At 42.6% G+C, this 144,179-nt stretch overlaps 3 protein-coding genes across 3 annotated transcripts; 1 reads left to right on the forward strand and 2 right to left on the reverse strand.

Annotated features, from left to right (window-relative positions):
* Positions 1–8,772: 8,772 nt before the first annotated feature.
* On the reverse strand, positions 8,773–28,706 carry GUCA1C (guanylate cyclase activator 1C). The gene is made up of 4 exons (XM_056858177.1): positions 28,479–28,706; positions 14,868–15,017; positions 12,653–12,740; positions 8,773–8,921 (listed from the first exon to the last, which is right to left on the reverse strand). Exons 1-4 carry the CDS (start codon positions 28,668–28,670, stop codon positions 8,773–8,775), a joined length of 579 nt encoding a protein of 192 aa, XP_056714155.1. The 5' UTR covers positions 28,671–28,706.
* A 6,872-nt stretch (positions 28,707–35,578) lies between these two features.
* MORC1 (MORC family CW-type zinc finger 1) lies at positions 35,579–87,687 on the reverse strand. The gene is made up of 28 exons (XM_056858178.1): positions 87,617–87,687; positions 85,439–85,492; positions 84,496–84,530; positions 83,796–83,864; positions 79,247–79,334; positions 77,874–77,982; positions 75,344–75,503; positions 73,332–73,437; positions 72,423–72,548; positions 71,151–71,227; positions 70,316–70,389; positions 65,975–66,037; positions 65,681–65,685; positions 65,179–65,313; positions 63,322–63,476; positions 59,498–59,626; positions 57,565–57,643; positions 55,939–56,077; positions 53,717–53,782; positions 51,656–51,895; positions 50,272–50,367; positions 46,678–46,753; positions 44,977–45,070; positions 43,451–43,597; positions 42,815–42,905; positions 40,902–40,952; positions 39,755–39,937; positions 35,579–35,653 (listed from the first exon to the last, which is right to left on the reverse strand). Exons 1-28 carry the CDS (start codon positions 87,685–87,687, stop codon positions 35,579–35,581), a joined length of 2,793 nt encoding a protein of 930 aa, XP_056714156.1.
* Positions 87,688–94,029: 6,342 nt separating this feature from the next.
* Positions 94,030–101,199, forward strand: C12H3orf85 (chromosome 12 C3orf85 homolog). The gene is made up of 4 exons (XM_056858930.1): positions 94,030–94,086; positions 97,789–97,931; positions 98,572–98,657; positions 101,087–101,199. The coding sequence occupies exons 1-4, from the start codon at positions 94,038–94,040 to the stop codon at positions 101,163–101,165; spliced, it is 357 nt and encodes a 118-aa protein (XP_056714908.1). The 5' UTR covers positions 94,030–94,037; the 3' UTR covers positions 101,166–101,199.
* The last annotated feature ends 42,980 nt before the right edge of the window (positions 101,200–144,179 follow it).

Consider the following 144,179-nt stretch of genomic DNA (forward strand, 5'->3'; position numbering starts at 1 on the left):
TTTCCAGACCATACAGTTTGTGGGAGCAATTTTGGGTGCTCAACAGTCTAGAGCTTTCCTACCTTGTGAAAGAGGCATGGCTATCCATGCCATGGTAAGAGCATTCAGTAGGTCCCACTAGCAATTGGTGAAAGCCATTCAGAGGTTACTGGGCCTAATGGCCTCTACCACGGCTGTGGTAGTATTGGCTAGACTCCATATGCGGACATTACAAAATTGGTTTGTTAGACATGTCAATTTACTGACAGTTTCACAAAGTCTACACACTTCCATCCCTCGCCAAGTGGTACACTTTTTACATTGGTGATTAAAAGGCCAGAATATATATATGAAGATCTCCCCTTTGGTTGTTGGGCTCCTGAGGCCATGATAATTAATGATGCCTTCCTGATGGGCTGGGGGGCACACTGCCAAGGTTTCTCGATTCATGGTCTCTGGAGCCAAAATCACTCGCAGTTACATATTAATGTCTTAGAACTCCAAGCTGTGACATTTGTCCTTATCTCTTTTGCCGATATTCTTCAGGGGAAATGTGTGCTGGTACAGTTGGACAACACCAGCACAGTGTACTATTTAAACAGACAAGGGGGGACAGGCGCTCTCTCTCTCTTTGCAGAGAGGCCATGCAAGATTGGGGAGTAGCACTGAAAAATCAGATATTTTTCAAGGGCCATTCACAAAACATCACAGCAGACAGGCTAGGCAGGGTCTACAAAACCAACCATGAGTGGTCCATCCAAGACAAGTACTTGCAGGCAATTTCCCAAAAAGGGAGTTTCACAGATCGATTTATTAGCTACCAAGGAAAACAGGAAGACTGACCTGTTTTGTTCTTGTTCAGACAGCAACCCTTGGTCTCTTGGGGACGCGTTCCAAATACACTGGTCGGGGTCCTCTTCTATGCTTTCCCCTGAAGCGGGTCAGTGCCTTTCAGTTGACTATGCTATTAGAATGGACCCCTTCCTAAGAAGTGTTGTGTTATCTCATTCAGTTAGACACCTACTAAGCAGGACTCAATTTACTTATGCAAGTAAGTCTTTTTATTGAATACCTTCAATGTAATATATGTGTATATGCAAGTATTACAAAGACTTAAAAGTGTATACAAGAATACAAGCAAGTTCTATATACTATTTAGTTTTAAAATCCAGTACTTAAAATATAACAATTAAAGAAGTCTGATTTAGTTAAAATAATCTGATTCATACTGTTTAGAATAGCATATAATTAGTAGTTCATACATACCAAAGCCAATCTCTTCTGAAGCCCTCTCAGTCCGAAGACGTAGAGAGATCTAATTTTCTAGCCTTTCCCTGCTAGAAAATTAATACTGTATTTATACTGCCCAATATCAATTTCATCTCTTAGTTTATATTCCAAGCTGTATGCTACTTCAGCTGTATGTCTACTTCAGCTGAAATCTTCAGCTGATTTCTTCAGCTTACTACCTAGATATTCCCATATAAGGAGTTCCTCTTCCAGCAGGGCTATCTGCTGACTAAACAGTCAGTACAAGATTAAGCTATTCTAGCTAATTCATACATGTATAATATTTCATTTTACAAACATCTTCATATTCTAAGGAACGTGGTAAAAATGAATATATCTACTATTATTCTAACATATATAAACCTTAAAACAGCATTACATTTATATAACATCATTATGGAGTAGTCTTCTGCTGAACAGAGCAACCCACTTATTCAGAAGAAAACCATTTAGATCACACTAACTCAGAATTCACCAAAAGCTCACAGAGGAATGTTTACTTCAAAGTATTTCCTCTTATAACATATTTGGCACATTATCAAACAAATTCCAGCTGTATTAGCTTTTAGCTGTTCACGTCTAGCTTACTTCCGACTCACTTCACATTCAGCCCACTTCACAGTGTCAGCAGAAATGCTTTTGTGAAGGAAAATAACTCAGATCTGTTACTTAAATGGAATGGCATAGGAGACAAGTCCAGGCTTGTCCAGCTCAAAGGCTTTTATATGGCCTTTATGAAAACTCATGATTTTACATAGTATAATTCTGTCTATGCACAATACATACTAATACATGAGTTCAAATGTTCCATATGTTAAAGCCTGTAACACCCCCCATTTCCATTGTTGTCCAGGGTACTGGGGGAAATAATGACAGAATGCATGGAATGCATCCTGATAGCCCCTTTCTGGCCACGCCAGGTTTGGTTTGCGCACCCACTCAGATTGGCAGGCCCGCATTACATGATGCTGCCTCAGGAACCAGATCTACTGGTTTGGGACTGATTTCTGCACCAGAATGTGCAACGTCTTCATCTAACAGCATGGCACCTGGGTTGGCACAGCTGAACCTATCCCAGGAGGTTAGGGACATTCTGGTTCAAGCCAGAAGACCCTTGACTAGGTATTCCTATGACAGGAAGTGGAACTGTTTTGAACATTAGACGGCTGACAAGGGTGTCTCCTTCACATGCCCTATTCCTCTGGTATTGGAGTAATTGTTATCATTAGCACATAAGGGCCTTGCTTCTTCCTCTATAAAGGTCCACCTTGCTGCCATCTCATCATTTCATGACCCAGTTGAAGGTTCTTCCTTATTTACACATACTTTGTTGAAATGTTTCCCAAAGAGTTTAATAAATATTTTTCCACAATTACCTAAAATTGTGCCTCAGTGGTCTCTGTCCCTAGTTCTCTCACAGTTAACGGGCGCTTCCTTTGAGTCAATAGGAACCTGCCCACTAGCCAAATTATCTGCCGAGGTAGCATTTCTGGCCGCGGCCACTTCTACAAGAAGGGTCAGCGAGCTGGCGAGTAGACTCTTTAGACAGTAGACGAGCTGGCAGTAGACGCTTTAAGGGTAGACTCTCCCTTCTTGAAAGTTTTAATGAAATAATTGTTCTTCACCCTAGTTTGGACTTCCTCCCCAAGGTGGTCTCGAAATTCATTTAGCTCAGGAGATTGTTTTACCAGTGTTTTTTTCAAAACCCCACTACCAAAGCAGAGAAGACACTGCACACACTAGATGTCCGGAGAGCAATACTTTACTATGTAGACAGGACAAAAGTTTTCAGGATATATACGTCGCTTTTTGTTTGTTATGCAGGCCCCAAGAAGGTAGGGCCTTATCAGCACAGACAGTGTCTAGATGGGTTGTGTCAGCCATCAAATCTTGTTATAAAATGGTGGGCAAGGGCTGTCCGCTTGAAATAAAGACCCACTCTACAAGAGCACAGGGATCTTCAGCTGCGTTCCACAGGAGAGTGCTGCTGGGTGACATCTGCTACCTGGACCACTGAAGATATATTCGTGAAGCATTATGCCCTGGACCTGCAAGCAAGGAAAGATGCAGAGGTTAGAAAGGCGATTCTCCATTCTTTGTTCCAGTAAGAGCGTTACCCCACCACCTTGGTAAGCAGCTTACTAAAATCCCAAATGTGGGGCTGCACTGAAGATGAAAACAGTTGCACTTACATGTAACGGTTGTTCATCGAAGTCTTCTGTGCAGACACTCCTGCCCTGCCGTGAGCTCTTTTACTGTTCTAAGGGGTTGCCAGTACTTGGTTGAGTTTGCAGAGGCAATCGAACTAAGGGAGAGGGTGATTGTTTAGGCGGAAAACCGTCTTGCGCAGACTGAAGGGGAGGGAGCACCCCCTTCGTAGGTGTGGAAGCTGGAAAGTTCTGCTGGCGACAGGCCTGCATGCAGGCGCAATGTGTGTCTGCACAGAAGACCTCGATGAACAACAGTTACATGTAAGTGCAACTCTATTTTCTAGTTGCTTTTTAGCTACAACAAATGACCTACAAAAGTATCAAAATATAAAAATAAAAGGTCATACATTGACAGCCATTCTACAAAGGAAAATACAGTATGTACTGAGTAAAGGATCCTCTGGAAATATGGTTTCCCAACCTTATAATAAATGGTTCCCTATGCATATGGAAGCTCATGGATAAGGGTGATCTGGTAGACATACAGTAAACTTTTTTATCCAGCTCTTCCTGCAAAGTGCTCAGGGCAGTGCATTTTATTATCACTACAGCGCTGTGGTTAGGTTAGGCTTAAATGGGGTAATTGGCCCAAGGCCACCCAGTAAGCTCAATAGCAGGCTAAAGATTTGAACTTGGGTCCTCATAGATTAAAAACTGGTTAAACATCAAGAAGCAGAGGAGAAAATGGACAGTTATTGAAACAGGCAAAAAAGTATAATATAGATAATAAGTGCAAGGTAATGGACATTGGAGCAAAATATTACAATTTTAAATATATGCTGGTGGAGTCTGAACAGGCAATTACTGAGAGGGAGAGAGATCTTGGGGTTTTAGTGGACAGCTTGATTTAAAAAAATGCTGACTTAGCGTGCAGCAGTGGTGAATAGGGCAAACCCTATACTAGGGGTTATTAGAAAAGGAATTGAAAATAAACAGCCAATAAGCTTTTGTATAGCTCTGTAGTGAGGCCTCATTTGGAAAAAGTTACTTTAAAGCTGGGGAAAATATGGAAGAGGTCAACCAGGACGATTAAGGGGTTACAGCTCCTTTCCTTCGAGAAAGCCTGAAGAGTCTGCAGGCTCTTCAGTTTACTAACAGGAACGTAATGGAGGTTCATCAAGCTATGCATTAGGTGGATGGCCAAATTAACAGAATTCCTACATGGAAATGATATGGAAGAATTCAAAAAAACTTGGGCAAAGGCCATCACATATTGGGATAAACCGGCAAAAATGGATTTTACTATTTTAGTGATTTATAGAAACAAGTTTACTTACTTTTTTATTATTACTATTAACAATTTTCAAAACTGTTTAGACACTTCTGTGGAAGTCAGGTGATGGGTCACTTTTTAAGGTGGGTGGAGGGTCAAAAGGGTATTTTTGATTTATTGAATTTTATGACTGTATAATTATAATTGATACTCTTTTGTATTGTCTTTTTATTTTTTGTTATTACTGTATTTGTTTATTTTGTTTTATATTATAAAAATAAAAAAAATTACAATAAAAAAAAGTTGTGTAAGATGTTGCAATCATCCAGGAAGATGCTGATGGTCTTTTTAATAAACATGGAGTAACTAACTTTACGCAGGAGTAATGAAAGAAGGAACACAAGACCTATCAGAGTTGTTAGCAGTTCCTCTAGCTAGCTTATCTAAAGACATGAGTAAAACCTGGACTGGAGCTGCTCCAGATTCCCGAATCCAGGAACTAATGTAAAACATGAAACAGATTACTGAACATTAAACTCCTTTCCTTCCATGAACAAAATCGTACTTTACCTGCTTTGCTGTAATTACTGTCATCATATATTCTGTGGTTTAGAAACCAATATACTGCCTGTCCATAATGCTCACGTAATCTTTAAAATGTTGTAGGTGCTTTTTGTTTGTCCACAGTGAGTATCTTGAGGCCTCGAGAAATGTGGGTGGAATCAGCTGATGTGAGACATGGAGTAGTAACGTCTTGCTTGTTGTGCTCAGTTCTAGTAACTCCAAACCATTGTCCAGAGATAGCTGATGAGGTCCCCTCGGGATTTTGAAACCGGAAACATTTCAGGTGTCTATGTTGTCCTCGTTGGGCTGTGATCATGGTCCCTTGCATTTCTGTGACTGTATAGAGATGAGACATGTATGGCAGAGAAAGTTTGTCTCTTGGCTGTAAATTCCTCATTAAGACAGTCTCCAATTTTTATGACTGCCTGCACTTTTCTGCCTTCTTTTTCATTCTTGCTTTTGCTTGAATTTGGTCATTGTCAGCTGGTACTGTCAGCAGTGCTGGTACTTTGGTACACATTGGATGTCCAAATGGTGCCGCTGCAGGAGAAAGGCCCATGGTGCTTTGGGGAGAATTTGTATAGTTCTTGCTTGATGGTTCCTCCTTCAGCGTTCACAATTCTTAGTATTTTCCTTCGCGATCTCATGAACCTTTCCACTTCTCCATTGGCTTGAGACCAGTGAGGCGTTATTTTCCTATGATGGAACTCAAGATATTCAGCAAATGGTGCAAAAAAGTGGGCTGTTGAACGGTGGCCTATTGTGCCATCTCACCACCTGTGGTATGCCAAAAGTTGAAAATACCTTTTTTAGTTATGGTATGACAGCCAATGCTCGTGTAGTAATGACCAGTTCAACAACAAGCAAATATGAACTGTATATTGTAAATATGACACTGGGTATGTCCCCGTTTTATTAGTTGGCCATCTTTTTTCATATTGCTTGCTTTCAGTGCCTATTTTCGGAGGTGATTTTTTAAAAAGGCCATAAATATTTGAGTCAAGTGATGAGTGACTCGACTAGTACACTGTTTTATCTGAGTTTTGGAGAGAGGAAAAACGTACCCAAAGCTTTCCTCATCCATGTACAATTTCTTTATTTCTATGGATTAAACACGGCTATGCAACCTCGATTTAATTGCTTTGTGCCTCCTTCCTTTCTACAGTTAGTTTGTTCTTCAGTTGTAAAAATACTGAGACAGACTATGGTATATCAGTGTCCCCGTGCTGAAAAAGTGGAAATGTCTAGGTTTTAATTCATTATTATGTTGTGGTGAACAGATGTAAAAAATCTAAATGCCAAAGCTAGAATGTCAAGAGTGTTTCTAATGTCAAGCAGTACTTGTTACGTTCACTGGCTGTCTGCTGTATTGATCATAACTAGCACACTGGTAAAGTAATTGCAGGTGATGTGGCACATTCCATGTGCGAGCAGCCAGAGTTCAAATGAATCCGAAAGAGGGGAAAATCTCTCGGTTGTTAGTCTCTTGCGTTTCACTTGTCAGGTTCAATAGTTTATAAAAAAATGGAAAAATAGTTTGTACAAACTTATTTATCGTGCATCTGCTTGCAGCCGAGTTGTAGCACTTCTGAACAGGTGTTAGAAATGCTGCTTCAGATAAGGGTACAGAGGAACTGGCTATAAGGCCTGCCTTGCTGAAAATCAAAGTCAGACCACACTGGTTCCCTGTTACACTCTATTATTCACTGTTCAGGCAATGCATAAAAGAGCATTATAAAAATCACGCTGTTGTACTAAGTGTTTTATTCAGAGTGGCCACTGACCTTTAACCTATGTTTTTAAACCTTTTGCATAACTGTGTACTCAATAAAGCTCTTTTGCTATTCTCGGTTAATCCAAACCCAGAACCGCTCAGTTGCATTACCAGGGAAGAAACTGGGGCTGTGTTTCTACAGGGCGATCACCATCTCTTGTGCAAAAGCCTTGTGCAAAATATAATTTCTGTGGCTGTGGGGTGCTTAAGTGGAGGTGGCAGAGGTGGCCAAATTGGTAGACAGGTTGGAAGGGCCAGGGTATGCTGCTTGCCTGAAGTATGGAACGGGTGCTGTGTTGTGATTTCCAGGGGTGTATTTAACTCTGTGTTATGCGGTTTCCTTCCTTGCCAACAATTGCTACCTCCAACCTGCTTTTACCACTGCCAGGAGGAAAAAATTCCCCTAGCAGGGGTAATACAGTTTGGAATTGGTAACTAGGAATGAGTGAGTTTGTTTTTTTAACAGTTTGCACCCTGGTCTCCCCCTGGAAATCACTGTTGCTGCAATTTCTATTAAAAATAAAAGTCGGTTAACATTATTAGAATCCATTGTGTCATATCTAATTGCTAAACAGAGTTATACCCAGTCCTAACCAGAATTACACCCTTCTAAGGCCATTGACGTGAATGAATTTAAGAGCTAAAGCCTGTATAGGATTGCACTGTGACGTATTTAGCAGGCATTCTTTCAGTATGAGAATGTGGTTCATTGTCAAGGTAAATTCTCACCATGCTCAAATGTGTGCTTTAAGAATGCAGTGACTCGCAGATGTTTAAGCAGAAAAATGTAACCCGCCTTTTCCCATGCCTCTCAGATAGCAACATGGGATTCTGCTATCTAGATAAGCCCTTTTGAATGCTTGCTCTCTCCCATTCCACCATGATCAATGGATTAGTATTTGTTATTTTGATAATAAAAGTGCATTTATAGAATCTGCCGTGAGAGTCGGCTAGGTTTCTCTTGAATCACAGAAGCATTTTCCCATCAAAGTCATGGGATTTATCTCAGATTATTAAAGCCACTACTTTTAAACCTCCTCCAGAGTTTTAATTATGTTCCTCATGTAGTGTTAGTTATTTACATGTAAATATTCTTTTAAAAGGTTAATTAGTTTTTCAACTGTGTCATTAAATCTCACCCAGACCCAAAAACCTCTCCAAAGCAAAACAATTGAAATATTAAAACACTGCTATATTAACTTATTTAATAATACTGAAATGGTAAACAGCTTTTCCAAGTGGAGTTTTTTTTTTTTGAAGCCATAAGGATATTGAGGTGTTTTTTAAGTAATCTAATTGTATTTTAAGCATTGATTAGTGCAAATATTAAGTTAATGCAAAGTATGCATTGCCCTTGATTGATCTAGTTGGAAGCCAATCCTATTTATTGGTTTATCTCCGCTCTATAAATTGCAGATTAAATAGCCAGTACTTAAAGAAGTACAACAATTTAGTCAATTTTTGTTAGTGCTATGTATATAGAGTTCCCGCGCCCCCCCCCCCATTGCAAGTGTTGGTAGTGTTGTTTTTGCAGTACTAAATAGCTTTATTATGATGCACTTGGACAAAAATTTGTGGAATCCATATCCAGAGGTGGGAAAAATAGCAAAAGAGACTTGAAAGATGTCTGAAACGACATTTTATCTTTTGAGTCTTCTTATTTTTGAACAGTGGAGATGAAATGAAATTCTGTGTAGATATTTAATCGGGTCGCTGCAATGATTGTTCTTTGCAAGTTCCTTTTAAGGTTTAAAACTCTCAGGCTCTGTGTTGTTTTTCCCGCATTGTATAATTTTCAGTATACTGGAAAGGTCGAAGATCTTTGACATCATTGCGAAGAGATCCCTATCACTTTCCACTCCATTGACGAATTCTTCTAAAGAGAGTTCGCCTAAAATAAAGATGGGGAGGGTTAGGAATCAGTTCAATAATTAGACAAAATTGTCACCAAATATCATATATTTCACTCTTGGAAGTGGAAATAATGTAGTAAGTCAGAATAAGTCCCATAAGACATCTGGAGGATCTGAAAAATACCCACAGGTCTCAGCAAAAACACAACATGTGAGTATTTTTGTAATGATTACAGAACAAAATAAAACCATCTCGGACCAGAATACCAGAAGAGTTTCATGCCCTACCGCAAGTTACTTTTCTTGGTATTCTTTCTGTGTTCTGAGTCAGACCTCCCCAGGAACAGGGCTGGAGCACTTGCACGATATAATTACAACAGACTCCTGAATCCTAGTCCAGTGGTCGGCAAACTCAGTCAACAGAGCCAAATATCAACAGTACAACGATTGAGATTTCTTTTGAGAGCCAAATTTCTTAAACTTAAACGATATAGGTAGGTACATTGTTTATTAACTTAATAAACTTTAATTAAAGTTTTAAGTCTTAATTAAACTATAGGTACACTGAATAAAGCTTGATATCATACTTAATAATGATCTTATTTATTGATAAAAAATTAAATTGTAGGTAAGGTATCCATAAAATCATGAAAATGACTGACAAACACTTAATGTGAACAATGGCCTTGCATCTCCCCGACCCCCACTGACCTCTCGGCGGCCGCCCTGGCGCATCCCGGCCGCCTCGGCCTCCCGCGCTCGCCTCTCGGCCTCCTCCTCCTCGCTGCCGCTGCCTGGGCTCTTTCCTTCCTTCCCCCCCTGCCGGCCTGCCATCCGGCCGTCCGCCCCTCCTCAGCGCCTCGGCCTCCGAGGAGGAGGAGGAAGAAGAGGAGGAGGAAGGCGGAGGGGTGTCCTCCCCCCTCCCCTCTCGCTGGCGTTTTCCAGCAATGGAAGGGAAGAGCAGGCCACGAGGGTGACGCGTTGGAGCTTGCAGGTGAGGAAGGCAGGGGAAGGTGTGTGTGTGCTGGATCGGGGCCTCCCTCCTTCTCCCCGGTGCTCGGGCCAGCACGTTGCAAAGATCCGCCCCCCCCAGGTGTGGCGGTGGCTCTGGGCTGGCGGAAAGGTGGAGAACTTTTGCGGGACCTCTGCGTGCGCGCAGAGCCCAGCCGGGGCAGGGAAGGGATGCCAGGCTCTCCTCCGCTGCAATGTGCAGCCCCGATTTTCCGCCGAAGGAAGCCAGCCCCCCCCCCGTGCCCTCCGGGCCCGGGGAAGGTGGCTCCTCTCAGGTGGGTGGCCGCGATCCTGCACCCCAGAGCCGCACTCAAGGGGCCAAAGAGCCGCATGCGGCTCTCGAGCCGCAGTTTGCCTACCCCTGTCCTAGTCCATTCGCAGACCTGCTACCGGAGGAAATCAGAAAGGAGATCCTTACCCTTTTCCAAACCATTCCCCAGGGAACCCATTTAATTCAGGGAAGTCTCCACACCCACCTAGAACAGCTCCCTTTCTGATTCCCACATGGCTGAATGTGTTGGGACAGCATTATCTAAGATCACTCTCAGTTCCCATTTCAGATTGTTCCCTAGGTACACAGTTTAGCATTATGTGCAGTGAAAACTCAGATGCTTCCCAGATAGAATAAGATTCTGCTGAGGCAAGGGAAGCTGCCATTAAATGTTCTTCAGACACTAAGGAGGCTGAACAGTGCTTAAACATACATTCCCATGTCCATGTCTATCCTCCTCAGCTTTCTTTCCTCAATTTCTGGGATTTAAAGAAAGTTCCACTGTAATAGAGAAATTACAGAAATCTGAGTTCTATCCTATTCTAGTTTTTAGCCTTTGTAAGTTACAACACAATATTCCCCATCCAGTTAGTATTGGTTTGTTTCTCATCTCACCTTAGTATGCTTCAAAATTTTCTGTATTCATGCCCCCTTCCCATTAATTTTGAATCTAGGTATTGAAATTCTGTGAGGATGCCAGTATCTCCAATAGAGACTCTTCAATAGCCTTAAAATTACAATTCTCAGAATTCCTATGGGAAATCCATCATTTTAAGTTGATCCTACTGTAACACCTTTGTAAACATATTACATAGAAAGTAGTCCATTAATTTCAATATTTACTTCTATGCCAATATGACAGTGCAGTAAAGATGAACTTTACAGAGAGCTTTAAAGCATTCCAGGGATTTTCATTTTTCATGTGGTACTTTTCAGTTATCTTTTAGTCTGCAGCATGGGTTAATGATCTGACTTTTATTTTTTTAAAAGGTTATTGCCTTATTTTGATCATCTCTGGATACCAGACCATAGATGAACTCTTTTGGGAGGTGTGGAAGGGAAAGAATCACACATCTGACAGTTAACCAAAATTAGTTAAATATGGCTAACGTGTGGTTTACTTGGCAGTTCGAGCCAGTTACAAAGTGTCATCTGTTTAACAGAGCAACTTCCAAAGTGAGAATTCAGTGATGGTAATTGGTTTGTATGTATATGAAAGATTTGGCTATGGTGGAGCGATCATAGACTTAAAATAGATTAGGGTATAACAAAGGGCTGCAGATTTTCATATAGCCAGTTTGTATACGACACTCAGGAGTGCGTACAAATAGGGATTATTTATTTATTGAATTTATATCCAACTTTTCTTTCATCATGGAACTCAAGGCAGTTTACAGATTATTCCAAGGTGATCTCCAACCAATGCACTGGCCAAACCCAGGCCTGTTTAGTTTCAGCAAGGTATATGTGAGTGCAATCTAAGCAGAGTTATAACATCCTAACACCACTGACTTTGATGGATTTACATGAGTTGTGTGGTCTCTGATCACACTCTTGGACTCTGCATTTCTTTATTAAAAGAAGAGACGTAAAGGATCAAGGCTGTCGAGAAGCCACATTATCTAAAGTCTTCCCTGAGGTCCCTGGTGTGTAAAAGCCAGCTACAGTCACTCCATGGTGAGGAGAATGTGTTTTGCATATGCCCAGGGGCCTATTTGTTGCTAGCAAATCTAAGATTACATTATGCAAGCTGCCACTGAATACACTGAAAGTTGCTAGTTGAAGTCCCTGTTCTGCCAGACTAAGGCCAAACCAAGTGTATGAAGTGAAAAATTGCACACATGCAATGGGGGGCAGGTTTCATCAGTTCCACTGAACCTCCTGAAAGCTATTCTTGGTGATCCCCTATTTCATTTTGGAGGATGTTTTGGGCTGCCATTAGTGTGAGGGAAATCCACAAAAATAACCCCACTCCTTGTGCCTGAGGAAATCTATTGCAGGATCCAACCCATTTTGTTGCAATGTGCTTGTTCTCAGATGTAGGTTCTTGACCAACATTTCAATTACTTCCAATCTAATCAAAAGTTAGTTGAAGTAGCTGAGCAGGAAACTCTCACACTCTTCTTCGGCCTGAGAGCTGGAAGCTATTATGAATAACCTTTCAACTGTTGGGTGTAAAAAGACAACAACCCTGTCCAGTTCTATTAACTGCAAAATAGCTGGCATAGCCCCGTGAAACCCAATGGGGGAGTTTCACGGAGGAGGGGGGTTAAAGTAGGTGGTTTTTTTTCTTGTTTTTACAGCCTGGGAAGCCTCTCAGGAGGCAGTGCAGCTGTGCTGTTCCCAGCCATCGTCTATCTACCCCCCCAACTCAAGATAATGTCTTAAAGGAAGACTGTTCTACATTTATTGCTCCAGTTTATTTACACCCCCCTTTGTATTTTATTTCTAGAGGAAAAAAGTCCTTGAAGATCCATATAGTCTTACCATCATGGTTGGTGTCTATCTTGTCGAATACCATTTCTGTGAACGCTTCAGGAGTGGTTTCATTGTAGCCTGTGATAGCCTGAACAGCCTGAAGAAACAAATGTAGACATGTCAAAAACATCTTATAAATATAGGGACCTCCAGGGTAATCTAGCCCAACCCCTTGAACAATGCAGCTTGGCAAGATCATCCTGTATCTTGACTGATCCAAGTAATTTACAAAGATGTTGAACAACACAGGGACCAGAACAGATCCCTGAGGCACTCCACTTGTCACTCCTCTCCAAGAGGATGAGGAGCCATTAACAAGCACTCGTTGGGTGCAATTGTCAACCAGTTCCAAATCCACCTAACAGTAATAAGGTACAAACCACATTTAATCAACTTGTGTCCTGCCTGGCTGGTGTCAGGGTACAGCATCTCTCCGAGGTTTACGAGCCAAAGGAATGTCCGTAACGCAGAGTCAGGAGTCAAAAGGGAGCCAGAAAGATACACAGGAAGGTTTGCCGGTCCAAGGTCAGGTCACAGGAGATAAATCAGGTAGTATCAGCCAGTTCAACGCCTATTGAACGTGTTGCGTCCACGCCCACCAGCTCCCGTCTGGAGGCTTTATAGCTGGGGCGGGGCGGGCCTGCCGCCTCAAGAACAGTCCTGCAACTACTCATCACCGCTGTTGCTTTCCATCTGCAGCTGATCTTGAACAGCCAGGCGAGCACTCCGTCTTCGAGTCTGTAGTTCTGTTCTCAGTTGTTTTCTGCGGGCTTCCAAGGGTGCTGGTGACCCTGGGGGGCTGGGGGCTGGGCTACTGCCTCAGGGTCAGGAGGCGGAGGTGCCTCTGAGCTGATTGTCGGCTGCACCTCTGGGAGTGCCTGCACTTGGTCTCCTTGCTGGTTGTCTGTTGACAGCTGTGGTTGTGCTGTACTGGTTCCTTCCTCCTCTGAGGAGTTCTCACTGTCACTGAGCTCAGGCTGGGCCATGACAACTTGTCAACAAGAATATCATGTGGAACCTTATCAAAAGCCTTACTGCAATTAAGATAAACTGTCTACAGCAATCCCCTGATCCAGCAAGGTAGTAATTCTCTCAATAAAGGCGGTAAGGTTAGTCTGACATGATTTGTTCTTGAGGAACCCCCTCTGGCTCTTAGTAATCACAGCCATCTTTCTAAATGCTCAAGGATTGACTGTTTGATGATTTATTCTAACACTTTCCAGGTGTAGACGTCAAACTGACAGGTTGGTAGTTACCTGGTAGTTACTTTTTCCCCTTCTTGAAGATGGAGACAACATTTGCCTGCCTCCAACCTTCTGGAACCAACCTGTTCTCCAAGAATTGTCTATATTGTTCTCTATATTGTGAATGTATATGGTAACTGTTGTGCTACCCAATGTTTGAGCCATTAGGGGAAGAAATGTAGATACAATTTATAGTAAATCTCCAGTAATGACGATTAGAAATTAAATTATAAATTAAATCAATATAATAGATTTCTTATCACAAATAAGATTGTGTATAACTAAATCTTCCTAATGAAGTGAGTATCAGAATAACTTGACAGTCTTTTTCACCCAGTACAATCTTTTAATCTTGATCGGTGTGAATGTTTGACCAGAGGCCCTCTTCTATCATGCAGGAACAAACATTCAAGTAAATGTCAGTTTTACATTTGCATTGCAGCAGATGGAATGTAGACATTTGACACACAACCTATGTCTGAACTCTCTACATCAGTATATATAATTCTGAGCAATGGCTCCCAAGGATGGAGCAAAAAATTTGCACGATGGGACCATGTACACGGGGGGGGGGGGATTTGTCTGCACATCTAGGGGAGTCCCCTAGGTGTGCAGCAAAATCTCCTATTTTTGTTACTGTTTAAGAAGTTCTAATTCCTCCAAAATAGAGAATGACTGGGGAGGGAGAGGTGTGATAGTGACATGATTATGGGAGAAAGTGTCGACCAGCCTGGGGAGAAATAAAGGGGTAGGAGGAATGGAATGGGGGAGGGAAAGAAAGTGGAGGCTAGCATGCTCTTTCCCATCAAAGAATTCCAGGTCAAGGTGACAATAAGAAGCATCTATCTAGCTAGATCTTATGAAACTTCATAAGATATATATTGTTGAAATGGTCAGTAAATGAAAGCTGAAACATTGATGCATTTAAATAATTGATTTCCCCTTTCTGGCATGTGCAATGCTATATACAGTTTCCTTACCCTGAATATTTTTACAAGTTCTCTTTTTTCAATAGATCCATTTCCATCCGCATCATATAGCTTAAAATACCATTTCAATTTTTGGTCGATTTTCCCTCGAATAATGAGATTTATTCCGGCTATGAACTCCAAGAAGTCAATAAAGCCATCCTAAGGAAGATAGGGTAGAAACGTGTTTAACATACACCGTATTTGATTTATTCTGCCAATAAATAATACAAGTGGGGTCTCACACGGACTTGAAGAAGGCATCTCACGCCCTCCCACTATTTCATATTTCCCATCCCTGAAAGAACCCATAGCCTCTCCTTTTTCTTTTTTCTGTCTTTCCCATCTACCAGCCAACCTTTCTTTATCTGCCTCTGTCTTTAGCTTTCCCTCCTTCCTCCTCGTGGCAGCCATTCCACAGGAAAGGCATGGCCCAGTTGTTTGGTGCAAGTCACTAGGTTGGGCTGAATTTCATGGTGCTGGCCAGGCTGGAACCAGTTGCACTGTGGGGAAACTGTAAGGACTTGCAGGAGGCACCTCACTTTCCCCTGTATCCCCTTCCTCACATTCTTTCCTCTTTAGCTCCTCCTGGCAGCCCCCATTTCATCACTTTTTCCTGCTTCCTTCTTTCCCTCGCACCCACCCACCAACCTACCTTTTATCTGCCCATGCCAGCTATATTTATTACTGAACTGAAGCTGAATCCAGACAAGGCAGAGGTAATGCTGATTGGGAAGGCTGATATTCTAGAGGGACTGGATCCTCTTGTCCTAGATGGAGTGATGATGGCTTTTTCAGAGCATGTTAAGAGTTTGGGGGTGCTCATGGATCCTGCCTTGCTGTTTGAAATGAAAGTTGGCATGGTGGTCAGGAGTACCTTCTATCAGCTGCATCTGATTTGCCAACTCTGTTGTTATCTAAACTCAGCTGATCTGGCCATGCTGATCCATGCTTCTGTAACCAGCAGCATGCTCTATGTGGGGCTGCACTCAAAGACAACCTGGAAACTACAACTGGTTCAGAATGTGGCAGCCTGAATATTGTCATGGACTAGCTGCCAGGAACATATGTTGCCCATTTTGAAACAGCTACATCAAAATCTTAACCAGAATATGCCAAAAAATATGGAAAACAATGGCCCACAGACTGGAAACTCTCAATTTACACTCCAATTCTGAAAGAAAGGTAACATCAAAGACTGCAGCAACTATTGGATCATCACATTAATTTCTCACGAGAGTTAAGTGATGCTCAAAATCTTACGACAAAGACTGCTATCATATATGGAATGAGAAATGCCAGATGTTCAAGCCTGTGCAAAAATATACATGTATGAAACAACCTCAATAACACAGACTTAAATAGCAAATGATAACAGCTTTAAAAATTCATTTAAATTTATGAATTTATCTAAAAGACCAGCTGCCAAGCAGTAGGGATGCTAGGCTGCCTGGCATCCCTGAGAGGACTGGGGTGGTGGAGACAGGCGTGCCAGCATCACACCATAGATCATAGAATTTTTGGCAAATCCTAGAGCGTCACCCAAATGGCATGATGCCACTTCTGGTATTCACAAAATGGCATCATGTGCTAGTAGGTCAGTGGCATGCCCACCCCATTTCTCCCCACCAGCATTTGAGGTGTTGGCGGGGAATGCTGGAGATTGCTGAGAGGTCTCCTGCCATAATGGGAGGCCTTAATAAATTACTAAGCCCGTGCCAAAATACAGAGTGAATGAACAAAAAAATAGCACTGATAACTAAATGGAAGCTACACAAGCAATATATGTAACATGTACATGTGACATTAAATAAATGGTATCTCAAACCACAATTGTGTTGTGTACATTTTTATGAAAAAAACCAAAAATAGGGTACACCATGTATTTATATGCTCTTCAAGAACAGTAACTGACTTGTATATAAGGTTGCAACAGCTAATACGTAAGAGTGCATAAACTACACAAGCCAAAACATATCATCAAGTTTGGCAATACACAAACTGAAACTAGAATCAAATAGCAAAGTTCATAAACACGCAACTGGTAACCCGATGGGTTCTTTATGTCAGTTAAGTAATCCACGCTTGGAAGTTGAAGCGTGCAGCAGAAGTTGAAGCAAGTAACAAGATAACGAGAATGGGTTCCGGTAAAATCCCTTTTCACCAAGGTTTCTTTGGTCATAATCTTCAACCCAAGCCAAACCCGTAGGATTAGAAGTCCAGAGTCATATGCTGTCCATTACTGTCTGGTTGTTCTAGAAGTTTTACTCTTCTCCTAACGGGTAATTCAATTGCCCATCTTATGGTTAAACATTCTCTATCCTCAGATCCAGTTTCCTAACAGGAAGAAAGGTTGTCAACATTCCCATATAACTTCAACAGGGCCCATGATCGCTGACACTGATATTCACATTATATTCACACTTTTACACTGACGACAGTATCACAAAAGCAACCGCAGCATCACAGAAAAGAGGCTATTATCTTATTAAAAGCATTTAAAAAATTATTTAGTGTAGCAACATAATGTCTGCACAAGTTGTTTACGGTATTTAAAATATTTATCAGCCCACCTTCCATCTGGCACCAGGGGAATGTAAGGTGGCTTAATACTTATTAGGCGATTGCCAATTTAATGGAATACTTTATGCAAAAGACAGGCTGTTGCCCCTGTGGAGTTTATAATTCTAGTTGCTGAAAATAATGACACAGGGACCCTGTCAGAAAGACTAATGGCAACCCTAGAGATTCAGTAAAAAGGGGGAAATAGACGCAGAACTGGGGTGGGGGTGGGAAGAGTTTTATATCGCCTTTCCAATCATGTTGTCCAAGATGGTTGTTTTATTTACTTCATTTTTACCCTGACTTTCTCCCCAAGGGGACCCAAAGTCCTTTGAATTAACTTCAGTTGTCAACATTTCATGTAGACAAGACCTGTCGTTTTAGTTGCTGTAAAACTGAGGACCTAACTACAGAATACATGGTCCCTATCTAGGGTTGCCAACCTCCAGGAACTAGCTGGCGATCTTCTGCTATTACAACTGATCTCCAGCCAATAGAGATCAGGTCACCTGGAGAAAATAGCTGCTTTGGCAATTGGACTCTATGGCATTGAATTCCCTCCCCTCCCCAAATCCCACCCTCCTACCAGGCTCTGCCCTAAAATCCTCCCGCTGGTGGGAAATAGGGACCTTGCAACCCTATCCCTATCCCCCCCCCCATATCCACCATGTGTCCTGTCTACCAGAGGTTTACTAGGAATTTTGTGGCTGGAACTTAATTCCTAGGTGTATGGGTCCCCGGTTCACATCAGGATGGTGATACCTGAGAAAAAGGGATTTAGGTCTTCCAACTATGTCAGCCATTTTTTTCCTAGTCTGAAGTGGTCCTGGGGAGCTGCTATTTACCATATTGGGGAAACTGGTGCATACCCAGGGGCAAATAATGCAGCTTTTCTGGGTCGAAAAAACAGTGAAGGGAGGAGGCTTAAGTCTCCTTCCCCGCTCGTGCCATAGTCCTGATCTGAAGTGGGCCCCTACGTGCCTACAAATTAAGTTCTTGTGCATGCAATTCCCTGACGTGTCTGCTCAGCAGGATTCTGAGCAATGGGAAAGATTCATTACTACTACTCCTGAGTATTACAAAAAAGGAAAGATCCTCTCCCCAAGTTCTTCAGAGGACAAACATTTCTTCAATTAAAGCAAAAGTATTATGGGAACATGAATTGATTCAGCACCAGAGCTGCACTGTTGTAAATTTCCCCTGCTGAGTCCAAATTAATTTCATTACCTGCCCCGACTTTGTTACTTGTGAAGCTAAGCATGGGAAAAAAGAAGCCTCAAAAGTTTCTGGATGCCGTTTTTATTATTTTTGGCAAGTGATTTAAACAGGATTTCCTCCAGATTGCCTTTAAATAATTATGGCAAAGCACCGAAAGATAACTGAAAGAAGCAGGGGAAACAAAGCTACTAGAAGCGTCCTATCAATGTCGATTTATACAGCATCAAAAATCGCATTTACTGCATATTTCAGTTTCCTTTCCTTACAGTGATCTGACATTTTACCTTCTGATCCAGCGTTTCCCCCAAATCTATTAAACTTCAAAGCAAAAATTGCTCATGCATGGCAACTGTTAGAAGCAAACAGTGTCAGCTGTGAGCCAGGAAACCTCTGGGTCATATCTTAGTGCATGAACTCACTGGATGACCTCAGAAAAGCCCCTTTCCACTTAGTGTCAGCCCCCATCCTCACAATTATATTAAAAAAAACTGGCCTACCAGAAAGGGCTGTTGTAATGATTACTGAGACAAAATGTATGCAGAGCACTTTGAGCACAGATGAGAAGTGTTCTCTCAGCTGCTTTTCATCCTGATTTTTTTCTGGTATTGTTCTGAGTACAAATACATTCAGACATAATTTTCTCTGTGACCATGATGGCTTCCTGCATTTTTTTAATCCTTTGGAGCACACCTAATTTAGAGAGGAATCCTAGAACCCATATACGATACTTTGTTTGCTGGAGGAACAATGTGCACTGGGTCTCTATAACTGTGAGTGCCTTCTCACAGAGATGTATTTCCCTGCCTGTCCCTTCTCATAGCAGTTCCCCTGTGACCCCCAAAAGATAATGTTGTGACCAGGGCCATCTTGCGGATGAAATGGAACATGGTACTAAGGGCTGCAGCAAGGAAAAGCAAGCAAGTGAAATCACCACTCCTCCTTTCCACCTGTGGAAGACTGTCTCTGACCTCCCATTTTGGCAGAAGAGGTAGGAAACCATTTAATTCCCCTTCTTATTGCAGCCCCCTTCCCCACCATGGTGCATTTTGTCCAGGAATTTTTCTCAAACCTCAGAGTCTTATTTTGGGGTGCTGCACGAGAAGCTGCGAAAAATCACTTTGGTACATGTGGGCGCAGAGTGGTAAGCTGCAGTACTGCAGTCAAAAGCTCTGCTCACGACCTGAGTTCAATCCCCACGGAAGTCTGTTTCAGGTAGCCGGCTCAAGGTTGACTCAGCTTTCCATCCTTCCGAGGTCGGTAAAATGAGTACCCAGCTTGCTGGGGGTAAAGGGGAGATGACTGGGGAAGGCACTGGTAAACCACCCCGTAAACAAAGTCTGCCTAGGAAACGTCGGGATGTGACCTCACCTCATGGGTCAGGAATGACCTGGTGTTTGCACAGGGGACCTTTACCTTTACCTGTGGGCTGTAGGATTTGACCTTTGGCTTCCATTGTCTTGATATTTTGCACTGGATATAAACTAAGCTTATCCATAGCTCCCTGAATCATCACCTTAAGGCTCTTCCAAAAGCAGGTGACACTCCACTATGCCTGTTACATTTTTCCTCCCCTGCTCTCCTTTTATTAAGCGTCCTACTGCGAAACCTGAAAAGCTAGTTCACTATTTGATGGCATTCATTTGGTCCTAACAAAGGTATTATGCTACCATCTCTAGATAATCCTATAATCATATTCCCAAGTACAAAATGATTATTCCTTCGCAACTTTATCTCTTCTCCACTTCTTAATGGATGTCCTTTGTTCTGTTGCATTCTTTCAAAATTAAGCATTCAGTTCATTCCGTGTGCTTGTTCAATGCTTGAACATTCTTCCAACATTTCCTCCTCTCAAAATGTTCTTAATCTTCTCCTAACATCAGACACATGAATAAGCATAATTTTTACAATAGGCTAAAATGAAATCATTCATGTTAGTTACTAATCTCTTTTTGTATGATTTGTATGGCTCGTTTTTGTCACTTCTACGTATATTTTAATTTTACTTGTAACTGATCTACATTTCCAAATTGGAAGACAAAAACACACACAAAAAAAACGGATACTGATGGTTTTACAAGAACCTTTTCAAGATCTAGGAAAATAGTTGGGGAAAGGACATGATATCATAACAGTGCAGTCCTAAGCAGAGTTACACTTTAGTTGACTTAGAAGGGTGTAACTGTGCTTAGAAATATACTGTGCCAACATTATGGCTCTAAATCCTATTACTCTTTGTTCAGACTAAATTACACATTATATTGGAGATCCATGATTGGCTGTCCCGATGTTTCCTGTAACCAGGGCTGGTTCCAAGTTTTGGAGGGCCTGGGGCAGAGTGCCTTATCATAGAATCATAGAGTTGGAAGGGACCACCAGGGTCATCTAGTCCAACCCCCTGCACAATGCAGGAAACTCACAACTACCTCCCCCACACACCCCCAGTGCCCAGAAGATGGCCTTGTTCACTACCTTGTTCACTGCCATGCCCCCTGCTTGTGCCCCCCCATCTGGCCCACCTGCCCATATTGATTCTTTTCAGCTCACTCCCTTCAGCTCTTCCCATTGCCTGCATTCCCAGCATTGCACACACGCCCTTCTCCCATCAGCACTGGACAGCATGTGTGACACATGAGGTGGGAGCAGGTGGGCATTGGAAGTGCAGAGGGCAGCAGCAGTGAGCCCCACCAGAAGACCTGGGCCTACCTTTGCCAACCTCCAGGTTGATAGAGATCAGTCGATAGAGATCAGTCCCCCTGGAGAAAATGGATGCTTTGGCAATTGGACTCTATGGCATTGAAGTCTCTCCCCTCTCAAAACCCCGCCCTCCTTAGGCTCCACCCCAAAAACCTCCTGCCGGTGGCAAAGAGGGACCTGGCAACCCTACCCGGGCCCCAGCAACTGCCTTACCTGGGTGGGGGGGGTACGCTGACAGGCCCTACCTGTAACATGTACTATAGTATCTTCTTTCTTTTCTAACAGTTAATAGCAGCTACAGGATGATGGAATTCTGTTAGAGAAATGTCATGAGGGCTAGGGAGGGAAGGATTAATGCCTCCTTCCTCAGAGAGCCACTTTGGAGTAGTGGTTAAGAGCGGTGGACTCTAATCTGGTGAACCGGGTTGGTTTCCCCACTCCTCCACATTAAGCTAGCTGGGTAACCTTGGGCTAGTCACAATTCTCTCCCAGCCTTACCAACCTCACAAGGGGAGAGGAAGGGAAGGAGATTGATTCTCCTTAAAAAGGTAGAGAAAGTCAGTATATAAAAACCAACTTCTTCTTGGGCTAGTCACAGCTCTCAGCCCCACCTGCCTCACAGGGTGTCTGTTGTGGGGAGGGGAAGGGAAGATGATATGATTGTAAGCTGGTTTGATTCTCCCTTAAGTGGTAGAGAAAGTTGGCATATAAAAACAAATTCTTCTTTTTCTTCTTGTTATTTTGTCATGGTAAAGAAAAACATATCAGGAAATCCTGTCACAGCTTTCCCATGCAGGTCCACTCGGGAAGTCTTGGAAGCCTTTGCTGCTTCCAGCTTTTAAGCTTTTAAGGCCCTACCCATAAGAAGAAGTTGTTGTGAGGTAGGTGGGGCTGAGAGAGCTGTGACTAGCCCAAGGTCACCCAGCTGGCTTCATGAGTAGGAGTGGAGAAACCAACCTGGTTCACCAGATTAGCGTCCGTCACTCGTGAAGGAGTGGGGAATCAAACCCGGTTCTCCAGGTTCTCCAAACCACTGCTGTTAACCACTACACCACGCTGGTGTAACAACGGCACATGAAAACAAAGTCTGATTGGCCCTGCCCCCATTTAATGTGTTATTTGATCCTTATAGGATGAAGTATGTTTCTAAATTTACAGTTTCTTGTGTCATGAAACCAAGGCTGTACAACTGCCGTTACCATGATTCTTGAAATAAATTAATGATGGTGATCTTGACCTTTGCCTTGCTGCCGCCATCAGCTGCATAAGCATACAGAAGCCTGGAACTAGAAAGAAGAATTGGCTGAGACCTTTGATTTCACTCCCGGGAAGGCGCTGGCAAACCCCCCCCCCCCGTAAACAAAGTCTGCCGAGTAAACGTCGGGATGTGACGTCAACCCATGGGTCAGGAATGATTGGTCCTTGCACAGGGGACCTTTACCTTTACCTAGTCCAGTTAGAGATTATGCCAATAGCCGCTACCCCTCTCTGTTTAATTCTGCAGCCATGTGACTCCACCAATGCCCCTGCTTAGAACAAATAGGAAATCCTAGCTTCTAAAATCTAGGAAATAACCACTTATACTAATACAGTCCCATCAAAATGAATCGGAGTACGTGCGTCTTGTGTCAAGTGGTAACTGAAATGACCCCTTGGTTGCTTGAGTCTGTGGTTTCTTTGCTTACATATTTGATTTGGTGCTATCATTTTTCTTGCCATTTCTGTTCTGATTTTATTTCTGGAGACACATAATCAGGCTTTCTCCAACTCGTGACCAAACTAAAATATTGCTTCAAAATGGCATTGAAATGCCAGAGCATGTTGACAAGTGGATTTCCCCCATATTGAAGAAGCTGCAATGATGAACTACTCTTGAACTCTCCCAAATCATTATAAAAAAGGTGAGAGTATACCATGAGCTTGAATGCTATGCTTAATACAGGAGGGGTTTAGAGGCGCTGTGAGCACCTCTTAGAAGAAAAGAAAACTTACATCAGATAGGCATTTTTTCCATCGTTTCTAGACGCCTTCTATTTTAGACGATTCAGTAGCCAAAAATGGATGCTGACTCTACTATATATTTTAATTGTTTTTCAGCTCAGTGAATATCTGTATATGGTAGCAAAACTAAACTGCTATAATGGATTGCTGTAGTTCTTGAAATGATTCAGGTTCTAATTGTCTCTTACTAGTATTTGTTTAGTGCAGGGGTGGGGAACCTTTTTTCTGCCAAGGGCCATTTGGATATTTATAACATCATTTGTGGGCCATACAAAATTATCAATTTAAAAATTAGCCTGCTATATTTGGTCAAACATTTAGCCAAGAGGCACGACCGGAGACGGCTCTGAGTGTCTGCCACGTAGAGCGACTCTCTTTTGAGCTTTGCTGTCCCCAGCTGGGCTCAAGAGATTCAGGCAGGGCAACATCTTTCTGAGCTAGAGATCTGCCAGGACCCATGAAGGGCCAGATCAAATGATTTTGTGGGCCTTACACGGCCCCCTGGCCTGACGTTCCCCACCCCTGGTTTAGTGGTTAAAAGTGCCGTCAAGTCACAGTCGACTTGTGGTGACCCTGTAGGGTTTTTAAAGCAAGAGACGAACAGAGGTGATTTGCCATTGCCTGCCTCTGCATAGCAACGCTGGCCTTCCTTGGTGGTCTCCCATCCAAGTACTAACCAGGGCCAACTCTGCTTAGAAACCAAAATTTGATGAGACTGGGCTAGCCTGGGCTACCCAGGTCAGGGGACTATTTGCTTATGTACATAATAATAGGAAGTTGTTGTTTTTTTAAGTAAGAGGTGTAACCTCTGATTTTAACAAACTGTAGTCAGTGGACTGATGGGAGAAAACCATAGATTGGATCTCAAGAACCACGCGTAGAGCTCTGCTTGTGGAATGTAACTTTCCTGTCTCTTCCTGTCTTCTTCAGGCCTACCCCTGTCATCTGAAAAACTGTTCCTGCGGGAACAAACTAGGGGGTAGCCTGAAGGGGAGCCTGCAGTATGAACAGGAATCAAGGATGGTCCCTTGTGACAACGGAAATGCCTTTGTATCCAACCCCAAAATAATTTGTTGGTTGTGAAAAGTTTCTTTAGGATGCTGTATCCTTCCAGTAACAGTACACATGGTTTAATGACATGAAATGTGAGTATATGATAGAAAATGGTATTTATCTGGCAGTCAGTGGAAATAAATCAACATAGTGAAAAAATATGCCTTCCCATAGAACCAAGAGTACTGGTTGGTTCTGTAGCAGTACCATTCATTTCAATGGACCAGGATTGCTACTAGGTTTGAATATATTCTGCATATTCAGTACAGCTTTGAACAAGTTGTGGTGTCCTTTGATTTTGCTGTTATCCCCCCCCCTTACACAGCAATAACATAGTCAGTCCCCACCCCTGGCCTCTTTGTGGTATGAAATGGTGATAGCATCATTCCTGTATTTATTAGTCAAAGGTTCATCCCTGTGTGGATGGACAAATCCTCCCAGTGGGGCCAGATACAGCTTTCATTTAGGAATTTGCAGCACTGGTAGAAATCCCAGAATACCAGAGAAATGTTACTTTTAATCCTCTGAACACCCTGTAAAAAACTTACACTATTGTATTCTGTGATACATTCATATCCCAAGGCCAAATTCCATTTGTATTGTGGTAGAAAAGTTCCTACAAAAATACAAACATTTGTGGTGGCACAAGCTGTTGCATTTGACAAGACTAACACATCCAGAGCTTGAAAACACACTTGGACATGAGGCAGAAGGTTTCTTTTGTGTAAATTCACGCTTCACCTATTGGGGTGTAGCCAGCGTGGTGTAGTGGTTAAAAGCGGTGGTTTGGAGCGGTAGACTCCAATCTAGAGAACCGGGTTTGATTCCCCACCCCTACACATGAAGTCAGCTAAGTGATCTTGGGCTAGTCACAGTTTGCTCCGAACTCTCTCAGCCCCACCTACACCTCACAGGGTGTCTGTTGTGGGGAGGGGAAGGGAAGGTGATTGCAAGCTGGTTTGATTCTTCCTTAAACGGTAGAGAAAGTCGGTATATAAAAACTAACTCTTCTTCTATATTGAATGATTCCTTTACAAAACTATATTTTCTTTAAAAAATGAAACAACAAAAACCATGTTTGGAACCTAGGATATTAGACATAGAATAAACTTCCTTGAATTTTTAAGAAACATGTCTAAAATTAATGTTTAACATTTTTTCCCTTGGGGTATTTTGCTATCCCACAAATATCTCTCTTTGTGGTGCGGTAAATATTCTCCAGGTTATCAGGAAGGGTCATCAGGCTGCAATAAAAGGCTGCATCTTTTCAGAGCAGTTAAAACAGTTCCCTGGATCAGTGCTTTCTTAAACTTGGGGTATTTTTTGTTTGTTTTTGTATCCATGGTTTTTTTTGTTTACAGAAAATAAACTAAGTTGTAACTGTAATTTGGGGACATTGTTTACTACTGTATAGGTGACAATGGGTGAAAACGCATGGTCGCTTTAGCCTCCTTTATTCCCTGTTTCAGCCAGGATTCAGCTAGGATCGAATGCACTTTCGGCGAAACATGTGCATTGGATCCTGGCTGAATCCTGGCTGAAACAGGGAATAAAGGAGGATAAAGCGACCATGCGTTTTCGCCCAATGTCTTAAGAGACCAAAGTTTTACAGCTACTTCTGTATGCATTCTGCCAACAAAAGTGCAGCTGGAGTAGAAAATTCACCCCAAGCTTGGACAAACAGTTACAAAACAGCCTTTTTTTTTGGGGGGGGGGGGGTACTCCCCAAATCAATAACAATACCTTTAACTTAAAAGTGACTGAGTGTGGCCAGCATTTGGGGTTGTTGCAATTACTCAAAATGGTGTGTGGTCCCTGACAGCAGTGAGCTAATGGAGGCGGGGGGAGCTGCAAGGAGGACACAAGGTATATAAAAACATTGAAGAATAGACTGGAAGTAGGGTTGCCAGGTCCCTCTTCGCCACTGGCAGGAGGTTTTTGGGGTGGAGCCTGAAGAGGGCGGGGTTTGGGGAGGGGAGGGACTTCAATGCCATAGAGTGCAATTGCCAAAGCGGCCATTTTTCTCCAGGTGATCTGATCTCTATCAGCTGGAGATCAGTTGAGTTAGCAGGAGATCTTCTGCTACTACCTGGCAGTTGGCAACCCTAACTGGAAGGGAGTTCAAGGGTCATCTAGTCCACCCCCCCCGCACAACGCAGGAAATGCACAACTACTTCCTCCTCCCCACTCCCCCAGTGACCCCTGCTCTATGCCCAGAGGAAGGGAAAAAAACCCTCCAGGATCCCTAGCCAATCTGGCCTGGAGGAAAATTCCTTCTTGACCCCAAAGTGTGGTCAGCATAGAGGAGCATTGACTCATCCTTTCCTGCCCTCCGTCTCACAATCCGCCTAAATTCATAGTGAGTCATCGAATTAGCGTTGCTGTCAGATGGCCCAAAATTGTATTTGCCGTTTCAGCTACTGCATCACTACTGACTCATGTTCAGTGTATGGTTTACTAAGACTCCTTGATCCAGGTGAAAAAGCGCCAAATTTTTCAGAAGAATTGGGACTTGTTAATTAACCCCACCCAATCTAAGGATAGCAAACAAGTTTGGCAATTGGTCCCTTTCAAGGGAACTTGAGATCCCTCCAATGCCCTGTTCAACCTCGGGACTGGCTGATGCACTTTCAAACTATTTTTTATGATTCCTCTATTGCACCATCAGAGACATTAGATTTGATTCCATTGGATCTGCCGGAATGGCCCCCAGTTAGCCCCGAATAAATTATGAATTTAATAACACATTTCAAACCTGGGAAGGTTTTCGGTCCCGACGGCCTGCGCCTGGAACTATTCTTAAAATTTCCTGACTGGTGGGCCCCTTTGTAATAGTGTTAGGCAAATATTGGGTTAAAAATACATAAAATGCAGTGCAAATTACGGCAATTAAGTATTAAGGTTTTAAAATCTCGTCTGGAGTTTGGCAAGGACAAATTGTTATGGTTAGTAGAAAGCTAGGAGTTAAGCAGATACAGTAAGCTCCAGCTAAATCTGGGCAGGCAGCCAAAGGACACTATTAGTTTTAGCCTAGTTTTCCAGCATGTCAAGATCCTCCTGTATTTTGACCCTATCTTCTACTGTATTTGCTACCCCTCCCAATTTAGTATCACCTGCAAATTTAATGAGCATCCCTTCTATTCCTTCATCCAAGTCATTTATAAAGATGTTGAACAACACAGGTCCCAGGACAGGTCCTTGTCAGTCCTCTCCAAGAGTATGAGGAACCATTAACAAGCACTCTTCAGGTGCGATCTGTCAACAAGTTACACATCTTTCTAACAATAATAGGATCCAAACCACATTTTACCAACTTTTCAAAAAGAATATCATGTAGAATATGCTATGGAGGAGGAAAACCAGTTGCAGTGGCAGTAGGGTTGCCAGGTCCCTCTTCGCCACCAGAGGGAGGTTTTTGGGGCAGAGCCTGAGGAGGGTGGGGTTTGGGGAGGGGAGGAACTTCAATGCCGTAGAGTCCAATTACCAAAGCAGCCATTTTCTCCAGGTGACCTAATCTCTATCAGCTGGAGATCAGTTGTAATAGCAGATCTCCAGCTACTACCTGGAGGTTGGTAACCCTAAGTGGCAGTGGTATTGGCAGAAGGAAATCCATTGGTCCTGGAGAGAATAAGGAAGCGGGAGTTTGAGGAGGGAATAAATTGGATTTCCCCTCCCCTACAAGGCCTCTCAGATGCTACTAGTCTTAAATGTTTTGAAATATTTTAAAGCTATGCTACCAGGTACTACAAAACGAGATCATGGTTCACTTTTTTTAAAAAAAGCTTTTAAGTCATTTTCAGACAGGTTTCTACATTTTTCTTTCTTCTTACAAAATGTAATAGGCATGGGTACTAGTCCACTTATTAGAGCCTTCATTGAAAGGTACTTTAAAAAAAAGATGAATGACTAGTCACAAATTACTGCTACAATAAGCAGACTTCCTTTTAAGTGTTTCCAGATTAAGCTCATGAAATTGCCATCTATGCAGAATGGGTATCTAAGCCAGTCTGAGTAAAGCAATAGCAGGATCATACCAGTTAATAGCATGAGTTACAAAAGTCAAGTGCAAAAACTATTAATAAAAATAAGTCTTACCTTATTCAAGTCAAAAGTATTGAACACTTGATCAACATAATATTCTGCCTCTGGCTTCATACCGTGCAGACTCAGAAAGGACTTGCATTCATACAGGCTCAACTGCCCCGATGGGCAATCCTTCATAAATTTGTTGTACCAGTTATAGGCCTCATTGATGGTGATTTCTCCTCCAGATTCATTGGCACCCATTGTACCACACAGCAGAAATCCTTGATTTTCAGTGCTTATTTGTGCACTTTATTTCCATCTTCAGTGGCATCTGCGCAGCTAAAAGACACACGCAGCATTGTGCCTAATAACTACATGCAATTCCATGCAGAGTTACTTTAGTTTAAGCCCATGGATTTCAATGGCTTTGGACTGGGGTAACTGCATAGGACTACACTGTAAACCTATTACATGATGAGGACAGATCCAGGCTAAACAAGAATAGAAACTTAAGCGTGATTAACGTCCGCTCCCAGTTTTAAATTAGCAGAGTTGTGTAATATGTTTAAAGCGAAAATCAGGTATGCCCATTGGTTTGTTTTAAAAGTATGTTATTTCCAGTCTTCATAAATCGTGCCTTGCATTTTTAGTTCAAACCCCTCCCCCAATTGCCATGCTTTCCCAAGTATTCAGGCTTTGAATTTGCATCGGTAAGGTAACTATTGCTGGCAAACTGACCCAGGTCAAGAGAATAATTAGTGTGTCCTCCTAGTGATCCATCAAGACGCTATAAAGGAAAGAGCAAGAAGATGAGACACTATAAAGCTATAGATGGATAATGTCTCTATTTATGTCTCATGGGTTTCAGTCTGATTCATTTCCTCCAGGAAATGCTCAATTGACTGCCACCTCCATGGTGCCATATGCAGAGGTCTTGCAGTGAGTCCAGGGGTGAAGACTAGCAAAGCATGCACATTTTGCTTGGGGTTATTTGGGCTAAGGAATGCTTCTGGCAGAGCATTTTTTTGCTGAACCACAATAAGCACATGTGTCAAACCCTATTAGGGTTCCCATTTGCCCACTTATGACTAGAATGCTCCAGGTAATTGCAACCCTTGCCTGCTGAGGCTCAGCTGATTGGCAGGCAGAAACTGGGCCCGGGGGAAACAGTTGTGCTGGGGAGAAAAATTAAAAAGAAAAATAGGGTAGCTTTAGCAATCACCAGAAACTCTGTGGTAATCTTACTGCATAGTTTCTGGCAATTGCAGAGCTACCATTGTCACTTCTGGATAGCTTTAGGAATCACCAGGAAATTTATGGTCAAAACGTCTGGTAAGTAGGTGAGGCCTTATTTTTCTTTTAAATTTTCTGGCCCTTCGTGGGTCCTGGCAAATCTCTAGCTCAGAAGGATCTAAGACTGGCCATGCGCCCCCTCCCGCGGACAGGAATAGCCTCAATTCAAGGCTGATGTGAGTTTGTTTTGCCAAGAAAAGGAACCTCCCCCACCCTTGCAGAAGAGTCATTAGCGATGGAGATGCTAGGAGAGAATTCTATGTAATCTATGGTCAGATAGGGTGGCTCAGTTGCTGCTGCACCCCATTAAGTTGTCCACGAGATGTTTTTCTTGATGCCAACAATATGTGTATGCAAGGAGCCATGGTACTTGCGGGGGATCCATTCCCTCTCTTAACTGGCACTGACCGGGGGGAATCCAAATTAAGAGGGGGAAGGGGATCCTCCCACAAATGTTGCAGGTCCCCATTTGTATATTCTAATAGCAAAGTAAGCCAAATTGGAGGATACTTAAACTTGATGATTGGAGCTATGAATGGGCAAGATAGATCTTTCTACAAACCTGAAAAATGCCCCAGGTTTGCAGAAAAATTTGAAATAAAAAAAATAAGAAGAGGCCTGTTCATTGAGATTTCCTAATGAATAAATGCAGGTACTTCTCCAGCATTAGGGAAGTCAGTGAATTGGTGAGCAAGACATATGAGACAGCACAGATTCATTTTCTCATGCTCTCCTTCATAAATGCAATACTGCCTCAGCTTTTGATGTAATGTTGATAGATAACTGTTTGGTTTTGAGGTGCATGGTGGATGGCTCTCAGTTTTTATTTGTTCACTGTGTGAAGCAGTGGTCTTTTTAATGAGTTTATTTGTATGTGATTTCCACAAAATATTCAAAAGCTTAGAGTTACATTACTGAATGCTATCACTATTCCTTGTGCTAAAGAACAACTGATAGCTATACTGATATTTTAATGAATTTCTAGATATTACTCTTAAACTGCTGTCCTCTTCTTCAAGGACTTGGCAATGATTTATAGCTGAGGGATATCATCTAAAAAATGAAAAATGCACCTTCATCCACTGAGCAAATATGACTCCAAAGTTTTCCTAGGTCAGGGATCCCCAATATATCACTCACTATTGGGCTTCCTGGCACTTTGATGATGACACTTTTTGAGACTTTTTTCTTTAATGAAGCATCTCTCCCCCAAAGCAAAAAAAGCCAATTCTGGCTTTCCCCCAACTCACTGGAGTAGGAGATGCTTCAGAAGAGTCCGGATGGCATGATCTTCATATCTGCAACAAGCACCCATTCAGAAACAACAGCCTGTATCAAAGGAGGATGTTTGACTTGCAACCTGCCAATGTCTTCTGACTGGCTGTAGCATTCCATGGCAGCCATTTTGTGATTGCCCCCATGCCAGCTATTTTGTTGTGACACCTACTCCCCTTTCTCGAAATTCAAACTGCTCACATGATTAGGGGACTCCTATCCTAGGTCAATAATTCCCTGGGTGGTATTGGGGAAGTCACTCAAGAAGGCCTTACTTCTCCTGCATTAAAAAAAAAATTGGAAGAACATTAGCTGAACTGATCAAGATACAGGTTGCAGCCTATTGTATACAGTAAATATTATGTAATTTATTAAAAATAACGAAGCTTTTAAGCTGGCCCATTACCCAGTAAAATAGTTTCACAAAAATCTTCAATAGTTTCACAAAAATCTTCAACAGCAGTTTTGCATTCCATACCAGAAACCTTGTATATTCTCTAGCATATGGGATAAGTAGGGTTGCCAGGTCCCTCTTTGCCACTGGTGGGAGGTTTTTGGGGCGGAGCCTGAGGAGGGTGGGGTTTGGGGAGGGACTTCAATGCCATAGAGTTCAATTGCCAAAGCAGCCATTTTCTCTATCCGCTGGAGATCAGTTGTAATAGCAGGAGATCTCCTGCTACTACCTGGAGGTTGAAAAGAAAATACAACACCTCTGTACAACTATCTGGAGGATGAGGAAATCAGTACAGGAGCAGGTGTACATGGACGAGAGGATCCAGAGTTCCTTCCACAAAGGTAAGGTCTGATATGTGGCCACATATCAGACCTTACCTTTGTGGAAGGAACTCTGGATTTTACCCTGTCCGGGATGAATTGAATATTGCAATAATTTAATACTTACCCTGAGGGGACTTTGTGATATGGATGATGACACATGAATTAATGAGACTTTAAGATGAAGGACTGATGAAGATTTGAACTTGCTGACTTCGAAACGATCGTATCCTCCAGATGAACTCTCGTGTGCTGATATCCTCTCGTCCATGTACACCTGCTTTTGTAATATGAGAAAGAGTGATAATTGAAGTATACCTACCTTATATAAGACTGTACGTCAAACATTTGTTGCACTTTGGATATTGGAAGTCCTTGAGACTATCTTTGTAAATTAATGTGTTTAAGCTTTAATATATTTGCTGTTTTTCACTTATTTTCGCTCCTGTACTGACTACTTGGAGGTTGGCAGCCCTAGGGATAAGTAGTTAACAAAGTTTATGAAATTAGGAAACAAATGTGTCTAACTATTGGGATACTTGGTTAATATAGCAGAGTTTGCCCAGTCATAGAAGCAACACTAACATGATCCCAAAGGAATAGAAATTCAGATTCCAGGCAAGACATTTTATTAGAGAAAAACAATGGTTATAGATTTGTATTCTGTTTATTTCTTTTCTCGACATTGTGTTCAGTTATAAGGTAGGGTGCAATATAGTATTTGTTCACAGCATGAACAAAACAATTATTTCCTACCTTACCCGAGTCAAAGGTGTGAAAGACTTGATTAACGTTCTTATTAGCTTCTGGAGTAAGTTGCTGTAGCTTTAACACTGATTTAAATTCGTCTGCAGCAGTGGATTTCCACAGTGTTTTATATTATCTGCTGACCCTCTGACACTCATAATACCCCACATTCCAGGCATTCTTTTGCTTTGTGTGTCTTTTCCCCAAATGCCTGTGTTGCCCAGAAGCATTGTCTGCTCATAACAACTATCACTCAGACGCCAACTTGCCAGATGAAGAAAGACCTGCCATAAACCTCTTTACAGATCACTGCACAGATATGCAATGTGTGTGTGTGTGTGTGTATGTATGTGTATATATGTATATGTGTGTAGATAGATAGATAGATAGATAGATAGATAGATAGATAGATAGATAGATAGATAGATAGATAGATAGATAGATAGAGCGAGCGCTTCCTGGTAAAATTACCTTCCTACCAGTTTACATACAGAACGCTTTTAGCAGTGGGTGGCAGTCTTTCTTCAGCCAGGATAAAGCAGTACGATGCCTCTGGAGTGCATTAGTTTTACCAACAAAGAAAATAGCTCAGTTAACTGTTGTCTGAGTTTTTTGTTTTAAAATTATCCATGAAGGCAGTGCAACCTGGTTTCTTGTCGAGTATCCGACTGTGCAAATGAGGAAACAAAGCGCACAAATTTGATAAAGAGAGAAGGATTGTGAGCAGTCTGGGAGAAACCAATGACATAGAACTTCTGAAATGAAAGGGACTTCAATCATAGCTTTAACAGAAGACCAAAACGAGTCTCATGTTAAGCCGCTCTGTAAATTCCAGAGGAAGAGCAGAAATAGGTTTAAAAGAATAAACTCACGACAGAGCAGCTGTTTCAGTGGCCTTCAACACCCATCACTGGCATCCATCGTTGTTCGAAGTATTTGAAAAGGAGTGAGACTCTTACCCTGCAGTTTTAACTTATCAGAATATATATTAAAACAAGTGGAGACCCGCAAGACACTTGCAGGAGCAGCCATCCCATTCCTCCCCACTTTTGTTTTCTTCCCATTCTCCCTACTTTTCGGTCTCTCACTCTTTCTCCTTCCCACCACCCCTTCTCTTTCTCTCTCCCCTATGGCTGTCACTTTCTCTTGCCCCACCCCATCAGTATTTCTCTTTCTGCCCCCGCCCCATCTCTCTCTCTTTCTGACCCCTCATCACTATTTCTTTCTGCCTCCCCCCCATCCTGTTTCTGCCCCATCATTCTTTCTGCCTCCACCTCAGCACTTTCTCTTTCTGCCCACCTCGTCACTCTTTCTATTTCTGCCCCTGACCCCAGCACACTTTCTCTTTCTGCCCCCCCCCCATGGTCACCTTCCACCTTGCTGCTCCTGGTGAGCCCAATGAGGCGCCCCCCCATTGCTGCTCACAGCAGGGAGCCTGGCATGGCTCCAAGCATGCCCATTTGGGGCGCCCTCTCCACACCAGGTTGATTGACAGAGGAGGAGGAGGAGGAGGAGATAAGAGCATTATCTCTGCTTGCTCAGACAACACTTTTGTTTTTTGGGGGGATTTTAGGAGCCCCGTGGCGCAGAGTAGTAAGCTGCAGTATTGCAGTCCAAAGCTCTGCTCATGACCTGAGTTTGATCCCGACGGAAGTTGGTTTCAGGTAGCCTGCTTAAGGTTGACTCAGCCTTCCATCCTTCCGATGTCGGTAAAGGGAAGTAAAGGGAAGATGACTGGGGAAGGCACTGGCAAACCACCCCATAAACAAAGTTTGCCTAGAAAATGTCAGGATGTGACGTCACCCCATGTGTCAAGAATGACCTGGTGCTTGCATAGGGGACCTTTACCTTTTACCTGTTTAATTGACAGACATGTGAAAGGAGGCTGCTCAACCTACTTGGGAATTACACACCACGGTTTCTGTTCTTTTGTAAATCTGTATTTACCCCACAGGTTCCTACCAATATATTTTCCTGAAAAAAGATTGCTGCAATGATTGCAGAGCCTAGGGATATGATGAAACAGTCACCTCACGTCTAAAACATCTATTTGCTTGTACTGTATGTAAATCTTACATTAGGACAGACTGCTGATCAAGTTCAGTGGTAACAGGGCCTCCACATGATGGTTTCCCCAAGCTTTCCCTACTCTAGTCACCTACATGGTGAGCAATTTTTTTGTGCACCATAGAGGGAGGGGGGCTTCTTCTTTTAAAACAACAGTAATTGATAAACTGATTTTAAAACCCCAGTAAAACACTTCAAGTGGCATGGGGTGGTGGGGATGGTCACCACAGAGATTTGGGCAGATAAAATGGCGCCAATATGGGTGCGGCTGGAAAAGATCTATACTTCCTTATTCACAAAGTGATTCCTCCCCCTCCCATCGTAGTAAAGCAGGCTTTGGAAAGATTGCAAGAAAGCTGGGGGAAAGCTGGAAGGTACACAAAAGCAAGACAATGCTCTACGAAACTAGCAACCTGCTTCTCATTAGCATTCAAGCCGGTCCTAACATCTAGTATGGAAGCAACCCTAGATTCACATCTATTACTTAGGAACATATCTGAAACAATCCTTGTGAATTATTTCAGCGTATGAACATATGTCAACTCACTTCAATCCATAAACACTTGGATGGGCAAGAAAACGGTAAACAATCTTCCTTTATTATGCAAGACAGTTTGCATTACTAGCGACTTCAAATGGAAAATTTTGATTTCCCCTGAGGAAAAAAATATCTAGTATTTGTATTGCTACATATTAAACATATTATTATTTCCAAACAAACAGAAGCAACGTTTTAAAACTTCCAACCAAATTATTTCCATTATTCTACAACTGACAAGGGGCACAAAACCAACAAGCACACCACTTTCATTCACTTCAATGGGTCTTGAGAGGAGAATCCCACAAGAATGAATGGAAACTGCACAGCAGCAGTGCTCTCAGGATTGCTCCTAGTATTACAAAATATGGTTTATACATTATACATAATGAAGTGTTAAAAGCCTTCCACTTTTCTTATTCCAGCTATGTAGTTTTGCTTAATTCAGTGGCATTCCCAGTAATCACACAAATGTTCACAAAAGATGTTCTTCATTCCGAATTTCTTCTAGGTAGCCATCAATGTCTTCCAGATTATTTATAAGAACATGCTGAAACAGAATGAGGTATTACAATAATTGTCAGTCAGTGTACGCTCAGAGTAAGTAACTGAACAGATACAGCTATGATTTCCTCTGATGGACAAACAGCAACTGGGAGGGGGGAGTTAAATGAGGGAAAGCGCACAGGGAAAAGAGTAAAGCTTCTTATTCCAGTACTGTACTATGGTTTCAATATGATTCAAGTGATTCCAGAGCAATATTTAACTTTTAAAAGACCGTAATGGCAGATGAACTGTAATCCTCAAACTGCTAATTCCTGGAGCAATGATACTGATTTCAATAGCCTTGCACCAAAATAAGCATTTTAAAGACTGCAGCTGAACTGAAGCAAGATCCTTGTTGAGTTACTGATAGCTATATGGAAGATAACACAGAGAAATGTCAGCTGCTTTAATCAGGTAGGGCTCAAGACACAGATGAGAATCTACTATTAGTCTCTGAAAGGATATTATTCATCTCAAGAACAAATGGGCAGTAACATCAGTCTGTGTATAGAAAATGAAGAGGAACAAGTTTGACACTGACATATTTTGTTCATAAAAGAGTTTCCTATCCAGTGTCAAGTACAGAGCCTCGCTAGCCCAAGATCTCTCTGCACTGATGGTTCCACAGGATGAAGGTGGATTGTATCACTACTATGCTTGGTCTGTAACCCTTTCTATAAAGGGATGCAAGTCTGAGTAGAGGGTTACTAGTAGAAATGGGTAATGTTCCTCTGCTCGCTTCAGATTCAATTTTATACAAACTGAGGGTTGTTTTTTTGGGTATAGTCAAAACATTTCATTATGAGCTGAAATTAAGCTCCTGGAGAGCCTAGAACACCTGGCGATTCCATTAGGCTGCAGTGAGGTTGATGGAGAGTAATGGGATGACCATTAGAAATCTGGCTTGGAGACCAAATCTGTGGAGATTTGAGGGTGATGCCTAAGGAGGATGGAGTTGGCAGGGGGGAGTTTGGTGGCATTATTCCATAGACTCCACCCTTCGAAGCTTCCAGTTGTGATTCCAAGAAAACTCCACCCCCTGAGGTTGGTTACCCAAATGAGGAAGTGAGGAAGCTGAGACGATAAAGTCAGGCATTCTGGAGTCTACAAGAATGTACTAGGACAGAGGGAAGCAAAAGAAAGAAAAGAAAAAGAGGAAATATTGTCGAAGGCTTTCACGGTCAGAGTTCATTGGTTCTTGTAGGTTATCCGGGCTGTGTAACCGTGGTCTTGTAATTTTCAACAATAGCCATGGAGATTAGCTTTGGACTTCTCACATTAACAGATCACTTCAGGATACAATGGTTCCATATTAACATACCACACCGTCATTAGTACATTATCTTGATACTTACAGGACAATGATTAGCACATTACTTTTGCAGGACAATGACTCAGCTCAAACCCAACCCCTTTCTGACTATATACTATCTTCCTACACACTTGACACTGAGAGACACTGTCCTTCAGTGTTACTACTCTGAAGATGCCTGCCATAGTTGCTGGCGAAATGTCAGGAAAGAAAATTACAAGACCACGGTTACACAGCCCGGATAACCTACAAGAACCAAAAAGAGGAAGTATTTTCCTTATTCTCAGCTGCCTTGTTAGGGGTGGGGTGGTAGAGAAAAGGAGTGGTAACATGTTAGAGAAAAGGGAATATTGCTTTGCCTCAGATGTACCTCCTGAGCAGAAAGGGATTCTGCAATTGTGAGGCTGCCACACTTTGAAGGTGGGTTTTTTTTAGCCACTGGAGCTCGTACTCCAAAAGTCCTAACTTTGGCAGCCTCTCTAGTTCCCTCAGGTTCTGCGACTTTCACAGAAACTGAAATATCTCAAGTGTGAAGCTTTCTTCTTGGAATTACGTATCTGAACAACTCTGTTCTGACAACCAAAGTGCCCTGGCATTCATGTTTAAATGTTGAAGAAATATGTATACTCCATTTGTTTCCATGCTATCCTGGTATTTATAATAAGAATATTACAATCAAAGTCACAGAAGAGATAGGATTTTGAATGTATTATCTTACTTGATGTGATGTTGATTTCAACATGTGAGTTAAAAACTGGAGCTGTCAACCAATTAAAGAATTTTTAGTTAACTAATCATCTGCCTTTTGACTGAATGTCAATAATTATTTAAGTTAATAGATATAAACCAATTTGCATTAAAGTATTACATAAATATCTTATAATAAGTTAATATAGGCTAGTATTCTTTGTTACATAGAAATATTATATTCAGTATTTTATCCTTTCACTTGCCATCAATAAAATACCCCCAGAACTGAAATAGCTTAAAACAAAATAAATATGCCCTTAACTCTCAGTCTCCCTAGTTAGTTCTGCCTAATAGTCAACTAAAATGTAGGTTGATTAAACTCCTGGTTCAATGGATTGGAGGTTCAATCCTATCTAATATAGATTACTGAAGGCACAGCTTCTTTTTAAATATATAGTGAAGAGTATCACCAGTAAGAGTAACAGCATTCCCCCTCACCCCAAGAACTGCCATTTAGCAGTAGATACAGGCTTGCTTCCCAAGTAAAAAGATGGCAAATAGTTTCGAAGTGTCATTCCCCCTTCCTCCTTTCCTTTTTATGGTGTAGTGGTTAAAATGCTGGCCAGGTTCAAATCCTCACCAGGTAACTTTGGCCAGTCACTCTCTCACCTTAATCTACCTCACAATTTTGTTGTTGTTGCAGATCACTTTGGGTTCTTATAGGAAAGAAGAGTGGGGTAGGTTCTCCCTCTCTCATAATACTAGAACGCGGGGTCATCTGCTGAAGCTGGAGGGTGAGCGATTCAAAACAGATAAAAGGAAGTATTTCTTCACACAACGCATAGTTAAATTGTGGAACTCTCTACCCCAGGATGTGGTGATGGCTGCCAACTTGGAAGGCTTTAAGAGGGGAGTGGACATGTTCATGGAGGAGAGGGCTATTCATGGCTACTAATAAAAATGGATACTAGTCATGATGCATACCTATTCTCTCCAGGATCAGAAGAGCATGTCTATTACATTAGTTGCTTTGGAACATAGGAAGGATAATGCTGCTGCAGTTGTCTTCTTTGTGGGCTTCCTAGAGGCACCTGGTTGGCCACTGTTTGAACAGACTTGCTGGATTTGATGGGCCTCCAAATAAATAAATAAATATTTCCCCTCATGCTATGGTAGCCGCAGTTGGTAGCAATGTATGGCAAGCAGCAACCAGCCGGCTGTTGAGTACTGCATTTTTGATAGGGGAAAGAGAATTTTCAAATCCACCAACATCTTTTCTATGTCAATTTGCAAAATGCTGCCTGAAAAAGATTTTTTTCCCAATTGGCCAATTTATTTATGGAGAGATTTGAGAATAAGTTTATTTTTCAAAACAATGATAGTATTAACAAGAATTGTATTGTTTTTTACAAGAGATTTTTGGATGGCATCTTTATGATTTGGGAAGGTTTGGCAGACTTCCTTGTTCAATTTGGTCAGTTCATTAGTACCATTCATACGACTATTAAATTAGATATGTCTTATAATGGATCCAAGGTTAATTTCCTTGCTGTAGTTAAGAAACCAACTGATGCTAAGTCTTGCCCACTTCTTAAAAACACTTGGCAGGCACAAGAAAAGGTGATGGCAGCCACCATGGGTGCCCAAAGGCACCATATTTTAAAGCTTAGGTCAGAAATGTTGTATTTTGTATTTGAATGATTTGAATATTTGAAAATACACTTTATGGTGTGTATTTTAATAATTTGTACCACTGAGGAAGGCCTTGTGGTCAAAATGTGTTTGGTTTTAATTGACTTTTTTTTACTGTTATGTGTTAAAGCTTTGCTAATTTAATTTAACCCATCAGTATTTATTCTGTTATTAGGCCTTTCGTCAACTGTCTTGGTTACCTGGTTTTTCTGGGCTGAAGTTTTTTCCTCCCCTTTCTGTTTTGCTTTCAAATGTACAAAAAGCCAAAGTTGCTTGGAGTTTAGATACTCAACTTTGTATTAAGAGTGAACATTATGTGTTGCTAAGCTAAAGGTAAAGCTCATATGCTAAACACTGGGAATACTAGCTTCATTGGAACACCTAAAATTTGAATAAAACAGCAGCACTTACTGGATGAATTTTCAACAGAAGTTGTGCCACATTTTCCTGAAGATGGTTAAGTCTTTCTTGAGCAGTCTTTGCTTGTACCTCACACAGACCAATCTTAGCTTCAGTGGCATGTATAGGTTCAAGGATATGTTGATTTATAGTGTGGATTTCTTCTAAGCGCTGTCTTTCATATTGCAAAAAATGCTGAAACACACACAGAACCACCACCCCCCCCCCCCGGCATTTTACTCTTTACTATTCAGTATTTTTCCTTCCATAAACAAAAAATTGAAAAAAAGTGTTCTTCAACACATCTATGGATCAGCCTCTCTATTTGGAGACAATATAAATTTACAGAACAATTAACAATATCTAATTTAAGCTAAGGAACTGCTGAATTTTAAAATGTTTTAAGTTGGGCCCAATGGAACACTCATGCATAGGATAACCGGACACTGCAGCATTAAAGAATAACCTTTTTATTTGGGTTCAGTTCCTGATATCTCCCATTAAAATCTCTCATATTGCATGGCTTGGAAAGACCCCTGTCTGAGAGCCCCTACCTGCCTGAGTAGCTAATATTAGGCCTGATGGTAATGTAGGTTCCTATTCTTTGGGAATGTCTATGATGTCCTTCAGCAGTGTAGAAAGCAGCCAAGAAACCAATCATAGCTCAGATGTCAACAGACAGATAATAGACAACTATAAACTCTTTCTAGGCACACAAGAATTGCCCTATGGGATCAGAGTTCTCAGAATTAAGTTAAGGGAGGTATGGGAAGTAATTTTCTGAATAGGAACCCTACGATGTGCCATGGAAGGATACTCTGATCCTTAATTCAAAGTGTTTGAGGATAAACTGCGGTTGTTTAGTGGTGGCAGAAAGGCATCCTGTACATGTTCAGATGTGCTTTCTGTAGTCAGAGAACATGGGTAAAAGAGAATGGGTGGGAAAATAATCCAACAGTACATCACAAGATCCTTTTCTACCTACACCACTAGAAACTATATAAAAAATGACAGCTATTCTGTTTATTCATTATGCATAAGTAAAGGAGTCAACCCTAAATGGATTGTACATTTTCCCCCCACCCCCTTACAATGACTGCTGGAAATCTAATGAGAAATTAGTTAAGAATATTAATTGGCCATATCAAGTATCTTTTACCTGATGGATTTCTAGAGGTATGTTCTCATTCAGCTCAGAATGCCCTTTCAGCTTTTTAAAAATAAATAAAATAAAATGCATAGGTTTAGAAAACTGAATCAGAGGACCCATGTTGCAACAAGAAAACACTAAATAAAAAAGCTGAGATGTGGGAGCAAGTTCAAATAGTAAAGAAACTGCCAAGAGAGATATACGTTCTTAAACAAAGTTTTCCAAAATTTAGCTAAACTGAAGGATGCAGAGTTAAATGTTTAGTCATATTGACTTCCAAATGACTAACAACTTCAGCCTAAGACTTATAACACCAGCAAGCACCTGCTTAGAGCAAGAAATAATACCCGTTACTCTGGTATTGCAGACACTTGCACTAACAAACCCAGATAATTAGGACTGCCACTGGCTTTAACCCAAGTACTTATATTTAACTGAATGCTGGATTGACTCATAATTTTTTAAAAAATACTAGTAAATAATATTCAGTACTTGTGTGTATTCTGCAATGACATGTAAACAAGTGGGGACCTACAATACTCGAAGGGGATCCCTTTCCCTTCGTATCCTTCTCCCCATCACTGCCCGCTGGCCACACACCCACTATTGTTGCCGGGCCCACTGTGGCTTTCTTACCCTTCCGCCATTGCTGTAGGGCCTGCTGTGGTTCTTGACCACCACTGCCAGGCCCACTATGGCTTCCTTTCTCACCACCATCACCACTGCTGCCAGGCCCAGCACTGCTTCTGGCCACCCCCCCCCCCCACCGTTGCTGACAATGAGCTTGGAGCAGCTCCTGGCCTCTGCCGTCAGGCCCACTGCATCTTCCTCCCCCCCCATATTGCTGCCACTGACAGGCCTGGCGAAGATCCTGATTTCTGCTGCCAGGCCCCCCCAAGAGTCGCTGCCTTCCCTCCCCACCAGTCATCAACATTGGTTCTGCCTGTAACACCTGACCCTCCAGCGGTGGAGGGGCTAGATGTGCTGTCTGTGCATGAGCAGACAGCACGATTGTTTTTTTCGGGGCTTTAAACCCCCAATGTAATTTTTTAATGATTTCAGATTTTTCTGCAAACTTGGGGGCTCCCCCAAGTTTGCAGAACTATCTGGTTTATATCAGTGTGGATCCAATCTCCAGATTTAAGCATCTGCAGATCAGGCCACCCTCGACTATTAGGTATATGATACAGAAGTTGTTTCTGGAACCAGAAGTCATGATACTAAGCATTTGAACTTGATACAGAAAAATAAGGGTCATGCTACATACAAAATGGGGCAACTCGCTCCCCCCCCCCCCGGGCCAGTTTCGCAAAGGAAAATGGAATGGGGGGGAGGCAGGAGCCCTTCCTCTGCCCACACCATGGGCCCATGCCAATTCAGGTGCCATTAGAATGTGGACCATTAGAATGGCCACAGCAGCCATGGGTAGCACTACTTGGGTCTGGGGAACCTGGGCCCTATTCATTACAAAACATATTATGTATTTTGACCCTAAGTTGCTAGTCTTTATTGCTCCAAAAACAAGCATTAAAGTGACATGCTAGATGCTGGTGAAGTAAGCTATATGGAGTATGTGTTCCACTGGTCAGGGTATAAAGTTGCATAGCTCCTTGCCCCATCCCACAATGAGCAGCAGAGCTAATTATTTCTGGAAAATATTTATAAATCTGCATAATGCATAGAAGTCTCAGATATTAGTCTAATCAGGCAGTTTAACTTTAGTTTAACTTTCCACTTCCTCCCAATTCAGGAATTTCAAATGGTGAAAAATGCATATGTAAGGTGGAACACACAAGGACAATTAGGATAATAATTGCATATCTGTGATTAAATGCTGCTGTTCTATATCCACTAATTATAAACATCATGGCACATATTCATGAATTTAAATTAATGTACATTTAATTTAGATGCCCGCTTACCTTGAACATAGATAAAATATCTTCAGTGGACATACAAGTAAGGTATTCTCTTGAAAAAGAGCATTTAGGTAAAAAATACAGCAGGAACTCTCTAGAAACAACAAAAACAATTCTATCTAAACAGATATGTCTATAAATTCAAAATAATTAATCCTATTTATACATTCATTTATTTAAACATGTTTATCCCTCCTTTCTATAAATCTACAGTCAAGGCAATTGTCAATATATATAATAAATAAATACTGAGCCAAGAAAACCATTAAAAGTACATTTCAAAACCAGCAATTAAACATGTCTGACAATCCTAACATAACAGCAAATTTAATCACAATCTTATAAACATATATGTAGGAGAAAGCAAAGCAGAAATGTAAATTTGTAGGTCACCTTAGTATTTATAGCAAAATAATAACAACAAACAACAAAGCATTTAAAAACCAATTCCTATAAATTATGGAAGATTCCATCAGGAAGACCCAACATCAGTCTGGCTGAATATGGACTGCATAATTCAATAAAAAATTTCCCAGTCCAGGATAGGGATTACTCAGCTACCCTCTTGGTTCATATTTATCATGAGATCAGGTCTCAGGAAATTCTTTTGTAGGAAACAAGGACACCAAACCTACTTACTTTATATGATCCGTTAATGTTTCAATCGTTTTGTTTTCAAGGCTTCTCTGGGACGGTACCCATGTGTGTGGCACTGAAATCTCAGAGTCCTGCCTATCAACTAGTGCTTGTTCTTCCTGGCCTTCTGTACACTTCTCTGTTGAACCACTGAAATAAGAATCCAAAAAGATCAAGTTTCAAACAATGTATCCAAAGCAAACGAGGACCAACTTGTAACAAAGTCACAAGCAGTGATTTGGATGGCTTTGCCCCTTGGTCAATTATGGAAGACACTAACTGTAGGTACCCCATGGGGAGATGGGTAAACCATTCCTGAGGGGGGGTGTATTCCCGTGGCAGCTGGGAGTGGTGCACCCATGCTGCCTCCTCAGAGGCTTCCTGGCAGCCACAGAGGTAAAAAAGGTATTTAAAAAAAATTGAAAAAAGGAAAAGACACCCCATTGAGAACAGTGAGGCTATGACACCAAAAAAGGCGTGGGCTTTCTCTTCCACGATCTAGTTGGCAGATGGGCTGGTAGAACTCCACAACTCCCAGACACTGGCGTGTTTGCCCCTGTGCTGCCTTAGGTGCCGCTTTATTCTGTGCTAAAGTGGCACCTACGCCGGTGTGGGGTCACGCCAGCTCCTAAAGAGCTCCAGCCCCCATTTCAGGAATGGGCTCCTGAAGCATGCTGCACACACCCCAGGACACTCTTTCTGCTTCACATAGCTATGCCTTTACACTGACTATACCTGAATCCAGATTTGGTTAAAGGCAGATAAAACTTCCATATTGCTGAGTTTCAATGTACTTTGTGTTCTTCCAGCAACTGCAGCTACTTCATACACTCACTATGGACACACTTAGATGCAAGTTCTTTGCCTTGTCTTTTTCTTTGATGGAGAAGAATTCTATAAGTCATCAGTGCATTTGAATATCTTTTTGTAGGCCTAGCAAAAGCATGTTAGGGTTCCCAGCTCCCCCATATGCCCAATGGAGAAAGTGCTTTAACAAATCAATTGGGCCTAATATTCAACATGCTCCCAACATAACTTGCATTGAGCTCCAATTTTTGTCACTTTACAAAATTTCACTGAGTGAAAATGTGAACAATATATCTCAGTGCAGAGGATATGAAGGACTCTACTGTATGGCTGAAATGTATCACATGAAGATTTTACTGATTTATTACCTGTTTACTATCTAACTCCTAACAAAGTTTTTTCTCCTATCGTGCAGTATGCATTGTATGTTTTGATTAGAGATGTTTCACCTGGGTGGTTATCCTTTAAAGTGTTTTCATCCATATCTACTGGAATAAATAGTGCCCACCAGTGCTGGATCTAACTACATTCCATTTTACTTTCTGTTCAGTGCTAAGCAAATTAATTCCAGTATCTTTGGTTGAGACAATTAAATACATCAATATCTTTGACTGCTTAGTTCTACATCATTTTCTTGTCCATAAAACCAACTGTGGTGTTTTATCCATTGTAAATGCTGCAGAACTCAAAAGACTGCCTGTTGAGAATTCCAGTACACTCACCTTTTGGAATCTGTTTGACACAAATCTTTTTCCTTGGGAGTCACATAAGCTGTTGGGTTAAGCTGAATGTCACACTGCTCCTGTTTTTCTTCATCTGATTTAAACATTAAAGAAAAAGAATATACAGAGTTATCAACCACATATGTAACTGGATGAGCTGGTCTAGACTGTGTGAGCAGACTGCTGGATTTGATGGGACTTGGTCTGATCCAGCAGGGCTTTTCTTATGTTCTAGACTGGAGATGCACCTAGAAGCTCTCGTAAGCTGTGGTTAAGTTTCTTGAAGAAAGAGACAGGAAACATGGATATGTGAATCAGGCCCATGTTAGATTTTGGGCTTATTCATGGCTTGCATTTCTACCCACCTGGCACTGAAACATTGCTAAAAACATACCACACTGTGTGGACCATATCTCTACATGACAAAGGCTACAGTTCTATGTATGCTAACCTGGGAGTACAGCCTATTAAAATCAATAGGCTTTACTTCAGAGTAGACCTGCTTGGGATTGCCAATTTTAGATGGTCATCTTCAGTTGTTGTAGATACACTCTGAACAATCAGACTACCACTGATGGGCAGCAACCAAGAATGTTTGTAGCAATGCTGTCCCTGTGTGAGGTCTCTAGGAGCCTATGCAGGGACAAATCTATGTACTGAAGATGCAGAAAGTCTTTTGTAGCAACCTACTAAAGGCGGTTTCTGCCAATATTGGTCATACATGGTGGCAACTGATGAATGAATAGGTCCCTCTCCATCACCACCACTCTGGGCCAGCTGCCTTTAAATTAAGTATAAACCTATATGAACCATGAACATATAACACCAATGATTGTTAAATCTCATTGGTAGCATATTAAAAAAGCAAATGCTATGGGATAATGCTATCTGTACAGTTTGCAAGACTGCTAACAATAGGTTATTAATTCATAGGCCATTTATCCAGGGTCGATTTTGATGCTCGCTCAAAGCTCCTTTTTTAAACCTGACCTTTAAAATGACTATTCACCCTCCTGATGCAAGAGGAGAAAGTCAAACAAATTCCATGCCCCACTTGCCTGCTCCTTCCTTCCTTTGTTTGCGTAGCCATTAGCAATAGTCATTTGCATAGCTAAGCCAGGGGCTGTGTGATTCTGCATGTTTCCTTCAGTGAATGCTTCGATGCGGGAGCGGAGCAAATACAAAAGGCCTCTTAGGAGGCGGCATGGCCCTGCCGCCAGCGTATGTTTGTGTAAAACCGTGATTACACGCACTTACGCTGGCGGGGAGGAGCCGCCCGCCGTTCCGGGGGCGGGCTGGGGGGAGGAGCCGCCGGTTAGGTGGCTTCCTATCCCGGCTTGGCCGGTTACAGCGGTGCTGCGCCTGCTTTTTAGCAGGCGCAGCCTTGCTGTTCCCTATGGGGCAAAAGGCCCCAGTTAAGCAACAACAACAACAACAACAAAAAAAGGAAAATGGCTTTTTTTTTTAACGGCATACGGGAATCGACTTAGGAAGAGGTGCTGCTGCGCCTCTTCCCCGCCGTCCCCGTACGCCGTCAGCTCAGGAATGGGCTGTTTGGGTCCTTAAGAACCTCTCTATCTCTAATTCCAACTCAGAGCAATAAACAAGTCAAGAGCCCGGTTCTGATCCATAAATGGAAGCAGCTTCATCTAACCCAAAGATGGGGGGGGGGGTATTGAAAGAGCAACTGCCTTATTTTACCTTTGTGTACGAAAGCAAAGTCTTTACAGTCTTTATACTTCAGCAAATCTTCACTGTCACTGTCAGATATTATAATCTACAATATAAAATTTTATATTTTAAAAAGGGCATTTTCTTTCAAAAAATTGGAAATATATACATTCTTGACATGGTTTGGGTTGGCCTCAGAACGACCCCTTCATTGTTTTTATCCAGTGCCTTGCGCATCTTATAGAATATCTTTATTTACATTATTTATTTATGCTATTTATAGTTTGGCTTTCTCACTGAGATTTAAAGCAGATTACACAGTGTAAACTAATTCAATCAGCAGGATGGGACATCCAATAAACAATGTAATAAGATCAGGATTGTAGAAATCTGAAACAGAGCTGAAACGAAGTAAAATATTAATACATGTTGTACGATGCAGAAATTACACAGTAGGATCACACATGCAGCAACAGATATACACAGTAATATACTTTACAGTCCCTATCTCTTTATTAAAGTATCTTCCTGAACCACTCCCTTAGAGTGTAGCCCTATTACCTGTGTAAGAACGCCCTCCTGAATAATTCAGTTTTGCATAGTTTGCAGAATGCCAGAAGAGTGTGAGTCTACCTAACCTCATCAGGAAGGCCACTCCTTAAGCCACAACAGAGAAAGCAGGTGTATGGGCTGTTGTGGATCTTGTGCATTTGCAGGGTGGCACCTGCAGAAGGCCCTGCTCAGATCAGCAAAGTGACCTGGTGGAGCATAGGGGGAAAGGTATGGATGGGATACGGTGAGACCACATTTGGAATACTGTGTACAGTTCTGGTCACCACACCTAAAAAAGGATATTGCAGAGCTTGAGAAGGTGCAGAAAAGAGCAATCCAAAATGACCAGGAGACTAGGGCAACTGCCCTATGAGGAGCAGTTAAAACGCTTAGGGCTGTTTAGCTTGGAAAGAAGGCGGTTAAGTGGAGACATGATAGAAATCTATAAAATTATGCATGGTTTGGAGAGAGTGGACAGGGAGAAGCTTTTCTCCCTCTCTCATAATGACTTTCATAATACTGGAATGCGGGGTCTGCTGAAGCTGGAGGGTGAGAAATTCAAAACAGATAAAAGGAAGTATTTGTTCACACAACGCAGAGTTTAATTATGGAACTCCCTCCCCCAGGATGTGGTGATGGCTGCCAACTTGGAAGGCTTTAAGACGGGAGTGGACATGTTCATGGAGGAGAGGGCTAACCATGGCTACTAGTAAAAATGGATATTAGTCATGGTGCTTACTATTCTCTCCAGGATCAGAGGAGCATGCCTATTATATTAGGTGCTGTGGAACACGGGCAGGATGGTGCTGCTGCAGTCATCTTGTTTGTGGGCTTCCTAGAGGCACCTGGTTGGCCATTGTGTGAACAGACTGCTGGACTTGATGGACCTTGGCCTGATCCAGCATGGCGTTTCTTATGTTCTTACGCCCTTCTCTAGACACATGAGGCACTCCGCATGGCCATCATTTTTCTCCATTTTAGTGCTACATTTTTGACACTTCTTGAAGAGGGCCCCTTTCTTACTTTTTTTCAGGCTGATTTTTATTGATTTTCCTTTCCAAAATGTCTATGATGAGAATAAAGCCTATCCAAAGATAGAACGTCCTCTCACCGCAGCAGCAGGAGAAGAACGGAGGGGAAAGCACTCCCTCCCCGTTGGTCATGTGTCCATTTGGGCAGGAAATGCGGCCCCAGACTGAGGGGAGGGGGTGCACTCTGTCAATCCGATGCTTCTAGAAGCTTGAAAATTTCTCCGTGGCTGGTCTACGCATGCGCAGTCCCCATGTGGGACTGCACAGAAGCCATGAGAATGAAATCAGAGATATTAGTGCTAATAATATGCCATGATGTGTCTTCCTAGTAAATCAAGCCAAATGTATTTGTATTTTGAGGTCAGTCAAGCAAAGTTCTCAATTGCATTCTTGATGTTCAGTTGCTTAAAAAAACTCTTGTTGTGATGTCCACCATATGGGCATTCTTCCATGCTAATTTCTTTAACCTTTCCTCCTGCCATGGATGTTCTCTTGGGAAGCATCTTCTGTTACCAGGACAACTGCCGCTTGCCAGGAAGCACAGTTACTCCATGGGCCCAAAAAAGAAGCAGCTGCCACGTCAGACAGTTTTATATGGGTATGTTAAAAGGATCTTTTACATTCCTTCAAAGGCATTAATAAAAAAAGTTATAGAGGGCTTACCCTTACTCGTGACACCTCCTCCTAATCTGTAACCAATCAATTAAAAATAGCACTTGTAGGGGGAGCTCTTTGCTCAAATAACATGAGGATTTCCTGAGCTGGGTTACTTAACAGAAAACTGCAAAAAGATTTTCTATCACGTTTTCGTTTCAAATGGTCTCTTTGAAGTCTCAGCAACATTGATTTTAATTTCTCGTTATTGCCCTGGATGGCCTAAACTAATCTCATAAGAGTCTCAGGTGTTTGTCTGAATTACTTTCTGGGACCTTTTCCTTTGCTTCCTCACTGATCTTTCTCATTATGTGACTTGTTATCACCACAGCCTCCTCCCAGAGTAATCGTAAAACGTAACATCTGGCATATGTTAGTGCAATCTCGCTTCCTGGCATTCCTTTTCGTTTTGGATCAGCCACTTGCTACTTACAGTAAGTGGAAGGAACATAATTAACTCAGAACAGTGAATCCTTTCAGACATGTACTAATTATACCTGAATAATATACTGTTTACCGACTGTTTTTTTTGTACTCTGTCAGCAGCATAGTATATTTCAGACAAGCCAACATGGTAGACTAGATGAGCAGCAGGTAATTCAGGAAAGCAGTATTTCAAAGCAGGGTTCTCAGAGAATCTAGTAGAGTATTAGGGACCTAAAGTCATTTAATTCCCACCTATGCCACATTTTTGTAATTACAATTTTGGTACCAATGTATTACAGACGGGCAAGCGCGTTTTCCATTTAAAAATTTGCCTCCAACTGTGTGTGTAAAGTGCCGTCAAGCCGCAGTTGACTTGCGGCGACCCCAGCAAGGAGCCTTCAAGGCAAACAAGAAGCAGAGGTGGTTTGTCAATGTCTTCCTCAGCAGAGCCTTCCTTGGTGGTCTCCCTTCCAAGTACTGACCCTACGTAGCTTCCAAGATCGGCCTATACCACGCCATATTCCCTCCCGCCCCCAGCTGTACAAGACTATTATTTAAGAAGCAGCTATTACTAGGGGTAGCGGGATTTCATGTGGGTTTCAATACACCAAGTCCAACTGTGGAAGCCGCACATTTATTTGTTTAAATTTGGATCTGCCCGAATCATTCATAAAATGGAGGGCAGAGTGAGCTCAATTTTAGCTGCAGAAGTAGTTAATGGTCTCTCACAATTCTAGTCCCTGTCCTAGCATTTTTCTCTCAGCCAAGGTGAGCTTCAGTTTCGGAGCTTGGCTAAGAGAAAAGTTACATCATTGGAGAAGCTGCAAGGAGGTTAGCCACTGGACCTCTGTCCCATGCTTAATATGTGATCTGGGTTTAAACACATGGATGTCAGTTTGTGCCTCAGAATCCTACCACCAACCGGCCATGTTTACATAAGACTTAACAAATTATCTCTTACACAAGTTGCTTCTGGCTCCGTATCTGTTTCAACTTTGATGAACTCAGGCTCTTTCTTCAATGGTTGTTCATTATCTTGTACTTCAAGAGGTAGCAGCTGCATTAGAAGTAGAACAATTACAGTAATTAGTCAACACTCAGCGACAATGGCAGATCTGTTTGATAACAGTACATAAAAGAAGGAATGTACTCTTCAAAGTATCTTACTTAAGTCGAACAGTACGGCAGCCACATTATTTAACAACGACTGCATTATCATAGAACCTATGTAGCTATGTGGCTACAGCTGCACAAAATATGAAATATGACCTCCAATACAGAATCCAATCCACATTCTCAAAGTAACAAGAAACACAGGTATAGAGTTAAAAAAGAAAAGAAGACAAAGGATGCAGTATTTTAAGAGCCCATTCCTGAAGTGGGGGAGCAAAGTTCCTTAGGAGCCAGTGTGACCCACGCTGGCGTAGGTGCCACCTTATCACGGAATAAGGTGGCACCTACACCGGCGTCTGGGCGCTGCTGGCCCCCGCCACCAGCATAGCCATTCTGGCAGGGCTTTCCTGGAAGCGAAAGCCCATGCCGGTGTGTGTGTGAGGTGTTCCCAGGGGTGGAGCTGCCTTTAGGCAGCTTCCACAGCCCTTTCACCCAGGGAGCACCCCCTCAAGCAGTAGCAGGGCTGCGCCACCTTTTTTGGTGGTGTAGCCCCATGGGAGTCAACCAGGGATTCCCCCACTGCCTCTATTTTTAAGGCTTTTTTCGGCCCCCACAGCAGCTGGGAAGCCTTAGAGGAAGAGGCAGGGCTGTGCTGCTCCCAGCCATCGTGGATCTGCCCCCACCTTCAAGACTGGGCTGCCCGTATAGCACTTTGAAGCCCCAATGATATCAATAGAGTTTTAGCATATTGTAAAGTAATTTCTATTGAAAAAAATAGGATTTCAAAATGCTTCACTTTGCCTAGATTGTAGTCCTGAATGATTGCAATCATCAAGAAATGACCTCACATATGTGAACCTGCCTGGAAGCACACCTAACAGCACTCTTCATTACTGGCGTCTTTTTAAAAAAAATCTGAACCCATTCTATGAATTATTCTATCCATATAATCCAGTTTTTACCCCATCTCAAAGTCAAATAACATTGCCCATCCTATAAGCTATTCACCACTCTACCTTAAAGAAAAGTGAAGACTAGAGATTGCTCTGCCATGATAAATATAAAACTTTCACGGCAGATAGGTACATAAATGCAAGCAACATATTAAACAGAGTTCAGTAAAGTGCTAAAAATGTAACAGGTTAAATTAAGGCAAGAATTATTAAACTCTCCAGGTACTGTGATGTTTACACAATATTTTTGGCACACACCGCAACACAGCTATACCATACCACTGAAATAGTGTGATTCTTCCTATCCTCTGGCTTTGAAAGGCAATGTTTTGCTTCCTGATGAGGGTGCCATTTCCTCCGAGCGCACAACTTTTGCTTTGCAGGTGGCTGCTTTTGAAGGCTCGGTTTCTGTACAGGTCTTTTATTTGCACTGTTCTTAATCAAACGGCTGGAGGCTGGAGATGGATCTCTGTGAAAAGCTCTCCTCCGGCACACTGTCTTCTTGATGGTTTCATTTTTCTTGAAAGAGAAATCAGCATCACTTTGGGAGCTTTGATAGAATTGTTCCTGTGAGATATTTCTATACCTGTACCTGCCTATTAGTTTGATTCATGAGAGATATAAACGGTGATTTGCTCAAGGACAAAGCCAAAGCCACTGAGGTTTCTAGAAATAATCTCAATGGCCAAAGGTTACCAAATTATTTATCGTGCTGAGTAGCCATTCAGACCTGTTCAGGTTTGGTGAGCACTCAACACTTTGCAAGGGTGGAAGATCAGAGTATAGCTACTAGATTCTGTTCTTCACACAGTACCTTAAGAAAAAATGTGCAGACTGTCTGAACTGCATTTTGTTTAATTATATTAGGAAAGCAAGAACTAATTGTCAGACTCTGAAGCCAACAAAAATATTAGCAGAATATTTTTGTTTTCCTTTCCATTCACTCATGCATATCACCTATCGTGCATTGCTTGTGTCTATGAAGTCAGTAACAGCCCCATTCTAAGCAGAGTTGTGTGTGTGTAAAGTGCTGTCAAGTCACAGCTGACTCATGGTGACTCCATAGGATTTTCAAGGCAAGAGACGTTCAGAGTGGTTTGTAATTACCTGCCTCCACTTGGTCTGTGAGAGGAGGACGAGAAGAATAATAACTGGTTTTTATATGCCGACTTTCTCTACCACTTAAGGAAGAATCTAACCAGCTTAAAATCACCTTCCCCTCTCCATAACAGACACCCTGTAAGGTAGATGGGACTGAGAGAGCGTGAGTAGCTCAAGGTCACCCAGCTGGCTCCATGTGTAGGAGGGGAAAAACAAATCCAGTTCACCAGATTTGTGTCTGCTGCTCATGTGGAGGAGTGGGGAATCAAATCCACTGCTCTTAACCACTACACCACGCTGGCTCTCAAGCCTCTCTAAGTCTAGAGAGACTTCATTGTACACAACAGAACTAGCCCTGTGAGATCCAAATCCTTGTTAAGTGACAGTGGGCTTGCCAAACAATTTTGGATTATCTGTAAGAGGGAAACAGAGATCTAGCTCACAAGTAGTGATTGTATATTTCTTCCTATATTAATGATTAGACCCAGAAAAATGTGCTGTTATAGCCACTCCAGACACTCTTGTGGAAGTGCTAGTAATTAAAAAGCTAGGGTCTATTTCCATTTTATTCTCATAATAAACTTGTGGATTAGATTAGACTGACAGATAGCGACATTATACCAATCAATCGGTGAGTTTCACTAATGAAAAGGGGATCTGTGTCTCCTTGGCCTTTGTGCGAAGATTATGACCACTGTATCACACTGTCTGTCACACTTCTGCTTACCCATGAGCTTTTGCAGGCTCTTATACAAGTGAAAAACATTTATGGGTTTAATTTCATTTTTCTTGCACAGAATTCTAGTAATTAAGTGTATAAGAGCCCTTCCTTGAATAATAGGCACCTTCTGCATGTGGGTTGCCAACTCCCTGATGGAAAATTCCTGGAGATTTGGGGGTGTAGCCTGGGAAGGATGGTGTTTGGGGACAGGAAGGACCTCAGTGGGGTGTAATGACAGACACTCCACCCTCCAAAACTGCCATTTTCTTCAGGGGAACTGATCTCTGCAGTCTGGAGATGAGCTGTAGTCACAGGAGATTTCTGGCCCCACCTGGAGGGTGGCAATCTTATACTGAACACTTTTGGATCCAACTCTATAAGTACCATAAAAATAATAACTATAACAGCAGCAGCAACAGCAGCAATCCTTTACAGCTATTCTAATGAGCAAGTTCCACGGGTTTCTGTGGGACTTACTCACAAGTAAATGTGCATGAGATTTAAGTCAATATACTTACATTCTTAACAGTTCTGTAGGCTTCTGTATGCTGGACAACAGTAAGAGGCTGTGCCAAGTAAAATTTCTATGAGAAAAAGTGGGTTCAACATTAAGCACTGGTTCATCATTTTTATCAGCTGAGGATATGATCCCATAGTTATGATAACAGAAACAAATGGGGAAAACATAAATGAATGCCATTCCTTCATCTGCTGCTTAGAGAGTCCAAGGAGATCAGCAGGAAAGGTCAGTGGTCAGTGTCGGTGGTTCATGAATGTAGGGCAACAGGCAATACCTTGTGCAATTGGTATGTGTTTGCATTGCCTGCAAAATATCTGAATGCTATCTTTTGGCATTTTTTTGTGAACATGGAAAAAGGTTAAAAAAAATCCTATTAAAACAATTAAACAATTATTAGTAGAAAATAATAGGAGTCCAGTAGCATCTTAAAGACTAACAAAATTTCTGGCAGGGTATGAGTTTTTGTGAGCCACAGCTCACCTCTTCAGATAAAACTCATACCCTGCCAGAAATTTTGTTAGTCTTTAAGGAGATACTGGACTCCTACTGCTAGTGACAGACTAACACGGGGAACTCCAGTGAAGTAGAGATGACGTAATTGCAGACAACAGTCACATTCTCAATTGTTTAGGCAAACAGCCGATATCCAGGCAATTAATTGTCAAGAGGAAGCAAGGAGGGGAGGAACGGTGGTCCAGAACAAGTCAACAGTTTCATCACTGACAACTTCATTAGCCAAAACTATTCAGTCACGGTAACTATAAAATATATAACAAATCTATAAGTGAGATGCAACACTGGCTATCCTCACAGATAATGCATGGTAAGTAAAAGATAAAGAGTAGCAAAAGAACAGAGAGAGGAAACATATCTATGCTTAATAATTATCAGGTGGAATGACTCAGACCACTTGCTCCATCTGAGAATGTGACTGTTATCTACAAACGTTGTCTCTACTTCACCGGTTGTAACTCTACCTGCTAATGACCTGACTTACACAGGCAAATAACACATCGAGTTTTCCTTAATTTCATGCCGGCATTCCGATTGTTAAATGTCTATGCTCTTGCAATTCTAACTCTATTGACACCATTGACCATATAATTTTAGAATGTCCTCTTTATGAATGTCTGTGGGAAAGATTGCTATCTACTTTATTAGCTACCAAAAGATTTTTGAATAATGATCTTAAATGTCATTTTCTTTTGAATGATTCAATCCCTGAAATAACTAAGACGGTGGCCCAATATCTTGTAGAAGTGCTTAAGATTAAAACTGCTTTTAATTAGTATATTTTATATTATCTTAGTTTATATGGAATTTTATTGTATCTGTCCAATCTATATTTTACTTTAAGTGTATTTTATATGGATTTATGATTATGGCATCGCAATTATGCCAATAAACGTGTGTGTTTGTGTTTATGAATAACCAGGAATGTGTTCCTTTTCCTTTAGCAAGAGAAGAGGTGGCCCATAAACAGAAGGAGAAGGAATGAGTCTGCATGTGGAGTACAGGGAGGGAAGTATTCAATACTATAGTTGTTTCCTCTCATGTTGTGCATGATGTCAACTATCATTAGTGCATCACTGCTGCTGACCCATGTCCTGGAGTGGTGAAACAATACCACATATTGCGAGATCCACAGCAGTCCCTATGGCCGCATTCGGTATGCTACTTTGTTGATTGAGCAATCCACGGGATGATGCATTTTCAAAAAATGATGTATTTTCAAAAAGACTTGTTTCCTTTCCTTTTATTTCAGGCTCATCTGACCAAAGGTCTTGAGCACAAAGACTTGTATGTTTTCTAAATTGTGCTCAAAAATACGATAACAAAAGATTACTAATAGCACAATCCTATGCAGAGGGCTATATCGAAGCCTCCCGTTGAAGTCACAGAACAAACACCAAGTGCTTTAAATTGCATCCTGAGGCATTTAAAAGCTGCTTCAATGCAGATCCATTTTAGGTGCACCGGAGGACCTCCCACTGCCAGTTCAGGACATTCTTAAAGCATTCATGAAGCATTGCTTTAAACTATTGCAAAGAAAACTAGAAACTATTCAGTTTGAAGAGAGAGATCTTAGGCTTATCTATTCAAAATCTTCTCAACAGCGCATATTTCACGTTTTCAGGACTTCACTGTAATCCTTTTAATCTGAGGTCAAAAACAGATAAATCTCTACTGAATTTTACATATGCTCAGCAAATAGCTCACCTGCAATGGTAGGTTTTTCTGCTTTCTTTGACATTGCTGGATGGAATCTACAAGTAGTTTTTCTTTGTCATTCAGTGACCGTGATGACGGGAGAAAAGTGCCCAAAGGAATAGAGAGCAAACTTTCTGGAACATGACATCTATGAAGTGATATAGAACAACACAGAGAAAAGAAAATTACTGTGAAGAAATGTTTCTCCTTGTTTCTTGAATTATCTGACAAGGTCTTTTTACACTGGGAATGATCCAATGCACTGTGAGCACAGCAGCTTCTTTTTCATTCATATGACAAGACATTTTTTGTGAGCACAAAGGCATTAACAATGCAATCCTAAGGGGAGGCGAATGCACTCAAGGAGCCAACTGATAGTCCTGCTCTCACAAATTTAAAAAAAATGGCTTAGAGGGGAGGGACTGGAGGAAGGGGAAAGACAAATAGGAGGGAGAAGTGAGAATGGGGGAAATGTTTGGTCACATCCATAGTCGACATCCTGAACTGCTTCATGCATCATGGGTGTGGCCATGTCAGTGGGGGGTCACTTAATTTTTGAGTACATTTGGCACTTATAGAATACACTGTGTTTTTTGCTGGTGTAACTTTACGCCTCTGTTGGGGAGTTCCCAGACTGAAAGGGCTTAGGGAGCAAACGAACTCTGGCCACCCCCCGAGAGTACTATCACACTGGCATGGGGCTGCACTGGTCCCTGAGAGCTACGGAGCGCCGCTGAGGACCTGTACTGGCGTAATTGTCCCTTATGCCAGCATATCTTGGAGATACGCCACCGTAAAGGTCAGTTGGCTCCTTGAGTGCATTTGCCTTCCGTTAGGGTAGCATTGTTAATGCCTTTGTGCACACAAAAAATGTCATATGAACGAAAAGGAAGCTGCTGTACTCACAGGGCATTGGATCATTCCCAGTTTAAAAAGACCTTGTCAGTGGGGAGACAAATGCGGACTAAAACTATGCAAAAGACTAGCAATCAATTTGGAATCAACTCAGGCTAAAACAGCATCCAGAAAAGGCAGGGAAAATGTAAAGAGAGAGCAAGGTGACTTCGAATGGTTGGAGAAAACATGCATAATGAAAACAAAGCCCTGAAGTAGTCATGGGGAGACAGTGACGGAAACACCCCATGCATAAAAGGCCAATTAGGAATCTGCTTAGTGTCATCTTAGTAGAAGCACCATCCACCACTGCATTCACTGCTGCCACAAGACCTGATGTGATCAGGGCCCAAGGTTACTATACTTTGAACAAAATTCATCCAAACTTCGACAGACTTACATTTTGCCCAAATTCACCTCCTAAGGTGGCTTTTCAACTTGCCTCATGATTTGGGATGAACATCCTTACTGCATGTGCAGTCTTATCTTCTCTGGCAATCAGACCACCTAGTACATTTCCAGTACAGTATTTTGATGTAAATTAATGGAAATATGTGTAGACAGGCAATTTGGAGAACATGATTATAAAGATACATGCTGAAGTCAGCATGAACATAAAATCACAGCTGATCTTTTGCACTGTGTACATTTTCCAGTACAAAGTTTAAGGGAACACAGAGCAAGAGGGAAACAGCTGTGGGTTAAAAATCAGATTTTAAAAATTAAACCTTTAAAGCTTACGTATTTTCTGGGCAACTCCAGATGTCATGATGTCCTTCATTATTTATAGCCGTGTCAAGTCTCCACTTAAGGCAAACATCTATGAAATTATAAGATCAAAGTTAATGTTTAGAGATATCACAATGACATTACTTTATAGGGCACTGTGATTGCATGCATCATTTATTTTTAGTTATCACCCCCACCCCAACAGCTGTGGTTACTAATCACATAAAGTAATTTTCCCTTAAAAGAAAAATTATTCCTCTGCAATTTTCAAATTAGGAATGTGGAGTACTTGCTAAGGCGTGATCATTTACCCATTCACATACCTCCCTTGAGCCCTCATCACTTACAGTGTAATGCTAGGCAGAGTTACTCCCTTCTAAGCTCATTGTCTTCCATGGCTTTAACAGGGTGTAACTCTTCTTAGGAGTGCACTGCTAACTTTTTGGTTCCTCTGATGTTCGGTCTCTGACAACCTTCATGCAAGCAAAAGATCTTTGAGTGATGAACAGGCATGCATGCCCTAACTTATCAGAAGATGATCAGCTACACAATAAATAAACTGGTAATTTCCTTGATCATGTCTCGAAGAAGGAATCAAGGAAAGGAACTCAACGATATTGAGTAAGCGTAAATCAGCTTGCAAGGTTGTTGCAAGGATATATTGGAGGATACACCAATCTGATGTCTTAGAGATAAGGGCAGGAGATGATTGTCAAGATATTGAAGATAGCTTTTAATTCCCAGATGAAAAAAAGTGCGTTAATGATGCCTCAAACTTGTACTGAAATTTGGTAAATAGCTGGCTAAGACCAAGGCCTGCCTACATGCCCCAGAGTACCTCTAGGGTTGCCCCTGTCAACCAGAGGGAGGGTTGTGGGGGAGAGGGGTTGTGGGGGAGTCCTGGCAGGAAAACTGAAATAAGGCTTTGGCTACTTACCACCGAAGTTCTGACCATAGAGTTCCTGGCAATTCCTAAAGCTACCTGGAAATGACAAGGGTAAATCTGCCAATGGCCAGAAACTCTATGGCCAGAACTTTCGGAAAGTAACCAATGTCTTATTTTTTTTTCCTCTTCAGGATGATCGTGCACCCTGTCTTTGGCTCCAGTTCCCACTCATTGATCAGCTGAGCATCGGTGGGCAAGGGCTACAACTGGTTGGGGAGGATTGCTGACCTTCCAGTAGTGTCTGGAGATACCCTGGGATTACAACTGATGTCCAGGCGACAGAGATCAGTCCACCTGGAGAAAATGGCAGCTTTGGAAGATGGGTACTATGGCATTATACCCCACCGATGTCTCTCTCCTCCCCACATCCTGCCTCCCCTCAGCCTCCACCCACAAAAGGTCCAGGTATTTCCCAACTCAGAGCTGGCAACCCTAGCCTGGAGGTCTCTCACCATAAGCGGGCAAATGGGAACCCTAGACATAACCCAGGCCTCTCCAAAAGTTCATCCCAGCCTTCCTGACCTCACTGTTCACACACATCTCTTCCTTCTCTCTCCTCCAATTGAGCCCTCATGCACAGAGAGAAAATCTGAAAAGCAAGCGTGTTTTTAAACAGCCTTCTGTCCAAAACCTTTGAAACAACTGACCCTAAAAGCTGGCAGCTTGCCTATAATCTTCTTTATACCATGTCGAGTGGCTGACAAAGCCACTTAAGTTATAGGCCGGCAGCCTTTATAACAAAACACGAAGGATACCAGTTACATTAGCAGCCCCACAGTGTGCTTTCAACGTAGTATAAAGTGAAACAAAAGGGCTGTTTGTAAAATAATTCCTTCAAAGAAGAAGGAAGTGAAAAACACAGCGGTGTACAGCATCTGTGACAGGGAAAACTGGAACGAACTTGTTTGAAGTCAAAAGAAAAAAGAAACCTTCACTCGTATCCTGCTGAATCCTTTATTCCCCCCTTCTCTTTTTAGCCATCTCATTTTATAAACTCACCACACTGAACAATATTTGGAATCTGCTCTGCCCTTCTTCTTTTGTACTGAATTATATCTGAGGGTTTCTCATTCCATCTGGCACCCAGATAGCCAAAGTCATTCCAGAAAATTATTTCTCCTTTTTGACCTTGAATGACAACAATTCTTTGTAAGATATTGGTGGCAGTAAGGAAACAAAACATTTATTCAGCATCAGTGGGCATTACAGGCCTCCCCTGATGTACTTGGGTGTCTGACCACAATCTGGGCAGATTGCTCTGGAAATACCTAGTAAAATTCCCAAAGTTCAGAGTTTGGGTAACTCAATCCAGAAGGGAAGAGTGAGCCCTATGTGGGCGAGCAGTCTCTTCTGGTTTTCTTCAATGGTTCCTTATTAGGGTTGCCGACCTCCAGGTACTAGCTAGAGATCTCCTGCTATTACAACTGATCTCCAGCCAATAGAAATCAGTTCACCTGGAGAAAATGGCCACTTTGGCGATTGGACTCTATGACATTGAAGCTCCTTCCCTCCACAAACCCCCCCCCCCTCCTCAGGCTCTGCCCCAAAAACCTCCCGCCAGTGGCAAAAAGGAATCGGGCAACCTTATCCCTTATTGATCAAGAACAGCTCCTGTTTACCAGTAGTTCTAGTAAACCAGTATCTTATTCTGTTCCAGTTTTTCCCACTGTCATTCTCCAGGATTCCAATCCCTTCCTTGAATCAGCAAAAATTAACTATCTGATCAAGAAGTAGATGTTTCTGGCCTCTTGTATGCGTCCATGTAGATACATGTGTGCAAACATGTCAAACTGTGCACTGTCTACCATGTGACATTTCAGCTCATGAAATATATTTTGATCACTTAGAGAACAATCCTAAAAAGGTCTACTCAAAATCCTACTCAAGTCCATTCAATAGGACTGACTCCCACAAGTTAAAAAAAAAATTTCCCCCCTAGAATGTATCAAAAGATTTAAATCCTCTTGACTTTCAAACAGAGACTAAAACAGTAACCAAAGATTAGGATCTGGAAGACTGCCATAAATCTTATTGGCTAGTAGGCTTGCCAACCTCCAGGTGAGGGCTGGAGTTCTCCTGGAATTACAAGTAGTCTCCAGACTACAGAGGTCAATTCCCCTGGAGAAAAGGGCAGCTTCTGAGGGCAGACTCTATAGCACTACATCCCTGCTGAGCTCCATAACTCCCTTTTCAAGGTCAGCCCCAAATCTCCAGGAATTTCCCAGCCCAGTGTTGGCAACTCTGCTGGCTGACCGTGTGCCCGTCAGTCTGATCTACCTCAGTGGCTTGTTGTGAAAATAAAATGGGAAACCCTGAATCTCGTACACTGCCCTGGTCATCTTGGAGTAAGAACAGGATAAAAAAGTGTACTAGATTATAGATGGAAGACCAGGCAATCACACTAGAGTCTTTAGTAATACATTATAATGGCACCTCTAGTAAATGAATTGGGGTCTTATGTATCCCAGTTTTCTACTGTGAAATATTAGAGGGTCTATTCTCCTTGAAAGGATAGGGGTGCAACCTATGGGGATGACAAGTCAATGGTGAGAAAGTCCTATCTTTCCAAGGACAGAATACCAAAGACGGGATCTTTGGAAACACTGCTAGCACAAAGAAAAAAGTCGCTGCAGCAGCAGCAGGAGGAGGAGGAAGAAGAAGAGTTGTTTTTTATCTGCCGACTTTCTCTACCACTTAAGGGAGACTCAAACTAGCTTACAATCACCTTCCCTCCCCCTCCCCACAACAGACACCCTGTGAGGTAGGTGGGTCTGAGAGAGCTGTGACTGGCCCAAGGTCACCCAGCTGGCTTCGTGTGTAGGAGTGGGGAAACAAATCCAGCTCACCAGATCAGAGTCCGCTGCTCATGTGGAGGAGGGGGGAATCAAACCCGGTTCTCCAGATCAGACTCCACCGCTCTTAACCACTATACCACACTGGAAGGGGCAAGGGCACAGAAAATAAGGGCAAAAGGTAGCTGACTTCTATTATAATCCTGAATGACCAGAGACCTACTAACAGAATGCTGACTACTGTGGTGAACCTCCAGAGGCTTAATAAATCTGCTGGTTTGGCTGCGATAGTTTGAAGCAGTGGAAATTAATATGAAGAACTGGGTTTGATTCCACACTCCTGAACATGAGTGGCAGACACTAATCTGGTTAACTGGATTTGTTTCCCCACTCCTACACATGAAGCCAGCTGGGTGACTTTGGGCTAGTCACACTCTCTCAGCCCCACCCACCTCATAGGATGTCTGTTGTGGGGAAGGTGATTGTAAGCCGGTTTGATTCTTCCTTGTGGTAGAGAAAGTTGGCATATAAAAACTAACTCTCCTCCGCCTCCTCTTATAAGAGGCTAGGGGCCATTCTACCCGCTGCCTCAGCTCTGCCCAGTCTCCCCTCCAGTTGAGCCACTCTCAGACGCTGCCAATTGGCTGTTGTGGAGGCAGCTCTTTAAAGGGAAGCACCTCCATGGTGTTCTCTCCCCCTTCCTGCAACAGCCGCCAATCAGGGAGGAGGATATTTCCAGTTCCCAAACAGTAAGCAAACCATTTTCGCTTGCATATAGATTATCCTGCCTCTTTAATTCTGGCATTCAGCAAACGAACAGGTGGAATCTTGACTTTCAACATTAAACCAAACAATTGCAGTTGAGCAAGTCTGAAGACAAAGGTGTGAAAAGGCCTAATGCATTATTTAAAACATTTTAAAATACATATAAATATTAATGATTGGACCAGATTAAAAAATGTGCAAAGGTTCACCTAAATTTGCATATGCTCACAGGTTTCATTTAGTGAAAAGAATTCACAAACATATTTGCCCATTCTTTCTGGTTGTCTACTGTGTGAACAGTAATTGCTTATCAGATTTTATTAGCAAGAAATATCTTGCAGTTTTTCTGTTCTGAGTGGAGTTGCATTCTCCCTAAAGGAGCAGGTTTGCAGCTTGCGGGTGCTCCTAGACCAAGGCCTCCTATAGGGCAAACAAGTGGCAGCAATGGCCAGGGGTGCTGTTCACAAGCTTTGGCTGGTGAACCAACTGTGGCCCTTCCTGGGCAGAAAAGATCTTGCCACTGTGGTACAAGCCCTGGTAACATCTAGATTAGATTACTGTAATGTGCTCTTGGTGGGACTGCCCTTGAAGACTACATGGAAATTACAGTTGGTACAGAATGCTCTGGCCAGAGTGCTGAGTAGAGAGGGTCATAGGGTCAATATCACTCCAGCCTTATTCAATCTACTTCCAATTTGTATCTGAGCCCAATTCAAGGTGCTGGAATTGACTTTTAAAGCCCTGAATGGCCTGGGACCTACATACCCTAAGGGCCTTCTCAGTTGTGACCTCAAAATCTTGGAACTCGCTCCCCAGGGAGATTCATCTGTCTCCCTTTGTCTGTGTCTTTCATCAGCAGGTTTTTGTTTCTTCTGCCATACCCCCAATAACGGTTACTGACCCTTTTTTAATGTTGTTTGTTTATGTGTTTTACTTGGATTATTTTACCATTTTAACTGCATTTTTGATAGTTTTAATGTTTTTTATGTTCACCTCCTTGTGGACCCTGATTGGGTGGAAAGGCAACATAAGTAGCATCTGCCACTCATGTGGAGGAGTGGGGAATCATACCTGGTTCTCCAGATCAGACTCCAGCGCTCCAAACCACCACTCTTAACCATTACACCACGCTGGCTCTCTTGTAGTGCCAAGATTAAAAACTGGAGATTCCATGCAGTCAGTACCTCACCACACAGAGCTGCACCTATATGGAACGGTTTGGGGCTGTTTGATTGTATGAATTGACTCCCAGAAATTCTCACTTACTGATTCCTATGTCTTTCCAGTATTGGACAAGACAGTTTCCCATTGATTTCAACAAGTGGTTGTATTGCTTAACATTGGCAAAGGACTGCTTGTTGTGAGTTGGCTCCATGACGTCTAAGGGTATGTCAACCATCCCTACAGCCCCAGCACCTAAACTGCAGAGACAAAAAAAAATATGTTAGCATACGGATGAATATTTTAGTCACAGATATTTTCATTTCCATCACAAAGGTATTTCTGGACTTATGGCAAGGTGTCTTTGTAATGTGCTCCTAGCTCAGTTTATTAACATAAATGAGTCATCGTTTGGATTTATAATTAATAATCTGAATTTACATAATGCCCTAATTTAAAGGTCCAAGGCAGTTCCTTCCCTTCAGTTATTCTTCAGTTATTCTTACAACAACTATGCAAGGGTCCTATTTTGGGAGGGCAGAACAGCTCACTTCCTTGCAGGGTCTTTCAGACGGCATGTAGACTGTATATGCATGGTTATTAGTACACCTGGATAGCCCAGGATAGTCCGATCTCATCAGATCTCAGAAGACAAGAAGGTCGTCCCTGGGTAGTATTTGGATAGGAGACCTCCAAAGAATACCAGAGTCGATACATAGAGGCAGGCAATGGCAAACCACCTCCGAAAGTATCTTGCCTTGAAAACCCTATGGGATTGCCGTAAGTCAGCTGCAACTTGAATGCACTTTCCACCACCACCAGGTAAGAAAAAGTAATCAGAACAAGCTTTGTTGAAATAGACCATCTTTAATATCACAGGCAATGCACAAGCAAAAATGTAAACAGGCATAGAGCAGCTCTGCTTGTGCAAGATCTTTTGCGGCTAGCACAATCTTCCCTGTATCTTATAGTGACCAGAAATTGCTTGCACAACTTCTTACACAAGTGGAAAAATGGTTTAAAATATGCTGTGCTTCACTTTGTGCAAGGGGCTAGTGTGAGGTTGTCCTAAGCCACAAACTTGTCCTAAGCCACTTTTATAATCATTTTTCAAATGATAGCAGAGTATAACAGAATGTGAACTGCTGGATAATAAGAGGCAACAACGGCCAATTGCAAGATGCAGGTAGAAACAGGAATGCAGAAATGTTGATTTATTTTTTCTTAATTATCCATGACCAGCTCTAAGAAATAATACCTCTAAATGGGGTTACCCAAATATTCACATCATTAAGCACTGAAAATAAGTGGTCCTCAAGACTGAAAAATGGGGCTTCAAGTAAAGTTGGCAACCTCCAGGTTGGGCCTGGATATCTATTGGAATCATATCTAATCTCCAAACTATAGAGATCAGTTCCCCTGGAGCAAATGAGAGATTCAAAACAGATAAAAGGAAGTATTTCTTCACATAACGCATAGTTAAAGTGTGGAACTCCCTGCCCCAGGATGTGGTGATGGCTGCCAACTCGCAAGGCTTTAAGAGGGGAGTGGCTATGTTCCTGGAGGAGAGAGCTATCACATGGATACTAGTAAAAATGGACAGTAGTCATGATGCATACCTATTCTCTCCAGGATCAGAGGAGCATGCCTATTACATTAGGTACTCTGGAACACAGGCAGGATAATGCTGCTGTAGTTGTCTTGTTTGTGGCTTCCTAGAAGCACCTGTTTGGCCACTGTGTGAACAGACATGCTGGACTTGATGGACCTTGGTCTGATCCAGCATGGCTTTTCTTATGTTCTACATGGCTGCTTTGGAGAGTGAAGTGTATTGCATTATACCCAGCTGTACTCCCTCTCCTCCCCAAACCGTGGGCTCCCAAGGGTCCACCCAAAAATCTCCAGGAATTTCCCAAACCAAAGTTGGCAACCCTACTTTCAAGTATTAGGAGAAAAACTTACTAAGATCCCAATTCCTTCTGCGGTCCCACCTTCTCAAACATCCGAATCAGACGACTGTTGCTGTAGATAAGCATCCCATCTCGACTTCTATCTTGAATGTTAATTCCAAATATTAAGAAGAGTGCTTTTGATTTTCTAACAAACAGAGAAGATAAGCACTTTCAAAAGAGGTATCCAGTAGCATTTTAAAGCTCCTAACTGCCACTAGTATTTTAGGTATATAATTACAGATTTTTAAGCCAATTTAAGCTTGCAAATGATAAAAAAGGATTGGTTAATCAGAAAATAAACATGAATGCTTTACACCCAAATTGTATTTTCGCAAATCAGTATCAGAAAAAGAAACTCTGTTTTCCCAGGTTTTAATACTTTGGCACATAATCTTTAAGATATCTAGGATTCTGTAATTTTCCATAGCTGAGCTTCTTCCAAGCCAATCTGCAAAAACTTTGTTTTTGTATTTCTTTATGCTCTTTTAGGAAAAAAATATATACCTAAGCACTTCAGCTTTGAAACTGAGACACTCTTTAATATTTGAACAATTTCACTATTGCAATTGTAAAGAAAAAAGTGTTGGCCATTTAAAACTCACATAATCACAGCAGTATCTAAGCTAACTGCAGAACTGTGAGAACGTAATGCCACATATATAAATGCATCTGTCTCAAAATTGATTCATGCTTTTGGGCCACTCTTGGTCATTAAAGGTAGACAGTGTCTATTTTCATACACGGCTCAGTCTTTTTTTCTTGGAGCAACAGCAATTTCACAAAACAAATCCACTCCGTGTTTTCACTTGCCTTTGTCTGTCTTTGCTCCTTATTCTTTTGTCACTCCCCACAGCATCCCATTCTGCAACCTGAGAAACCTTTGTTTCCAACTTTGGAAAGGAAGAGCAGTAGAACAAGTTATTTTATCATATATTTACTTTAAAACCATCTGCTCTAAAGTGAAAGGGACTACTATTGGAAACCTGCAACTGAAACTAGATTATCACTCCACAGAGATTCTGTAAAGCCAACCTGTACAACTTGTGACCCCTGGAGCCAAGCCTAGTTCGCCTGTCATATCCTGTGACCTGCCAGTTCCTTGATAACCCTTCTAGGTAACTGGCAAATCCCAAGGAGGGTCTATGAACCACCAGTGGTCTGCTTGTTACACAAGTGTTGTAGACTAAAGGACCACTTATGTGTTGTAGACTAAAGCTGCAAGAAGCTAAAGCAATTTGTCATCGCCAACCTTAAAAGTTGTGTAATTCCTCAGTAGTCATTTCTTTGGTGTTCTTGATTTTCTGCCGGGGGGCTGTTCCGGTGGGGTGGGTGGTGAAAAGACTATGGGGTAAGCAGCGGTACAGTTCAGTTTTCACCATGTACTGAAAACTTAAGATTCTGCTTTCACTTCATCCCTCTTTTGTACCTTCAACATAATGGATACAAGCGGCATGGCACTAATGTAACAGAACGAGGCGCAACACAGGATGGTGTCCTTGGATTTTCAGAAGACTCAAATAAATTGGAGATTGAAAGTCTGAGATACTGCACCACAGGGAGCCATTCATTTAATCGCAAATGTACAATGTTTCCACATTTCCACATCTAGCCATATCTCTTCCTTTGGATTTCATTTTTGCTCTTAATTTCTTTTAAGACCATCCAAGATGCTTCTGGGTAGTGTTTACTTCTTAACTTAGAGAGCTGCACTACTAAAATGCTGCAGAGTAATCCCACCAAAGGGCTGGTACTCACATCACATTCTTACCAACTTTGCAGTCATTCACATGCATGTATATGACAATAAGCATAATGGATTCTGTCAGGAATTTAGCCCTTATAAAGAGATGTATGAATGTGTAAAGTATAGAATCAGCAAGTGGGAGGGGGAAGCCGAACTCTTCCTTGTTTTCCATGAAACCACTTTTTAAAAGCTGTTTTGAAGCTGTAATGGGACTTCAAGATTCCAACTAGCTGAAAAAAATGCTTAGTACAAAAAAGCAGGTTTGAGTGTGAAATCATGGGTGGGAAAAACATTAGCCCCCTCTCTCAGCAGTCCGTACTGTGCTTTTACAGTGCAAACCTAAACAAAGTTACATTCTTCTGATTCCATTGAAATCAACGGGCTTAGATGGACGAAACTCTGTTTAGGGTTGCAATGTGAGTCATTCTGCACTGCCACTTGAGAGGGGATTGGAAGACCTCGTCTGGGTCTTGACACCCTCACGTCTATTGGTTTTTTAGTGATACATCAGAAAAACTTACAGAAATCAGGATCAACCAGCTGTTCCTGAGTCATCGGGTGAAAACGCATGGTCGCTTTAGCCTCCTTTATTCCCTGTTTCAGCCAGGATTCAGCCAGGATCAAATGCATGCGTTTTCGCCGAATGTGCATTCCATCCTGGCTGGATCCTGGCTGAAACAGGGAATAAAGGAGGCTAAAGCAACCATGCGTTTTCACCCATCATTTGCTCACCACTTCTATAAACTATCTTGACTGAAACTGTGCCATTTATATTTATGTACAACGCATGGCACACTGTTGGCGGTCTATAACTATTTAGCCGTGGTCTGAAGTCTAGCAAATAATTATAGTGGGAATTAGCACTAGTGAACATACCTATGAATATAAATGATCATTTGTGCAGGTACAATTAGGCTATAATTATCACACTAGAAGTCTTCTGAAGTGGAAAGTGCTTTCTAAACATCCTTTAATAAATAATTAAAGTTGAAGCCAAGGCAGTTTAATAATGACTTTTAAAAGCCTCAACAATGGTAAATAAGCAATTAACATGATTTGAAAGTCTTTCCTGCTGTTTAAAGGTCATGCCAGGCAAAAACTCCAAAGCCTATATTTCTTATTAATTAACTTATAAAGCTAATGAAGTGGCAAGGCTAAATATGACAAACACTGATGATATAAATGAAAGTGGTAGGTCAATGGGGTGGATTACTATAAAGCACCGGAATACTATAAAATGTAGAGAATTATCTTGCCCAAGGCCACTGAAATTAATGGAGGACAGTAGAAAACTGGTGCCAGGCACTCTAAGGAGTGGCAAGTGCCTGGGTTGTGTGTGCTCAAGCCTCAGGATCAAACTACACGATACATTATTTAACATGATGGACTTTCCCTATCAAGATCAGGGAGGCATATGTTTGGCAGGAACCTGGGGAGATTCATCGGGAGTGTTTTAAACTGACATCACAAGGGGAAAGAGACAACCAACCAACATAGGGATTTCAGTGGAGAGCAAACTGCAGAGGCCCACCTGGGAAGTCCAGGTCAAACTGAGCCAAAGGTGTGAGGCTTCAGGTACTTATGTACCAATGCCCAAAACATGGGCAATAAGAAGGAAGAGCTTGAGCGTCTAATGCAGACAGGAGGATATGATTTAGTAGGAATTACAGAGACTTGGTGGGATGACTCCCATGACTGGAGTGTAGTAGTGGATGGATGAGTGGTTCAAGAAAAATTGAAAGGGTCGAAAAAGAGGCAGAGTGGTGCTGTATGTGAGGAGAGGGTTTGCTTGTCAGGAAATACTGGAGAAGGCAGGTGACAGCCCAGAAGGCAGGTGACAGCCCAGTATGTAGGTAAGCATAAGGGAAGAAAGGACATACAGTCTTGTGGTTGGAGTCTGCTACAGACCATCTGACCAGGGTCAGGAGGTGGATGCTGCCCTCCTTGAGCAACTTGCCAGGGTACCCAAGAAACATGGCCTTGTAGTTACGGGTGCCTTTGACTCCCCTGATGTGTGCTCAGAGACAAACTCTTCTAAGCGGCCAGAGTCATACAACTTCCTTTTTCAAATGGTGGACGAAGCTACGAGGTGCTTGACCGTACTCAACTTAATATTAACCAACAGGTAAAAGTTGATAGATGGCATGAAGATGGTAGGGACCTTAGGGGAAAGTGACCGATTTTATTGGCTCCCTACATGGATAATATATGGGGGGCAATAAAATTGGACCCCCTGATCTAATCTTTACCAAACTTGGGGGGATCTTCTAAGGAGAGTCACTAGCAGCTATGCTGCAAATTTGGTGCCTCTACCTTAAAAAACAGACCTCCCTCGAGCCCTGGAAAGATTCCCCATAGACTATAATGGAGAAGAAGGTTGGGAGGGATTTAAACTTTAAAGTGCTTGATGGAAACATGCTGAGCATTTTCTTTTCATTTTAAAAGGCATTTCGAGTGCTGTAGCCAGCGATCTCAAAACGATCCCAGAAAAAAGCTAGAAATGGCTGCCTAGGGACGCGGTGAGCTCCCCCTCACTGGCATTCTTCAAGCAGCAACTGGACAAACACTTGTCAGGGATGCGCTAGGCTGAAGCTGCATTGAGCAGGAGGTTGGACTAGATGGCTTATATGGCCCCTTCCAACTCTATGATTCTATAAGTTGGGGCCACATTCTCCATCCCTGAATCACTTTCCCCACAGCCGTTCTACCGATGTGAACCATGGTTTTTAAAGCCTGTGAAGGCCCAATTCAGCTTGTGAGCACTGAAGGCAGGGGATGTGGCTTCTGCCTCCCCCCCCCCCCCACTACAATCTTGGTCCGAATCAGGCCCCCACATGCTTTAAAAACACTGTTCCTCACATCTGTAGTGTGGCCTCAGGGAAAACAAGGCAGGTCCAAAAATGTATTGTGTAGTTTGGCCTTCAGACACATCTTCACATGCAAAAAGAACAGGAGTGTTCAAGGCTCACCTCTGAAGTTGGTGGGCAGTATGAAGTCTCTGGATTGGCTAGGTCTGTCATAAATATTAGGAGTCAGGCCTGGCTTTTTTCACCCGAATATAGAAAACATACCCAAATCCAAATGTTGTCAGTCCCTCTTTGCCACCGATGGGAGGTTTTTTAGGCGGAGCCTGAGGAGGGTGGGGTTTGGGGAGGGGAGGGACTTCAATGCCATAGAGTCCAGTGGCCAAAGAAGCCATTTTCTTCAGGTGGACTGATTTCTATCGGCTGGAGATCAGTTGTAATAGCGGGAGATTTCCAGCTAGTACCTGGAGCTTGGCAACCCTAGTTCAATCCTAACAGATGTTTTGTAGCTCACATTCATTTCAATGGGCCCGGTACAGTAGGCAATGTCTAAAGAACAGATTATAAATACTTTTCAAAGTTTTACTTTTATATTGTACCTCACTGTGTTCATGCAAAAAAGAGTCTTGCAAATGTTTTTGTCCGCCCTTTGCTTCCTTCGCAGCACGTTTAGCTACAAGCATAAGCAAAAGCATTTATCAAACTATTTTGGAGATTTACTGCCCAACCCACAATAGCATTAAACACCAATACTGATTCCAGCTAGGCCCTTCGGTTGTGGCGCTGGTTGTCAGTAATGCTAGTGCCAATCAAGGATATGTTTGGCTTGTATCAAACAAGCCAAAGAGCTGCTGAAAAAGTCTGCAGCTGTCTGTTAGTCAGAAGCTGACTCACAGCAGAATGGGGGAGTAGCTGGGTGCTGTGTTCTGATCCCCCCCCCCCGAAAAACAGCTGCAAAGTGAAGTTCAAGATCAGAAGCAATTGGCTTTTCCGAACTGGGGTGATCTTCTCCTTGTTTCTGATAACTTGGCTTGGAGAAAAAGAAAGGAAATTAGCCAGGCTTCCAATCACTCCCCCCCGCCACACACACCCGATTGACTGTATTGGTGCAAAGCTGAGGTGCATCAGGATGAGGGATCAGAAGAACCTGACTTCTAGCTGATCAACTGGGAGTTGATGTTTGTCCCCTCCCCTTAAAAAATTCTGCTGGGTTCAGAGCAAAATTTCCCGAGCAGAAGATCAGAAACTGTCTCCCAGCTGATCTTTCACTAGCTGGGAGTCAGGTTCTGACGGCTACAAGTAACATGAAAAGGAGTGGTTGTGAAGCCTACCTATTTCTGTTTACAAGTAAAAGTTAGCAGACCCTCAAAAAACCTTTGGAAACATAAAAAGGAAAATATTTTGGTATACTTAAGATTACAGGACACTGCCTACCAGAATTCAGTTCCATTTCTGCTGTTTTTGGTTCTTTTGTAGCAACTTCTTTGAATGGTGAGATATATGGATATTTCCTGTTAAGATACAACACATAAAACTGAGTTAGATATCACTCAGTGCTGAGCAGGACTATTCTTAAGTCTTATTAATAAAAACCCTATTTTATTTATTTGCAGAAGGGGTGGCACACATTCAGAATACTGGGGAAATTGTTCCTTGTCTGCCCTATGCCTTCAATATAACGGCTGAACGGCAGCTATCCAGATATGCCAGACAATAGCCTGTTTTAGAAGTTACATTTCACCAAAGGTATGCGGAGAATGCACGACATGCATGCCATTGCCATTTTGCCTGAAAGAGGCAACCCATACATTTGAAGCTGAATATGTGGTGTTGTCCCTTTCAGACAAAATGACAAAATTGCATACATTGGGAGGATCACGTGTAGTGCATTCTCCAAATATACACTAAAGGGCTAATTGTGCATTATCCTTATTGTGCATTATCCCTAAAAAAGGGAGATATGTGGATATATGTTCAACTTTTTGTGATGGTGCCATTTAGACGGCGTTCCAAATACATAATGGCAAGACGGAGCATGGCATGCATGATACTTGCCCCACATGGGAAGATGGAAAAGTTTTTGAATTAGTATCAGGCATGTATAAATTATTCAAAAGTCTCTTGAAACAACAAAAGCCACAGTCACCCGACAGAGATTAATGTCTACACTTACCTATACGTTCAGTACAATCAATTTGGCTGCTACATTTGATACCTAGCCCTCTTACCTTTTACAAGCACCCTTCCATTGATCAGGCCACAGCTTTCTTGTAATGGACACACACAAGGGCACCGATTTACCTTGCTCAGCCTTGCTTTGTGTGTGCTTCACGTTCTAAGATTTGGACTCCATTAAAGAAATGAACTCCTTAAGTGCCCTAAAATTATTATGCGGCACCTTTAGAGCCCAGCCTGAGCAACTTTCACTCGGTGGGGGAAAAAACAGGTAGAAAAAAATCTCTGTTGTTGAGGCGATTATCTTATGCAGAGTGTTTCTTGCTCGGGGTGAGAAGTGTTTGGTCACAGCTGATTACCTTTTAACACTCCAGCCTGCCCGGGTGATTGGAACTTGGCTGAGATTATAAATTGCTCTGCCATCAAAGTCAATTTCTTCTCATGGCCAAAAAGGGTGGTTAAATGCTTCCAAACACATTGCTTTGAAAATTTAAACATCTTGCTGTGCAATAGTAAGAGGAGCTGACTCACCTGGGCCTATAAAAGCAGTACGGCATGGGTTTGGTTTCTACTTTCTTGGCTTGAATGAATATCCTCATGTGTGGTTTGAAGTACAAAAGAGCTGAATAAGCCCTCAGCGACCACTGCTCTGGAAGGCTAGCACAGAAAAGTGTTTAAGAAAGAATAACTTAAGGCCCAAAGGGAGAAAATCCATTATATGCAGTGTTTTTTTGTAAACAAAAAGGTGCCAGTACTCATATATAAGTTTGTTCCTGTCCACCAATTCCCCCCTCAGGACTTGGAGAGCCAGTGTGGTGTAGTGGTTAGGCGTAGAGGACTTTGTCAACCATGAAACCTGAAATGATTGGCCCACCTAGAAAGGCAAGCGTAAACATTTCTGAATTTCTGAAGTTTCAGAATCATCAAGCAACTGAACTTTTGTTTACTAAATGCTGCATTTCCCTTGCCAATTCGCATCTATTTCTGCGTATGATTAGAATAAACTTTGAAAAACTGGAACCTAGCCTTCAGATTTTCTTTAGGCTTCTTGCTAGCTGCTCAGCTTGCACTAATGAAAAGGATTCTAATAGGTAGCCGTGTTTGTCTGTAGCAGTAGAAAAGAGCAAGAGTCCAGTAGCACCTTAAAGACTAACAAAATTTCTGGCAGCTTTCGTGAGTCACAGCTCACTTCTTTAGATACTTCTTCAGGTATCTTGCTGTGTAATAGGTATCTGAAGAAGTGACCTGTGACTCATGAAAACTCATACCTGCCAGCAATTTTGTTAGTCTTTAAGGTGCTACTGGATTCTTGCTCTTTTCTATTGCTACAGACAGATGAACATGGCTACCCATTGTGATCTACCCCCCACCTACCCACACAATGTTTTTCAAGAGGCCATGCCCCAATCAAATGTTTATTATAATGGTCATCAAACTTACTTTTGATCTTCTCCGGCAATCAATATGTCCGCTTCATCTGTTTGAATGTCAAGTTCTGGCTCACCATCGAGCATGAGTTTCAAATTGTATATCACCACCAGAGTTCCTAGATGTGAAAGTTAATATTGATCATCACATGCCCACTCTTAAAAGTGTCAATTTAAATGACTGTGAAGTGACAATGTAGTGAATCGTTACCACTGACAGGATCTATTCACAAAATTACACTCTTTTAATGAATTTATATAATCTGCCACTTGATGTTTCTGAAGAGCCCATTAGAGGTCAGACTCTGTAAGAAGGCACAGAGGTTTCCTTGGGGTTTGCATCCCACCACTTCCATCCAGTGCTTTTGAACAGGGGCTTCTAACAGGGGAATTTAGCAAGGGAGTAGAAGATTACCCCTGAAGTAAGAATTTCTCAAAAAAGAGGACATAAACGTTACACATCAGCCGGAAGGGCAGTGTATCAGAATAGCCTTCCTGAAATGGAAATCTGCACAGATTTAGGTAAGCACCCATTTCAACCTAAAACACTTTTACACAAGCAGACCAGTTGTGAAGATAGAAAGCCAGGAGGGCAGTCGGGTTCTCCAGTGTTCTGCAGGGAGTGCCACATCTATGATTATCTGTCCACTGGGCAGAAATTGTGTGTATGTTATCGATACGTGGAGCTGTAGACCCTCAGGGAGCACATACCTTCCCTTGAGGCTAGGGTTGCTGAGCTAGAGAAGCCAAAGGAGAGAGACAGGTGAATGAAATCTTCAGGGACCAGTACTAGGACAGTCCCACTCCTGTGCTGACAGCTTCTCCGCTGTCATAGAGATTGAGGGTTTCAAAATTGGAGATTATCAGTCTGAGGGAAAGGGACAAGATCCCTTAAGATGAGATTTCTTCTGTGGATGACGGACCAATAACCTCTTCTACCAAGGATACCCCTCTGGGCTTTTGGTAGTGGGGAGGTGGGTTTTTGGTAATGGCTGATTTGAGGAGGAGGAGGAAAAGAAGAAGAGTTGGTTTTTATACCCTGATTTTATCTACCTTTTTAAGGAGACTCAAACCAGCTTACAATTGCCTTCCCATCCTCTCCCCACAACAGGAGCCTTGTGAGGTAGGTGGGGCTGAGAGAGTTCTGAGAGAACTGTGACTAGCCCAAGGTCACCCAGCAGGCTTCATGTGTAGGAGTGGGGAAACAAACCCGGTTCTCCAGATTAGAGTTTGTTGCTCATGTGGAGGAGTAAGTAATGAAACCTGGTTCTTCAGATTAGAGTCCACTGCTCTAAATGCCTACACCATGCTGGCTCTTTATAGTCAAGGACTATAAAAAAGTAGCCTCTGGGATAGGCATTTTGACTGCATGGTGACTTGCCTGCCTGGTGTGAAGGTTATAGCCATCATGTGCTGTCTAGACAGGTTGATAGTACTGGGGAGGATTCAGCACCAATGGCATTGGGTCCTGGAGGGGAAAAATATAGGTTGCTAGGCAGAAAGTTAAAAGCCTCTAAGCTAGTGTTCTCAAAATTCCAACTGGTCCCACAGACAGGATCAGCTAGACAGGCACAGATTCGGAGTCTCAACACGTGGATGAGAAAGTGGTGCTGAGAGAAAGGGTTTAGATTTATTAGGCACTGGGGAACTTTCTGGGACCAGCCAAAGGGGAGCTACATTTCTCTCATTCAGTGTCACGTTCAACAGGTCAGCATGTGTTAATTTCATGGACACTGAATAAAACGTTAGGAGAAACCTGTATCACCTAGCGGTTTACAGAAAATGTAAGGGTTTGACAAATGAAAATTAAAAACAACACCACACAGTTCACTTGGGATCCTCTAGAATTTGCTGTCTTGACTAGGGCAGAACACATGGCTGGGCAACGGTGTGGACAGGCCACACACAAAATAGTGAAGGACGTGCACATCTGATTCAAGTCAGAGAACACGAAATTGAACCAAGGGGAAATGTCACACCTGGTTTGGCCCTGAGTGATAGACTTTGGAGGGATAAGAAACTCACCCCTTTCCCCGCAGATAGCATCAAACTGTTTCATCAGCTCAGCTTCACTCTTAAAAGGAGAATATTTACAAATGATGGACAACTGTATGGCAAACTTCTCAGGATCATCTATTATTGGATTTCTTGTAGTACTTGACCATGAAGGTATTGGAATGATGACCTATTTTAAAAAGACAATGAAGGAGAGTGGCTCAATCTAGAGATATTCAAGCACAGCAGAAAGCTGGGGGGGGGGGCTACTGGTTTATTCTCCCACCCTCTCTCCAGTGATGCAGTTTGCTTTTCCCTTTACACCTAAGAGGTGAGAAGCGCTGTCAAAAGTGGCAGTGATTATCATCTGTCATGCAGTGTATATGTGGTGTACACACTTTCAGGGTCATTCCCCCTCTGCAGCTTTTAACATGGGTAGGAGGTCAAGTCTACGTGCAGAAATCTATTTCTGCTTGTGGACCTGTATGACTCCACCACAGATTTAGTTAGTTGAACTACTTAATAATTAACAAACCGGTCTTGTTTGTTTATGGAAACATTTATACCCCACCTTTCTTATAGCCCTAGGTGGCTTACAAATTCAAATAATAAAGAATGCAATGAAACCTCACATAACCTCCCTCTCTAAAACAAAGCCTACACGCCCTTAAAAGACTTAGCAAACAGAGCAGACTGCTAAATACTTCAAAGGATATGATGGGAAAATCATGAGCTCTCATTGATGCCAGGTGGGCTATCTAAATGGGGGAACAACTAGCAGGTGGCAACTCTAGCACAAGGACGTCTGAGAAAAGATGGTCCTTGGGCTACCCTAAAGAATAACAAAATTTTATTCCAGCTTAAGCTTTCATGTACTAGAGCCCACTTATTCAGATGCTATAAATGCTCCTCACTTTGCATTTTGTGTAAGAGGCTGAAACAAAGAAACAAACAGCAGGGTCAAGGGATCATAAAATGCAGGAAGTACAGAGTGAAATGTAATTATGTAAAATTCAAATCTGACCAGGAAGAAGTACTGAGACCATTCCCTTGTTAGGTTAAACTTGTTAACACTTGCAATGGGCAGGGGAATCACAGGTTTTGTTAGGATATTCATTTATAAGTATATGTGTACCATCAAGTCGAAACCAACTTATGGCAACCCCAGAAAGGGGCTTTCCAGGCAAGTGAGAAGCAGATGTTCCTTGACATTGTCTTCCTCTGCAGAACATTCCTTGGTGGCTTTCTATTCCACATCTCATTCTTTCATTTTTTTAAATGTCAAGTCACAGCTGACTTATGGCGACCCTGTAGGGTTTTCAAGGCAAGAGACGTTCAGAGGTGGTTTGCCATTGCCTGACTCCGCGTCACAACCTTGGTATTCCTTGGAGGTCTCCCACCCAAATACTAGCCAAGGCCAACCCTGCTTAGCTTCTGAGATCTGACGAGATCGGGCTAGCCTGGGGTTATTCAAGTCAGGGCCATTCATTTATAGCAAGGTAAAAATCCTAAAACTCAGTTCAAGGGAAGAGGTAGTGTTACCTACAGCTCCCAGCTCAAACTAGGGTTGCCATGCACTTCCGGGTTCCCCCTGGGAGTGATGTTGTGCTGTTGGCCCAATGGCAATTTTTTATTTTTCCTTGAGAGCCAGGAAGATGGCAGCTCTGGCTCAAACCAATGCAATGCATCATCAGTGAAGCCCATCCCATACAAATACTTCTCTTTCAGAAGCCTTGAGTGGCAAGCCATTCTAGACTACAAACTGGAACACTCTGTGTCTGACCTGAGAGATTCTTCAACAAAATAACTGCAAAGGAAGACTCCAGTGAGAAACTTATTATAAAAAGTCTCTTTCAGGAAAAGCCTACAGACTTCAATGTAGCCATTGCAAAAAAATTTTTATTAGCAATAAGCTAACCAACATGATGTTTTTCTTCCAGTAGTTTTTGAAAAGAAATTAACGAGTCCACATGTATTTTGCTTTCTGGCATGCACTCAAATCATGATCTGGATTTTTATGCAGAAAATCCGTATAGACCTAAACATGAAAAAACTACAAAAATATGTGGCATGGGGCAAAGGTAGATATAGGAAGGATAGAAATTGCCTTTTTAAAAGGCTCTTTCTCTAAATCTGAACTCATTCCAAATCAGTGGTAGAACAAGAGTACCTGCAGTAAATTGTTGTGGAGTTTATTACTAGAATGTTGCAGTCATAAATTATCATTTTATCTAAAACAAACAATTTTTGAAACCGGCCCGACTGCTATCTCTGCTGAATGGCTGATTTCGTGTGACCTTAACAGACCCTAATCTTACTAGTTTTAAACTAGCTGTTGACACCGTGATGCACATAGCAATAGGAGAGCAACAGATTAAAAATACATATTTTAAAGTCACTCAGTATTCAGAGTGACATTCAGCCACTCAGTAACTGGATCTTTATATGTTTTCATGATAGGGTAAACACATGATTCTGTAGAGGAAAACAGGTAAATCGATCATTGTTGGCTGTATTATCATCAATGAAACTAAAGAAATCTAAAGAAAAATATAATTACCTCAGTGAGACCTTCTGCCTCACAAAATGTCTGAGAGAAAAGAAGGCATGTCATGGTACTCTCTTTCTTGGTGAATAATATGAAGTCTTTTCCTATTCGCATGGTTCCTCTATAGTCAGGACATAGGACAGGATAGATTTTATAATAGTAGTATTCTTTGTATATCAGTACATTTAATGTAATGTTGGCACAATGGGTAAACAAAGTGGGTATGTCTGTTTTTTTTACAGAAAGGAATTTTACTCCTCGCTATCAATACTGCTCCCCCTTCTTCCCCATGCATCATGTAGGACTGGGAAATACACGCAAAATATGTAACTATCTAGTTCCCTTTTAGACCACCTTCCAATTTGAAAGTTCCCAAGGTGAGTTTGCCACAATTAACAAAGAGAATAAAATCAACAAAAACCAATAAACACACATCAAAATATCAGTAGTGTCTAGAATCAATGTGTAAGTTCCCCAATTAACCCAATAGGCCACCTTAAAGACCCTCCAAAAAAGAGAGGTGTTATGATCTATTCAGAGGCCCTTAGGGAAACTGCTGTTCTCAGCTCCTGAGGGATTGCCAGGGTCAGGGTGCAGCAGCTGAACAAGTCCTATTCCAGATTCCCACCAGCTGAACCTCTGCTGAAGGTGGTTCCTGGAGAAAGACTAATCTCAGCTTGTAGGCTGGTTGCCACACTGTAGAAGTGATCCTTCAGGCACTCTGGGCTTAAGCCAACACCCAGTATTGAGCCAGAAAACAAACTGGAAACCAACACAGATGGTTTCCACTGGCTTAATATGGTCACTACAGATCCCTCTCAGAAAGATCCTTACTGAAACATTTTGGACCAATTGAAAATCCTGAACCATCTTAAAGGTCAGCCCCACACAGAGAGTGTAACAGTGATCTCTTTGTGTGTGTGTGTGTAAAGTGCCTTCAAGTCGCAGCAGACCTATGGAGACCCCTTTTAGGGTTTTCATGGCAAGAGACTAACAGAGGTGGTTTGCCAGGGCCTTCCTCTGCACAGCAACCATTTAAGATAATCAAGAACTCAAAACCCTTTTAGGTGCAATAATGGGAACAGTAAGTACCTTCACTACAAAGTGAAACCTCCATGTCCAGAGGCAGTAAACCTCTGAAAACCAGTGCCAGGTGGCAACATGGGGGAAGGCCTTAATCTCTATGCCATGTTGTTGGACCTCCAGGGGAACTGGTTGGCCACTGTGTGTGACAGGATGCTGGACTAGATGGACTACTGGTCCGATCCAACAAGGCTCTTCCTATGTTCTTAAAGTGAGGAATACGAAATTGTCTCCATCAATAGATTTTGACTCTCAGGCCTCCAAAACATTACAAGCAGCATAAACACAGAAATAAATCTCACGACTTAAGTCCGTTGCCATAGTGTCCAATCATCGTAGACATGGTCCGCTTAGAAGATCTTCCAAAATACACAAGATCCGTAGCCTCTCCTGTTACAGATTTGTAATTATGTTATTTTTTTATTCCCTTTGGGGCAGTTGTTAGAATTGTCATTGCATAAAAACTACAGGAGCAGTAAATGAACTGTTCACCTTAGTTTGTGGTACCTGAACTCTAAAAGACACCTCTAAATGGATATGGCAAGAACTAAGCAACTGTAATTTATTCTGAATGAGGCTATATAGTTCTTTTCATTCCTAAGTAACTCTCTTTTAAATCACAGAAAAAATGTAGGCTCGGGGGGAGTCATTTCCTAACCCTCCATCATTGCTTAGTGATGGCTGAAAGCGAAAGGAAACAATCCATGACAGTAGGCATGCACAACTCCAGACCTGCAAAGCCACGTACAGCCTGCCAGCCAGTGATGGCACTCCACCAAGGCCCAAAAGACTTCCTTTCATGCTCCCAAGCATTTGTCTGGACACAATATAGGTCTGCTAAGCTGGGTTCAAAAGTTGTCCCGGTCCTTATTAAGTAGAGAAGAACAGTAATTACTGTGCAACAGACAAAGCATGTGAATTGACTGACCAAATTGTGTTATCAACATATTCTGGAATTAACTATGCACCAATCTCTAATACCCCTGAAATAACTTTTTCAAGCAGTGTGAACAATACATGTTTTTTTTGAATGAAGGTTTCTTCGAACTTGTAAAAGTGGTAAAAGTGGTAAAATATGTGCCATATGCTGGGGTGGATCATTCCAAGGATCCTTCCTCTAACAGAAGATGCTCTTCCTCCAACATCTGAGCTGCTTAAGTTGCAGGAAGACCCTTAGACTAGAGGAAGAATTCAAACTTTGCTCAGCGGACAGAAACAACTGTTTTTAATGTAGATGATTGTGTTTCAGATGAATGATCTGGATGGATGCGGCTTCTCTTAATGCTGATCAAAGATTGGGTTTTAGAAACACATTCTCCATCTCTTGATTGGCCACATATCATCCATTGTCTCCTCCCCAACTGATCTTCCTCACATGTAAAGTTGCTGAGGATGGTATACTTAATGTTAACATTTAAATGTGAACAATACAGGGATGATGGCAGAGTAGAGGCATGAGAAATTAAGACATGTTTACATTGCATTCTGATAGGAAGGGACTTGTGTTACTTCAATTTAGGTAAATCCTAATCATTCCTGAATTGTCATCATTTCAAGAGTTTCAATACTCTGTTCACAAAAGTTATTATGGGACAGTACTGCTGAAGTTTATGAATCTTCTCCAGAGTAACTTCTTCGTGATAACTGTTTTTACAGCAACCTTCTTAAATAATTATAAGGAATAATCTATATTAAATTGCCCTTTTTGGGGCCCCATTTTTGGTAGCCGCGGGCTGGCATATTGTTCAAGTTCCACACCTTCAGATAAGGAAGCAAAACTGAATTAAATGTGACCTGTGTATAAAGGACCCAAAGTGTAGGGACCAACCCAGCCCTTACACTTTGGGGGTATTTTGTAAATGTAAAGGAGTTTATGGATGGCCACAGCCAGGGCCATCTTAACAGCATTATGGGCCCCTGGGCAAACCAGTGCGCTGGGGCCCCTACAAAAACCACTCACAGGAATAAAAAGTAAATGGTCGATAATATTAAACATATATTTATTTTATTGGCACTTCAACCAAACTGCTGTTAAAACATTAAAAACTTGCTGTACAGCAGTCTAGACTACTGTGTAGTAGTATTTATTTATGGCAAGTCACTTAACATACACAGATTAGCATAGGGACCCTATGCTCGTGGGGCCCCCGGGCAAGTGCCCATCGGGCCCATGCATTAAGATGGCCCTGGCCACAGCCCTCCATTTGCAAGATCCGAGCAAGGCTGTCAAAGATAGGGCATTTTGGAGGACTTTGATTCATAGAGTCGCCATGAGTCGGAAGCCAAATGACGGCACTTAACACATACAAACGGAGGTGAGAGCTGAACCTTTACCCTACCCATATGTACCCCCGAAAACTGCTTTTGCTGTTTTTCCCCCTGTGGGAGTAGTCTATGAGGAAGAGAGCACCGGGCTCTTCCCCACTGGCCACGCTGGACTTTAAATCCCCCCTCCCCAGCCTTCAGAGTGATCTGACAGGTCAAACCAAAGGCCACGCCGCAATCGCGTCCAGTCACACCCACAGAGACAACAGATTAAAATGTTTCTCCCAAGAAGATCAGAGTGTCATCGGGCAGCATCGGAAATAGAACCGCCAACTCATCCTGTCTCTTGTTCCACTAAAAGTATCAGCCTTTCCCCCCCGCCCCACACACACTTATTTGCAACTGCTTTTCAGTGGTGCTTTACATACCAAACGGACCCACCTGCTGACAGCTGCCGCAGGTACACAGTCACCTGCCCCCTTCTCAGTAAAACTTTGCCATGCCAAGCCTCAAAGAACTAATTTTGCACAGTGGGGATTCTAAGAACACCTGACACGCTCATTCTGGGAACAGTTTATTTTCAGCTCGGGTTAACCTAAGCTGTTCGGCACAGACGCCCTGTTATCGTCTTGGCACCTATAAGAAGCAGCTGTGATCCCATCTTATTAAGCTGTTTGTGCTTCACGTTGAAAGGGGAGAAAATGGTCCCTCCAGGCAAAGGAAGCCACGGGACAAAAAGAAGAAGAAGCGGCTGTGCTTAACTAACTAAACTGCTCCCCATGGCAGCGAGTTTCAAGAGAGATAAATAGCTGACTTGCTGAAAGGTCACACGGTCTTGACGGAGAGCGTGCTATATAGGATTTTTACTACGACCCTGGTTAAGGTAGCCAACTGCCCTGGAAAAATGCCCTGTCTCTAGATAATATGCACAAATGGGCAGCTTTTCACGGCAAGGAGCTAAATTAATCCGATAATTGTGGCAGATCAAGCTGACATTAAAGAGTCAGCTAGAGGGACTAGAGAATTTTAAAGTTGGAAATGCTAACCCCGATGCATGAATTTATTTCAATATTTTAGGCCACTTTTCCTCCAAAGGGGACCCAAAGCAGCTTACTACAGAATTCTTCCCGTCTCCATTTTATTGTTACAACCAAACCCCTATGGCAGTGGTTCCCAAACTTTTCAGGCCACCGCCCCTTTGGTTCCACAAACTCAACCCCAGCGCCCCCTAAAAGCATTATTCAAAATAGGGGTTTGCATGACGCACTAAAGAAGAAAATAACAATAACATTTCAAAACAGTAACAATTAATTGCAAATCTATTCAAAATCAAATTAAAACTTTTAAGTTGTAATTTATTCAACAAAACGGATGAACCTGATCCAGTAGTACCAGCTCTTCAAAGTCTGGAAAAAAATTCTGATAGTTTCCACCAAATTTGCCAGCATGGTGCTATAGCTTGATCGATTGTAAATTAGTGAACAACACAGTTGAAGGGGCCCACCTCCAGCGCCCCCTTGCCTCTTAGTGCCTCCCAAGGTAATCCCCCCCCAGGGGATGGTGCTGCCCACTTTGGGAACCACTGCCCTATGAGGTAGATTATTTTGGAAATATAAAGGTTAATGGGTTTAAATTGCGGGCAGAAAGGCACCGGCTGGATATTAGGGAAACATTTTTTACAGTAAGAGTTGTTCAACAGTGGAATCGGCCACCTAGGGAGGTGGTGAGCTCCCCCTCGCTGGCAGTCTTTAAGCAGAGGCTGGACAAGCACTTGCAGGGATGCTGTAGGCTGATCCTGCATTGAGCAGAGGGTTGGACTAGATGGCCTGAATGGCCCCTTCCAACTCTATGATTCTATTTAGAGAAAATGGCTGGCCCAAGGTTAGCCAGCAAGCTTCCATGGCAGAATGGGGATCCAAACTTAGGTCTCCTAGCCCACCACTCTAACCACTACACCGTGCTGCCTATCCAATTCCTGTAAGCTACCCCTTGATTGTACTGATCACCAGCACTGTGACACAGCAGCCAACAGAAAAGGTTCAGGGAAAAGGCATTTTTAAAAATATCACATTGGTATCCTCAAAGGAACTCGGATGGTACTCATGGATCTTACTATACTGAGAGGCAGAGACCAGCAAAAGGCTGTCCATAGCAGAGCAGGGATTTGAACTCAGGTCTACCTGGTCCAGGTTTAATCTTCTACCCATGAGATATCAATACTTGCTAACAGTTACTGGTTCCAATTTAACACTGAGGGCCAAATTAAACCCAAGGGAGGTTCTCACTAGGCCAAACCGCTCTTCAGCTGTTCAAATGCAGCTCCAGGGCCCATTCAAGAAAATAAGCAGAAGCTACTGAGTAGTCCAGAGGCCTGGGTAATGGACGAAGAGAATTTCTGCCGAGAAGTGGTACATTTGACAGTAGGTTAAATACAAGCAATTATGCTCTGCGACTAATTTTGAAGTGTAGTTTACAGGGCCAAACAGCCAACAGACCAGAGATGATACCAGGGTTTATTGCAGGGTTGGATCCCTCAGGAAGTTGTCATTGGCCAAGTACTGAAAATGAGTACAGGTACTAACTTACGAGGTGTCATGCCACATCCATCATCCAAAAAGCAAAACATAAATCCACCTTGCAGGGTCTCGTTATTCTCTGCAAAAGAGAAGAAAATCTTTGGAGGTCAGACATTATGGTCGGAATAGTTAATGAGACTTTACAAAATAAGCAGAATCACAGAAGATGTTGTCTGCTGATCCGGTACATTTTTAGCCCTGGATTGGTCCAATTACAGCCTCCATCTTTTGAACAAAATGGATTTCAGACCCTGACTCTGTAGTTTGCCATCAGAAATTGTGGCTTTTGCTAAAACTGCAACGATACAGCATCGGGCAATTTCTTCACCTAAGAGGGATGATTTCTTCCTTTTCTCTACAGCCTGAGCTGGCAGCTAGGGGTGAAGACAAGGGGAATCAGCCAAGCTTTTGATCACCCTCCACCCTGCCAAATTTGTGTCTGGGATGCAGCTAAATTTCTGAAATGGAAGATCAGATTAATCCAATTTCCAAATAATTCCCATAATCAGCTGGGAGTCAGCTCTTGATTCCCCCCTCCTTAGAAAACTTTGCAGAACAATAATTTCTAAGTAAGAGCAACAAAAGCTGACTGCCAGCTGACCCATTCCTGCAAGCAGAAACGAACAGCTGCCTAAACACTACAGCTGAACAGGACATGAGCCAAACTGGTAGGTCCTTATAAATAAATAAAAAATTGAGATTGAACTTACCAGTAAAGATGTGAAGCCGGGTGGCACCAGCATCTCTGAAAATATTGTTAGTGTATTTTTTTAAAAAATATGAAAAGTCAGTATTACAAGTTGACACATATAAAACCATACCAGTTACTCAAAAGAAGAAGAGTTGGTTTTTATCTGCCAACTTCCTTTACCACTTAGGGAGAATCAAATCAGTGTACAATCACCTTCCCTTCCTCTCCCCACAACAGACACCCTGTGAGGTAGGTGGGGCTGAGAGAGCTCTAAGCTGTGACTAGCCCAAGGTCACCCAGCTGGCTTCATGTGTAGGAGCGGGGAAACCAACCCAGTTCACCAGATTAGTGTCCACCACTCATGTGGCGGAGCGGGGAATCAAACCTGGTTCTCCAGATTAAAGTCCGCAGCTCCAAACCACTGCTCTTAACCACTGCACCATGCTAGCATAGAAAAGATTCTATGTTAGCTAGAAATAGAAGACATTCGACTCGTAATGCCCACAACGTTGCCTAATATACATGGGCCAGCATTTGCCACTACAAGAATGATCAAGGCATTGAACCAAACGATAGTACTGGATATTGTTATATATGATGATATAATTGAAAAAATAATAAAATTTTTTTTTTTTTAAAAAAAGGCATTGAACCAAACGCTGTTTAATGTGCCCTGCATAGGGCCATCTCAGTGCTGGGGCTTATTAGGAGTGGGATAGAGAACAAAGCATTTGGTCCTGACAAAAGGTACTATGTGACTTGTTTTGGGAATTTGAGGACTAACGTAGCAACTTAGAATTTTGGTCTTAGAAAAATCAAACAGCTTAGTAGCATCTGCAGCACAGAACAGAAAAGTCCTTTCCCTTTGCGTTTCAGAGTTATCTAGCCATGAAATACCCTCTTGTGGCAAGTGGTGTTACAAACATAAAATTCAGCCGCTGAAAGTGGGAAAAAATACTTGCCGGGAGTTGTCGATTAGTTCAGCGACCGCTCCAAACAGAAAGTCATGTGTAGCGCTACAAGAAACCAAGCCAATTTTTTTAAAAATCCCAAAACAGCAATAAATTGAGTAGTTCAGTATGACTCGGAGTACATGAAAAACATATTTTCTTCACAACATGCCCGAGAGAAAGAACATTTGAAGGGTATTCCACCGTGAGCCTCAACACACAAAGAGGAAGCAATTACTTTTGCAAACAGAATATAGGATAGCAGAAGAACGCTGTCCTTGTGCCGCCTGACTCTACGTCTGTTTATTGAGAAACAAACTCCACTGCATTCATAAACTCTTATTGTTTTTTTTATTTATGAACAAGATTTTTACACCTTTCCGGATCACCAAGGAGGACAACAAATTAAAACATACACATTAAAGCATCCTGTTGAAAGCCAGTAAAACCAACACACAAACACATCATTAAACATATCACAGCCAAAACTTAAAATAAGTACAAAAGATTAAAAACGACTGTAAACATTGGAATGAGGGATCACTGAAGGAATGCTAAGGAAAACAAAAAAGCCACCCATCTATTCTCTGAAGGCGAGGGCACCCCAAGTAGGACCTCTGAAGGTGACCACAGTGGTTGGGTAGGTTCAAAAGGGGAAAAGCAGTCCTTCCAGTATTTCAGTCCCCAACTGCAATGGGCATGAAATGCCATCACCAGCACCTTGAGTGGTGCCTGGAAACACAATGGAAGCCAGTGTAGACGGAACAAGACTGGGGTGTTATGGTCACTACGATGCACTTAAGTCAACATCCTGGCTGCAGCATTCTGTAGCAGCTGAAGTTTCCAAACACTTTATTTATTTATTTTATGCCATTTATACCCTGCCCGCCCCCGGCCAGGCCAGGCTCAGGGCGGCGTCCAATAATAACCAAGGGCAGCCCCACACAGACAGCTTTGCAGTAGTCCAGTCTAGATGTAACCAGGGCACGTGCCACAGTAGGCAGATCTTTCCTGCCCCGGAAAAGCTGCGCCTTGCAAACCAGTTGAAGCTGGTGAAAGGCACTCCTGGCCACAGCTGCCACCTGCTTATCCAGCTGCAGGATCAGGTCCGAGAGCATCCCCGGACCTGTTCCTTCAAAGGCAGCCCAACCTCGTCCAGACAGGGTGACACCTTACTTCCCCCATGAACACCTTCAGGATTCTGGTTTAAGGTGACCTAACAACAAAGAGCCTTGCAGCACCTTAAAAGGTAACAGATTTATTGTGAAATCAAACTTCCGTAGACAAGAGTCTGTATTGGTATATGCAGCAAGTGTGTACAAATCTACCAAAGTTTATGCTACAATGTTTGTGTCTTTAATGAATGAATATGCAGTAGCTAAGGAAGCTCGTGTACTCATACGGCTTCCCTATGTTTAATTCTGATTGATGAATGTCTCTTTAAGAGTTCTTGTCTAACATCTGATCAATAGATTCCTCTGCCTTGAAACTAACAGAGCACTAGCATTTGATAAAGTGGGTGCAAGGTTGGGTTGCCAACCTCCAGGTAATAGCTGGAGATCTCTTGTGTGCGAGGTTGGGTTGCCAACCTCCAGGTAATAGCTGGAGATCCCTTGCTGTTGCAACTGATCTCCAGCTGATAGAGATCAGTTCACCTGGAGAAAACGGCTGCTTTGGCCATTGGACTCTATGACATTGAAGTCCCTACCCTGCCCAAACCCCACCCTCCTCAGGCTCTGCCCCAAAAACCTCCCGCCGGTTGCGAAGAGGGACCTGGCAACCCTACAGATGGAGAGGAGAGAGAGGGGGACGATGCTGTCCCTTATATGGCCTTTGCGCACACACCCCATCCCATCCCAAAGAAGGCAGTGTCACGCTGTCAGGCTCTCCCCGGTTTGAGTTGTGGGTTCAGGAGCTGCAAGGAGCCAAGGCGAGTTCTCGCTTCTAAGCGCGTGTGCATGCTCGGTTTTCATCCCTCCGACTCTGAACCCAAACTCGATCGGCATGCCTCTTGCAAAAACTTCATCCCCCCCTCGACCACCCCTGGCTCCAAGATGGAAAGGCTGCATTTTCGGACTGCGTTTCAAGGGTGCTTCTCCCGCAATGAGAAGAGCCAGGGACGCTCCCCCGACCCCCCCGGCTGTCCCCCAACGCTGCAGACGGCGAGCTGCACGGGGCTCTGCCACTCACGAGTTTGCACGCAGATACTCCAGCCTCAGCTCCGCCCTGCAAAGAGCCCCGTAACGGGTCGCTGCGGACATGCCTGCCTGCTGCCTGCGGGGGACGAACGCCGCCGAGGAGCCCGAGAGCGCCCCCGCGTGGCCAACACGCCACGAGCACGTCGAGGGCGCCGCCCTAATCAAGGCTACCCAATCGAGGCGGGTGAGCGGGCGGTCCGATCGCGCCCTCTAGCGAGGAGAGTGGTTGACGCTGTCGCAGTTGGGAAGATAATTCACAGCGGGTCGCCGTGTTAGTCTGTTTGCAGTAGTCAAAAAGGGCAAGAGACCAGTAGCACCTTAAAGACTAACACAAATATTTTCTGGTAGGGTCTGAGCTTTCGTGAGCCACAGCTCACTTCTTCAGATACCTCATACCCTTCTTCAGAAAGCTCATACCCTACCAGAAAATATTTTTGTTAGTCTTTAAGGTGCTACTGGGCTCTTGCCCTTTTTGGCCGTTGGGAAGAGTTGTGTTTCCCAGGGCCATTCATACCAACGGGGAATGTTTTCCAGTTTGCCTGGAAATGATGTCCTCATGCCTAACCCTACAGGTTGACCTACAGGTTGGATCTGAAAGAAGTGAGCTGTGGCTCATGAAAGCTCAGACCCTGCCAGAAAATATTTTTGTTAGTCTTTAAGGTGCTACTGGACTCTTGCCCTTTTCTACTACTGCAGACAGACTAACACGGCGACCCACTGTGAATTACCTACAGGTTGACCGTAACTGATAGTGGTAAATCACAGTGGGTCGCCGTGCCAGTCTGTCTGCAGTAGTAGAAAAGGGCAAACTGCATACCACACCTAATCCCATCACGCCTGCTATTCACATTTACATACTGTTAACATTTACATACTAATGCTTGCCTGAATTCACTCTCCTCTACTTAAAGACAGATGGATTCACATTCTGGCTGTATCTGAAGAAGTGAGCTGTGGCTCACGAAAGCTCATACCCTGCCAGAAAATATTTTTGTTAGTCTTTAAGGTGCTACTGGACTCTTGCCCTCTTCTACTACTGATAGTGGTAAAGAGATTCTGAATGTAGCAATAGGAATAATAATAGGTCTAATGTTCAGCCATGTGTGTGTTAAGTGCCGTCAAGTCGCTTCCAACTCATGGCGATCCTATGAATGAAAGTCCTCTAAAATGTCCTATCTTTGACAGCCTTGCTCAGATCCTGCAAATTGAAGGTCGTGGCTTCCTTTATTGAGTCAATCCATCTCTTGTTGGGTCTTCCTCTTTTCCTTCTGCCCTCAACTTTTTCTAGCATGACGGTCTTTTCCAGTGACTCTTGACATCTCATATGTTCAGCCATATGAATTGAAAATGCAGAACTTTAGGGCCAGTCCCCATCCCTGGTGAGCTCTGGCTGGAACCTTCTGTTTCAGAAAGATTTTATCCTAGTTCACTGCAAAGTTATGAACAATTAACATTTTAAAAAAACAATAAACCTTGTTTCGGGTTGCTTTCACTGGGTGCAAATGTCAAGTATATTTTAAGGAGAGATCAGCCATTTTGATTTAGATTCCAGCCTGTTTTACCACTTAATCTAACTATTGTCCCCTTCAGGAGCTTTGGAAGTCCACAGGATACACACCCCATCCTGGTTCATCTAATGAAGAATTTTGGGGAACTCAAAAATTTCTACGCTGTTTTGTAAAAATTTGATTGTCCTAATAAAAAACACATTACATGTTGGTTTTGGCATTGTTCTATGGACCAGTAGGGCTATTAAAGGTAAAAGGTAAAGGTCCCCTGTGCAAGCACCGGGTCATTCCTGACCCATGGGGTGATGTCACATCCCGACGTTTCCTAGGCAGACTTTGTTTACGGGGTGGTTTGCCAGTGCCTTCCCCAGTCATCTTCCCTTTACCCCCAGCAAGCTGGGTCCTCGTTTTACCAACCTCGGAAGGATGGAAGGCTGAGTCAACTTTGAGAAGGCTACCTGAAACTGACTTCCGTCAGAGTAAGGCTATTACAATTTTTTAAACTCAGGAACAGATTTGGAAGAATAAAACATATATAGTTCATTTAATAATGTTGTCCCAGTATATATTCCGTAGGAGATCAAACCCCTGTTTGCTTACATTTTGCAGATAACGGGAATTATCAGTTTTCTGATCACACCTATTTTCTTTCCATTGTTACCCCCCCATGTTTACTAGACCATACAAGGTAACACAAACACATTTTTGTTTTATTGTGTACAATAAATAGAACATAACAGAAAACGTTCATTTCACCTCTAACCCTGAGAAACCTCTTTCCCAAGATTCCAGGTGGATTATACTGTAGATCTTAGTACGTAATGTTGTTGAGGTTACTCTTTTAAAATTAAAATAATTGACTTTCTAAAACAATTTTAAAAGTATTGACTTTGTTAGGCAGTATGGTGACCCTGGAGTCATGGTTATAATAAGCGAGTAAAGAACCTATTTTTAAAAAAATGTTCCCAGAAACACATATTTTAAATTTCGGTTAATGGAGCTGGAAACTTTAGAATCCTTAATCAAAACATTAACATAACTTTAAATACTTAGTAGTACTGAATTTCACAGCTGTGCCTCATCTTTTTTTGGGAAAAGTTCTTATAGTATGACAATATTGCAGAAAACAATAAAACTGAAGCTGGCCCTTATGGCTTCACTCCCATGTCATCTGTATGACAAATGCTTCTTAAAGTAACAATAGTTGCGTTTGGCTGTTTTCACATGTCAGTCTCCGGAAGCCAAAGATAATGACTATCCTGCTAACAATTTTTCCATTAAAGTGTGACAATGTAAAGGTGTTTCTGTCCAAATAGGGATATAAGAAAAAATACAAGCATTAAAAAAAAAAAAAAGTTCAGTGGGTGACTATATTTATTCTCAACTTGATCCTGACTGGAGGGGGGGATTGGAGGTGAAAGAACACTGTATCAGGCATGTTACCTCATGCATTTTTTACACCTTAAGTAACACATCCCAAAGATGCCCCCCCAACCCTATTATGAACAAAGATCCTGATATGAAAGGTAGGAAAACACCTCCCGCCCCCCAATCTACTGCTTCATGTCAGTTCATGATAAGGCTGGACCTGATAATCACTCAGCAAATGAAACCTTTGACACTAAAACATTTGGAAGACAAAGATATCCTTATCCTAATGAATGAGATTAGTCCCTTCAATTCCATTACACCTTTCCCCTGAGGAGCAGAGGGTGGAATACATGCCTCTCCCTCACTTCATGTTATCCTACTAATAACCCCATGATGTAGGTTAAGCTGAGAGAGAGTGACAGCTTGAAGTTAGCCAGTGAGCTTCAGGTCTGGGTAAAGATTTGAACCCTTTTCTCCCCTGCCCTATTTTTACCATCTAAATACTACATCATGCAGGCTCCATAATGGATGAATCCTGTTTGTTTGTTTGTTTATTATGTCATCAATTTGTATCCCCCAGTGGGGATCCAAAGTTGCTTCCATCATTCTCCTCACCTCAATTTTATCTTCACAACAACCCTGTGAGGTATGTTAGGCTTAGAGAGTGACTGGCCCAAGGTCACCCAGCAATCTTCCATGGCACAATAAAGATCAGAACCCGGATCTCCCAGATCCTAACCCAGCACTCCAGCTACAGTGCACTGTTTTGTACTCTTGAGCACATTAAAAAAAAGACAAAATAAAGTTAATGTGTGAGGTTAATGTTCAAAGGCTTAATTTTTTGTATCACATAGAACGGCAACAGGAAATAAATATAAATATTCTTTGAACAGTGAGTACACTGATTTAACTTTTTAATATATCTAGATTCTAATAGCCAAGTCAGGTAAACACTAGTATACTTAAATCTAAATATTGGATCCATGAATGGGCAAGATAGAACTTTCTACAAACTGGAAAAATGCCCAAAGTTTGCATTTGTGAAGTTAAAATGGCCCACGACCAAGTCAGGGTGGGTAGCTCCTACAGCACTACTAGCCAGGACCAATCTGCATAGGTAGGGTTGCCAGCATAGATAGGGTTGGGAAATAACTGGAGATTTTGGGGGTGGAGTAGGGTTGCCAACCTCCAGGTAGTAGCTGGAGATCTCCTGCTATTACAACTGATCTCCAGCTGATAGAGATCAGCCTATAGAGAAAATGGCCGCTTTGGCAATTGCTCCATGGCATTGAAATCCCTTTCCTCCCCAAACCCTGCCCTCCTCAGGCTCCACCCCAGAAACCTCCTGCCGATGGCAAAGAGGGACCTGGCAACCCTAAGCCGGAACCTGAGGAGGGCAGGGTTTGGGGAGGGGAGGGACTTCAATGCCATAAAGTCCAATTGCCAGAGCTGCCATTTTCTCCAGGGGAACTGATTTCTGTTGCCTGGAGATCAGTTGTAATAGCAGGAGATCTCCAGCCACCACCTGGAGGTTACCACATATAGTTCAAGACAATACAAGACAAAATGTACAACAACACTTTGAATCCTTACCCTGAGTGGGAGGAGGTTTGCTCTGTACCCTTTGAGGGACAATTAAAAGTTACCTACATTATATTTATGGAATATGTAGAAAGTTATGCAGCAGATTGAATGAAGGACTGAGGAAGAATTGCCTTATAAGCTAAGAATTTGAAACGGCCGTATCCTCCACAAACAGATAATCTCTGGCTTATCACCTGATATTTGTCTTCAATAAGACGATTTTGTACTCACAATTGAGACAACTATGTCAAACAACTTCTGTACATATGTATATATGGAATTTTGTGGGTTTTGTTGTACATTTTGTCTTGTATTGTCTTGAACTATATGTGGTAGCTTATAAAGAATTTTGCACTTTGTTTAAATTGGCTTCGCTCCTGTACTGATTTCCAAATCCCTTGATACTTGTACAGTGGTGTCTACTTTGTTCTCTCACCACCTGGAGGTTGGCAACCCTATGCTCAGACCTGACCAGCAGTGACAAAAATGGATGTTGGCTCACATATTGCCTCATCCTGCATCACCACTGGTTGGCTGGCAGATGTGCTGGGGCTTGGCTCTGCATGCTCCTGGCTGCCAGCAGCACTCCAAGGCCATGGCCTACCAGGAAGTTTCCCTGGCATGGTCAGTGGTCAATGCACCCCTGCTCAGATCTTTCATTCTGAAGCTACCCACGTCAGGGTTGCTTGAAATCTTAACTAGTGAAGCCCAGCAGCCTTATTAAGAAGAAAAGAAGAAGAGTTGGTTTTTATATGCCGACTTTCTCTGCCACTTAAGGGAGACTCAAAACGGCTTACAGTAATCTTCCCCTCCCATCCCCACAACAGAAACCCTGTGGGGTAGGTGGGACTGAGAGAGTGTGACAAGCCCAAGGTCAGCCAGCTGGCTTCATGTGTAGGAGTGGGGAAACAAATCCAGTTCACCAGATTAGCATTTGTCGCTCACGTGGAGGAGTGGGGAATCAAACCTGGTTCTCCAAATCAGACTCCACCACTCCAAATCACTGCTCTTAACCACTACACCACGCTGGCATTGTCATGGTAGGACATCACTCAACCAGAATGGAACCTGCTGTTATTTTAAATAACTTGAAGTAGCGGCATGGTTAGGTTTTTAATTGGGCATATCGAGACTATATGAAGCTTCCCTTTGTCTCACAGAAGCACCACCCACAAAAGTTCTTCGGTAACTTGATTAACCATGATTTGCTGCTTGCGTGTTGCATAGAATCATAGAGTTGGAAGGGGCCACCAGGGTCATCTAGTCCAACCCCCTGCACAATGCAGGAAATTCCCCCACACCCCCAGTGACTCCTACTCCATTCCCAGAAGAAAAGGCCAAGGTGCCCTCCCTCTCATGATCTGCCTAAGGTCATAGAATCAGCATTGCTGACAGATGGCCATCTAACCTCTTCTTAAAAACCTCCAGGGAAGGAGAGCTTACCACCTCCTGAGGAAGCCTGTTTCACAGAGGAACCACTCTGTTAGAAAATTCTTCCTAATGTCTAGACGGAAACTCTTTTGATTTAATTTCAACCCGTCGGTTCTGGTCCGACCTTCTGGAGCCTGTATCCTGTAAAGAGGTGGCTGAGAATCTAATCAGCCCTGTCTGCTCATTCGATGGTCCGCAGACGGTGGTCATTCGACGCAAGGAGATATCACCAGATCGTAACAAGAAAGGGAAGCATCCTTGTGTAATCAAAGTTCAGTAAGTTAAATATCCATTCAAGGGGGAAAAAACATGTTTGGAGTATTTTAAACATGCATTTTAAAAGTCCAAAGGGCACGCAGGGAGTTATGACGAGGCAATGAGACGCAACAGTGTACCTTGCCCTCTCTGTCTGCACGGAGGTCTGCAGTAAATGATTGATAAAGCAAAGGGGTTTCAAGTACAAAACAGGCACCGTTTATCATGCTTCATTATGAAACAAGATTTCCCAGAGGATACATCATGTCTGCTTCAGTGCTTCAAGTAGCCACATGCGCCATGTTGCTCACAGGTAGGCTTTTAGAAGTCAAATGGATATTTGGCCAGTCAATCCTGATTATTATTAACTAATAAACACAATATGTCAAAAAGGTTGGGAGGAATGGAAGAAAGTGATTACAGCATTTAAGTGACTCTGGATTATGTAACATTAAGTGCATTTACCTGTGCGCCCAAATGAATAAGAGGAAGAACTTGGACTCCTTTCAGATTCTGTGTGGCATTAAACACGACATGCAAGGTATTTACCTTTTAATGGAATTATGTTTCTGGGTAAGAATGAACAAGCTGCTGAGATTTGCAGAGCTGTTCGTCATATCTCACGCTGTCAACAGCTCACACGTTGGGTCCTACCAATACCTACATATCTGAAAAGATTTTACCTTCTTCTTCTCTAGTGAATGGAAGCGCAGTCAGTTACAGCCAGTTGATCACAAGATGTTTTTTCTCTGAGGAAAGTACTTTTGGCATGATCTGGATTGTGTGGATTGGTTGGAAAATGGCAGTGGCGGGATGTAGTAATTCTGACTTGATTTTATTCTGTTAGCAGTCCAGCTCTATGGAATGGTATTGAAAATAGGCTTTAGGCAAGGGAATTAATGTGAGTTTTAGTTCTCCTTCTCTGACATTAGAGTCGTTCGCAGGACCACCTATTTATGTGTACAGCATGGTCGGTAGAAGAGTGCCTTTTCTTTCGTAAAAAATGGAGGATGCAGGCAACCAAACCAAATCGTGCCCCTTCTCCATTTACCTCATTGGGCTTCACAGTTTGAGGACTTTTTCTTACAGTTTGGCTTCCCCTTAGTATCTGGGCCCAGTGGAGAGAAAAATGCTTCAAATAATGGAGCAAATGCTTCAAATAATGAAGCAAATGCTTCAAATAATGGAGCATCTTAAGGAAGAAGGGACATAGTTTAGCTTCCTTCGTCTGTGTGCTCTGTTTTCTGCAAAAAATAGGCATCCTAACTCTGCCTGTACATGTAAATAAATACATATGGAAACCTGTATCCCATCTAATTGTCTCTCAAACTGCAGGTGAGAACTCATATAATGCCTACAGGGAATTCCTACATGGAAAAAACTAGCATGTCAGGGAGAATGATAGGCTGGAACACTTCCCCCGACATGCTACTTTCTTTGTGTGGGATTTTTAAAGAATAGATAGAAATGAATTATATGAGCTTTCACCTGCTGGTAAAGTATTGCAGTCAAGGCACCTGCTGTTCTTGAGGCCTCCAGAATGAATATTTAAAGGTGGGAAGCTATTTGCATAGCTTGCAGGAAATTTCTTAAAGCAATGGACATTTAGGAACCTATGGAACAAATCTTACAAAATTGTAGTCATTTGAGTTTTCCCCACTGTTTGCTTATTCTTATGTGGGGCAGTGAAAATGTTAGGAACACATCAGTCTGTGCATTTTGGTATCAGAAGTAAGGTTGCCAGCAGGCCTGGACAAAGGAAGTCCAGTCCCTTCAATAGACGTTTAATATGTAGAAATGGGCAATTGACGCTTCTCATGGCATGGAACTAAATAACATGACCTGATAACTGCTGCAGATCAAACTGGTATTAAAGGGACAGCTAGAGTTCAAAGTTGGCAAGCCTAAAGGCACATTTTGCCTTTGTTTTTTCATTGCAGAGAAATACAGATAACAATCAAGTTACTTAGACTGAGTGTGCTGGGTGATTTGTCCTTCGTGTGGTAAATCTCTTTTAATGTAATACTTAAAATGCATCTTCATATAGAGGTTTATACAACTTTAAGTTTTCAGAGTTTGATTTGGGGAGGGGCCGTGGCTCAGTGGTAGAGCATCTGCTTGGCATGCAGAAGGTCCCAGGTTCAATCCCCGGCATCTCCAGTTAAAGGGACTAGGCAAGTAGGTGATGTGAAAGACCTCCGCCTGACACCCTGGAGAGCCGCTGCTGGTCTGAGTAGACAATACTGACTTGATGGATCAAGATTTGATTCAGTATAAGGCAGCTTCATTTATGTGATTTTAACTAAATCACAGATGGGATATAAAAGATTTGAGTAGGGTTGCCAGCTCCGGGTTGGGAAATACCTGGAGGTTTTTGGGGCGGAGCCTGAGAAGGGCGGGGTTTAGGGAGGGGAGGGACTTCAATGCTATAGAGTGCAATTGCCAAAGTGGCCATTTTCTCCAGGGGAACTGATCTCTATCGGCTGGAGATCAGTTGCAATAGCAGGAGATCTCCAGCTACTACCTAGCTGGCAACCCTAGATCTGAGGGGGAAGACCAGCTTGCTCAATATGATAAGAACATGCATGTTCTGCTATGCCATGACTGTGATGAGCGGGATCGCTCTCAATTACTTACAACCAAACACAAGACCACGTATTCTGGTATAACGTCCTCATTAGAATACAACCAATACACAAGAGATATACAAACTATAGTAGCCAAACACTGGCATCTAGTACGCGATTTACCAGGTTGCCAGATGATTCCTCGTTTTGGTTATCGCAAAACCAGATCTCTTAGGGACTATCTTACCCATACAGATGTTTTACCACCACCCACTTCTAATTTACCTTCAGGTCATTTTCGATGTGGGGAATGCAATATGTGCCAATATTCTATGCCAGTAAAAGAATTTAGAAACACCAATACTAATTTCGTTTTCAAACTTAAGCAGTTTTCTAATTGTGCCAGTAAAAACGTGATCTACCTCGTCTGGTGCCCCTGTGGATTTTTATACGTGGGCAAAACAAGACGCCCCATTCGACTTAGAGTAGGTGAGCATAAATCACGAATTAAAAATCATGTGGCAGAGGCTCCACTTGTTTCCCATTATCAAGAACTACACCATTCTGAAAATGACATACAATTTTTTGTCATTTGGCAGTATAAACCCAAACCTTTCTCTAGGCAAAATATTGATAGAATTCTTTCTCAAGCTGAATCACGCTTCATTTTTCTTTTTAATACAATTATTCCAAATGGATTAAATTCTGCTTCAGATTTAAGTTGTTTTTTGTAATTTTTGTATTTTTTGTAATATCACAGCTATAACTGTAATTGCTAGCTGGCTTGTGTAGTGCTAACAGTTATGCAATTCCTTGCTAAGAGTTAACTGTCTGCCCCTTTAAGACTGTTCTCTGCAATAAGCACCTGTTGCCAATTATTGTGCATAAAATATGGGCAGTTCTATGCTTTTGTAAGATTGCTAGAAGCCATCCTACAATCTGTATGCTACAAGCATTTCAGCAATGGTATGTAATATTTATTTTCCTTGTTTAATTTTGGAATATTTGTATATATTGTCAACCTTTGTAATTATATTGTATTACATTATAGAGATAGGCGCCATCTCATGCTCTACTTTCCCGATGGACAAAGCCACGGCGAAATGGGTCTTACCGGTCTCCCATCTCGGGATAAAGTAATTCCTATCATCTTATGCGGCTTATGTGAATGAACTATATATCTTGGCACAACGTACTTCAATCCTGAAGAAGTTCATTCATTTTGAAATCCACTCCGGATTTTCATGTTTGCTCTGGAGAGTTGCCTGCCTCCACACTACAGCCGCCTTGCTAATTGCATATGTTCTGTAAACGTTACAGAGAGTCGGGTTGAATTGCAAGTTATCATTATTATTACATAGATAAAAGGATTTTCTGTACATACACAGTGTGCTTTCAGTGCTTTACTTTGTTTGTTTAACATGACTGTGATTGTGGCACTTTTGCAGTTTCAGGGGTTTGGGGAGCACCGTTTTCTTCCGAAGAAGAAGCCAATCAATTTTTACAACTTAAGAGACGAGTGCCCTATTCTCTGAGCTACTGGGACCCAAGCAGCAGCCAGAATGCCTGGAGCTTCACTGTGGCAGAAAAGGTATTCACTTTCATCTAAGACTGGATAGTCAGGCTCCAAGACAGCCAGATTGGTTCAGAAGGTCGAAGTTTCTCTGTAGTGAGTATTTAAGTATTTGCTCTGTTGTTAGGGTTGTCAGGTCCCTCTTTGCAACCGGTGGGAGGTTTTTGGGGCGGAGCCTGGGGAGGGCGGGGTTTGGGGAGGGGAGGAACTTCAATGCCATAGAGTCCAATTGCCAAAGTGGCCATTTTCTCCAGGTGAACTGGTCTGTATCGGCTGGAGATCAGTTGTAATAGTAGGAGAGCTCCAGCTACTACCTGGAGGTTGGCAACGCTACCTGTTGTGGAGTCACTGGAGGATTTTGGGCAATCTGATGCCTCTCAATCTGAATTTTCCAATATGTGAAATAGCATGATTCACCACACAGGGATGTCGTGAAGATGAATGACATCCAGATTTTAAAACACTTTGCACAATTAAAAGACCATGCAAATATTATTTATGGCTAAGCCAGTAATAATAATTAATAGTAATTTAATTACTATGGGGATGTGGGGGTAGGCTGGCCAGCCTAGGGAACCAAAAGCCCTTGAGCCGGCCATGGAGGGATTACAAATTGGGATAATAAAATAATAGAAGGTGCCTCTTCTGTCCCGATCAGGCTAGTGAAACCTGGACTGCCCTGAGGACAACTGCACAGTATTACATGGACTTGGGATCATATGCATTTTATCCAGATACAGCAAGGTAATTGATGTCTAAAAATAGTCCATTCAAAGAGATCTCAGAAGTTATGGCATTAGGTGGGACACATAATATCCTAACTGCATTAGAGATTTACAAGTGGGCTTATGTTAAGAGCTAAACCTGTGCACTTTTGTGCATTCTATGATTCCACTCAAGTGCAGAATTTGCTGTTCAGCATCGAACAGCTTAAAGGAGTTTACATCTGCATAGTTGTGTGGATAGAATGCCTCATAGAATCATAGAATCATAGAGCTGGAAGGGACCACCAGGGTCATCTAGTCCAACCCACTGCACAATGCAGGAAATTCACAACTACCTCCTCCCAACACCCCCAGTGACCCCTACTCCCTGCCCAGAAGATGGCCAAGATGCCCTCCCTCTCATGATCTGCCTAAGGTCATAGAATCAGCATTGCTGACAGATGGCCATCTAGCCTCTGCTTAAAAATCTCCAGGAAAGTAGAGCTTACCACCTCCTGAGGAAGCCTGTTCCACTGAGGAATTGCGCTGTTAGAAAATTCTTTCTAATGTCTAGACAGAAACTCTTTTGGTTTAATTTCAACCCGTTGGTTCTGGTCCGACCTTCTTGGCAACAGAAAACAACTCGGCACCATCCTCTATATGACAGCCCTTCAAGTACTTGAAGATGGTTATCATATCACCTCCCAGTCTTCTCCTCTTCAGGCTAAACATACATGATAAACTCTTAGACAACAGGCTAACCCTAGGCAAGAAAGTTGGAATTCCTCAAAATATTTAGTAAATGAAAAGCTCATTGGCCCCTCTCATGACTAGCAGAAACATAATAATGAAAAATATATGGTATATATTTTGAAGAATTCAGCATTTCTTGACTAGGATTGGACTGGCACATAATTTTGATTCTTAATTTTATAAATTAATCAGTGTGGTGTAGTGGCTAAGAGTGGCGGACGCTAATCGGCAGAGCCGGGTTTGATTCCATGCTTCTCCACATGAGTGGCGGACTCTAATCTGGTGAACTGGTTTTGTTTCCCCACTCTTCCACATAAAGCCTGATGGGTGACCTTGGGCTAGTCTCCGTTCTCTCAGACTCTCTCAGCCCCACCTACCTCACAAGGTGTCTGCTGTGGGGAGGAGAAGGGAAGGTGATTGTAAGCCGCTTTGAGACTCCTTAAAGCAGGGGTGGGGAACCTTTTTCCTGCCAAGGGCCATTTGCACATTTATGACATCATTCAGGGGCCATACCAGGTGTAGATCTGCCGGTGCGGGGGGGGGGAAGAGGCGAGGGTTGCCAGGTCTCCAGCCACCACCTGGAGGTTGGCAAACCCAGGGGAGGCCACACAGAGAAGGCCTGCAGGGTGCCCCCACTCCCCCCTCCCAGGCAAAAGGGCAGCCAGCAGTGGGCCCGAGCAAATGAGGTGCCAGGGAGGCACAGCCCAGGGTCAATCGGCAAGGGAGGAAGGAAAACAGAAAGAGGAAAAGGGAGGGAGAGAGAAAGGGAGAAAGAAATGGAGAGAGAGGGAGAAAGAAAGAAAAGGACGGAGGGAGACAAAGAAAAGGACGGAGGGAGACAAAGACAGAGACAGAAAAAGAGGGAGAAAGAGGGAGAGAAAGGAGAAAGTGACAGAAAAAGAGGAAGAAAAGAGAGAAAAGCCTTCACACACACGCATGCTGGCCCCACGCGACCGGGCCCTAGCCTCCCCTGCCCACACACACCCGGCGGCGCACAGAGCCCCGCGCGACCGGGCCCCAGTCTCCATGTCCTCTCCTCCCCAGAGTCCACAAAAGGGCTCCCCCGAAGCCCAATCGGCTCCTGCATGAATGCTCTGCCGCCAGGAGCCGTCAGCCTCTTTCCCCCTCCCTCTCGCTGCTCAACAGCCGACAGTCGGCGAGAGGAGGTCCAAAGGGCGCCGCAGCGCTGCTGTAAGCCGTGGTGCCAGGAACACCCTCTGGGAGGGCCGGCCTGCGCCTTGCCTCTGCAGCAGGGTCCCAGAGCTCCCGAGGGCCACAAAAAATGTCCTCGGGGGCCACATATGGCCCCCGGGCCTGAGGTTCCCCACCCCTGCCTTAAAGGTAGAGAAAAGTGGGGCATGAAAACCAACTCTTCCTCTTCTTCTCCCTCCTCCAGAGAACAGCTTTGCAAACATGTCATTCCACAGCAGAAGTCCAGTAGCACCTTAAAGACTGGGTATGAGCTTTCGAGAGTCACAGCTCAGTTCTTCAGATACAGTTAGAATTATCTGAAGAAGTGAGCTGTGGCTCACAAAAGCTCATTCCCTGCCAGAAATGTTGTTAGTCTTTAAGGTGCTACTGGACTCCTGCTCTTTTCTACTGCTACAGACAAACGTGGCTACCTGTTGTGATCTATGTCATTCCACAATGAAAGCAAAAGCAAATGTTTTGATGTGATAGTTTGGCAGAGTTTTCATGAAGTGCTTCATTTTACAGGGACCAGATTCAGTCTTATGTGGAAATGTTACAGCAGTCTGGGGCTCATTTCCAGCAGCAGATGAGCCAAAGCGATTAAACAGGCAGCTGCCAACAGACCTGTACTGAACAGCGAGAGACACCCATCTGGTCAGAGATTGAAGTCCATCGCTTACATCAACTTGACTCGTACTGAAGTATCACCGAGACTAACTGTTCTCTTTGACGGCTGTTCAGCGTTCATGGAGCAGCTAGAAACATCTTCAGTAGCCCCGGATAATGAGCTTTATCTGGAACAGAATAAGCAAGGAGATCCAAACCCCTCTGAAATGAATGGGGTCTGCTTCTCTTGCACAAGATCAATTATTACTTGCAATGAGGCTTTGCACACACAAAAACTTCCTACTGTTCTAACTTAAGCGGCCACAGTTGGCTATATCAGTGAAAATATGTTGTATTTTAATTGATGTAATCTGCCCTGAGCTGGACCTTAGTTGGGAAAGGGCGGGTTAAAAATCTAATAAGCTAAACTATAGGAGAAAACTTATTCGGAATTCACAAACAAATACTGCGATATTCTTAATGGGCCAAAACATAATGCTGGGGAATCGAGACTGGATCATCCCCTAGCATGTAATTTAGCTCCAAAACGTAGATGCTTGGGGATAGGTCCATGATGCCAGGGAAGAGAAGAACTCTCCCCTCATGTTATTTCCAAGATCAACAATTCTTCCCTCCACTTACATAGTACTCAAATCCATAGTTGGGTAAAAAGACAGGTACCTATACTGTGCCTGTCTTTTTTCCATACAGAGACTTAAAGCAGCCCGGAGAGGGGTGACGTTTGGACCAGGGAAATGGCACAGAGGGGAAATTACGTCCATTCTTAGCACTGTGGTTCAGATCCATATCATCCCCCATACCTGTGACAGATTTTTGCTGCAGCATCATGTTTAGTTGGACCCTTAGGACTTTAAACTACATTTTAACAATTTAAATCTTGTTATTGGAAACCACAGCCCTGGAAAGAAACAGGGGGGAAAGACAGGCACTATGCTCTCTTGGCCTGTCTTCCCCCCTGTTCCCGGTTAATTGCAGGAAGGAAAAGTACTTTGCTGTGTACCCCTTACCCACGCCCAGTCACCCTCTCTGGATATGGAAGTAACTTTTTGTTCCTTCAAACTAGGTTCTTTGGGCCACAATTATAGGTGTTTGAACATCATAAAGTGCAGCTTAGCCCTGGCTGTTATTCTAAGCTACCTCACAGGGTTGTTGTGAGAAAGTGTTAAAAACGGCAAAGCACTTTGTACTCGGGAAAGCGCTACAGTCGTTTCAGCAAATGTTAATCTTTTGATCTGCATTATGTTAAATAATATTAAAAGACTATTAATAAAGCAGGATTCTGCAAGAGGAAAGAAACGGACTCCATGCCTAAGTGATAACTTATTTGTGTTGTTTTTTGTTCAGCAGAAACATTTTATCCTTGGGTAGAAGAGATTAATTTCTCTACCTCATTAGTGTGGAGAAAATCAATAAAAGCTGCAGCTCCTCTGAGAAAAGTTGTGTGCTGCCTTAAAATCTTCTTTTTGCTTCCATTATCCGTTTTCAAATTTGTTTGGCGCACTCTGGCTAGATGTTCCTCTGCTTAGAGTAAATGGGTGTTTCCTAAACTGAATTTGTATCTAATGGCCTTTTATTAGGGTTCCCAGGTGCCCGCTGGTCGCGGGCAAACCCCCGGTAATGTGCCCCTCTGCCTGCCGACCAGCTGAGGACCGGCGGGCAATCGTTTACAACCAGAAGTCTAAGGCTCCTTGCCAGGCAGCACTTCCGGTTGTAAACAAATGTTTACACATGCACACACACAAGATCTCCACAGAAACCTCCTGCCAAAGGTGAGTGGGGACCTGGCAACCCTACCTTCTGTGCATGGCGCTTCCCCTCGCCGTTCGCTCCTCTGACGACTTTGGGTCTTTGTTTATGCACCCCGTTTGCGACCGTCTGAGGTCGCCTCGCTCTCTCCCTGCCTTTCCCTGCCTTTTGCCTGCGTTTTCAGGGACCTGTTTTATCTCAAATTTGAAAACACAGGCAACACACGGGGAAATGCAAGGGGAGAGGGCAGCGACCTCTGACTGTCGAAAATGGCATGCATAACCGCAAGGGAAACAGCCATGTATAAAAGGCCAATGAGAGAGTCCTTGTCTACAACATGCACTAGGCTGAGCATCTGCCTCTTCCCACTATACATTCTGTTCCCTTTCACTCTACTGCCTGACTTTTAATCTAATTTTAAGTTCCTTTCCATAATCATGCTAAGTGTGGGTGTGCACCAAAATTTAAATTATATTCACTTTTAGTTCATTTTCCTCTTTAAGAATTGTATTTGTTTTCTTCCAGTGAATAAATTTCTTTTTTTACTATTATTTATTCATTTCCATTGATTTCAATGAGAAACCTAGCAGTATAATTAAAAAAAAATTCTACCCAATAGCTATGAAATTTTCAAGGACGGTAGCCCTCACTTGTGGGTAAACATGTACTAGAGTCATGCTTTGGAATTGGGATGTTCCTAGATACCATAAATGTCAGCTGAATGGGTGCCTTTCCCCTGTGGCCTGTTGAGGAGACACTCAGGCCATGTGCCTCTGTCGAGTATCGTGCTGTTTCTGGGTCTTTCTGCACAGTCCTCTGGCACTCCATCGAGGGGAAGGGGAGTGACATCGAGGGGAAGGGCTGCATTGGCAGGTGGTGATTGGCTATGCCTTTGTGTGCCATCAGAGGAACATCATCAGATGGCACTGCCTGGTTGGTGGGTATTGTTGGGATTTGTTATGGCAGATTAGCTTTGGATTTCACACATTAACAGATCACTTCAGGATGGTTCCACATTAACATACCACACCCTCATTAGCACATTATCTTGATACTTACAGGACAATGAGTAGCACATTAACTTTGATACTTCTTGCAGGACAATGCAGAAGTCATTTCCCATGGTTTTGCTGTGGTAATAGCTGTCTATCCCAGTCCTCCACAGCCCTATCGTGATCTTCGGAAAAGCACTAGGGGAGACAGCCGGTGGCACCTGGCTCTGGACGTCTTCCCTGAAGAAAGACTGCAGGAAGTCTTTCTTCCTTGAAGGAATACTTCGCTTAAGAGAGTCATAGGATCCAACTCAGTGAAAGGCAGCCATAGGATCCAGCCCCAACGTTCTGGTCTCAACATTTCTCTTTTTAGAAACTGACTTCTGGCTCATTCCAGTGTCCTTGACAGTGCAACTGAGAGCTTACCCACCCTAAGACCAATTCCACTGTTTCTTGAAACCAGACATCACGTATTGGAATATTTGTTCTTTGAAACAGCAATGGAACACCAATGACAAATTACATTATCACTTTGAGGTCACACAGACCATAACTGCTCTACCAATCATGTGTGCAATATAAATAATGCATTATGCATGTTCCTTTCACATTTTATTGTGGCAGAATTGCTCTTCATTTTTTCTCAGTGCAATTATCTGCATAAAGTGTCCATAGCATCATTTGCTCAGTGTAGGTACATTACTTATTTCCACATGTTCAACCCATCACAATAGTACCTCAAAGGAAGACATCCCCCTACCCAAAGCTAATATAATTTGGTAACAACATTTATTTCAGACTCTGAACACTCGCTGTCTCTCTCTGTCTCTCTCTCTCTCACACACACACACACAGAGGGAGAGGGAGAGGGGGAGGGAGGGAGGAAAAAAGGAAGGATCTTAGTCATTTTCTGGAACTGTGTAGAAAATGCATGCAAGATATACGGTTTTTTCAAAGGAAGTCTCCATAAAGATAAAGCTTTTGTAACATGACCCATATTCCTTGATCCAAAATTCCCTGTGGATTTTGTACTGCACATAGTTATTCTCCTTCAGTTAAATGCAGAGGGCAGATGCTGTACACAAAAGCATGGGCACATGGATTGGCTCCTTCAGTTGAAAGAAAGAGGTTGTTGGTTTTATATGGTTTTGAAAGCATGATACGGAACATGAGCAGAAGCCAAGCTCCTCTACTCGAACAAAGACAAGTTGAGCAATCCATACCCTATCCATCTCTCCTATCTCTCCTGTTTGAATGCACCCCATACACATTACTGTAGACCTTTCTCCTTATGGCCATTTGTTGGGATCTAACAGCTCAAAGTGAGCTGTCATGGAAAAATGGCAGGCTGTTCATTATATGATGCCTTCATATATGTACATTTACATGCTTGAGCATTATAGTGAGGCGGTGTGACCCCAGCGCTGGTGTAAATGTCACTTACGCTGGCAAATTGAGTATTTACGCTGGCACTGGGGAGTAGTGTGGCAGCTGCTTCCACTTATACCTTAGGAATGAAACTCCTGTAGACATGAGGGAAAGAGAATGGAACCCTGAAGAAAAGTAGCTCACACTCACATTTAGGGTTGCCAGGTCCCTCTTCACCACTGGCGGGAGGTTTTTGGGGCAGAGCCTGAGGAGGGTGGGGTTTGGGGAGGGGAGGGACTTCAATGCCATAGAGTCCAGTTGCCAAAGCTGCCATTTTCTTCAGGGGAACTGATCTCTATTGGCTGGAAATCAGTTGTGATAGCAGATCTCCAGCTAGTACCTGGAGGTTGGCAACCCTATTTACACTAAATAAACTTGAAAATCAGTATTTGATTCTTCAAAATCAGTGCTTTTTGATTTTCCTTTTGTGAATGTTACTTCTGAGATTTTCACACGATTTTCTAATGTCAAATTTTTACTATTAAATTTATGCATTTTTAGCATCATGTTTGCATCTCTTTGGCATATAAATGGCAAGTAAATATCGTAAAAATAGTGCTAAAGCGCCATAAAAGAGCCAAACAATTTGGGAACACCAGACCTCAAAAATGGGTAGAATGAAAGGACTTACAACAACATGAGAAAACAGAAACAAGAAAGAAAAGGGATATTTGTACATTTCTATTTAAATGGCTGCCCCATAGCCAGAGACAACAGTTTACCAGGGATGGGGACCATAAAGCAGAGAGTATTTCTGGAAAATAGAGACAGTTGGACTAGATGGGAACCCTACTCTCTTCACCCTCACTATTGTGAGGTCCATTATCACTTTAACCTGCCTGATGTGTGCGATACTCACGTTTGCTATGTCTACAAGCTGCACACTTAAGGGCCTCATTTTGTTGCTCAGCAATATCTTTTGTATGACTGACAGTCCATTCCTGACTGGATGAAAGGATGAAAGTCCTTAGGAGGCCCGGAAGGGGTTGTGCCAGCGTTTGTGCTCCCTGTGCCAGCACCCGGACGCCATCCTCCCCACACTGCCACAGCAGCATTGCCCAGGGACGCCAGCTGGCCTTTCCGCCAGTGTCCTACTGGCGCAAAGCCCCACGCTGGCATCCCAGGGGCATCCCTGGGGCGGGGCGGGGGGGGGGAGCGGAGCTGCCAGTAGGCAGCTTCCTGACCCCTTTCACCCTGGGTACTCTGATTAAACGAACAGCATTGCTGCACCAGTTATTTGCTGGAGCAGCCTTGCTGTTTTCAATGGGGGAAAATGCCCCATTTTCAAAAATTGCTGTCCCTGGCCATCGAAGGCTCAGGAATGGGCTGCCCATGCATTATTTTTTAAACTCTGGAATGCAACAAAATGGTGGAGCTACAGCACGGGGCAATTCCCCAGGTGCTTTTCTTCCCTGTAAGAAATATTTCCCTTGTAAAAAGTAGGAAATTATGCTTTAAAGGCTTTCTGTTAATTACTTTGCCCTCCTTTAGAATCATCAGGCACACTAGGCTTTTACACTTGTCCAAATCCGATTTTCCAGTATTTTAGGGTCTATTGTTAGGAAAATTGGGACAAGATTAATTCAATTAAGAATTAATCACTATATTTTATGCATTTTAACATTTACAGAAATATATATGATATATTGGCAGGCTTCAACCTTAACTTCATGCATAGTCTGTTGGAACATTGGGAATTGTGCCAATTAGTTAAGCAAGGAGAAGAGCAGGGGGGTCAAGGGGAGAGGGGAAATGACTATCTGAAAGTATGAAAAAAGTCACATTCATTATGCTTTATTCATATTAAACATGATTATGTAAATCGAGGATATAAATATGGACCAATAAAAAATCTGTTATTGAAATTTGTATTTTCCCCATGCATTTCTCCAGAGATTTTAGTTCTGTCCAGGCAGCCTGGTAGCAACGGCAAATTATTGCTTCCTTGATAATACATTGTCACAACGGAAAAATAGTCTCAAAGTGACTCATAATATGGGTGTAATATTCTATCACTACCCTTGCAATGCCTGTGACATTATTAATACAAATGTTTTGCTAATCGCCGCTGCTACTTATCTGCCACCGCAATTAAAAAGTGCTAATAAAATAATATTGAGATAAATTACACGGCACTTTCTATTCCAGAGCTCATCAAAGAAAGCCTAATTTTTACAGCATGGGCCACAAACTAGTTAGGAAGTCATTCTTGAAAGTAATGCCACGATAAATTTTAATAGTATGCAGCGTGCAAGCTTCATAGCCACATTAATTATGCATTTAAAGCTCCGCCGGCCGACACTGGCACGCAGAGGGTGTACGCCGCCTGTCGAAGACGCAACCTGAGCCAAATTACAAAGGTGCCCAATTCATCAGCAGTGGCTGCTTCTGACACAGTTATTCTACTCTAGACTCACTGTGCATTAAATTACTGTCATGCTTCCTTACCTTTCTGGCTTGCTGAGGGAGCACCAGAGGTCTTGTTGATAGGCTTTCAGGATTCACTGCCTCCGCCGCATGCTAAATACTGAGGCACTTTCCCCAGATTCCTAATTAGTAATGGTGTGAGGATGTCGAGAGAGGACCACGAACAAAATTATCTGTGGCCCTGGTATGCTTGCACAGCAGTGGGCGGCTATAGCCCGGGTGAAATCACACAGGATAGTGTCTTATCATTTGCTCAGGGTGAAAAGGACTGCGAGGAGGGTGCATCTAACTTCTGGCTCCCGCCACCTCCTCGACAGGTAATCAATGTTTGAATCAATTCTCTGACTCAGATGGAGTCGGGAATACCATGCACAGCAGCTGGTTTGCATGCATAACTTCTCATCCTGTTTCCATGCACATATGGCCCTAGCTGAACCAGGGCATCTCTATATTAAAAGGTAAAGGTCCCCTGTGCAAGCACCGGGTCATTCCTGACCCATGGGGTGACGTCACATCCCGACGTTTACTAGGCAGACTTTGTTTATGGGGTGGTTTGCCGATCTCTATATTGTGTAAAGTGCCCGTCAAGTCGCAGCCGACTTATGGCGACCCCTTTTGGGGGTTTTTATGGCAAGAGACTAACAGAGGTGGTTTGCCAGTGCCTTCCTCTACACAGCAATCCTGTTATTCCTTGGTGGTCTCCCATCCAAATCCTAACCAGGGCTGACCCTGCTTAGCTTCTCAGATCTGACGAAATCAGTATTAGGTTAATGTACAAAAACAACAAGCAGGGCTGATTTCTAATGAAATTGTTCGCCTTTGACTGAACTTCCACGCTCAGTTTAGGGTGAGTAGTTTTTAAAAAATGTAGTCTGGATAGAGAAGGGTTAAGCTGTCACTTTCTAGCCTGCTGTTAAGACATTGACAGTGTAATCCAAAGCAGAGTTACATCTTTCTAAGCCCATTCACTTTCATATTTCACATTTCCTGACTTAACTAGTGTCCCTTATGACAGCATCACTTGGTGTTGATTACTGGCTGTTGATCTGTCTGCCTCTGGATGAACTGGGTACCTGTACAATCTCTCATTGCCTCATGGGAATTGTAGTACCTCACCTGTATCCACTGAATGTTCAGGCGCAAAAGGCAGCATGTATTGTATAGGCCAAGGATGTGGAGTAGTATAGTATAGCCCAATCTTGTCATATCTTGGAAGCGAAGCTGGATCGGTACTTGGAAGGGAGATCTCCAAGGAAGACTCTGCAGAGGAAGGCAATGGGAAATCGCCTTGAAAACCCCACAGGGGTCACTAGAAGTCAGCTGCAACTTGGTGGCATTTTCACACACACACACACACACACACACACACACACACACACACACACACACACGGTATAGGCTATTTAAATTACTCCCCTGACTGTGCAGGTTCTAAGATAGGACAAAATGTGAGTGATCCTGTGCTCTTAAAGTACTTTCGTCGGTTTAATGACTGGACAGCAACTCTGCTGGAAATGTCTCTTCTTCTCTGAGAAGATCTGGGCTACTTTCTATGCAATCTGTAACATACATGTTACAAGCATATTTTTTCTAACCGTCATAGTCCTGAAGAACTAAGTGTTGTTGTGCAAGTTGGCAAAGCAGCCCAGCTTTACATTCAAGTCAAACTTTGACTGGTTTAATTTGGTACATGGTACATTCAAATGCCCATTGTGTTTGTTCTGGTCTGTAATCCCAGAACATTGTTCCTTCTACAGATGAGTTTCCCAGGGAAACCAGTGGAACCCAATATTTAATAAAACAATGATACCAAATAGGCTTAACGACATTACTAAGGAAAATGAACAAAAGACCAAATCTGAATTTGAACAACAAAATTGTTTGCCCACCTCTACAAATCAAAGCAGAACATGCACCCAATTCTTTGTCCATCCCCTTTGTGATCAATACATTTGGCTCCTACAGCTGTTCTCCTTTATCTCGACTCTCTGTCTCCACTGTCCCCTCATTAAAACAACAAGCACAGCAGGAGAAAATGAGCTTTCATGGCAAAGGTAATTGCTTTCTCATCTGATATATGACAAATAAAGGCATGCAAAACAATCCTTGTTCTCATGTAAATCGCATAGCAGCGGAGCAGACCTTGGCAGAAAAATCTGTGCGTTTTCAAGTTTGTTTTGATTTAGAGGTGGAGTACAGTCTTATGCTAAAGATCTTTTTTCTTTCTTTCTGCAGAGCAGCTCAATTGAACTATAACCAGTTCTTCAATTTGCACAGTGACTGCTTGGAAACCTCCCAGGATGTAGAGTGAGTGATGTAAATGGTGTTTTCGGCTGTCAGCTTCTCTTTAGGCATCTATCACTGGATGGAGCTGATCCTTTTACCAGTTGCACAATATGCATTATCGTTTTGGAGCGACGCGATAGGAACTTTCTACCTAATTTATTTTGTGAGATATTAAAAGATAACATAACAGAAATCTATTAAAATAAATCTCAAATGAGGATGCATGAATTTGTTGGCGTGTGATTTTTTTGGGGTTCAAAAATTTGTGCATTATTCCCCCTCTCCTTGGTTCTTTCCCCTCAAATATGAGAATCAAGTGTTTTGCAGAATTCTAGGCAACTGTTTACCCCTTCTTTTACTATTATTTTACACTTTTTAAGCATTAATTACTTTTCAATTGATAGTAAAGTCTCCTGATGTATAAATTAGTCCAGCGATTACAGAATTAACAACTCAGTCTTTGGAAGAAACAAGGACGTGAAAAAAAGATGAAATGTACTACGAAGTGCATTCCTTTAATCTCAGTGTTTCTAAACTGTGAAAACTGAAGCTCTTGATTATCTCTCACTTTCCAGCCATTGACTCATTCTGAGTCCTTGCTGTTAACAAAAAGTGATAATGCACGCAGCAGAGGCACAGTAACAGCCCATTCCTGAGCTGACGGCATAGGGGAACGGCGCTGCACCTCTTCCTAAGCCATTTCACCTACGCCGTTGAAGGAAACAAAGCCGTTTCCCTTCAAGCGGGCCTTTTTTGCCCCATAGGGAACAGCGAGGCTGCGCCTGCTAAAAAGCAAATGCAGCACTGCCGTTCCCAGCGCCAGCGTACTGGGCCAAAATGGGTTAGGGAGCCGCTCCCCCTGTCCCACCCCCAGAACGCACCCTGTGCCGGCGCGGCCTCTCTACACCATGGCTCATGCCATGTAGAGGCCGTGCCAGCGGAGGGGCGAGGCGCGGCCCCACATCGCTCGTCCGCCAGCGGCCCTGGCCTCCCCGCCGGTGTAAGTGCATTTAATCATGTGATTACACTTACTTACGCCGGCGGCGAAGTCATGCTGCCTCCTGAGGGGATTCGCCCCCCCTTAGGAATGGCTGTAAGTGTCTTATAGTGCAATCCATGCAGTTATTCTAGTCTAAGACCATGGATTTCAATGGGTTTAGGCTGGAGTAACCCTTCATAGGATTGCATTGTTAAACCCTCAGCATCAGAATTGGGATATAAAAAATTTTCTGTATGTTTGAGTGTTAACTGAGGCTGTTGGGCATAAGGTTGCCAACCTCCAGGTAGAGGCTCTTGATCCCCCAGAATTACAAATAATCTCCGGACTACAACGCTTATTTATTTATTATTTAAAACATTTCTTCCACTTCTTTTGGAGAACACATCTGCTTTGGAAGGTGGACTGTGTGGCTCTATAGCCTACTGCGGTCCCTCCCCTCCCTTAAAGCTGATCCTCCTATGCTCCACCCTCAAATCTCCAGGTATTTCCAAATTCGGAGTTGGCAACTCTTGTTCGGCAGCTAATCTTGTTCCTCAGTTTAAAAAAGCCTACTCAAACCATCAGAGTTCAAGATGAACCAGTTCACATGAGAAGTTCTTTGACATCTCTCAGTTCAAGCAAGGATTGGTACAGATGCACTCTTCTAATTTTACAGCCTCTCCTTGAAGGATATTAGCCCATATTTTCCATTTGTGATCAGAGGTTCCTTTTTTATGTTTTTTTAAAAGATCCATCAATTGAGAACAGATTGGTTACCTATTCGTTTCATTGGATTTAGGTCATTAGCTTCACTTCTTGATAATGAGGTGCAATTTTAGTTTAATAAATAGTTTTTCAACATATTTTGAATATCTTCATCAGAGAAAATTATTCAAGAGTTCATCGACCCAAGATGTCTCATTAGTGTCCCGTTAACAGAAGCGCATTGGACTAAATTATAGATGATGCTGGGTTCAAATCTGCAGTGCTGGAGAAGAGGGGTTTAACCCTTCCCTTCCTATGCCATGGCCATTTTGAAATCTGTCCCTACTACAGTGCCTGAAGTGGCAGGAAGGGGAAAAGACCAGCACACTATAAGTACCTGTCTTTTTCCCCCATCTGCGACTTAAAGCAGCCTGGGGACAGGGAAATAGCAGGAGAGTGGTGTTACAAAGAACTCCCAGTTTCCCCAGTGCTGTGGCTAGTACAGTGTAGTGGTTATTGGACTAGGCTGAATGCAAGAGATTTGGGCTTACAGTATATCCCCACTCAGCCATAAAGCTCAGAAGAAGAAGAGTTGGTTTTTATATGCTGACTTTCCCAACTCTTAAGGGAGAATCAAACCAGCTTAGAATCTCCTCCACACAACAGACACCCTGTGAGGTAGGTAAGGCTGAGAGAGCTCTAAGAGAGCTGTGACTAGCCCAAGGTCACCCAGCTGGCTGCAGGTGTAGGGAAACAAATCCAGTTCACCAGAATAGCCGCTGCTGATGTGGAGGAGTGGGGAATCAAACTCCATTCTCCAGATTAGAGTCCACCACTCCAAGCCACTACACCGCTCCAAACCACTACACCACGCTGGCTCTCATTGGGTGAACTTGGGTTTTTTGCTTCTTGTCAGTCAAACTTACCTTGTAGGAGGATAAAATGGGAAAGGGAAATGCTGCCCTGAATTCTTCGGAGGAAGGCGAGATAAAAAGTGTACACGATGGGTGGATTACAGCATTAACAACTGCTAGTGCCTGAAGTATTTAGTATCAAAGTAAAGTGGAGGAGAACTTTTCAAAAGATTTCCTGTTTTCAGATCTGTTAAGGGGAAAGTGGAGGGGAGGAAGTTGGGATCAATCGCTGAGTCAAACCCTGCAGTTACCTGGACCACCACAACAAGGAACAAGAAGATGCAACATCTCTTTTGAAGTGTAAATAACACGCTGGTAAGCAAAGAGATATCACAAGACGCCAGCAGGTGTGTGTTCCAGCAGGGTTTTAATGCTAGAAGACACCCGCTGGTATCTTGTGATTAAAACCAGGCACTCTTGTGTCTTGCCATTTAGGCACACCGATTGAACAACAGAGTGGCTTTTACATAGTAAAGAGGGATTAAGGAAAGGAGACCCAGCTGGAAGGACTAGGCAGTGTGCAGGGCCAGCCTCCAGAAGCATTGCACGCTTCCTCCAGCCCTTTCTCCCCAGCCCAGGCAGCAGAGGTGCTGTTGGTGCTACTTCTTACTGGAGAAGGTTTACTCTGTCTCAGCCCCAGCAGGCATGCTGGCAAAGCATCAGGCACACACAGGCTCAGTGGTATCTTCTTCTGCTTGCAGATGCAGCCTGTCTCCAGCTCAGCTTGTGTAATTCAGTATCGCTTTGAAGCATACGTGCCCCCTATTACTTTCCCAGCAGGTGTCTTGATGATGGGTTGGAAGAATGCCTGTTGGGGGTGGGGGGAAGAGAGAGAGAGAGAGAGAGAGAGAGAGAGAGAGAGAGAGAGAGAGAGAGAGAGAGAGAGAGAGAGAGAGAGAGAGAGAGAGAGAGAACAGCAGTGATTGCTAGCTTCTCCTGCAGCCACCATGCATGGCTTTCCTGTATGTTAATGTTTTTGAGTGTAACTTGTAGAAGCAGTGGTGGTGTGAGCCTCGAGGTAGTAGCAGGAGATCTTCTTCTATTACATCAGATCTCCAGCCAATAGAGATCAGTTCACCTGGAGAAAATGGCTGCTTTGGCAATTGGACTCTATAGCATTGAAGTCCCTCCCCTCCCCAAGCCCCGCCCTCCTCAGGCTCTGCCTCAAACACCTCCCACTGGTGGCAAAGAAGGACCTGGCAACCCTAGTTGCCACAGTGCAACCATATGCAGAATTTTAGTGGGCTTAGAGTGGACTCACTGTGCCTGGGACCACATTGTTAACAACCCTGGCTCCATACATGAAGACAAACCACTCTTTGACACACCTATCACGTTGATGGAAAAGCAGCAGTGCAAGACAGGGTCAGCACCAGGGCTTGGCACTGTGGGGGATCTGCTGAAGTTTACCACCTAGCAGGGGACTAAGCACTGACCAGAGACACTTAGTTCATCTGTTCCCACCAGGAAACGGAAGATTGCCCCAGAGAAGCCTATGAAATTGCAAGAGGTAATGGGGCAGAGACTCCCTGTGCTCCTGTTAGCAGAGACTGTGCATTGTGTGCATATGATAGTGGAGGGAAAGGGGAGATGGAGTAGAGGAGGGTAAGGAACCCATTGAACTACAAGCCAAATTGTGAGCTGACTATTTTGCAACTCATCTTTGTACTTATCACAACAGGCTACACAGGTCTGGAATGTTCCACATTACTGACTCAACACTTAAGAACCACAAACCAAAACAAGGTAGGGAGGGTCCATGAAGAAGAAGAAGAGTTGGTTTTTATATGCCGATTTTCTCTACCACTTAAGGGAGACTCAAACCGGCTTACAATCACCTTCCCGTCCCCTCCCCACAACAGACACCTTGTTAGGTAGGTGAAGCTGAGAGAATGTGACTTGCCCAAGGTCACCCAGCTGGCTTCATGTGTAGGAGTGGGGAAACAAATCCAGTTCACCGGATTAGCCTCCACGGCTCATGTGGAGGAGTGGGGAATCGAACCCAGTTCTCCAGATGTGAATCAACACAGTTATGAGTTCAGAGAGGAGAACTATCCATCCCATTCTATTTGCCTCCAGACTAATTTTCTTTTTTTAATGTTCACATTCTCAGTTTGGTATCTGTAATAAAAGAAAAAAGAAACAAAACAAACCTATGATCAGTGAGATGTTTAGCACATTTTAAAGAAACCGGGCTGCCAATTTGAGACATTCTTCCAGCTCAGTCATTCTCCCAATGAAGTCGCCTTTCCCCTTGCTTGCTTTACATCATTTGCTGCCCTTGGGAGGTTCTTCACACAGACCAAACATGATAAGTAATGGCCATGCCAAATTAAAATTTAGCAATATAAGAAGCTCTCAGGTTACATAGCAGACATGGACACCCCCAGACTGTAGCTCTGGACATTTCTAGCATGCCGATATGCTGCCTATATGGTTTATTTTTAACACAAAGGGTTTTTATATACATGCTGAAGCTCAAGTTCTTTGGGAATCCCTTAAAATGGTTTAACGAAAGAAAGAAAGAAAGAAAGAAAGAAAGAAAGAAAGAAAGAAAGAAAGAAAGAAAGAAAGAAAGAAAGAAGACATTCAACATAACAAAGATGTTTGAGTCTTTCCCCTGTGCTCCCACCTAATGAAATACAGCTCGTTACATCGATTTCTTTTGCTTCATTTGACAAACGTCATTCCAAAGCATTGCTTAACACGGGGACTCATTTGGAGAGATGTTAAACTTGCAGGCTATCAGCTTGAAAAATGTGCAGTGCTTATACAGCAGAAATAAGCCAACAGCTTCCACTCTAAGATAGTAGCCCTTACATTTTATGTGATCCTTTTTGCACAGATGGAGGAACTGTTTAATAGTTACTTTCCTGTAAAATGGTAATCTGCTCTGTCAACGAGAGCTTAACCCAATCGTTGAATGACATGGTTCATATCGAGTCTTGCCTAAAGTCAGATTGACCTATAGAAGACATTGGTCTGCACCATCTAAAAATCAATGGTTACAGAAATCACGGGAAACCATTACATTAAGAGATGTTGACAGCCACCAAAGATTACTCATAAAATTTTACCCATTTGTATTTTGGGATAAAAAATGGCAGCATACCAATTCATGAAGACTTTGGATACTTCAATTGGATCTGATCTCAGGGACAGCATTATGGCAAGGGCCTCTGCCCAATGGGTTTTGGGATATATATATGTATATTTTTTGCAGGATGAAATAATAAAGCAGTTAAACAAATCAGAGATGGAAGAGCATTCCTTTTCTTGATTAATGAAAATTTAGAGTGGTACCCTTTTAAAACACTTAAAAAGTCACTGCTTTTAATCAAATTTTTGAAATTGTTCTACATTATACTGAAAATATTTTGTGTCTCAGTGTTCATGTACTGTTTTCCCCATGGCTGTCCCTGTTCACTGACCTCCAAAACCATCTGTCACTCCCCTGAACTTCCAAATCAGCTGCCTTCCTTAATTGTTTCAAGCCTTGTGGATAGCCCCGTGGCTTAACTCTCTAGACTTCCAGCACCAGCCATTTTTGGCTTCTGGCTTTCTGGAAGGAGGAGGAGGAGGAGGAGAAGAAGTTGGTTTTGATATGCTGACTGTCTTTACCTTTTTAAGAACCAGCTTAAAATCTTTCTGAAAATGGAATAATTTTTACAACACCTGCTTTTATAATACACTGCTCTTTAGGAAGATTTAATCTTGAATACATACAAAAGCTAGCCTTTGGTTTTTGTTTGTTTGTTTTTGCTAATATCCTCCCCTCCCAAGCCTGAAATTCTGTCACTGTTTGAGCACTGGAGAAAAGTTTCACAAGTTTCACACAGGAGCACTGGTACTGTGTAGAATACTTTAAAAGAATCTCATAAATTCAAATTTGGCAATTCTTACAGGGCTATTAAGACAGAGGGCTATGGAGACACAATTCTGGGGGTCCAGGTCAGCCTGGTGATGTGTCTATAATAAAAATGGATCTTTTGGGCTAGTCATAATGCTTCCCCTGACTTCAGGTGCTGTTGAATTAATCTGTAATGCTTTGTTAGAAAGGACTGAAAATTAACTTTTGTTGAAATCCATATTAATGGGGAAACGTATTTCTCAGAAGCTGACTTGCTTGTTACATCTTACTCCTTGCTGGATACCAGCAAGAAGTTTCCTTTTTTTTATTAAACAGAGAGAAAAGCTGTCATCAAGGAGGATTTTTGTCAAATCCCATCTGAAATCTTTTCTCTAAATGGCCACTTCAGGCGGATCTATAAAAACATTGAGTGGAGTTACCCTCAGCCAATATGTGTGAAGAAGCAAAACCTTGGTTTTACAAGGACAGAGCAAGTCCTATTAAGCACTGTGGAGCAGTCAATTATTTTCTTCAACTGGCTGTCATATGAGATGAGACATTCCTTACTTACAGACAATCAGTGCCCAGACTAGTGTGAAATTCACTCCTGACACAGAATACCAAGAAAATCAGGGGAGTTAATTCCATTTCAGTCCTTTTATCTATTATGTGAAGGGGGAAAGGAGGAAGACAAATGAAGATACTGACTCCTGTTCTGGAGAGGAGGAAGAAGAAGAGTTGGTTTTTAGATGCCGACTTTCTCTACCAGTTAAGGAAGAATCAAACCAGCTTACAATCATCTTCCCTCCCCCTCCCCACAAACAGACACCCTGTGAGGTAGGTGGGGCTGAGAGAGTGTGACTGGCCCAAGGTCACCCAGCTGGCTTCATGTGTAGGGGTGGGGGAAACAAATCCAGTTCACCAGATTAGTCTCCACTGCTCATGCAGAGGAGTGGGAAACCCAGATCAGAGTCCACCACTCAAAACCACTGCTATTAACCACGACACCATGCTGAAGTTCTACATACTAGAATTCCAGATATGGTCAGAGATACATTTCCTAAAGTGACAGTCACAGTGAATCACCTTAAGTCAGTAAAACTTGTTGGTCAATGGAAAAGCTGCTCAGGGACTGTGGGGCCAGCCTGTCCTGGAGAGGCTGCACTCCCCCCTGAAGGAGCAGGTTCGTAGCTTGGGGATGCTACTGGATCCTGGAGTACTGTTGGAGGCTCAGGTCTCCTCTGTTGCACACAGCACCTTTAATGAGCTATGGATGGTTTGCTAGCTATGACTGTTCCTTGAAAAGTGTGATCTGTCATGGATCACCATGCTCTGATCACTGTTAAATAATTTTCCCTCCCCTCCCTTCCCATTATCTTAGCCCAAGAAGTGGTGGAGAATCTTCTGCATGTGTATTTCAGAGAGCCAGCGTGGTGTAGTGGTTAAGAGCAGTGGTTTGTAGCAGTGGCCTCTAATCTGGAAAACCAGGTTTGATCCCCCAGGTTTGATCCTCCACATGAGCGACAAACTCTAATCTGGTGAACCAGATTGGTTTCCCCACTCCTACACATGAAGCCAGCTGGGTGACCTTGGGCTAGTCACAGCTCTCTCCGATCTCTCTCAGCACCACCTACCTCACAGGGTTTCTGTTGTGGGGAGGGGAAGGGAACCATAAAAACCAACTCCTACTCCTTCCCACCCCCCCGCCTTCCCTTCCCACCCCCTCCAAGCTCTGCCCTTTAGTTCTCTACCTTTAGCTTGAGGCACAAATAGGAGTTAGGACCTAGGTGCATATGTGTGTGTACTGCTTCACACACCCTCTCCTTCCTGGCCAGCTGTCTATAGCCCAGTCAGGCATTTCTGGTCCCTAGCTTCATGGATGAGCAGCCAAGCGTGCTGGGTGAGAACGTTGATCAGAGTCTGAGGTCTTTAAAAGAAAAAGATCTTGATTTACAATCTCCATTCACTAGAGCACAAGGACACTGAAAAATATATCAAAGCACTACAGCGTGTTACAGAGCTAAGAAAAGAAATCAAACAAGTGTCAGGAGCAGGCCATGAGGATGGTATGCAGTAGTACGATTGTGCTGCTTCCAGGTGCTGTTGTGCTATTCTGTCCAAGGCCAGTCTATGCCCCGTGTTTAGTCTTCATAGATTCCCATACTGTGGGAATCGCCAAGTACTCCTTCCTGCCTCTTGGAGGGGGGGGGGGGTTTGCCTGGATAACCAGTTATCTCCTTTTGCTCTTCCATATATGCTATGTACCTTGCCTTTGACCCTTACTAGTGTCCTTTTGAATATGGCTTCTGAAACCTGTCGATTCTACCCAATAAAACTGCTTTTGTGGATTGGTAGTCTGCTGAAGTCTGTTTAAGGGAGCCGCAGGACTAGAACTCACAACAAGACACTAAGTTATATAGCCACTAGTGTTAGTTTGGCATTCACTTCCATGTAATGGATGCAAGCCTACCTTGAAAAACAGAGGCTGGAGAAGAAGAAGAAGAAGAAAGTTGGTTTTTATACGCCGACTTTCTCTACCACTTAAGGAAGAATCAAAACGGCTTACAATCACCTTCCCATCCCCTCCCCTCCCCACAACAGACACCTTGTGAGGTAGGAGGGGCTGAGATAATGTGACTAGCTGAAGATCACCCAGCTGGCTTCATGTGCAGGAGTGGGGAAACAAATCCAGTTCATCAGATTAGCCTCCACTGCTCAATTGGAGGGTGGTCTCTCTGGCATTATATCCTGCTGAGGTCCCTCTCCTCCTCAAACACTGCCTTCCCCAGGCTCCACCTTCAAATCTCTAGGTATTTCCCAAGCAAGAGCTGACAACCCTAGCAATCCTACCCCAAATTGTTCAATGACCTGCTGGTGGAGATCAGGAAAGCTCCTATGCTGGTATCATTTCCCAGAATGTGAAAAACAGAAATGTTCAAGTGGGCATTTTAATAAAGGGTTTAAACTGTAGTAGAACTGTAGTACAATTCAGGCAGTAACTTTTATAAGGGGACAAGCAGGGCGCATCTCATTTCCCCCTGCCCCACTATTTCCTCTTCTGAACTTTGAAATGCATCACAGAAATGTAACCTTTAAAGCTTCTGCATTCAGAAACCGTGACACAAATAAATAAATAAAAATCCCTGTAACTGTGTGTTGGAGGTCCTTGCACTTAAGAGGTCCTCTTAAGCAACGGTGTGTAGACAGGAAAAAAAGATAATTAGGCAACATTACAAAGTTGAGAACAGTTTTGATTTTTATGTAATTTGCATTCCTGATCCACAAACAATCCTCCCCCATTGAAATTGCAAATTTCAGCACAAAGCTGGATGTTCCAAAAATTCAGCTCAGCTCTCATCTTGGTATATGACTTCAACAGTATTTCAAACGCTAATGTTTTATACACACACAAAAATCATTTGTTTGTTTTCAATTAAAACTATACTTGTAAAACTGATGGCTCAGTGAAGACTTTGAAATGTAAATAAGTGTGTACAGGAACAAAACACGAGCAAAGGAACACCAAAGAAACTGATCGTATATACCTCTGCACTGTAGTAAATGGATTCCCCCCACCTTGTGCCATTATGGGTTAACCTTCTTTAAAAAAAAAATTAAAAATCAAAGAATTACTTTACCAATTTATCGCTGGAGTTCCCAGAGCAGCACGTTGGATATGAATAGCATGGTGTCTACATTAAAAGTGATTGACTGTAGTAAGGCAATATACTGTACCATGGTTTAACACAGCGCAGTCTTTCAAATATAATTTCAGTGGTTAATATCAAAACTGTTGCTATATATTTGATTTCATGGTCATGTGTGATGAACGAGTTTGTGAATACGAAGTTTTAAAAGCGACATTTTCTGTAATGGATTCTGAAGGTCAAAATCATTCTCTTTGGACCACACAGAATACACTTCTATACAGCTCTTGAATACAGCATAATTAATTAATATTGCAAAGACATATTATGAAAGCATGTGAAGGATAGTTCACACATTCACCTGACAATAGTTGTCATTCAAGACTGGAGAGTGGGCAATAAATTATATTCCCTGTTTACACTGTTTTGAATGAAGAACCCAAGTTGTTTGTCAAATAAATCTCAGAAAAAAGTAGATTCCAAATTGAGGAAAACAACATGGGCTTTTCTGATTTTTTGACAGCACAGGAAAAAATGATGTGCGGAGAATTACGTCTCCTGCCCATTTTCTCTTCCAAAAGGCAAAAAAACAAACAAACAAAAAACCTTGAGAAGGAAGTGAAACTTTCCTGAAAACGACACTTCTGTACATGTAGGGTTGCCAGCTCCCCCTTCACCATTGGCGGGAGATTTTGGGGGCGGAGCGTGAGGAGGGTGGTGTTTGGGGAGGGGAGGGACTTCAATGCCATACAGTCCAATTACCAAAGCAGCCATTTTCTCCAGGTGAACTGATCTGTATTGGCTGGAGATCAGTTGTAATAGCAGGAGATCTCAAGCTAGTACCTGGAGGTTGGCAACCCTATGTGCAGGTCTGGAAGCTCAAGTATCCCTCTGTGGCCATCTCTGGCAGCAGTGCTACAGGACAACTGAGCTCAGGTGAGTCTCTTCTTTTTGCAAATGTGACATTGTGGGGTGTCGGGACCCTGCTGCGAAAATGCTTAGTTTGATGCCTTACTCCACCCACAGTTCCTTAGTTTTCAATGGACTTCTCTCAGCTATCAGTGCAGGCCTCTGCTCTGCCCTAAAAACAACCATTCATGCACAAGGTTGCCAACTTCCAGAATTACAAGTGATCTTCAGACTACAGAGATCCTCTGGAAAAGATGGCAGCTTTGGAGGGTGAACTCTGTGGCATCACATCCCTGCATGGCTCCCTCTTCTCCCCACACCCTGCCCATCCCAGTAGGGCTGCCAATATCCAGGTGGTGGCTGGAGATCTCCTGCTGTTACAACTGATCTCCAGCTGACAGAGATCAGTTCACCTGGAGAAAATGGCCGCTTTGGCCATTGGACTCTATGGCATTGAAGTCCCTCCCCTCTCCAAACCCTGCCATCCTCAGGCTCCACCCCCCAAAGCCTTGAGAAGGAAGTGAAAGAGGTTACCCAACAACCAGCACAAAGCTGTATACAGCACTGGTGATTTTGGTTGCTGTTGAGTACCTGGAGGTTGGCAACTGCTAGCTAGCCAGCTGATGGCCAGCGTGCACTGCATGCATGTGTGCACACATGTGTGCACGTGCCACTTTTGGGTAACCCAAAAGTGACGCGGACACTCTGGCAATCTTGGATAGAGTTTTGGCCGAGATCACTAGAGCGTCCGTGTTGCGCTGGGTGTGTGCGTGCATTGCGCGCTGCAGCCACATCCCCGGAAAGCTCCCGCCGGTGGAGCTACAGGGCCTGGCAAGCCTACTGATTGCTTCCCCCAGGCTGGTTGGGGCCCTGTGCGCAGATGACAACTGCCTACTTGTTTTAATCTCAGAAGTTAGTGGTTTTAATTAGGACTGATTTTTTTCTTATATTTTTATTGTATGTATAATGTTAGCTGCTCTGAGCCCGGCTTCAGCCAGGATAGAGGGTGGGTTCCAAGTCTAAACAGAAATAAAAAATAAAAGAAAAAGAAAATATACGAGTGCCTAGGAAATACAAAGCCATTTTACTCCAAGGAACAAGCTGCAGCCAATAAAACACTGAGATTAAGAAAACAATGCACAGATTGTCATAGTGCAAGCAAAGCAATCTTATAACAGGGGAGCATCTGTCAAGGAATCCAGCTACACTCATTTAACTGAAAACCTAAACAAAAATTGCACCACAGGATCTCCGTCTCTCAGAACAGGCGTTCTGACAGCTGAAGATAAGTCATAAAATGAAAGGCTAACAAAATTCCAGTGCTGTTTGTACAGAAGCTTTCTTTTTAAACCCTCTTTGGAGTCGGAACAAGTGAGGAAGAAGCCGGAGGAGACCTTTTCTACTGAAAATGAAAATGATGAAGTGAATGAAAAGAGGAGCTTTACAGAGTAATTAATATAACACAGATATGAGTGTATAGGAATGTACTACAAGGGCCTGTTTTGAATTTCTTTTGACATTCTCGGAATTAAAACTATCTCTTAAGAGCTACCAGATTATGATGAAGGCAAAGTGGGAAGCTTCTTGGTAAAACAGAGCGAAGTGCGTAACAGTGGCTAGCACTATGTCAGATTCTACCTTATGTATTTCTATCCATACGATAAAACTTGTTGATCCTCTAATGATTGGTGTACTGACCATGTCTCTCTATTGCAGGGGTTCTCAACAAGGGGGGGATTCCCCCCCGGGGGGAATTTTAGGGTTCCGGGGGGGGGGGAATTGGGACCACTACTCAGCAAAGTGTGATGTCCAGTTGATTATATACAACCTGTAAAATTGTAGTTTGTTTTTTTGAGTTAGACTATCTTGGGAAGGGGGGAATTATATTCTGAGCAATGGTGAAAAGGGGGAATGGAGCAAAAAAGGTTGAGAACCACTGATCTATTGTTATGTCTAACGGACTTTCTGCTGTCATAATCCAGCATAGTGTAATGGTTAGAAGTGGTGGACTCTGATCTAATCTAGAGAACTGGGTTTGTTTCCCCACTCTTCCACTTGAAGCCTACTGGGTGACCTTGGGCTTGCACAGTTCTCTCCGAACTCTCTCAGCCGCACCTACCTCACTGGTAAATAAATGAGTGGCCATTCAGGCCTGCTTGTCTGCCATTCCACCTTGGAAGTGTGAAAATTAGCCAGGAGAGAGAGGTCATTTCTAATGGATGGAAAACTCATGCAGAACTCCAAGGAACAACTGAGTCAGACAGGGGGGCGAATGTGAGTCCAAGTACCCATGCATAAATGACTAAAGAGAGAGCCAACCAGGGGGCAAACTGGTACATGAGTAGGGTTGCCCGGTCCCCCCTCCCAATCAGCGGGAAGTAAAACTGGAAGTGCCGTCATTGCCTAAGCTCGCACGTGTGCATGGCCATCACTCAGGGGCAGTTGGGGGGATTGGCAGGCAATTGCCTGCCAATACCACCCACCTGGCAACCCTATACATGAGTAAAGGAATGCTCTGTAAGCAGTGGAGGGTGGGACTACTGCTTTTCTTTGGCTATCATTCTATGGCAGAATTGAACAGATCCAGAGAGAAAAAGAGACAGAGAAAGGGGGAAACAAGCAATGGCTTTTCTTCCTTCTTGCAACCATCTCAGATCAGCAGGCTCCACTCTGCTACAGGGTGGGCCCTGGTCAATATCTGGACAGAGCACTGACCCCAGGATTGGTTGACTGAGAAGCTAAGCTCTGTTTTCTGTTCCTTTCTGTGGCTGAAATTTTAACTGTTCCCGGACAACCAAACAACTTGTTAACCAACCAACCAACCCCCCCCCCCGAGCTGCCCACCAGCAAAACCAGCAGGAATGGCATCAGGCTTTTTGGCTTAACTGTTCTTAGCTCTTTCATCTTCAAAGCTTTTAAATTTTTTTGCAAGCATTAACTAATTAATCCTCAGTACACCTCAGGGGAGACAGACAGAGAGAGTTATGTTCAATACTGTTATTTCCCAGCTAGTCCAATTAGACATAATTGTGTCTCATTTAGGTTGACCACTTAAAGAGCAAGCCAGGCAAACACAGGGAAAAGGAAATTAAAGAACCTGCACAAAACCAATGAGAAAGTCAATATGATTGGCAGAACAGTTGCATGCTTCCTACGTTTGGGTAACTAGACTTACTCCTTACTATTGGATGTATACGGAGAGAATCTCTTCCACAGATTTATTGGAAGGATTTACTGTTTTTATATATTTCACATAATTTAAAATTTATGTACATTCTCATTCATTCTGTAGCTGGGGTAGACAGTTCCTGGTAATCCCCCCAGACACACCCCAAAATAAGGAAATGATGCCATCAGTTTCTGCAAATGACCTATTGACTTCACCAGTAAAATTATTGTAGCCATAATCTAATACAGAGTTATGAATGTTTAAACCCATTAGTCTGCATGTGCAGAAGGTCCCAGGGTCCCAGGTTCAGTACCTGGCAAATCTTGTAAACTTTGGTCACAGGGTTGGAGAGAACCTTCTTGTGATGAACAAAGAGTTGATCTTTGAGAGAAGCTGAGAATAAAAAAAAAACTGGCAGGGAGTGGGCGAAGCTAAGGAGCTCACTGTCTCTTTTCTGGAAAAAGGGGAGAGTCTGTTTTTGGTAACCTGCGAGTTTAGTAGCTGTATTTGACTCAGGAAACCTGAAGGTTCAGATTTGCCTAAGCCGTTGTGAAAAAACTCCTGTGGACTGACAGGCAGAGATTGGGAGGAAAAGGACGCTTTTTCAGGTCACTGAAAGGGAATAGGCTCTGGGAAGGAGATATTCCAGATACGGGGTTTTGTTAAGGGATTACTGCCACAAAAGTGGGGCAGATCTATAGTAGGGTTGCCAGGTCCCTCCTTGCAACCAGCGGGAGGTTTAGGGAGGTGGGGTTGGGGGCGGAGATCAATGTCATCTATGTGATGACGTGTGCTAGCCCACCAGGGCGGGGTGCTGCCGCGGCAGCGTGGTGCTAGGCAGAGGTCTACAGTGGCCGTGGCAGCAGGCCGGGATCTGAGAGTGGGCAGGCAACAGTTCCTGGGCAGTAGATTGCCCACCATAAGCGGGCAATTGGGAACCCTAATCTATAGAGAGAACTGGAAGAGAGATTTGAGGAACTATCTCCATACTTCTTTGTTCTCTGGGGGAGAGAGATTGTATAATCTCCATACTTCCCTGTTAGCTAGGCAGCAGAGTCTGAATAGCAACAACTATAGGAAGTTATGTGAACTGAATTTGGTAACTTAATTTAAGAATTGTAATTCTGTACTAAGACATCTAAGATCTATGCCTTCTTTGTAGTCAAACTTATAAACTAGCTCTTGTTCTATGCCTTCTCCACCTACCTTTTTCCCTCCAAGTCCATCCCTTGTTCAGTGTTTAATAAATCTCTTATACTTGATTGTTAACTTGAAAAGGCCTCTGGTATCTCATTTCTACTGAGGTAAAATAAGTAAAGGGACTAAGGAGAAAAATTAAAACTCCAATCGAACATTTTGGAAAGCAGTCTCTTGCTCGGTACGCACGGATCGCGATAGAAACATTTATATTCTGCCCTTCCAATCCAGTGAATCCAGACTGCAGCTTAGTAATGGGAAAAAAAAATCAAATCAATGTAATTAAAATTAAATAAAGCCAATAGACAAAAGGAGCCAAAATTATACCATGGACCAAAGCTACCATATTAAAAAAAAAAGGTGTTCAACCAAATAAACAAGCAAACAAAAACCCAACAAAACAGCTGCAGCAACCTGATTCCAAAGCACCATCTTCACTGTCTCAGAACAAAGTGGGTATCTGCTGGAAGTCAGTCCCATAAACTGGTGGTACAACAGAGACGGTTCTGTACTGTATTCAGCTGTGGGGAAAGAGTAAAACTGGTCTCTAAGGATGATCTGATAATTAAATCCTTTATATCATAGCTGTTCCTCTGATTCTACTTGCAAGGAGCAGAGCAGTAGTGCTTTTCGAAATTGGGCCACACAGCCACAGCAAGCATAGCCGTGCCTCTAATGAATGAAGTCCTCTTGATTTCATTGAACGAGGGCACTATATGGCTAAAGAGTAGGGTTGCCAGCTCCGGGTTGGGAAATACCTGGGTGGAGCCTGAGGGAACAGGGTTTGTGGAGGGGAGGGACTTAGTTGCCATAGGGTCCAATTGCCAAAGTGGCCATTTTCTCCAGGTGAACTGATCTCTATTGGCTGGAGATCAGTTGTTATACTGGGAGATCCCCAGCCACCACCTGGATGCTGGCAACCCTACTAAAGAACATTGGGTTCCTCTCTAGCTGGTCATTTCACACACATGTATTTTTTCCACCTTATGTGGTTCAGTCAAAAGGTCTGAGTTTGGTTTCCAACAGTGAATATATATTTTTATATATTTCATATATTCAGGGAGCAATTATAAACTGGTCTACTTGAAGTAAGTTCCATGTTATTCAATGGAGCTTACTCAAGAAAGTTTTTTTCAGGACTGCAGCCTCAGACCATAAGATCTGGTATTGAACCACTGAATTACTGCAGGTAGACCCTTTATACTTCTATTACAGGCAGCTTCAACCAATTAATTTGGAAAAATTAACCAGACTTAGGTCACTCTGGATCCTTTCTCAGATGAACACATAGGCCACTATCCACAAAAAATATCAGATGCACCTGTACATGGACATCGAGTTGATGACTATGAGATATAAACCTGGTTAGCATCCTTTACTTTGCCTTCATAACCTGAAAACGTTTTGTCTCCAAAATAAATGTATCCACTGTGATAAGAAAACAGTGTTGGGTAGACACTTCACAACACTGAACATAGTTTTTTCTGTCCACATACAATTCACTAGAGGGAGCACTAACACTGTGTCCTTCTCAAAGGCATTCCCCCCCCAAAAAAGCTTGATTTGTAGGTTGATCAACTGCTAAGAGCTAAAAGATGACAATAAATGGAAGTAAAAAAAAACACCCTAGTATAACTGGGGGGGGGGGGAAGCTATCCATAAAATCAAAACTAAGCTTTTTAAAGTTCTATTAAAATACAGGGGTTCAGCCAACACCTGCTGGATAACTCTGCGTAATCTGCCTTGAGCCTAAGTGAGAAAGGCGGACTATGAATAATGCAAATAAAATAAAATAAAGCTGATTATTAAGCTGATACCTTGCTAATAGTCAGAGATGATTAGTTAATAGGTGTTCAAGGTCTGGATCAAAGACTTTCGTTATCAACTTCTGATGCAATGTTTCATCTACATGCATGATAACACAGAAGGTGAAAAAAGCCGCATATAGACTCAAAGTACTGAAAGGCATATCAATCTGCATGTGCCCAGTGTCGTGTATAAAATCTGGAAGTAAAAAAAAAGGGGAACAATTAACGTTTCCTAATATATTGGTTTCACATGAGAAACAAAGTCCAAAACCTAAGAATTTTGGAAATCATCTCTACCTACACACAAAATGACATGGATTGCTCTTATGAGACAGCAGATTTCTTTCTCTCTCTTGATAACCATTATTCGCAAACTCCGAATTTAGTACCGAATTGCACGGATCCGAATCGGGGGAGTTCGGACTTCGGCATTTCCCGAATAAACAAAGGCCAAATAGGTATCAACGAATGTACTGTGGAATTATTAAAATCATTCCTTATTAATCATACTCTGAGGGTTGCTTTTGGAGACCAGTTAACATAAGCTTGGGACTTGTCCTGTGAATTTCCACAAGGCTCAGTTTTATCTCCCATGCTGTATAATCATTATCATATCAATCTTTATCATGGGAAAGATCATTCATGGTGATCAGCGTGGTGTAGTGGTTAAGAGCAATGGTTGGGAGCGGTGATCACTGATCTGGAGAACCGGGTTTGATTCCCCACTCCTCCACATGAGTGGCGGAGGCTAATCTGGTGAGCTGGATTTGTTTCCCCGCTCTTCCACATGAAGCCAGCTGGGTGACCTTGGGCTAGTCACAGCTCTCAGCCCCAATTACCTCACAGGGTGTCTGTTGTGAGGAGGGGAAGGGAAGGAGATTGTAAGCCGGTTTGAGTCTCCCTTGAGTGGTAGAGAAAGTCGGCATAGAAAAACCAGTTCCTCCTCCTCCTCCTCCTCCTCCTCTTCCTCTTCTTCTTCTTCTATCAATATGCTGACGACACTCAGCTCTATATTTCTTTGGCCAGACAACCAGACACTGCTGTAGCTGCCCTGAGCCTGTGCATTGCTGCTGTGGTCAAATGGCTAATGATGGACAAGTGGAAAGTAAATCCTAACAAGATGGAAGTGGTTCTGGTCAGGAAAGCTGAGGTCTCGGAGGTATTCTGCTTCCTACATTTGATGGGTTTCAGCTGACCCTTGCTGACTCAGTTTAGAGTCTAGGGGCTATCCTTAACCTAGCATTAATGCCAGAGTTTTATTTAGGGCTGTATTTGATTAATTTATTTTTATTCTATTTATTTATTCAACACTCTTATATCCCACTCTCCCTGGCAGGGAGTTTTTATTTATTTATTTAGTTCTATTTATTTAGTTAGTTTTTATTAATCTGCAGTCCTAATAGAGATTTTAAGCTGTTACCTTTTACTTGTTTCATTTGTTGTATTATTGATATTGTAAGGCAAGCTGTATAGAGTACTGCAAGATAGAAAGGCAGCTAATAATAATAACAGCAGCAGCAACAACAACAATAAACAAGTTAATTCCTCTGCAAAAAGTACTCCCATCTTCATTTATCCCATGTGGTTGGTCCCTATCTTGATATCGACAATGTGGCCTCATGAATTCATGCCACGGTAACTACATGGCTAGACTATTGGTAACACATTATACATGGGTCTGCCCTTGAATACAACCCAGAAACTTCAGCAGCTCAATTACTATCAGGAGTAAGGTGCATTTTGCATAATACACCTAGTCTGCAATTGCTCCATTGGTTACCGATTAGTTTCCAGATTCTTCAGGGTGCTGGTACTTAGTGAAACTTTGTTTCATGAGGAAAGGTTGAAGGAGCTGCATATGTGTAGCCTGAAGAGGAGAAGACTGAGAGGGGATATGATAACCATCTTCAAGTACTTGAAGGGCTGTCATATGGAGAATGGTGCTGAGTTGTTTTCTGTTGCCCCAGAAAGTCGGACCAGAACCAACGGGTTGAAATTAAATCAAAAGAGTTTCTGTCTTGACATTAGGAAGAATTTTCTAACAGAGCAGTTCCTCAGTGGAACAGAGTTCCTCGAGAGATGGTAAATGCTCCTTCCCTGGAGGTTTTTAAGCTGAGGCTAGATGGCCATCTGTCAGCAATGCTGATTCTATGACCTCAGGCAGTTCATGGGAGGGAGGGCACCTTGGCCATCTTTTAGGCATGGAGTAGGGGTCACTGGGTGTGTGTGTGGGAGGTAGTTGTGAGTTTCCTGCATTGTGCAGAAGGTTGGACTAGATGACCCTGGTGGTCCCTTCCAACTCTATGATTCTGTTCGAGGACCACTTCTATTGATTCACTCTGCGGCAACAGTGCTGCGCATCTGAGCAAAGCATTCTGAGTATGCCAATGAGCAAGACAGCTGTTCATACCCAAGCATTTTTTTTGTGACTTCCACCTGGTGGAATAGCCTGGCTGATGGAGTCAGAAAGGCTTCCACACTTTTATTATTCTGTAGAATGTTCAAAATGGAATTGTCCAGGAGGATATTTTTAAAGGGAGTAGGGTTGTAGCTTTAACGTCTGGATTTTTTTAGGCAGTTTCATTGCACTGTTTCTTGTATGTATTATATTGTTTGATTGTAGTATTTCTCTCATTGAAATTCAGCGAGCCTCAGTGAGAAAGGCAGGCTATAAATGAAGTAAATAAATACATATTCATGGGATAAATACATGGCTGGGAAGAAAAGACATGGGGCATGCATGAGAGATAAAACATGGCATATTTCATACACTAAATCCAATACACATAGTAATTAAATGGTTACATTTAAAGAACAGCCGAGACAGCAGATGAATCTGTTTAAGATTATCAAAAAGGACAGCATAATACACATCAAATGCCATTGAACACAGCCTTTCCATCCCTGCTACCTTCTGTCCTTGGGATGGTTCAAAGACACAATAGGTGTTTTTCTTCATACAATCTACCCCTGCATATACTCTTACAAGGAAAAGAGTACCTGGAAAACCAGTGATCATGATATGATTGGGGAAAGCGCTGCTGTGATCATGGGAACTGCTGTCAGCCATTCCTGTGATTGCCAACCTGATTGTTCACAGATTACTTCAAGCCTGTACGCTGGTACAGTCAGGATAGTTTCGTAAAGGGGAAAAAAAGCATTGTACAAAAAGTGGGTACAATTGTGACTCTACAAACTTCTTATTGCCATCTGCTAAAAACGTATTGCAATTGAAGCATGAAGCTGGTATATTGGGCTAGGTAATAAAGCATTTTTTATCCTGATCAAGCCCGTGAACGCACTAGCCACTTACCTCGCAAGTTACACGCGTCCAGTACGCAAGTATCCAAAACGCCTTTAAATTCCTGTTCCCACCGCGCCTCCTTTCTCCGCTGCATTTGATAATCCCCAGACCGGCACGCTCCCATGCATTCCCAGACGGCGCTCCAAGCAAGGACGGCGATTGGTCAGCGTTACTAAGGGAGGCGGGAAGAGTGCAGGGATTGGCTGGCAGCAGGAAGTGGGCTGGCAGCAGGAAGTGGATTTAATACTCATTGCATGTTCTCACTTTAAGGCTCCGGAGGTGGAAGACGTTTTATTTTTTTAATTCAAAAAATAAGCGGATGCGCTTAACGTGGAGGAATTGTGTTCTGGAGACGTCCTCGGAATCCTTCGGGTGAGATGAACTGGGAACATGCAAGGAAAGCTCGCGGAAATCAGAGCTGCAAATGGTAAGTGTGGACATGGCCCTGGTTTAGACATTGAAGGTTTTAGTAATATCCAAATTCCAGATTTGGGGGGGGGGGCGGTGGCAAGTGCATGGGATTGTGAAGGGGAAGTACATAGGACATATAGGCTATCCTTTCTTAGATTTGAGTCAGTAGCTCCTTAGCACCTTAGGTTTTGGGGGTATAACCTTTTGAGAGTCAAAGTTTATACGCTGAAAATCTAGCTCTTCTGTCCTCCTGAAACATTCATCGTTCCCATCACAGTTAGGCTTATCGACTTTTTGACAGAATTGCCCCTGCCCATAACCATACAACAAAGTGCTGTTTTGAGTCACGTTGTGTATTTAAAGGAGTTGTATTCTGCCTTTTCTATGTTCAAAATATCGTAATGGCTTTCCGCTTTGATGAGAATACTGAAAATTCATTGGGATATTTGGTCTCTTTTTAGAACTAGTCTGATGAATGCCTTCTCACCTTTGGCTTTGATAGTCTCTTGCCTTGGAAGACATTAAAAGAAGAGTGATAACTGAGTTATTTTTATTATCTGTTGTTCAAGTTCGAGTTCCTGATTAGGACTGGCTATTTGTTGTTTTTCTTCGGAGAGTCAAGGTCAAGAGTGTTTAGTTGCCATGGACATTTGGAATGCAAGGTAAGTATAAAAACTGTAAATAACTGGAATAAAAACTGTAAATTTAGAGGAAAAGACTTAAACATAAAAAAGGACCATGGATTTGATGGATGGGGAAAGGGATTTTGGCTAAGTTCTTTATAAACTTAATGTAACCTTTTTTTCTCTTGAATTTATATGTGCTCATTTGTTTAAAAAAATAAAAGAATCTAAACATGCCCCCTTGGTCACACATTTTATTTATGGCAGAACAAATGTTGATAGTGACTGAACCGTTCTCTGTCTAGCTGTGGGCCACTGTAGACAATCATTATAATTCCCAAAGTCCCCTGGGGAGAGGGAGTGACTATAGAAGTCTGTAGAGCAGATATGTCGTAGGTGAAGAAAAAATTGATTCAGTGTCTTCCCACGCCCCTTTCTCCCAGCCACAAACAAATAGGAGAAAGATTACCATTTAGTAATAGGGGCATAACAAAAGAGGAAGACCTATTCATCACCAATGAGTGTAACACTGCAAATTCTTCCACGTGGATGATTTAACCAAAAAACAGATGCAGACTTTCATTAGTCTGAAGCATTTGCTTTATTTATCACATTCCTGAAACAAAGGCCAACAGATGTGACTAGCGCCAGATTAGGCAACACATCTTAATGATAAAAGACAGGAATATGTAATTGAAGCAGATGGGATAGCAGCAACTACAATGACTGCGGGTAACTGGCAGAATTTGGAGAATGCTATCAGTACATACCTGATTTCCAAGCTTGGCCAACAAGCATACTCCAATGCACAGCTGAGCCATAGGTTGAGCCTCGTTAATTTCTGGATTGCAGCTGTAGTTCTTAAAGATAAGGTCCTTCATTCGTCACATAATATTTGTTATTATCACTTGATTCTCCGAATAAAGAAAGCAGGTATAAGATCTCCAGTTAACGAGAACATGGGCATTTTAGCATTTAGGACATATCAGTAATTTAAATCATCCATTCTCAAAATGTAATGTAATTATTGAATCCTGATATTGTTCCTGAGTGGCAATTTTAATCTACCGTAAACATCCTCCCTAGGGTTGCCAACCTCCAGGTAGTAGCTGGAGATCTCCTGCTATTACAACTGATCTCCAGCCAATAGAGGTCAGTTCACCTGGAGAAAATGGCCACTTTGGCAATTGGACTCTATGATATTGAAGTCCCTCCCCTCCCCAAACCCCACCCTCCTCAGGCTCCACCCCCCAAAACCTCCCGCCAATAGCGAAGAGGGACCTGGCAACCCTAATCCTCTCTAGGTCCCTAGGCCTTGGCCATTCCAACCAAAATATCAGTCGACAGGTTGAGGCAATTCTTTAACAGGAATTAGGGCTGCCAACCTCCAGGCACTACAATAACAACATATGCTGAATAACGTAAGCTGAGAAAACCAAGCAGCACCAAGCTCAATTGTTAATTATAACAAGACTTTAGAGTTAAACAAAAACACCAAATACTATCATGCAGACATGAACATATATTAATCACCATATATGCTATAAAGATTTACAATCCAAAATCTCCAGTAAGATACTGAAATTATACAATAACTAATAAATGTATTACTTCAACTTTCAATAGAAAATAGTCACAGAGTATGTTCCATCACACAATTTCTAAAAGAATCCCTTCAAAATATAAGTCTCATAGGATTGCTCCACAGTATCGGTGCAAGTTCCAAACGTAGGTATGAAGAAATTCAAACTAAGGCAAATCCAAAGGAAAAGTCCAAAGAAGTCCAAAACGACACCTCCGGGTTTAGTGGTTCATGTGTGATGTGCCCATATAGCCTTCCTATTAAAGAACTTAGCTCTTCTACCTCCAATTTTAAATATACTCTTCAACACTTCACTAATTGCCAGTCTAAAAATGTTATTTACGTGGTCCTCTGTCCATGTTTCAAATATTATATTGGCTCAACATTACGCCAATTAAAAATCCGCATCAGTGAGCATAAAACCAGGATCCGCTCCAAAACTCTTGAGGCACCACTTACTGAACATTATCTCAAGATGGGACATTCTGAGAATGACATTTTATTTTTTGCCCTGTGGCAATATAAACCTCGTTCCTATCATCAGGAGGATATTGCCAAAATATTACATCAGCAAGAACTTAGACACATCTATTTATTTAAATCGCTCTCCCCCGCCGGTTTGAACAATGTGTTCGACCTATCTGTCTTTCTTTAAAAATCTCTATGTGGTCTTGATTTTACTCAGCTGTGCCGACAGACCCAGGTCTCTTAATGGAGGCTTGCAATGAGGTTTCTTACCAGCTATCAGAGATAGATAGAAACCCTACGGGACGCTGGTCAAATGATGGTAAGCTGTTGCATGCTTGATTAAAATGTAGTAATTAATTTATGAATGGTTATATTAGACTGAATGGTTAACTGTGATCTTTGGGCTATTAAAAATATTTTTAGAGGTTTATTAACCCGACATGAATTGATAAGGAGACGACAACTGATGAAGCAACCGCGAAACGAACACTAAACCCGGAGGTGTCGTTTTGGACTTCTTTGGACTTTTCCTTTGGATTTGCCTTAGTTTGAATTTCTTCATACCTACGTTTGGAACTTGCACCGATACTGTGGAGCAATCCTATGAGACTTATATTTTGAAGGGATTCTTTTAGAAATTGTGTGATGGAACATACTCTGTGACTATTTTCTATTGAAAGTTGAAGTAATACATTTATTAGTTATTGTATAATTTCAGTATCTTACTGGAGATTTTGGATTGTAAATCTTTATAGCATATATGGTGATTAATATATGTTCATGTCTGCATGATAGTATTTGGTGTTTTTGTTTAACTCTAAAGTCTTGTTATAATTAACAATTGAGCTTGGTGCTGCTTGGTTTTCTCAACCTCCAGGCACTAGCTGGGGATCTCTTGCTATTACAACTAATCTCCAGCTGATAAAGATCAGTTTACCTGGAGAAAATGGCCACTTTGGCAACTGGACTCTATGGCATTGAAGTCTTTCCCCTCACCAACCCCCACCTTCCTCAGGCTCCGCCTAAAAAATCTCCAGGTGTTTCTTAACCTGGAGCTGGCAACCCTACCAGGAATCCACTGGGTGTTTGGTGTTTTGTTTTGTTTTTGCCACACAACAGCAGCAACAATTTCCATTTTGCTGGCTTCCCTTCCCTTCCCTTTCATTTTGATTAAGGGTTGCTTGTTAGCTGAGATTTCCCCTTGATGACTGCCCAGCATTGTTTTTACTGCTGATAGCCTGGCAACGCCTATTTAACTGACGTTTTAATTGATGTAAAGTAATTTAAAATTCATATTTAATTAAGTTATCTATTGTTTGATATTTTTGTTGTGAGCCGTTCAGAGCCTGATCTAGTCAGGAATGGGCAGCATACAAATCAAATAAATAGATACATAAACTTCTGTTGATTGATTTCTACTGTTTTGTTCAGAGGGGAATTGTGGCCGCATGCTTCACTCACAGTGATTCCAAGACTTGATCCACAGAACTACAAGTTAAAAAATATTAAGCAATATTAAGCTGGTAATGATCTTTCTAGTGTTAAGCTGCAGTACTGCAGTCAAAAGCTCTGCTCACGACCTGAGTTCAATCCCAACGGAAGTTGGTTTTCAGGTAGCCGGCTCAAGGTTGACTCAGCCTTCCATCCTTCTAAGGTCGGTAAAATGAGTACCCAGCTTGCTGGGGGTAAAGGGAAGATGACTGGGGAAGGCACTGGCAAACCACCCCGCAAACAATGTCTGCCTAGAAAACGTCAGGATGTAATGTCACCCCATGGGTCAGGAATGACCCGGTGTTTGCACAGGGGACCTTTACCTTTTAATTATCTTTCTCTGCCCGAAGACTGCTGTAAGTCAGAATAGACAATGCAGAGCTACATGGGCCAACATTAGGGTTGCCAACCTCCAGGTGGAGGCTGGAGTTTTTCTAGCATTACAACTGCTCTCTAAACTAAGGAGATCATTTCCCCCTGGAGAAAATGGCTGCTTCAGAAGGTGAACTCTGTGGTATCACATTCAGGCTGAGCCCTCTCCTCTCCTCAGAGTCCTCCTTTCCCTTCCCATGCCCTGCCCTCAGCGCTTCAAGAATTTCCCAACGATTGCACTAGCCAACAGTATTTCTTGGTATAAGGCAGCTTCATAAGCTAACTTCGTGGTTTTCACTTTTCATTTGGTTTTATTTATTTATTATTAGGATATTTATAGACCACCTTTCCTTTTGTAAGGCATTATTCCCCATTGAAGTCCCTCCCTTCCCCGAACCCCACCCTCCTCAGGCTCCACTTCCAAAATATCCAAGTATTTCCCAACCTACAGAACTCTGATGTCTCATCTGAAAAGGCCTGCCTTTTGTTGGGGAGAGCAATATGCTGGAGCAGGTGGTTGTGTCTCAGCTCCAGGGGCTCTTGGAAGAGACTGATTTTCTGGTCCTTTTTCAATCTGGCTTCAGGCATGGATTTGAAAGAGACTGCTTTGGTCGCCTTGGTTGATGACCTCTACCAAGAACTAGATAGGGGAAGTGTGACCCTGATAATTCTGCTGGCCTCTCAGCAGCCTTCGATATCGTTGACCATAGCTTCCTTACTAATCTGCCTCTTGACACTAGGGCAAAAGGTCACTTGTGTTATGGTGGTTCAAGTTCTGTTTGGCAGGTTGGTCTCAGAAGGTGGTATGGGGGGATTCCTGCTTTGAGTCTGCCCCATGGCCATTGTCCTGTGGAGTTCTGCAGGGTTTGATCTTATTCCCCATGCTATTTTTTATCCCCCCCCCCATGCTATTTAATACCTACATGAAGCTACTGGGAGAGATCATCAGAACGTCTGGGCTGTGGTTTCACTAATATGTGGATGATACCCAGCTCTGCCTTTATTTTCCATCTGATGTTGTTAATGTTCTGAACTGGTGCTTGAAGTCAGTGGACTGGATGATGGTGAACAAGCTGAAACATAATCCTGACAAGACAGAGGTTCTTTGGCAGATGAGAGGTATGAGATCTCCCCTTTCTTGGATGGGGCTACACTCTCCTTGAAAACTCAGTTTTGCAGTTTGGGACTGCTGCTTGACACAGTGGCCAACTTAGAGAATTGGGTGGCTTCTGTGGTTCACAGTTCATTTGTCCAGATTTGGCTGGTACATCAGCTGCAAGCATTCCTGGTTCAGTCTGATTTAGCCACAGTGATCCATGCCACAGTTACATCTAGAATGGACTATTGCAAAACACTTGTAGGTGTTCTGAGGTTCATGGGTAAATCATGCAAAGAAACAAACATAATCCTATGAAGCTGAAACCTAAACAACAACCTGTTTCTACCTTCTTAGGGTTGCTATGGTTTAAATAGGTTGCAGCAAAGAGACTGATTCAGCGTCCTTAAATCCCCTTGTGCTTGGTTCTATATCCCTGACAAATTGAAACTTCTTGGTTCCATTTTTAAAGTGACTTGCAGTATATTTATCGCTAGGAAGTGACCATTAATTTTGCATTGTGGGACAAGTTACATTTCTCCTGTGTGCTCTATAGCTTTCTCATCATTTCCAGGTCCCCCACATTTCTTCCATTTGGTTTTGCTGTGGTCTGCATTTCTAAGATTAATAAAAAATACATTCTGCTCTCACTTCAGTCTGATCCTTCCTTCTCAAGTGATGACCTTGATGTATTAGTCAAAGTTCAAATAGAAATACTTTTCTGAGAGTAGACCTGCTCAGCATCCCTCTGTGGTTGTGATAAATCACTTCTCTGTGAAACATCATCATCTGCATTGGAGAACCAATTGGAGGGAGAAGAACTAAGGCAAATGTTCGTGAGGAAGCCAATTTCTGCTTGATACCAAAAGACAACCATAACTGTCTAGAGTGTCCTTCCCGATCGACTTTCAGACTGTAATAATAATAGCTTTTCCCTGTGGTTCCTCGCAAGTGCTAGAAGCTGATGCTCTAGCACTTGTGAGAAACTGTGGGGAAAAGCAGCCAGGGAGGAAAGCAGCCTGGGAAACCAGGGACACCAGGCAGAGCGCGGCAGAGAAGGCTCGCACACGGGGGCACCAGGGAAGCCCAGAGATGCAGCAAAGCAAAAAAGAAAGCCTGCACCGCCGCCAAACCGCTGAGTGGCAGTAGGGCGGGGGGGGGGGGGTGAAACTGGCTAGCTGGAGACTAAGATAGGAACAGGATAGGGGGCAGGAAAAGCCTCATTCTGGCTCTTCCGCTTGCCTTGTAAGTGACGTCATTGTGTAGATGATGCTGGCCACTCCCCCTCTCTTCCCCCACCTACTTCCACCCGCCAACCAGCTGAGAGTTGGCAGGCAACAGCAGCAATGGGTGGTAGATTGCCCGCCATAGCCGAGCAGTTGGCAACCCTATCTACTAAACATATAGTCAGGGGTTAATTTGAAATTAAGTATTTTTTTGAAACCTGCTTATTCGGCCAAAGTTCAGTCCTGAAGTATGTGAAGTAATAATGTAAATAATGTTTGGAAACCTCAGTAACAATAACCAGCACATCCAGTACAACCAGTAATTATTTCCAAGGACTCATAGGCACGTTTACATTAGGGATGTAGTATGTATTATGGACAGGATGCATTTTTCTAATCCTAATCCTAAATTTAGCAACAGTTTTTGGATTCTTGATATCCTTTTAAATATCTTCTCTCATCATTTTCATGCATGTCTGCTGTAGACTGGATTGCAGTAGTCCTACCCAAGTTTCCACTTGTATCCAGCAGAAATAACCTTTTACACTTCGGGCTATTTCACTTCATTCTGCAAAAGCAATGCTAGTTTGTTACCACTTGTCAGGAACCCACAACTAATGAATGTAAGATGTATGTAATTTCACACCCACATTTGACATTTTTAGGTGTACTCGTACAATTGGGACATGTGAAATGGCCCTTAATAATGACTGCCTTGGACATGCGGCGACTCTTTTGCCTCTGACTGTAAAGTAAGTAGTAATAACTGCCTTGATGGTAAGAGTTTCTGGATCAAGTTCATTCTGATAAGAGGTAAAAAAGAGAGCTTTATAAAGGTATGATATGCACACATAAGAAAGTACTTCATGAGCTTACCCTTATCTTTGGCTAGACAAATGATCCTGATAGGCAGGACTATTATTCTTATCTGAAAATACTTCTCACTCTCCTAACACCTCACTCTGCAGCTACAGATTTTGACATATTTGGTGCTGATGACTGACTGTCACGTCAGTAGGAAGGTGAATATGTTAGCGAAAAAAACCGCAGTGCTGAGGACAGCAAAAAGGAAGTAGGAGGTAGTGGGCGGGCTCAAGCAGCTTGTTATCAGGTGGTAACTTGAGTAAAAGAGCCTCAGTATCCTCTGAGGATACAGCAGAGTTCCTTGCCATGATGATACAAGATATACCTACAGTCACCATGAGAGCTGCATGTTATGTTCACTTTTTATCAGAGGTTCCAGTGCTCAGGCAAAGATGTTACCAAACGTACCCAAGCTTGAAATCAACATTTACGTTCCATCATTTGCTTGAGACGATTATCTCCTTCTGCCAAGTGCGCTGCATTTGGATTGCGGCAAGGAAGATGTTAATTAGCCTCCTTGGCACACTAGAACAATCACTGCCTGAACACTGAACACGAATTACACCGTCTACATTTTTATCGTGCCCCTTCCAAGGAAATCAGAGTGCTGCACATGATTTTGCCTTCTCTCTTTGGATTGTATTGAAGAACCCAGTGTGAAAATCTCCATTCCACTGTTGCACTTGCCGTATCATTGGTAAAATAGTCTTCCACATAAAGGTAAAGGTAAAGGTCCCCTGTGCAAGCAGTGGGTCATTCCTGACCCATGGGGTGATGTCACATCCCAACATTTACTAGGCAGACTTTGTTTTACGGGGTGGTTTGCCAGTGCCTTCCCCAGTCATCTTCCCTTTACCTGGGTACTCATTTTACTGACCTCGGAAGGATGGAAGGCTGAGTCAACCTTGAGTCGGCTACCTGAAACTAACTTCCGTCGGGATCGAACTCAGGTCGTGAGCACAGCTTGGACTGCAGTACTGCAGCTTACCACTCTGCGCCATGGGGCTCCTAGTCTTCCATATGTGTGTGTGTGTGTGTGTGTGTGTGTGTGTGTGTGTGTAAAGTGCCTTCAAATTGCAGCCGACTTATGGCGACCCCTTTTGGGGTTTTCATGGCAAGAGACTAACAGGTGGTTTGCCAGGGCCTTCCTCTGCACAGCAACCCTGGACTTCCTTGGTGGTCTCCCATCCAAATACTAACCAGGGCTGACCCTGCTTAGCTTCTGAGATCTGAAGAGATCAGGCTAGCCTGGGCCATCCAGGTCAGGGCAGTCTTCCATATAACCCCTCTCTAAAGTTAATGGTTTCTCATGTCCAGCGCCATGGATGTGTTACTCCTTAATACACATAAGCTCCCAACCCATAATCAAGAAAGCTAAACAGAAGAACTTTCTGACTTTCATAGACTAGATTCCTTAAGATAACTCAGTCCCTCCTCCCTTCCCTGAGATTTGATCACATTCTGGTAGGTTTACCCCTTTTACTGCTAGTAAATGTAACCTCCATATACCCCGAAGGGCTCTAATACTGTTCCTTTGTGTTGTATCCTACTTTTCCACTTAGCTAGGATCAACATGTGCCTACAGTGCAAGGATCATTGGCTCTTGAATCACAGGATGTCTCCTTTGTCAGAGGATTACATCACCATCATAGGAGAGCAGAGTAGGAGGATAAAATCCATTAACTCAAGGCAATGGACTGTAGGTAAGTGAAGGTTTCTAGGGATACCCCTAGCTTAATGTGGGAACAGAAGGCAATTAATTTCTGAGGTAATTCTAAAGCAATACAGTCTTCTGTAACGGGACTAATTTGATCTGATTTAACTTTCAATAAATGGTATAAATTCATGGATAGATAAATGTGTGCATTTATTATTGGTGTGAGAGACTCAGCCCTCCCCAGCAACCATTATCTTCTCTTATTTGTAAGGCTGCCTCTTAGGGATAGTAGTTAGTGTTAGGACAGGTTTGTTTTCTTCATGGCTCCTCATGAAGCTCCTTGAAGAGCAGCTGTGCTGTGAATATTTCAGATAGGCTCACTGCTCCCATTATGTCAAATACCTGCACATTACTCTTCTTTATCTCCTGGCAGGCAAGAGCACCCATCTGCATTCAAGAGCATTTTCTCTCTCTCCAAGGCACTGCTGAAGAGTGTCAGATGCTCTGTTCTAGCCAGGTAGCTACCTTTTGGTGTACTTGACGTTATCAATGTCAGCCAGTGTAATAATTCAAAATCACATGTGCTCTGTGTAATTGATGGATTTTCATAAACCCTGGCCACCAACATTTGTGGATCTAACCTTGAGCAAGATTTTTTTCTTTTTACACAGTGACAATAAAGGACTGTGTGTGATTTGTGCCATCAGCAATTAGAGGTAAAGCTGTTCGAGAGACTCATCTGAAACTGAGCAGCTGAGTTCTAGATCGGGGGGACTGAGGGCTGAGACTGGACATTGAAAGCGGTCTGCTTTGACTCAAATGCCCCCACTTTACTTCATTTTTTCCTTGTCCATAATTTATTATTTTCACACCAGTTTCTCTCTCCTCATGCTGAATATTTCAAATTAAAATTAACACATTTTTGGCTACTTTTTCTGTGCCAATTGTGTATAAAATAGAGTCTTTATAAATGGTGTATAAATGCAAGGAGAAGAATTTAAAATAAGAGGATATGCAGACGATGTCCTATTAACAATTGCTCAACCACAACTAGGCATAATGAAATTAATGGACAATATAAAAACATACGGTGAAATGGCAATAAATCAAAAACAATTTTTTTTCGAGAGAACACAACACAAGAAGAAGAAGCAAACATAGCTGCACAGACTAGTTGTGTCATATCCAAGAAACCGATAAAATATCTGGGGGTATTTATATCAAAAAATAATCAAGACTTATTTAAATATAATTATGAAGTTGTTTGGAGAAAAATTGAAAAAAAAAATTCTTATGTGGACTAAATTAAGAGTTTCCTGGCTGGGCAAAATAGCAATCGTAAAAATGAATGTGCTACCAAGGTTAAATTTTCTTTTCCAAATGATTCCAATAAAAATTAATGACAAAGTACTATCTATATGGCAACAAAAAATCAATAAATTCATATGGGACAAAAAAAACGGCCACGAATTAAATTTAAAATAATGACGGATACTAAAAGAAGAGGAGGACTTGCTCTTCCAAACCTAAAATTATATCATCAAGCAGCAACTTTGGTTTGGATCAAAGATTAGATAATTTATCCAAATAATAGGAACACTAACTTAGAACTAATAGACTTGCAAGGTGGACCACATCAACTTTTATGGGGAAAAAATCCCAAGAAACAGTTAGTTGAAAAGAGAAATCATCTAATTGTGGATAATATGATTATAACATGGAAAAAATTAAAATCAAGATTAAGTCCTAATCCCCCATTAATGATGGCTCCATTCAGTGTTTATGGTACCACTATGGACAAAAAAAAGTATGGATTAATGAGATATGGAGACATAATAAAAAAAGATGGAACATTCAAAACGCTAGCGGATATACATGAAGATCATCCACAGATGTCTTGGATGACATATCATCAACTTATGTTGAGATTCAAGGAAGATTGCACAGTCCGGGGTAAACTCAGAAAGGAAACAGAATTTGAACAACTAATGAGCAAACCAACACAACATTTATTAGGAAAAATCTACAAACTCTTAATAACATTCAATACAGAGGAAGAACAAGTTAAAGTCTGTCAAATCAAATGGATGGAAAATATAAGTGAAACAATAACGATTGAGGAGTGGGAACAGCTCTTCCGAAAGAATCTTAAGTTCACTCTCTGTCAAAACATCCAGGAAAATTGGCTCAAGAAGCTGCATAGATGGTATATAACTCCAAGTGATATCCAAAATATGAACTGTAAGGCCTCAGGACTATGCTGGAAGTGTCACAAAATCAGAGGCACCTTCTACCACTGTTGGTGGACGTGCAAAGTTGTTCAGAAATTTTGGGAAAAAATTCATATGAATCTGGAAGGCATCTTGGGACAAAGCATAAATTATGACCCCAAACTCTTCCTTCTGAATAAAACACCTGACACAATGAACGAGGATCAACAGATTATTGCAAAATATCTTGTAACTGCGGCTAGAGTTGTCTTGGCATCTCTTTGGAAAACCGATAATATCCCAAAAATTCAAACATGGATAGAAAAATCTCTAGAATACATAACGATGGCACAACTAACGGAATACATGAAAGACAGTACACAAGAACAAAACTGAGAGAAATAGAAACCCTTTTATGAATACATCACAATCACCAGATAAAAGCATTAACCAAATCGTGTTACCACCTTAATAAGAATAATAATCTGTTTATATGGCAATAATATGGAATATTGTATTATACTTAATAGAGGGGTAGATACCCATATATGTTAACAAAATGATATTTAATCAATATTATTTTCTTTTCCCCTAATTTTCCTTCTGTTTGTCTAATTAATTTTGAAAATATATATATATTTATAAATGGTGCATAAATGGTGTGAAATTGAGTAAAAGAATGATCAATGATAGCAACAGAAACGAGGCAAACTATAACAGATCACTGTGACAAGATACAAAATAAAAATGAAAAAAAACACCACCCTGGTGTATTGGCTTGTCCTTAAGTATATGACTTCAACAGACTTAGAAGGGTATAACTTTATTTAGAATCACACTTGAAGTTCAGTAAACTACAGCATCATTCTGCCCCAGAGTCTGGTCAGATTTAACAGTTCATTCATATAGAGTCAAAAACTGTATCCTCTAAAGGATTACAAGCAATTTTTAAAGTGTAGTGTCTGGGTTACCCTGAGATGACTTTGACTGAGACAGACAGATGTCAAGTGTGAGGGGACTTGTTTCCCAAGATGCAGGACCAAGGGTGCCAATCTCTAGGTGGGGGCTGGAGATCTCCTTGGATTACAACTGATATCCAGGTGACAGAGATCAGTTCACCTGGAGAAAATGGTCACTTTGGGAGGTGGACTCCATGGCATTATACCCCATTGAAGCCACTCCCCAAACCCCAACCTCCTCAGGTTCCACCCCTAAAATCTCCAGGTATTTCCCACCCCAGAGCTGGTAACCCTATTCAGGGCCCAAATTCAGATTAGGACTGTTGTGCAGGGGTACTGTGGAAAAGGGACCTTAGCCCTTTACCCCTCATGTTGTTTTCCCAACCCAAAACAGATGGGGGGGAATTATTTGTCCCAATGTGGTACTGATAGGCTACATATGCAGCCCTTCAACAGGGCAAATAGAGTCTCTCTGGGGCTGTTTTTGATGGGGAAAATTGTGCAGTACCAGCCCTGTTTAGCTTCTGAGATCTGATGAGATTGGGCTACACCATGCTGTCTTCCCTCCCATAAAATGTATAGAAGCATATATTTCTAATTCACTTTGGCTGCTCTGCTGCCTTTTGACTATTTTTTGCATCCCGTCCTCAGTTTTTCTGTTTTGTTTTAAA

The sequence above is a fragment of the Euleptes europaea genome, chromosome 12 (assembly GCF_029931775.1).
Source record: "Euleptes europaea isolate rEulEur1 chromosome 12, rEulEur1.hap1, whole genome shotgun sequence".
In the NCBI taxonomy this organism is placed as follows: Eukaryota; Metazoa; Chordata; class Lepidosauria; order Squamata; family Sphaerodactylidae; genus Euleptes; species Euleptes europaea.

Excerpts from the sequence above, each read along its gene's own strand:
- GUCA1C (XM_056858177.1), bottom strand. The coding sequence starts at position 28,670 with ATGGGTGCCAATGAATCTGGAGGAGAAATCACCATCAATGAGGCCTAT. Across the intron at positions 15,018-28,478 it reads ATACTTTTGACTTGAATAAG|GATGGCTTTATTGACTTCTT; the intron begins GTAAGACTTATT and ends TATCTTCCTTAG. Across the intron at positions 12,741-14,867 it reads AACTTGTAAAAATATTCAGG|GCTGTTCAGGCTATCACAGG; the intron begins GTAAGGAAACTG and ends TTGTTTCTTCAG.
- C12H3orf85 (XM_056858930.1), top strand. The coding sequence starts at position 94,038 with ATGTCTGCTTCAGTGCTTCAAGTAGCCACATGCGCCATGTTGCTCACA. Across the intron at positions 94,087-97,788 it reads ATGCGCCATGTTGCTCACAG|TTTCAGGGGTTTGGGGAGCA; the intron begins GTAGGCTTTTAG and ends GCACTTTTGCAG. Across the intron at positions 98,658-101,086 it reads TTTTATCCAGATACAGCAAG|GGACCAGATTCAGTCTTATG; the intron begins GTAATTGATGTC and ends TTCATTTTACAG.
- MORC1 (XM_056858178.1), bottom strand. The coding sequence starts at position 87,687 with ATGTCCGCAGCGACCCGTTACGGGGCTCTTTGCAGGGCGGAGCTGAGG. Across the intron at positions 85,493-87,616 it reads GAGTATCTGCGTGCAAACTC|CGCTACACATGACTTTCTGT; the intron begins GTGAGTGGCAGA and ends GGTTTCTTGTAG. Across the intron at positions 79,335-83,795 it reads TGGATGTGGCATGACACCTC|GAGAGGCTACGGATCTTGTG; the intron begins GTAAGTTAGTAC and ends AATCTGTAACAG.